This window comes from Bacillus rossius, chromosome 17, assembly GCF_032445375.1.
Source record: "Bacillus rossius redtenbacheri isolate Brsri chromosome 17, Brsri_v3, whole genome shotgun sequence".
NCBI lineage: Eukaryota > Metazoa > Arthropoda > Insecta > Phasmatodea > Bacillidae > Bacillus > Bacillus rossius.
Window position 1 is genome coordinate 31,177,532 of NC_086344.1, and position 144,179 is coordinate 31,321,710.

At 39.8% G+C, this 144,179-nt stretch overlaps 1 protein-coding gene across 2 annotated transcripts; it reads left to right on the forward strand.

Moving 5' to 3' along the window:
* Window positions 1–9,459: 9,459 nt before the first annotated feature.
* LOC134540712 (ras-like protein family member 11B) lies at window positions 9,460–83,784 on the forward strand. Of its 2 annotated transcripts, XM_063383596.1 has the most exons (6): window positions 9,460–9,663; window positions 29,876–29,981; window positions 36,693–36,749; window positions 76,510–76,589; window positions 78,840–79,019; window positions 80,218–83,784. In XM_063383596.1, exons 2-6 carry the CDS (start codon window positions 29,903–29,905, stop codon window positions 80,572–80,574), a joined length of 753 nt encoding a protein of 250 aa, XP_063239666.1. In that variant the 5' UTR covers window positions 9,460–9,663; window positions 29,876–29,902; the 3' UTR covers window positions 80,575–83,784. The 2 variants fall into 2 exon arrangements, with proteins under 2 accessions (XP_063239666.1, XP_063239667.1); XM_063383597.1 differs by lacking the exon at window positions 9,460–9,663 and having other exon boundaries at window positions 29,774–29,981.
* The last annotated feature ends 60,395 nt before the right edge of the window (window positions 83,785–144,179 follow it).

A 144,179-nucleotide genomic window follows, 5' to 3' on the forward strand; every position in this document is an offset into this window, starting at 1 on the left:
AATATAATATTTGTACTCCGTAACTTTCGTAAGGTGAAATAATTTTTTTTTCTTCTAGTATGATGTTCGCTCTCCTAAGCTCTCCTCCCTAACGCAACTTTTTTTAAGGTAAGTGCGTGTTTTTGTCTAATATAGTACATTTGTACATCCTAGTTTGCTTCTCGCATTATTGTCAGTTCAAAAACCGTATCATGTTGTTATGACCTATGTGAGGAGAACTGAGTTTGTAAGGGATAGCCCAATTAAGTGTTATTACAGTTTCATTAATTACTAATATTTACATTACTAATAAATAATTGTACTTCAAAATATCAGATAACCAATCACTGGCACTTAAAAAAATGTTTATTCGTAAGTCACTCTATGTCTGTCCAGTCCCGCAGTTCACACTCCTCGCTGGAGCTGGGCTCGACAGTGGTTCGCCCCTCACCTCGCGCCTGTCCACACACACACACACACACACACACACAGTCTCGCGCCACTCGGTCGCACTCTCACGATCCCGTCGAAATACGCGTCTTGCCACTCTCGAGGGTGTCTCTCACCCTCTTCGCCGATGTCGCATTTCCCATCACTCGCGGAACTCTACGAAATCTCGGAACTCCGGTAAAGGCCGGCGTCGCTCTTTAATACTAGTGGGTCGTCTTTCCAGAACCAACGAGAGTAGTTGTGGACGAATCGCGTCCTCCCGGGCCAACCCAGCGCCCGAAGAGTCCAGAAAAGCGGCGCCCATTCGCGCCACTCCGCACGGCGGCCCGCGGAATTCTCAAGGCCGCTCAGCGATGAATAATAGCGCCGAGGAAGAAAGATGTGTGTGGATCCGGTGGGGGGGGGGTGGAGGGTTGTAGCGACGACCCTTGTAATCGGGCCAGGTGCATGTGACATGCCTCACGTGACCCGGCGTGTGACGTCAGTGACCGTAAGGCGCCGCCAGCCAGCTCCGAACCTGTGCACCGTGTTCTGGTCTCTCGAGTTCGTAACAATATTGAACGAATTTTATACCATGTCATGAAACTTAAACAATTATCCCTTATGAATATGGAACCGGTCATCTTCCAAACCTCATTTCAGGTCGTTCTGCATATATGCCAACAAAAAAAAAGTTTCGTAAATTCATCACTTTCGTCGACCTCTTTGTGAATGCTAAGCGAAAATATAAAATCAACGACGAGCGGTGGCATTTTTTCTGCAAGTACTAACAATGCCTTTCTGTAGCTTGTCTCATCCTTCGTTTGCAATGTACGTTTTAATGGACACTATTCCTCTTTTTCTAATTCACAATTTTCTACCATGGAGCTGTCCTTTTTTTTCTCAGTGTTTTTCGTCTGTTGCCAGATACAACCACGGAGCACAAAAGTTTTAGGCACATGTTCATTTTAAAAATATTTTTTTAAAGTATCTGAAACATTGTATTTTTTAAAGTAAAATTTGGAATGAGATTTTGAGTAATACATTTTCTTGTTGTATTTCATCAACACATCAATAGCATCGTCAGACAATATATAAAATATTAACTTCTAATGAGACGCAACTGCATAACGCCAGCTTGGTTTCAACCAAATGTTTATATAATTTAATATTATAATGTTTTGGCTCTGTTTGAGCATATCACATAATTTAATTAAATACCTTTTTATTTTAAGCGACCGACTGCTAGAAATAGTTTCTCCTATGAAATAATGATTATGTTTTAGCACTTAATTATTTTTTTTCTTTAAGAATGACTACAACTATAATAATATTATTAAAATACACCATATTTTTAATTTAGAAAAATTAATGAATAGCAAAATTTAAAAAAATGTATATTAAAACATTTTATAATAGTGGTGTGAACGAAATAAGATTGTTAGTTTAACAAGCCGGGTGTTATTAACCTTGCAACGGTCTGTGCCATTATATACTTAGCATTTAGGTGCGCTGATTAGTGTTAAATGAATGAATGGAACGAGATAAGATAATAATGAAACACTGACTGAATAAACGGGAGTACCCCGAGAAAACCCCACAGGGCACAGGAACGTCCGCCCTGTTTCCGACTTACGAAAAAAAAAAATCCGGGTCTGACTCCCATCAACATTGTGTTAACGTTATCTTTGAAAGATTTGTGCAATGGGAGTGCATGACTTGATGTTAGCTTTTGGACATACGCCATTGCTAATCACATGTATGTCTGCAGAAGAAAACTAAAAAATTTCGTTCTCTTCTGTTTTGGAAAACTATTGTGCTTGTTTCGTCTTTTTGTTTTGTCGTGTTTTTTTTCTCGTTACAACTGTTGTGCTGAATTTTTTGGGTTCAATATTTTTTGTGCTGTCATCATTTGGGGTGGTTTTTTCGTTCTCTTAGTCCATTTTTCTTTGTTTTTTCTTTGTTTGTTGACCATATTCCTGTTATGAAATATTATTTGGTGTTTATATCATGTTGACAACAGCAATTTTTTTGCTTAATTTGTGTTTTTGTATTTTGGGTATTTTTTTAGTTTTCTTCTACAGACATACATGTGATTGATTAGCAAAGGCGTATGTACAAAAAGTTAACATCATGTCATGGTGTTAACGGTATGTTCGAGTTGAGACACGATTCGCGAATTGGCGTTGGTTTTGGTTTTTCGGGGTGCGAATGATCTACGCGATTGCAGACCATCAGTTCAATAAAATGTTTTATTTATTTCCTTTCTAAAATGTTCAACCGACATATTTAACGCAATAGTCGCAGATAAACCGGTTACTTAAAAGGTCACTAACCTGGCCGGGTAAACAAAGGCATTTGTCCGTCGGTCCGTAAAACGCGAACCTAATAAAAACTTACCTCCCCTTGGCAGATTAAAAACTTTGATGGACAATCGTATGTGTTTTCCCGTAAAACTCGCAGTAGACGGACAATCAAAAGCACGCAGCGGAAGTTATTCGCTCCCGTCAGGACAATTTAATCGTCAGTCGTTAATTACGCTGCGGAAATGCGTCAATCGTGATTTCATCCATTCGAGGGTCATTGACCCCGGAAAAACACGAACGTGAGGTATATGGGACCCGCCTGTCAAAGGGCATGATTTGATTTAAAAAAGGAATCGTTACGGGTTAAGGAGGGAGATAGGAATAGAAAGACACCATTTTGGTTTTAACGGTTTTTTTTTAGCCATAAATATAATCTATATTTAAAATTAAAAAATTTGGCGTCGTTAAATAATAATATATAAGTTAATGGAATGTCTGAAGTTTATAGCGACTGGCTGCTACAACTACAATCTCGTGTGAAAACATTGGCGTTTATTATTAAATTTACATTGGGAATGACTACAACTGTAATAAAAAAAATCAAGAGATTAAAAAATATTATGGTTTTAATCACTAAGTATTTTATCTCTGTCTTAACGAAGGCAAAATTTTAATATAAAAAGATTAAAAATAATCATGGCATGATTGCTGCTCCAGTCTTTCCTCCTTGAGCTAGGTCTTACACGCCATTTGATTTTCGTTGTGTAACATCTTAATCTCTTGGTATACGGCATTTGGCGGGAGTAATTTCGTGAATGCAACGGAAGTCTCATGGAACGGAAATGTGTAACCACGGTGCTGCCATCTGTGGCGGATGACGCGAACCAAAGAATTATAGTATAAACTGTTGTCAGAATATTTGTTTAATTTCATCGTTGAGTTCGCATGTTCGTCACTGTATTGTCGTTGTGTCGCTGTGTTGTGCTGGCTTAAGGTTCCTGCGTCCCTTTGGGTTCCCATGGACCTTCTGGGATAAAGAGCGGAGCTGTAGCCGGCTCTAGTATCTGAGCGAAGCTCTCAGCAGGATTCCAAAAAGGGTGTGTGATGCGAATATATAGCCTCTCCCGCTTACGGCAACCCATAGCATTCTCGTGGCGCCAGTGTTTAAACAAATATGGGAAATGCCGGGGGTGCCCACTCCTCAGACTTCCTCGGTGTGTCGGAACGGGAATTCTGGTGGATTAGTAAGCTGTGGGCAGGTGACTACGCCTTGCTCCTGCAGAAAGCCCGCTGGGGGTTTTTGGACCCCCAAACCCTAGGTGGTGTCTCAAAGCATTGGATTCAACGTGAAGAATCCAGGAAGCATATGGAATAGCGAAGGGCGGTAGCGTGGCGGGGGTTCGCTCCCTGTCCGGGCACCCGGGCTCTGGCAAGGCTGTAACCTTAGGGCGGTGGATCATCTAAGGGACGGCAATTATGGCAACCTTTGGTTTGGTATTACCTTACCTACCCGGGCTCTGGCAAGGCTGTAACCTTAGGGCGGTGGATCATCTAAGGGACGGCAATTATGGCAACCTTTGGTTTGGTATTACCTTACCTACCCGGGCTCTGGCAAGGCTGTAACCTTAGGGCGGTGGATCATCTAAGGGACGGCAATTATGGCAACCTTTGGTTTGGTATTACCTTACCTACCCGGGCTCTGGCAAGGCTGTAACCTTAGGGCGGTGGATCATCTAAGGGACGGCAATTATGGCAACCTTTGGTTTGGTATTACCTTACCTACCCGGGCTCTGGCAAGGCTGTAACCTTAGGGCGGTGGATCATCTAAGGGACGGCAATTATGGCAACCTTTGGTTTGGTATTACCTTACCTACCCGGGCTCTGGCAAGGCTGTAACCTTAGGGCGGTGGATCATCTAAGGGACGGCAATTATGGCAACCTTTGGTTTGGTATTACCTTACCTACCCGGGCTCTGGCAATGCTGTAACCTTCGGGCGGGAGACATGCTGATATTGAATTACTCAAGGACATCCATGTCCTCATTCGGGGGGGTTCGGCCGCCGTGAGGCTGCCTGGGAAAGCACTATACCTGAAAATGAAGGGTGCCATGGGACTGATCCTTTTCTGTGATAGTTCCCTGCTGAGATTTCCTCTAATGGCTCAGGATCAGGATTGGAGTAGGAAAATGTGGTGGTAGTGGTCCTCCTATGCTTGGAGAACACTCTGAGGGGTCCCCGCCCTGTTGACGAGTGGAAGTGTTGAGCTACTGAAGCTCGGGCACTAGCCTAGAGGTTGGATAGGCCTCAGCTGGATCACGAGCAACTGGGTGACCGAGGGGTCCCAGGGATGTGAGAGGTATGGTTCCGTGACAGTGCTACTCAGATCTCTCAGAGGGTGCTGGCTCTGTTGGAGGTCTGGGGGTGAACGGCGGAGCTGGGGGTGTTTTGGTGGGGCCGAAGTTGGGATGGGTCTCCTCAACCTCTCGACCTAGCCGGGCGCTCTCCAGTAACATGCCGCGATTGGAGATGGCGAATCTATTTCCCGGTTCTCGGAACCCATGTTAGACACTGGTAACAGTGTCTGGCATGTAAAAGACCCATCTTTCTCATAACCAGGATCATACCCTAACGGGATTATATGCCTGGGGGAGTATTGATGATTTCAAGAGGTGTGAACCTAAAGTACATGTATTGTCGTTGTGCCCGTATTATCTGTTTTGAAGCATCCTTAGGTCGCTGTTTTGTTTGTATTCAGTGTTCTTGTCGCAACTGTCTCATCGTTGCCAGCCAGCTGTGTCCCACAGCATTGTAATGTTTAAAGTGAAAACTTCTATAGGAAGGTTTAGATAGGGAGTCATTTCATGTAAGTCGTCATCGACATGGTCTCGTGACGAGTTAATTTCTTTTATATTTCAAGGATAAAACTTAATTTATTCTATTTTTAAAGATACAAGTTTTTAATTTTATCTTTATTTTCCAAGGAAATTTTAACGTTATTGTGTGGTACATATTGCGAGTATTGGATATTTTTTAGTATGTAGTTAAGTTGAGGTTATATATTTTTTTTCCTTTTGTTTATTTATTTACGATGCATTTCTTCTAGTTTTAAAGTTATTATTGGTAGGGGCAAAACTTATGCTAGTGATATAATACCAAAATCATTTTCTTGCGTACATTTGACGTAGAAATGATTTCATATTACACATTCAAAAACGAAAGTTTATGTTTTCACTTCTGTCGACAGTCCCCATGACTGACTTTTTTTTTACTTATTCTTTCCTGGAATTTTCTCTGCTATGTTCTGTATTTTTTACATCAGCTGATTTTGGCTTGCTTTCTAAGTATTTGCACATTCTTTTAAAATTTTCATCTTGTTTCTCTGTTATTGAGGTTTCTTGTGTCATGCGATGAAACCAGCAATGACGTATGTCCGCGGAAACCAAACTAAACCAATCTTCCGTATTTAAAGAACCATTCAAAGAACTTGTTGCACATCTGACGGAAATATTAGTGACGGAATAACTAATGCATGTGAGGCATCATGTAAAAAAAAATTACAGAAATATTTATTAAATAATAAAAATTGGTGAGAAAGGGGAAATAAAAATCAACGTGGCGTTACGAGACAGAGGTTTAAACTCAATTAAATATAAATATATACAGGTTGAGTAGTATTTGACTGACAAATTTCGAGACTGCAGGTTCGTCACCACAAAATAAATTGAAAAACTCTATAAGACGTGTGGTCTAAAGTGCTTCCCAAAGCTGGTATACGTCTTTGAAATTCCAGCAAAACAACGTTATTATTGTAAATAATTAGAGACCTGAAAAATTCGCGGATTCATTTCATGTTATGCTAAAATTCAAATAATTATACCTTAGTGCTGCTTCTGTCATTGGTTCACTGTTAATCTGGAGGACTGAGGGCCAATTAGAGACCCCTCACTCATAGAAGTGTCGAATCACAGGCCACCCAGTCGAGACGACTCACAAGTCAGCAGCCAATGAACAGTTGGCATTTGCCTGAGTGTGTAGAGGATATTGGAGTCTATCCTGGAGGTCATTGAACCCACGAATTTTTCTGGTCTCTATAAATAATAGAAATGAGTATTTAAGTTTGAACACTAAGCGATCCCGATTATGTTTAGATGAACAAAGTTCTACAACAACAAAAAATCCATCGGTGTCGTAAAGTGATTTCATTGAAATAATTGGGTATTACCCCCAATTATTCAAATGTAACCAGTTTACGACAGCGACAAAGTTTAAGGTGGTTGTAAAACTTCGTTCAGTTAAACATAATCCAGGGGCTCATAACTGCAAATTAAAAAAGCATAGCATGAACCGATGATGGGTCTAGTAGAATTAAATTATGCATAGGAGTTCTTTTTGTAATGTAGGTGATTTAAAAGACAGGAATTTCGTTGAAATGCCATCCTTAAAGGGAGTTAAAAGAGGTTTAAAAGTTTGAACGAAGAAAACATTTCTTTTTTTAAGTTACAACGATGAAATTTTGTAAATATTCTCTTTAAAAGAAATAAAATAACTCGTGTTTAATTATTTAATTTTGAAAATTCATTTCTTAACGCTGGTTCGCAGTATGTTAATGACCAAAATTCCCGTGCCAATGACGTTGCATTGTTGACGCAGTCTTCGTCTCCGTGGAAATTTTGCGGGGGCGTTGAAGATTAAAGTTTCCCGTTTTTCCAAGCGTATGTCTAGGGGCAGGCATTTTTCGCGAAAAGATCTGAACGCTTAGTAGACTGCGACAAGGTATACCCGAACCTGTGGTTTCTTCCTTGTGATTGGCGGCCGTCTGCGAGAGAAGTCGTTGCCTTGTTTGACCGAGCCACCCAGGACGCGTTCGCTTTCTCACTGAATTACTGTGATTGGTGTTGTTACAGTCGATATGTATCTGGCAGAAACTCACCCAATCACGAAACACAGACGATGCTACAGTGTTTTAACTTTCAGTTAGACTCGAAATCTTTTCGCGAAATCAGCATGGCCCTACGGTATGTCCTACGGAATCGAAACTTGGCCGTGATGTTCCTTGCGTTAGATGTGTGTCTCACCTGAGAACCAGGGACTTTTCGCGAAGAATCATCTCCCAATGGTTTGGCTCAGCCCAAGCAAAGCCGGGCACTTACTTAAGCATATGTTGTTCAGATCCAACAACAAAGACGTGTACCATCCTTGGGGAGCACTTAAGTGGCCCGCCTAGTCAGGGGCGTATCTGTGTTAGCGAGGCGGGATGATAAGCGCGACGCTCGCTGGTGCTTCTAGCGCGGTGTCTCCTCTGGACTGGCGCACAGTCTTCTCGTCGTGCATCGAGCGGCAACCGTGACATTATATGGCCGATAAATGAAGATAAAGGTGTATTGCAAGTCCTTTAAGTGCTTTTAATAATCTGTACTGGTTGTTTTACGCCTAATAATTACTCTGAAAACATGCCTTTTAGCCATTTTAACTCTTCTAGAAATACAGTTTAATAAACATAATCCGAAATCATAAGTACTTTTCGGGCCTCAGCGAACTCTTGAATGCTTTTCGTAAGCAGACCCCCACTCGGATGTCTTGAATAGATTTGAAATCGCGTTGTTTCTCCTGAAGCTCTGCGCACCTTGTGTGTGCCCAGGTGGGCGGGGGGCTTAAGCTCACAAGTGGTGCATGTGTTTTCAACTTGTTTTGTCGTGATGAACCTGAAGCCAAAGATTGCAGGTCCAATTCACACTCATTCTGGATGCAGAATGTCCCATAACTTAACCCCCAGTCGAGAACGGTTGATAGCCCAAAAAATCAAGGTTCTGAATATTAAAAAAAAAAATCAAAAATGTCGTAGTTTTCAAGCTATAGATTTCATAATATTTTCTTGACTCTGCAACAGATTATTTTAGTTAATACGTTTTTTTGGTTATATTAAGTTATCTCCTTGGCGGCGCAAAACTAATTTAATCGATGCGAAAATATACTTAATGCTGTTTTGTAATAAACCGGCATGTAATAAATAAAGGAGTAGGATGTGCAAAAAAATAACTCATTGTATTACACATCACAAAATTAGTGGCCACCTAAATAGAGTGAAATTTTCACTGGTTTGTTTGCCTGATAATAGCTTGTACATTACTTCTCCTAATAAATTAATGTAGTTATGTCAGCAATACATTATGGAAATTATCTTTGAAAGATTTGTGCAATGGGAGAGTGCATGACTTGATGTAAGCTTTTGGACATACGCCATTGCTAAGCACATGCATGTCTGTAGAAGAAAACTACAAAAAAAAACACAATTGACAAATGCGGAGTATTTTGTGGTGTTCATGTCCTGACAACAGCAATTTTTTTTTGCTTAATTTGTGTTTTTGTCATTTGTGTTTTTTTTTTTTTGTAGTTTTCTTCTACAGACATACATGTGCTAAGCAATGGCGTATGTCCAAAAGCTTACATAAAGTCAATATATTATGGAAGCTGCTATCTAGCGGACGGGACCCATAACTACTTAAAAAAAAATAGGTCTCAAGTCTCGGTAATTAAGAGTTTCTCCCCCGTGAAGTAAAACTCTCTGTACGGGTGGCTGTCTCTCGCCCAGCGTCCTGTGGCGTTCTGTCCGCCGAGAGACCCCGTCGCTTCGCGCGCCCTCCGCCAGGGGCGCTGGGGGTTAGCGCATGCGCAGAAGCGGCGGACCCCCGCGGAGGGTAGGAGGGGAGGGGGAAGGTGTTAAAACTGCGGCGTCGCGACGCCCGCGCGCCAGTCGTTCGCGCGGTTCGCTAACGAGGAGGTCGAGACGGTAGTGCTTGAACTAGCCTGTCTTCCTCTCCGGGGTCGAACTCCGCTCCAAACTCCAAGCCAGAAGAGATCTTCCTCAAGAGATAATTTCTTTCTTTTTCCCTCGTTCTCTCTCGCTCGCTCTCTGAAGACTTCAGAAGCTGTCCGCTGCAAATCTGCTGAAGGTAAGTCGATGAAAACCTTTTCCTTACCCTCTTTTTGGGTGTTGCAAGATTCGGTGGTAGTCCATACGTGACATTGTACCGGGAAAGGTTCTGGCGCGGTTTGTCTCCTCTGGACCGGCGCCGCAGTCTTCTCGTCGTGCATCGAGCGGCGACCGTGACATCACACGGCGGAGAAATGAAGATAAAGGTGTAATGCAAGCCCCTTTAAGTGCTTTCAAGAATCTCTACCGGGAGTTTCGTGCCTAAAAATTATTCGGAAACTAAGCCAATTTTTGGCCAATTTTTTCACTCTTCTGAAAATACGGTTTTAAACACCTAAATGCGGAAAGAGAATAATTCGTTCGACTTCCACTTTTTCCTTATATAATTTCTGATATATTTGGCGGTTTTAAAATCGCGTGTTGTTTTCTTCTGATGCGCTGCTTACCGTATATGTCTTTCGCTAGGCAGGGACCTTAAAGGATTTATAGCCTGCAAGATCCTTGAAAGGTGCATCTTAAATGATGTCAGTTTTTTTTTTTTTTTTTTTTTTAACTTCCGAGTAGTTTCAGGGATCCGTAGAGATTCGCCGATGCAGTCTTTCATGAAAGGACGAGTCGAAAGCATTCTTTCATGAATCCTTCTGAGTGGTTTATTTCGCTATGTCAGTAAATATTTAACTGTACTTCGTTGCGGTTGACTTGAACGTGTAAAAATTGGATATTACTTTAAAAACCACTTCGTTGTGTGTGTGTGTGTGTTCGTTCTTACAACTTAATTTTAAAATTTAGTTTTCAAAATACTGGTTCATCAGGATATAAATATATTTTGAAACTGTTCTAATAAATTTATAATAATATAATTTTACAGTGGTTAATTTCATCGCGTCTGTGACCAAAGTCGAAATTATTTAACTAGTTCTTTCTTGTTTATACGAGAGATATTAGATTCCTCTCAATATGAAAACTGAATATAAGAATAATATTAAAGTTGCTGTAATATATGTTGTGCTTCGATCTTAATTTTTTAAATATAATTTAAGAAATATACAAAAGTATATAAGTAAGCGAGCATTACTAAACTATAACAGTTTGCATCACATGTCTTTCTTCCCAGGGAAAAACGATGGATTATAAATATCAAGTATATTTCACTTAGATGTATTATCCTAAAAATTTATCATACAAAAATACAAACAAATAAGGCCCTTAAATGTCTTACTTTGTAAAAATACTTATTAATAGATACCTGCAAAATTCGCAGATTCATTTGGTGATAGGCTAGAATTCAAACACATATACCTCTTAGATAATTTTGCTATTGGCTTACTGTTCATCTGGACGAATCTCAACCAGTTATAAACCCTCAACCAAAGAAGGATCGAATCACAGACAAACCAGCTGAGACGACTTACAAGTCGGCAGCCAATGAACTTGCGTTATTGGCCCGAGTGTACAGGGGTATGTGCAGTCTATCCTGAAGGCCATCGAAACCGCGAATTTTGCAGGTCTCTACTTATTAATAATCAACCTGAATATTGACGGCAAACGCCGGTTTTTGCATCGTATAAAAGAGCTCGTAGGATGATGAAAGTGCAAAAGTTCATGTCAACAGGAATATGATTATAAAAAACTTTGTTGCCTGACATCACTTTGGAACGTATCGGAATACGAGAACGTGAGACGCAGGCTAGACGCGCGTAGTATTGCCGCGTGCGCCAATAGGAGCGCGGGTAGGTCGTGACTTTGAACGGAGCATGGCAGGAGCGAGGAAAGGGGCGCGAGTTTGTCCTTGGGTGTCCTCCAAGCCTTTCGCCTTTGAAGGGATTTTATCACCGCGACAGGATGATTCTGCGATGGTTAAACCGCTGCCTTCTGAACGTCGATTGCTATAGAGACCGGAAAAATTCGCGGATTCCTTTCGAGACAGGCTGGAATCCAAACTCTTTTAGCTTAATGCTGCGTCGGTGATTGGACCGCAATTTACCTGAAGGACTCTTGAGCCAATGGCAAACACTCAACAAAAGAAGTATCGAATCATAAGAATCGCAGTAAACAGGTGTCCCGAGTCGGTAGCCAATGACCAGGTGATAGTTGCCCGAGTACATAGAGAATCGTGGAGTCTATCCTAGTGGTCATTGAAACCGCGAATTTTTCCAGTGTGTCGGTTGCATCGGGGATGGTGAAGTGCGCCGTTTAAAAAAAACCTTCGGAAGGAAACTTGTTTTTTTTTTCCAACCTTGTGGGGGATTCGAACCCGACAACATTCGACTAAACCACTTTGCCTCCGAACCCAAGCGACTTCACGTGCTGCTACACTGTAAAAAAATTTTTATTTGCAAATGGAACATAAAATTTTCGTGTAAAAGTACAGATATGAAGAACGACTGTATCACTACAAAAAAAAATAGCGTTCGCAGTAATACTGGGTTCCGGATTCTTACCCCATAATTTATGCTCGTGTGTTGTCCCAGTACATCCAGTAGTTGGTTATTTGTAAACTGTTCTTTAAATATTTCGTCAGTATTAACTGCACAAGTTAATTAGCATAATAAAACAACTTAAGTTCCATTAATGAATATTCGATTATTTTTTTCGTGATTTACAAAAAATTGATGCTCGAATGAAACATCAACTATGTACCCGTATAGTCATGTGTTGAACAAAGTAACAATATCATTCTTGTAGTATTACAAACTATTTCTTGGCAACCGGTTTTCAGAGGAATCTTTCGTAAAAGTACAGAATTTTTTTTCTGTGTAGTATGTAAAAGAACTAAAATTTTCCGACATACCCCACTTCGGTTGGTACTTTGTTAAATTAACAATTTTTAAGTTTTTTTTAGTCAATAAGATCCGATCACACCTAATAAGAATGTATTAATCTATGGAGTTGGTGCCTGTTCTAAAATGTTGAGTTTTCTTAGTTTAACAAAACAATGCGTAGCTGCATAAATGATAATGCTAGAAGTTTAAAAAGTTGAAAAGTCACCATGCCAAAAAAAATTAACACCACACCAGCAAGGAATTAGCTTAAAACTTCCATATTATCAAAATATTTTTTTTTTCAAGCCAAATGCGAATTTTGGGAGAGGGAATGTAGGTTTCCTTCACTTTTTGAATTAAATTAGTAACATGGCCTATATGACATAAAATTACTTGTCCTAATGGGTTGGCAGTTGGAACAAATGGATGTGTTTCATTTGAATTAATTAATTTAAAAATATAATTTTGTGTGCTTTAATAAAGCGATATCTTTCCCAGGAGTATTTTTTTTAGATGTTTATATTAGCACGATTGTACTGGAAATAAGTAATTTGGGTATCCTGGAAAAAAAAGCGTTAGCGATGTCGTGAATGAACACTATAATAGTGTTTACGTTGTAAAATGATTTAAATATTTTTTAAGGTTCATTTGTGTGCAAGGTTCCGCGATTACATTTCTTTTAAAAAATTTCCACCAGTAAATGATTTGGAACTAAAAAAAAATTATTCCTAGCAGACAAATTTATTGAACGTGAAAAGTCATATTACTCATGGTTTTTTTTTTCTTTATTGAAAGTTTCTAAAATCGTGAGTTTTAGGTCCATAAACAATTAAACTTTTCGCGATGAAATATATCTTACATTTTGGCCATATTCCCAATAACAACCGCATCTCTTCTGTGTGTGAATAATTCGTGGGTTAGCTGTATCATGAATGACATCGTGTTAGCAAATAAATACAATGCCTTGAATATGGTATTTTACAAGATAAATGTGTTTGAAGAGTGTTTATAACTAATAATTTAAATAAAAAGTTTCGTGAGGAAAGGGAATGAAGCATATTCGTAGTTGTGGTGTATGCATTTAGAGCTAGGGTTTTTTTTGTAGGCGAATTACTTTATAGATATACGATAGGGTAAGACAGACGAAGACAAAACAGTACATACAGAAAAATCTCGGGAGTGGGGTGCTCGAATATTAAGCGGGGGAGGAAGAATATTGAGGGCCCCAATCCTCACCTCGTTTAAGTGAATTATTTAAATGTGAAGTTTCACTTCTAGCACCAATTAAAGATTTATTGATGTGTAGCAACTCAACTCTCGGTATACGGCATTTGGCAATGAGTGATATCGTGAGAATTGAACAGAAGTCGCATGGGACGGAAATGTGTAATCACGGTGCTGCCATCTGTGGCGGACGGCGTGAACCAAGGTTTCAAAAAGCCGAAGGGAAACTTAATTGCATTAACGGTTTAATGAATTGCAACAACATTGGCAGTATTTTAATAAAAAAAAATTCCTTGTTGAAAATTAGGTCAAAAATCGGGGTTTAGTATTTTTTTCATTTTTTTTCTTTTATCGGAGCCGTTTCATTGTGTAATTTAAATTTTCTGTCTTCAAATCAAACGATTTCGATAGTCGACGTGTGCAAAAAAAAATACGTGTGACTAGCGTCCAGAAATGTATGTAGTTTGAAAAAAAAATAATAATAATTTGTCGAATAATTATCGCGCTCGCGAATTGATTTTAAAGAATTCTACGTTAGCTTTTCGTGTCAAATGTTTAGTATTGTAAGTTTATTTGCAGCATGGGGAACGACGTGAATTTGTTGGAATTTGCTTTTTAACCGAGGTTACTCTGACGAGTGCTGAAAGCCTCTCGCATTTTTTTTTTTTTTTGGGGGGGGGGGTTTGGGCTTGGGGGGGGGGGGGACGAGGTTTGTGTATGCTTGAGCTTCGTCTCATCACTCGTCAAGGTGACTAACTCGAAGGGGGAAAAACACAAACACACACACATTACGTTTGTTATTGCGCAGCGGGTGTGTTTTCCAGGGCGTCGGGGGGCTGAGTGTGTTCCTTTAAATTCGCACCCGCCCTCCACTTTTCTCTCCGTTCACAAATCCTCCCCCTTTTTCCTTCCCCCTCCTTCCCCCCCCCCCCCCCCCCCCCCCCACCGCCGACCTTCCCGCGGATAGCACTCCCACGTACACGCATCAGGAGCCAGCCAATAGGAACTCCTCTAGTTCAGGAGCGGCAGCTGTGATTGGCGCATTCGGCGACGCGAAAAGGCGGGGGGAGTCTTCAAAATTGCTTCCATAGTGGGAGGCAATTAAAAAAAAAATCTAATGATGACAAAATATCGGGGGATACAGTTTGGTGTTGCAGCTACATATCTTATCATCTCCATCACAAAAAATTTAATTACACCACTGGGTAGCTAAAGGATCAAAGAATTCGTTACGCTAAGTGAGGACTGTGACGCATCGCGCGCGGTGGAGGGGGAAGCGCCGCCATTTTGAGGTCATTTTCCTGCGTTTCGAGATTTCCATTTAGTATAATACAATATCGTTCTTGTAGTATTACAGACGTATTACTTATCAACTGATTTCCAAAGGAATCTTTTTGTAAAAGTACAGAAAAATATTTTCCCTTTGTCACGGAATGTCGATGGTTATTTTCGCATTTATGAAATACGTTTTTCGAGATAATACTTCGCATTTCTTACGAAAATTGGCCCTTAATTTTATATTTTAATTGATTTTGCATTTAAGCTTAAATTTTTTTAAACCATGGAAAAGATAATAGACTATACAATAATTGAACTTTATTTTGTTGTATCACGCTTATTAATGTGATCAATTAATATTTAAAAGCTGTTCATTGAACGGTTTACAATTTAATAATGTTCGCAGGCTTTCACGGCCATTGTCTGAAGTAGCTTGTCTTCTGGGTTGTAGCCGCATCCTTGGCGAATAATTCATCGACGTTTCGGTCGACATTGCAGTAGCCATCATCAGGGAGCAGTAGGTAACTGCTCCCTGATGATGGCGAGTGCAATGTCAACCTAAACGTCGGCGAATTATTCGCCAAGGACACGGCTACAACCCAGAAGCCAAGCTACTTCGGTTTACAATTACAATTTACTTTTTAACTATTGGCTATTTTTCAAATAAATGTACAAAACATTTACAGATATATGTAATTTTACATGAATATGTCGGTCCTATTTACAAAAAAAAATTATCGTAGTGCAGTGTGAACGACAGAGCACTTTTTTTTCCAGGACTCTCTGTACTCTCGTTATTTATTTCCCCCCCCCCCCCTCCCTCCCTATTTCGCGAACAGTTTTGCACGCCCACTCACCCTGCACTTGTTTGCTCGAACGAACAACGCAACGTGCACTCAAGGTCAGGACTGGGACTGTGTTCCCGGCAACGGGAACGCGAAATGGATTTAGAAAAAAAAGAAAACACGCATTTGCTCTTGGTTCGATCCAGCTCTCGACGTATTTTTATTTTGTTTGCTTGCGGACTCCCATCCTCTCTTATCCCATCATTTTCTTCCTTTGGCAATTAGTAGTCCTTGGGATTTTTTTTTTTTAACACAACGAGAAACTGTGGCGATGCAAGCACCGTTACTGCGGTATCCACTTTGAAAAGCAAACACAAATCCAAAGACGATTGAACTGTTTTTTTTTAACTGTTCTTATTTATTGCAGTAACAAAAAAAATATTTTACTGGGTACAGATGAGCATATAAAATGCGTTGTGTTTTCTTCTTTTTCATCTTGATAGTTGTTATTCTAAATCACGTCTGAATTTTAGTTCGTGTCACATCATTTAACTCGTACAGTTCTGATTCGTTCCGTAATTTTGCGGAATTATCTGTACTTCTCGCAAATATTTTACGCTGTTTTATTCCCAAATTAATTCCAAATCACTTGGAATTCAATTTACGTGAAAAAATAGTATGTTTTAAAATTGGAGATATTTGTAATAAAAAAATTTTTTAATAATAGTTTCAAAAGTGTTGGTAAAAGAGTTCGAAACCCCCCTTTTTTTTTTTTTCCTTTACGGTGAAGGATGTGGTGGTCTGTCTGTTCGCACTTTCGGCGTGGGCGCTGCATGTTTTGCCCCTCGCATGTAGACGTCTCGCATAGCAGCTAAGTCACGCGGGTGACGTGATCATCAGGGGTAACTGAACACCACAAAGGAGGCCAAAATATGAAAGTGACTTTCTGCACGTTCCCTTTTTTACTCGTTTTCACGTCCGTGTAATATAAATACTCTTGCCATTCATAACATACCTCACATTTTATTACATTTTCCCATTTTTTTTTAGTGCTTTAAAAACATTCACTCGATTTAAACTTGGCTTTCTCTCACTTCATTTTTCATTGAAACAGACATTTGTCTTGATTACATGACAAACATAGCAACATGGTATTTGATGTTACATTAACTAATGAATTTTCAAGGAATAACAAAAAAGAAAAGCGGTTAGTGAATTTATTTTTTTATTTTTTTCGAAAATCTAATATTATTTCAGATAGTCACTACCCCTTATTAAATATTATGGTTTGATGTTTGAATCACAGTAGCGAGACTGGCTCAATGCAATAGCAAAATAAGCTGTTAATGTAAATATGTGGTTTTAACCAGAACGACAAAAGAAAATTAAACAATTTTAATTATACATATGCACCACATATACGACAATCATCAGTTTTAAAACAAAAAAAAACCGTCTAAGATGTGTAACATCTAACCTCGTCAAATAGCAAGTTCATTTGTTTTTATGAGTTGGAAATACGCTTATAATACGAAACTCTGGTAAGAAATTTAACTTAGAACTCTTTAAAATAACGCTGAGCGTGATAAATACACACAAATTTTGTTTTCAGCTACATTTATTTGACGCGAACCACACGTAGTTTCCGCTCCCGCCGCTAGAATTCGTTACCGGAGCAGCTACGTCGACTACGTCCAATTCGCAGACCGAAATTTTAAAGTATTTGCTGAAACGGCTCCGATAAAAATGTTAAACCATTGCTTTGGACCTGATTTTCAACAAGTAATTTTATTAAAGCACTGCCCATCTTGTTAGAATTGATTAAACAATTAATAATACTTTAGTACACATTTCCGTTCCACGCGAATTCCGTTCCATTCACGAAATTATTCCCACCAAATTACGAACACCGAGAGCTAAGATGTTACACATCAAAAATTTACTCAAAATAATTGGTTGTCTGTAAAGTAGGTTTACGGACGATAGTTTAACGTGACAACGTCATACTAAAATATTGATTAAATGTTTGCATACTTTTATGAATAAAATTGAATCATTTTTATTTTAATAAAAAGAGAATAAATACTTGAAATTATACTTGTAATCAGATTTTTAAAATGCAATAATAATTAACCTTTATTGCCGAAACTGTTGTAATAAATAAGCAATGAAAACCACATTAACTTTTCACTTCACTTTATAAACAGTCGAGTGGAAGAGAGATAGATGCGGCGCAAGCGTACAATGAGCGTAACGGGACACAGCGTAACGGAACAATGAGCGTAACGGGACAGCGTAACGGAACAATGAGCGTAACGGGACACCGCGTAACGGAACAATGTGCGTAACGGGACACTTTTTCGTGCGTACAGCCGGCGTTCGTCGTTTTATTAGACGTCATGTCAAAAAAATATATATTTGAAAAATATTATTAATACAAATATTATAAAATATTATTATAAAATATTATAAGTATTTATAATATAAAAATAATTTACTATACAATAATATAATCATTGCACTATCCTTGGAAATACAAAAATCTTTTTAATCGGAAAGTATGTCGCACACGCAAATTTCGTAGCACTGACATTCAAACGTGTGAAACTTGATTGAATAAGAAACCGTTTTGTTCACGTCGCGTTTTCTAGATTTCAGCATGAATTCCGTCTGTTGAAAACTCTCTTACGTCCAAGAACAGGGGCTAGAGAATATCATTTAAAGTTTTTGATTTAACCTATGAGAATAAGATATCTGCTTCATTAAAAATCAAATTTCTTCACATTTTGTAATGAAAAATTCATTCCTTACAACCTAAAATTTATTATAATTATAATTATTTAATAATAATAAATCAATAGTTAATTTGATTAACAATTATTAAATAATAATGTTTAGTATTTAAACTTAATAAACTGACTGATTATTAAACAATAAAAGATCATATCTTTAGGTTTCACTGGGCAAGGTGGTGGGATAGAACAGGGCATTAAATATTTTTAAGCTATATTTAGATATTCAATAGTAATGTAAAAATATATTTTTTTATTTTGATGTGTAACATTTTAGCGTTCGGTATACGGTATTTGGTAGGAGTAATTTCTAACCACGGGGCCTCCATTTGTGGTGGACTAAAGTTCACAAAGCCAAAGGAGAATTTTTATAGTAAAAAAAACTGTTTAATAAATTTTTCAAAAGATTGAAAAAAAATTAAATTAAATTTACTGTCGTAATTTAGGTCCAAATCCATGGTTGAGTATATTTTTCAAGTGTTTTTTTTTTTTTTTTCGCTTTTATCAGAGCCGTTTTATTATATAGTTTACAGTGACGCTCAGCTAACCAAATGATTAAATAGTCGGCAGCGAATTCTAGCGATAGGTGTGGAAACTACACGTGATTCGCGTCCAGAAATTTATTTGCGTATATTTATCACGCCGGGTAATTGTTTCAAAGAATTTTTTAAAGAATTGTACCTTTAAATGTAGTGTCCCGAGTTTTGCAAACGTGAGAACACATGAAATATTTCTCGATTTTCGAGGGTTAGATGTTTTACACGTCACTGGCAAATACTTACATAAAAGACTCGCGAACATTTTTTTTTTTTACAGTGAACTCAGCTTAAGTCTTTGTTCGTAAAGTTCTCGGAACCCTTGGGAGAAGAATAGAGAAGCGGACGAGAAGAAGAAGAGTAGAAAAGATGGCGTAGGTTGTGTGGGAGGGTGACTCTGCTGATGGATTCAATTTCCAACCTTTTTCCCCTCGTTGGGAAATTCTTCGGAAGTTCGAAAGACGTCTCGGGGGAGGGGGAGGGGGGATAAATCGTTCCGAAAAAATTCCCTTCTGGCCGCGAGGGAGGGTCGGGCGGCGAGGGAAAGTTGATTGACGACCGCGGGAGTTGGTGCGCCTGGCTGTCGCCAGGATGACGTCATCGCATACGAAACCGATACGCCCAACCCCGCGGAGGTAAAAATAAAAAGAAAAAAAAAATGTAGAAGTGGGCGTTTACATTATTGGCCACGTTAACAACTGAAGTCAAAATGAGAACGACCACAACCTCAGTTTTTTTTTATTTGTACATCAATTATCTATCTTTAAGTGAAACTTATTTTTTACAACAGGTTGAGTAATATCTGAATCACAGAATAACGGAAATTTATAGAAAACGAATGTTTTTTTTTGACGTGACCACGAAAAAGTGTCCCGTTACGCACATTGTCCCGTTACGCTGTGTCCCGTTACGCCCATTGTACGCTTGCGCCGCATCTATCTCTCTTCCACTCGATTGGAACAACCACCGATTTGACTTTTTCGAGGCACATTAAACTTGAAACACTCACATTCGTTTCATACATTTTCCTATCATCGTCCTATCCTTAACAGAATAACACAGATTGGAATAAGTTAAAATAGCAAACATGTATAAAATTTATAGTTAAAATAATCTCTTCGTTAAATTAATAAACATATTTGAATTAATGAGTGCAAATAAAAGTAAATTTATCAATTAAATTGTAGATTTCATTTCACTCCTTCTTTGTATCCACACAAAATAGTGATAATTCAATAAAAATGATTCAATTTTATTCATAAAAGTATGCAATCATTTCATCAATGTTTTGTTATGACGTTTTCACGTTAAATTATCGTCCGTAAACCGACTTTACAGACAACAATTTTTTTTTTTCTATAACGGGGGATTATAAATAAAAGATTTTGAATTGAACATCGTTACAGAAGGCAGCGGCAGGGTGTCCATGAAAGAATGTTCCAGTTTCAATGGTATGTTATAACAGTTTAATACAGACTATTGAAAACAAATCATACATCAGATCGAAGGTAAACTAACCTGGTGTTTCTTACAAACGTTCAATATGTGCTCCTTTAGTTGTACGGCACACGTCCGACCTAATTCTTAACCTCACTTTGGTTAATTAATAAGTCCGTAGTTATGGAAGCAATAACCTCTTCAATTTTCTGTGTCTCAACTCTGTAAAATGATTAAGTAGCGGCGGAAAGTAGACGCGATCTTTTATAAAACTCCAAAGGTAAAAAAAAAAAAAATCGCATGGCGTTATGTCAGGCGAACGTGGAGGTCAGCGAAAAAAAAATGGCTCGGTCGTCTCGAATTTTATACGATCAACGGATGTTTTCGCCACAATCAAACTTCAAGCGAAACGTATGTTGAAATTAAATCACAGATATACTCTTAGCAAATTGCAGGACACAAAAAGGGGTCGCCATTTTGCGTGGATGGCGTTCCAAGCGAGAAATCAACAAAGCAGTACTCGCGCATGCGAATGTCTAAAAACTTTTTGAGTTAATCTTTAATTTTGACCATGAACCAACATATTAAAACGCTTACAGTTGATAGCTATTAAAATTGTAACTGGGACATTGTTTTATTGTCATACAGCACACGTTTACGTAATTTCTAATGCTTTTGCACACTTTCGCAATTCGCATCTCTCAACACTGAGGTGGGATCCGTTGTTAGCATAAGAATTGTGACAATTCGTGCAGATTATTCCATTTGAAGACATGGATGGACAGTAGTAAATAAAGTATGCAGTAATTTCTCTTAATTTTGCAAGATATTTGTTTTATCGGTCTAATTGCGATGTCATGTTAGTATGTATGGGCCCGGCCACTGAAAGCTGTTTTTTTTTTTTTTTTCCACGGGACCAGTCAGTAGATGCCATTACGTAACTAAGCTTAGTGCACGAAGAAGCGATGGAGAAATGTCCAACATTCCACAAGAGTCTCCCCTCTGTCGTCATAGATTAAAGTGTTTCTGGCCCTTCCCATTTATTTATATCTGCAGCCCCCCTTACCCCCCCCCCCCCGCTTTTTTCCATTCCTTAAGTCTGCCCCCCCTTTCTGTCACACACCCTCCTTCCTCTAATTACGACGGTTATACCATTTTTTCCCTGTATGCATACCATAATCATGGTACCTTCACCAGTTTACGGTACTCGCGCGATAATTATCTTGCCATTTGCGGTACTCGTACAATAATTACGGTACCCGTACAAATATTTTCAGCCTTTTTATAACATGCTCCACTGTGAAGCGATGCAAATTCAGCCTGCAATCATCCCAAATAAATCGCAAACATTGGAAACAATGGCTTAGGAAAACGTTTGAAATTTGTGAGGAAAAAAACTGTGTCTAATAGTTTGTTTTTTTCCTGCAATATTTATTGTTCATCCCCACACAAGATGTAAATTTTGAGGTTATAGTATCAATATTTTATTCTTCGCCGGGAAAGTCTGTAGTCAAACCACTATCTCACCGCTCATTAACAATTAAGGACGCGAAATATACTTGGTGCTGCTCTACTAAGGAGGTGGCCATATTTTCTTTAGGAATGTGTCCTTATTGTTAACATGATATTCAAACCTGACTTTCTATACCAGTTTTCAATATTTTTTATCAGTAAACCTAAAAAAAATGATAAGATATTTCTGTCTTCTGTCCTTGACTTTGAGATTATAGTATCAATATTTTATTTTTCGCCGGGAACAGACAAGTCCGTAGTTATGGAAGCAATAACCTCTTCAATTCTGAGTCTCAATTCTGGATTTGTTTTATCAGTCTAATGGCGATGTCCTGTAAGGTCGTATGATATAACCGGCCAGTGCCTTAACATTTCAGAACACTGTAAGGGTATTTACTTACCTAATGGACTGACTACATTATACCCACTGATTTCAGTTTATTCCGTTATTATCACACTGCCGTTAAAAATAAAACCTCATTTAATAAACAATAATATTAAATAATATTTATTGTTCATTACTTTCTATGATTTATTTCGTAGAATTTAATATATTCATGAAAATTTTCAATTGTACTAAAGTAGCTTGGCTTCTGGGTTGTAGCCGCGTCCTTGGCGAACAATTCACCGACGTTTCGGTTGACATTGCAGTCGCCATCATCAGGGAGCAATTACCTGCTGAAGGTTCTTACAAGTTATCCTGCCTTTATAACTGCTCCCTGATGATGGGCGACTGCAATGTCAACCAGAAACGTCGGTGAATTGTTCGCCAAGGACACGGCTACAACCCAGAAGCCGAGCTACTTCAGACAATGGCCGTGAAAGCCTGCAAACATTATTAATTTCAAATTGTTATTTAATTTGTGAAAAAACTGGCTAGCTATCGTAACGAACGGGTCGTTACCACAACGCCGAAATACCACAACGCCGAACGTACAATAACGCGGAGTGCCAAATTGACCGCAAAGCCGACAGCTAGAAAACTGCTGTGTACCACAACGCCGAAATACAGTAACGCCGAAAAAATGTTGCTGCGGGGAAGGGGGAGGGGAGGGGGGCACAGGAGCAAAATGAAAAACAACACTGAATGAATATTTGTGTGCTAACCTTACCCCTAACCTAACCTTTGTGGCAGTCCTGCAATGACAATTTTTCGGCGTTAATGTATTTCGGCGTTGTGGTACACAGCAGTTTTCTAGCTGTCGCGGCGTTGCGGTCAATTTGGCATTCGGCGTTATTGTACGTTCGGCTTTGTGGCATTTCGGCGTTGTGGTGCGTCCTCCTTGGGAACGCATCGGGCCGTTTTGAGTTGCCACCCGCAGGTCTGTACAACGGTGGGAATTTTATTTATTTTTTCTTTCCTGAGCGCACTCGTGCGACGACGTCGCGACGTATACTTTCTCCGGCCAGAAGGCGCCAGTGTCTGCTGGGAGCCGCGAAGAGGAGTGGAGGGGGGGGGGGCCTTCAGTGGCGCCGTCTGTCTCCGTTGAAGAGGGAGGGCTGGATGAGGCGAGGCGTCGAAATTACGAAGGTTGGCCGCCGTGCGAAGAAAGAATGGAGCAGGTTTTTTTTTTTTTTTTTCCATTCCATCGTCCTTTCCCTCCCCTCCTCCTCTACTTCATCCGACGCATCCTAAACTTTCTCTTCTCTTCTTCCCTGCTCCTTCCCCCACCCCCCCTTTTTTTTACCTTACATACGCTTGCGTAGCGTTTGTTGCGCGTTCATCACACCACAGAAAATTTAAAAAAAAAAAAAAAGTGCTAGTTCTTTCAGTACTCGCCAGAGATGTGTAACATCTAGCCACGGTAAAGAGGGGGGGGGGGGGGGGTCATGTGTTCTCGCGTTGCAAATTCACTTTTGACATTAAACTCGAACACTCGAATTTAACAAGGAATTCTTTAAAATAATGCCGAGTGTGTTATATGTATGCAAACTTTTTTTTCAACTACATTTCATGAAAAATAAATAAATGATGAGTGAATTTTTTTTTACGAAAATGCGCGCACTACGCCCAAAAAAAAATAGAAAAAAGAGCTATTTATGTATATATGCTTCTAATTTTTTTTGTTTTAGTTATCCATATTGACTATTGATCCATGTAATGAAAAGAAAAACATTAATTTAATATGAATAGTAGTAACGGAAATTACGTTTATAATTTATATATATATATATATTTAAAAATTACACTGAACTAACCTAACCTACAAAATGGGAACTTCGATGAAATTCGGGACTGTTCGGGACTGTTCGGGACTGTTCGGGCCGCTAGTTGTGACAGGAAGCCTTCTTTTCACAGACGAGACCCGAAGTTCATGCTTTTTTTTTTCCGTATCTTTTAATGTAGCTATCCTAACCAAATCAACCGTCCACAATGTTTTAAAGTATTTATAATGTAGCTAACCTAACCTTATTGACCATTAGTATCCTTTTATCAACACCGCCATATTTATTTACGATGAACAAATAAACCGAAGATGCACGATCGGGCGTTCGGCTCTCTCGTCTGTGGAAAGATGGCTTCCCGCGGTTTGTGACTCTCTCCAGTCGCTGCGGACCGGCGGGGGACCGTCCCGCGTCTCGCAGCTGTTTCCGGCGGAATGCCGCTCCGCGGAGGGATATGTGGGACAAGGCGACTGCCCCGTCTATTTTCTGGTCCGGGCGGGCGACCGTGTGGCGGCGGTCGGGGCTTCTCGCCTCCGCAGGAAAGCTGGTTCCTGTCGTCTGCTCATTGCTGGTCCCGTCACCCAAGGCCACCCGCGTCTACTCCCGGTAGTTCATCTGCTTGTTTATTTATTAATTAATTTATTTATTCTCGCCCGGAGACACACGAGCTGCGAAGCGCAGTCCCTCAGAACATCCGACCTCGGGATTTAACGAGCAACATTCCACGTTGCAACGTGTGTACCTTTCCCAGTGGCGTAGCCAGGATTTGTGTATGGGGGGGGGGGATGTTAAGAAGCATGCTGCCCCCTTCCCCCCCTCCCCGTATTACAGCGGGGGCTCCGGGGGTCCTTCCCCCGGGAAAATGTGGATTTTTAAGGTGTAAAATAGTGCTATTTTAGCAGTTTTTCGGTACTCAAATTTAAATATAGTAATAGTAAAAATTTTATTAATTTTAATATGAAATTTGTTTGAGTGATGAATAAGAAATTAATTAAAGATTTTGTGCTAAGGAGGGGGGGGGGGGTTGAACCCCCCCCCCCCCCCTTGGCTACGCCCCTGTACCTTTCGTACACACTCTTGAATCGTCATTGCCCCTAACGTGTCTGTGTCTGTGTCTGTGGATGCCGCCCATTTTTTCTGATCGACAGTGTATGCTCAGTTTGTCGAACCTTGGCAGGCACAAGTTGATTAAAGGTGCTGCTTTGATATTCTTATCAGATTGTTATTTTTTTTTTTTTTATGTTTTGTTATAGCCGACCTGTAACGAGTACTCAACCCCGCCACGCAGGCATACAGCCCTATAACGATCGATGTCATATTCGAGAATGAAATGAGATACTCGTTTGTCATGTCATAATATACCTGTTAATAAATTGTTGTATTTGCGAATTCTGCTGGGCACCTAATTTCCTGACGCACTCGCGTTCGTTTCTTTCCTGCCTTGTTAGGGTTTCCTGTTCTTTTAGTGATACGTGTTCTCACGTTCTCGATGCACTTGCGACACGAAACTCGGGCACGGAATTTCACGTAGAATTCTTTGAAATATCCCACCCACTGCCGGAGCAGCTTCGTACAGTATTAAAGTTTTTTTTTGGACGTGATAACGTCTTATAAATCGTTGAACGTCGGCTGCACGCACGAAATTTTTTTTCACGTTCCGCCTGAGCCGAGCGTGCAAGAACCGGCCAAACCACCGTGCGAGAAAAAATCTTCTATAATATCAAACAGGTTAAAGGCGGATTTTTTTTAAACTAATTGTTCGTGATTATATTTAAACATAATTATTTAAATTAAATTTGCGAAAACTGCAAATAATATTTGAAAATTAAAAAAGTATGCTATTTTTCATCAATTTTTTCTTATGACGTTATCGCGTAAAATTATCATCCGTAAACCGACTTTACAGACAAACCCCCCCCCCCCCTTTTAATTTTCCTTTAATTCAACAAATGATTTTTTTAGCAATTATCAAATTAGAAATGTAAATGTTTATCAACATAGATTAGGCAAAAAGAGCACTGAGTGCTGAAGTGTCTTGATGCAAACACCAAAGCTGTAAAGTGATATATGTGCATAATAAAAACCTATTGAATTGAATTGAATTGAATTGAGCAGCTTCGTCGACTGTCAACTTTTAAACCATACAGAATGTCCATGAAAGAATGTCCCAGTTATAAATTTTAATAGTATCGAGTGTAAAAGTTGTTTTGAGTGTTGGTTCAAGGTCACAATTAAAGATTAACTCTGGACTGTTTTAGATTGAGCACACGTGCGTGTGCTGCTATGTTGTTTATATCGCTTGCAAAGCCACCTATGTTGAAATTTGGCAACAGGATGGAGCCTCTCCCCATCGGAATCTCTTCGTACGAGAGTGATCGAACGTCCAAGTCCCTGACCGTTCGATAGGACGTAATGGTCGAGACGACAGATCTCTCTTTTAGCTGGCCTTCGCCTTCATCTGACATAACGCCATGCGAATTTTTTTTCTCCTTTGGGGCTTTATAAAAGATCGCGTCTACGTTCCGCCGCTACCTAATGATTTCCCGGAGTTGAGACACAGAACTGAAGAAGGTATCGCTTCAATTACTCCGGACTTGCTAACCAAAGTGTGGGGATGTGTGCCGCACGAGTATAGTTGCACTCATTGAACCGTAGTAAAAAAAAACTTCATTTTGATGTATGATTATGTAAATAGTGTAGAATAAAATGTTGAAATTGACCATTGAAGGACAAAACTGCTCCTGTAGAAGCGAAAAACTTCAGAGAATACACTAATACCTGTTTTTTGGACCTGATTTTCAGTAAGGAAAAAATAAATTTTTAACCATGTTAAAATGCATTAAATAGGTTAAACGATGGAATTTTTTCCGTGGTTTTGTCACGTATTACTAGAGACCCGGAAATTTCGCGGATTCATTTAGTCGCAAGCTAGAATGCAAACCTTCACACTCTCGCACTGTGTTCATGATTGGCACGCAGTTATCTGGACACGCCCCTCTACGACCGTGAGCCAACGAGATGTCCAGCTAGGAGAGAAGTGAGCGAATCAGGTGGTGCCAAATAACAAGGATAAAAATGTTCTCGCTAAGAAATCAACTAATGGGAAAGTAAACATGGGTCGAGCACACCTATAACTTTGAATTATATCCTTGAGGCCAGAATAATCCGCGAAATTTCCGGGTCTCTATGTATTACCTTTGAATATATATACTGTCGCCAGCCCAGGTTAAAATTTCTAATACGGCTTTGAGGTAGTTGGTTAATTCACCGCCGCAATCGCCACCATCTCTAGGGCATCGACTTGTGGCGGTCCCTAGCGGACAAGTGTCGAACTCTTCAAACACCCCTTCCCCCTCCCGTTGAACGTCCTCGAGCTGCAGTAAATGATGGGATGGGGGGTGCGGGGAATGACAGCGGGCGACAGGGCTGCTCTCTAACGTGCAAATAACAACTAAGACGATACAGGGCGTTACGGCAGCGCACTGCAGCGGTGAAGTTCCCAAGCTGCTCATCATACGCTCCTGAAAAACGTAGAGTAAATCCTATCCACTCGCGACTTCTATACAGTATATATATTCAAAGGTATTACCGATATCTGATGTCCATCGCATCCACGGTGACTACTCCTACCGGGGGTTGGGATGACCGCTCTGACGGGGGGGGAGGGGGATGAGTGGGGCCCTTGACGCCTCGGCGCCGCGGCGGGCCGGAACAGGAACAGGAAGAGGTCTGACGGGTGGCCAGGGAAGGGGGGGGGGGGTTACCGGCACATGGTCGGCGCCAGGGAAGAGAAAGGGGCAGCGGGTGTCTCGTGTGAAGTAGTCCGTGCGGGGACAAAGAAGAGCGGTGTTACTTCAGCTAGGGAAGACGGCTCCGAGAGATTCCCCGCCTAGCCGGAGACACAAAAAAAAAAGAAAAAAAATTGATTTTCTGTAAAGTCGTTTTACGGACGATAGTTTAACGTGACAACGTCATAACAAAACATTGATGAAATGATTGCATACTTTATGAATAAAATTGAATCATTTTTATTTTAATAATAAAAGGATAAGTACTTGAAATTATACTAGTTATCAGATTTTGTAAAATGCAAGAATAATTAACTTTTATTGCCAAAATTATTGTTGTTGTAATACGCAATGAAAACCACATTAACTTTTCACTTCACTTTATAAACAGTCGAGTGGAAGAGAGATAGTGCAAGCGTACAATGAGCGTAACGGGGACAGCGTAACGGAACAATGTGCGTAACGGGACACAGCATGACGGAACAATGTGCGTAACGGGACACTTTTTCGTGCGTGCAGCCGGCGTTCGTCGATTTATTAGACGTTGTCACGTCAAAAACCAATTCCCTCTACGTTTACTGTGCTACAAGTGCCTACCATTTGTAACACTCCAGCGAAGATACTGCAAAAATATGTCCAGCACATGGCTACGGCCATTTTCGAGATAAAACTGAGTGTTGATAAAGATCGCAGACTTTCGCGACCATTGGCTGAAGTATCTTGGCTTCCGTGTTGTGGCCGCGTTCACTTTAAAACTGTATTTTTAGAAGAGTCAAAATGGCCAAACCCGTGTTTTCGGGATACGTTTTATTCATGAAACATCCGGTAGAGATTATTGAAAGTAATCATAGACTTGCATTACACCTTTATCTTCATTTCTCCGCCGTGTAATGTTACGGTCGCCGCTCGATGCACGACGAGAAGACTGCGCGCCAGTCCAGAGGAGACACCGTGCTAGAAGCACCAGCGAGCATCGCGCTTAACTTCCCGCCTCGCCGACACAGATACGCCTTAAAGCTGTTCAAGTCTTTAGTAAATAGTTTTCAATATGATATGTAAGCAGTGTTTAATGAAGAGAACTAATACATAGATGTGATAAACATCATGCGTAATATAATTTTTATTTATGGCTAATCAATTATTCCTAACGGTTGAGACAAAAATCTAAGAAACATTCTTGGCTAAGTGAACGCCACTGCTCCCGATGTGAGTAAGGAGACATGTAGATGTATAACAAAGCAAGTTTTAATTAATTTAAATATTTTTTAAAAAAAAATTGTGAGAGAATCTTTCAGAAATCGCCACTGATGTAAAGAGCAAATTCTTGTGTTCTCACGTTGAAAATACATTTATGCAACACGAAACTCGGATACTAAAATGAACGTAGAATTCTTTATAAGTAATGCCGAGCGTGATACATATACGAATAATTTTATTTTTGAACTACATGTCTTCCGCACCACCCACCGCTATAATTCGCAGCCGGAGCAGCTATTGCAGACCAAAAATATTGCCCGTCTTGTTGAAAAAAAAAAAAAATCGTTTGAACGGTTTGTACTTTAAAAGTTTGCCCTTGGTCTTTGTGAACAATGGTTTCGGCGCCTTACGCCACAGATGGCAGCACCGTGTGCCGAGAGCTAAGCTGTACGGGGAGGGGAGGAATAAAGGTGTTTCTCGAGCCGCTCTTGCGGGTCAGACAGCGAGGTGGGGAGAGGGCGAGAGAAATGTTATCTCTCTCCTCTCTCTCTCTCTCTCTCCCCCTCTCCCCCTCTCTCCACTCCGCGGCCTTGTGTCGTGGGTGAAGGGGGGGGGGCCTCTCTGTCTGCGAGGACTCCCGCTCCTGCCGGCCAGTCCCGGCGGAGATGCGCGCGCCGGAGGTGAGGCACAGCTGCGCGGCGCATCTGTGACGTGACGGCGCATCTGTGACGTGTGCGTGCTCTTCCCCCCGCAGGCGGTGGTCCGGTCATCGGCAGACGCCATGAAGACGGAGGACAAGACCGCCGCGGCCGCGCGGGTCAGGATCGCCGTTTTGGGCACCATCGACGTCGGCAAGTCAGGTGAGTCACCGAACCATCCCCCTAACCCCCCTCCCTCGCCCCTCCCCTCCACCACCAAAACAACATCAAAATTCCCTTCTACAGTAACTGTAACAACTTCACTAGGCAACAGGATGGAGCCACACCTTCCCCTCCGATTGGAAAACCCATTGTCCGAGACCGTTGGATGGTGCTGCCATCTCTGTTTTTTTTTCCCCCGTAACAATTGTACCGATGGTTGCGAAATGTCCGCTAGAATGCGTTGAAACCAGTTTCTTGCCTCGCACCAGGACACCGTTTACTCAAAATTTGCCGATTTGTTTCCTTGCTGGGATTTGGTTTGGACCGTTGAAATTTGTCGTAGCGGACTAGCGGTAGAGACCTACAGAGCTCTTTTTTTTTTTTTCGCTTCACGTTCCGCCGCTACCTAATGAATACTTAATGACTTCTGTTCGGCCCATGCCTTAGAGAGATTTGATACTTTCTGAGAGGGAAAAAATCTGAGAAATTCGGCGTAGTTAAGGGCCCCGCCTACCCGGGCACACACACGCTGCGCAGAGTTTCAGGTAAAACAGCGCGATTTCAAAACTACTAGATATTCGAGTGGGGTCTGCTTACGAAAAAGCATTTTAGAGTTCGCCGAGGGCCGAAAAGTACTTTTGATTTCGGATTAAGTTTTTAAACTGTATTTTTAGAAGGGTTAAAGTGCTTAAAACGCATGTTTTCAGAGTAAATTTTAGGCTTAAAACAACCGGTGAAGATTTTTTAAAGCACTTAAGGGACTTGCATTACACCTTTATCTTCATTTCTCCGCCGTGTAATGTTATGGTCACCGCTCGATGCACGACGAGAAGACCGCGCGCCAGTCCAGAGGAGACACCGCGCTAGAAGCACCAGCGAGCGTCGCGCTTATCATCCCGCCTCGCTAGCACAGATACACCCCTCACGAGGCGGGACCCCTTAATACTTCACGGTGTCGCCATTGCGTAATCAAACCTCACCGGACATCGCTAATTGCGAGTCTCGGGGACGATAGCCGCTCTGGCCGCTGACGCAAGCGGGGTGATTATTTCGACACGCTTCCGCTAATTCGCGGGCGAATGCTTGCCAACCTGGCTCCCAAGGGCGAATGGAACCAGACAGGTGACAAACGCCTGTGGAATAAAATTTGTACACTTTAATGGCCTTAAATACAAATAATCCAGAACTTTAAAAGTACTTGAGAAAATTAAGATTGCACTTTTTAATTCGCGCGACAGTGCTGCTATCTGTAGGATAGTTGGCGTAGCGAATGTACCGATGGTTGCCAAAAGACCGCTAGAATGCACTGAAAATTCAGTTTCTAGCCTTGCGCAGGGCACAGTTTATTGAAACTGTTTTTTTTTTTTTTCCTTTTTCTTTCCTAACAGGGATTGGGTTTTGGACACGTTTCTGGAATACGGCCTGCGAGTTAGGTTACGGTCGTATCCCAAAACAAGGCGGTTTCTTACTCGCTGCCTGAACCGAATGTCCTGGAATACCGCCCCGGAGATTGGATTGTGCTTGCAGCGAGTGTTTTGTGTTCGGGCGGGGACAGGCCTCATTGTCTACCCCCATAGGGGCGAGAATCGCGTGTGTGGGTGTTCGAGGCCGCAGCTTCTGCTAACAGGATAATACCGTCCGTCGTAACTGGCCGCATCCTTGCCAGCCCACGCCTAAAAAGACCTGTCACCATCTCGCGAAACTCGAAGTGCCGAGACGACACATCTACTTAGGTCCAAACTACGACCGTGTCTCGTCTCTACACAAACTTCAGGCCAAAAAAAATACAATTGACCGTGGTTCGCAAAAAAGTGACTGTATCTAGGCATCTCTATAAAAAAAAATTCCAGACCGTTTAATTTAAGATTAAGAAACACTGTTTACATGTGATCGCTGAAGAAAAAAAAAGTTATTTTTTTATTTATGTTAAGTTACAGTCTTTTGATAGAGAGATTTGTCATAACGTAGAATTTTTTTTTTTTTTAAAAACACGTAACTCGGAAAACTTACATGTGATCGCTGAAGAAAAAAAAAACCAAAAAGTTATTTTTTTATTTATGTTAAGTTACAGTCTTTTGATAGAGATATTTGTTATAACGTAGAATTTTTTTTTAAAAAAAAAACACGTAACTCGGAAAACTTTGAAACTAATAATCTGACAAATTTGAAACATTATAACTTATAAGTTTTAAAAATTAAAACGTGCAACTTAGACCTTTAGTAAGTTATAAACAATCCATGTAACTTGGAAACAAAACAAAAAAAAATGACAATCGTAAACCAGAATTGTCCTAACTTTTTAAAAAACTCAACTTAGAAATATATCAGTTAGAAAATTATATAGTGTGTTTCTAAGTGTAGTGTTTCCAATTTGCGATACATAAACTCTTTCGACACATATTTTACATATATTTCAAAATCTATAAAGTTGTCCGTCTAAAGGCACAATTATTTAAGCACATATATATGTGTGGCTTCGTTGTTGAAAATATGGACGTTATTGGGAAAAAGGATAATTTATTTTTTCTAGCATGCAATTTATAGTTCTGGTCAATTAATTCTTCAAATCATGATTTTGTATAAGAACATCTTTCTTAGATTTCATTGCCCCACATTAAAAAAACGCGATTTTACAGAAATTTAATTTATAAAACCAAATGAAAATAATTTATCGGGGGAAAAAAATACAAATTTTTTTTTCGAGATCAATGAAGAAAAGTATTTCTGAAATTTTAGTTCCAGATAGGCTTACAAATTTTTGTTTGAAATATTTTTTTTTTTTAACTTTTCAGAGGGAGGACCTGGGAGGTCAAACTCCCCCCCCCCTTTCCCCCCTTCCCCCCCCCCCCCAAAAAAAAAAATCCGTTACCACAGAAAGTTACCACAGGAAGCTCTTCAAATTGTTATGCCCCCGTACAGGGGCGCAAATCTGTAAGATTTTCAGGGGGTATTGGCGGTCCGAGAGTTTTTTCCATTTGTGGTTAACCGATACAAATCTGGATAGGGTTCTTGTATGTTGTATACACCACTTAATTTGATTTAAATTCGTGCAATGAGCAGAAAACTATAATGCATACACAAGTTTAGTAAAGATCGCAGGCTTTCGCGGCCATTGTATGGAGTTTCTTGTGGCCGCGTCGAAGGCGAAAGTATCACCGACTTTTCGGTCGACGTTGCAGTCGCCAACATCAGAGAGCAGTTAGTTACCTACCTGCCTACCCTGATGATGGGGCCCGCAAAGTTTTGACCGAAACGTCGGTGGTGATGTCGTCTTCGCATCACGACGCGGCCACAACCCAGAAAGCCCGAGCGACTCTGTACGGAAGGGTTTTTTTTTCCCATAAGACATAAAAACTTATGTTTACGTTTATCAAACCACCGTTTCACGGTCATGATTTTGCAAGCACAGGAGGGTCCTGTTAGATGGGGGCTGCTTGGTTCATGGGGGGAAGTGGGTGGGGGGTTTTACGCCCGTGTCTCCGTAACAGCAAATGGCCCGGGGCCCGCCTCGTCAGGGGTGTATCTTTATCAGCGGGACGGGATGATAAGCGCGACGACGCTCGCTGGTGCTTCTAGCGCGGTGTCTCCTCTGGACTGGCGCGCAGTCTTCTCGTCGTGCATCGAGCGGCGACCGTGACATCACACGGCGGAGAAGTGAAGATAAAGGTGTAATGCAAGTCCCTTGAGTGCTTTCAAGAATCTGCACCGGTTGTTTTACGCCTAAAAATTTACTCTGAAAACATGCGTTTTAGCCATTTTTCACTCTTCTAAAAACACAGTTTGAAAACATAATCCGAAATCAAAAATACTTTCCGGCCCTCAGAGAACTCTTACATGCTTTTCCGTAAGCAGATCCCACTCGGATGTCTGGAGTAGTTTTGAAATCGCGTTGTTTTTCCTGAAGCTCTGCGCACCGTGTGTGTGTGTGTGTGTCCGGGTAGGTGGGTGCCTTGAGGCTGCCATTGATTACTCAATCGGTCACGTGGTGAGGCGGCGGCGTGTGATGTCCAGCGCTGCACGGGTTGTTAACATCCAGGCGCTGCCATGAAAGTTTTTTTTTTTTCTAATTTTGAGAGGGGGGCAAGGAAGGGGGGGATGAAACGTGACCGAGGACTCTTGCACCCGTGTGTTTGTGTCTCTAAATATACTCGCGGCCCGCCCACTACATTCCACTCCCTCTGCGTACACATGCGCGCCGAATTAACTTCGCAGAAGACAGAACCCCGCCCCTCGCAAACCACGAGGCAGTGAAGTAGCTTGGCTTCTGGGTTGTAGCCGCGTCCTGGGCGAATAATTCACCGACGTTTCGGTCGACATTGCAGTCGCCATCATCAGGAGGCAGTTCCCTACTACTACTACTACTACTACTACTCAGTACTGCTACCTGCTACTACTCAGTAGGTAACTACTCCCTGATGATGGCGACTGCAATGTCAACCGAAACGTCGGTGAATTATCCGCCAAGGACGCGGCTATAATCCAAAAGCCAAGCTATTTCAGACAATGGCAGTGAAAGCCTGTGAACATTATTCACGAAACAGTTTCAAAAACATCGATTAAAAAAACATGCGCTTGCGAAAGTTACGCAGAATCCATGACAAAAAAAAAGAACGTAAACTTATTGTAAAAAAAAAAAAGTAAACGAAATCGTGCTCTGCCATCTTTGACCGGTTGTACAGATGTTTCAATTTTTAAAAAAAATTAATGTGGACCGTGTAACTTGGTCGCGGATGTTTTTTCCATCGGACGTGTAATTCGGGATCTCGCCTCCCCCCAGATACACACCTGCTCCCAATATTTCGGGAACGTCGCCAGGTGTTTTTTTTTTTGTATTTTTATTTTATTTTCGGAGCTTCTCTGCGAGAAATCGTACTCACATAACTCGCGCCCTGTTTGACTGTCCACTATAACTCGTCCTCTCGTGAATTGCAGACCGCTGGAGTATATCCCACGCATTGCTCCATTAACCCTGTTCATGTGTTCTTCCGCTGAAAAGTGGACAATTTATATCACAATGACATGGAGTTCATCAAATCCTTGTATGTGTTGGTCATTTGTGTACTTACTTTTTGGTCGACAATCATATCTACGGTATGGCTATGAAAAAAAAATTATTATATTAAAAATATTATAATATAATAATAACACATAAAATTATATTTCAGGATTAAGATTGTTATTACTTTAAATCCCCCAAAAAAACTAGTTTCGTTAAAATATTTTTTTTTGAAAATATGTGAGCGTTTCTTTCAGTACTCGCCAGTGATGTGTTAACATCAAAAACTCGGTAACGTAAAAACTCATGTGTTCTCATGTTGTCAATATTGCAAATAAACTTATGATACGAACTTCAGACACGAAATTTAACGCGTGTATGTGTATATATATATATATATATATTTAGTTATTTATTTATTATCCCGAGCGTGTTAAATGAAATAGTCGCTTTTCAATTACCAAAATTTCTGTATGAGAATACCACACATACATTTTTTTGCGCCGATGCTAGAATTCGCTGCTTGAATGGTAAACGTTGCTTGCTGCCACCAACAAACGCAGATAGCAGTTAGCGGAACGAAACAACCTGCGGAAATTTTAAACCATTAAGTAACGGCTCCGATAAAACCCCGGTTCTAGACCTGATTTTCGACAAGGAATTTTATTCAAACACTGTCCATCTTGTTAAAATTAATTACATAGTTATCCTATGCGCGACGAGAAGACTGCGCGCCAGTACAGAGCCTTTGAGCTTAGAGGCTATACCGCGCTAGAAATACCAGCGAGCGTCGCACTTATCATCCCGCCTCACCGGCACAGACACACCTTTGACCAGACGGGCCCCTTTAACCGTGTGCTCATCGGCATAAAGATCGGTTCTTAAGATTTTTTTTTTTGATCGTAAACCCCAATTTTTGCACTCAAGGTTTGTTCTGCTCGCCGTCTCTTTTGCTCCCTAGAAGTTTTAAGAGTTAAGAGTAAATTAACGTATGACGTAACAAGTCGTGTAAGCAACGGGATTGGACTACGCTTGTAGCGAAGGGCGCTACCTGCTTCGCACATCCCCCCGCAGACCGGCCAGCCTCTTCGCTAGCTTCCTCGCAACAATATGTACACTAACCTAATAGTTACATTTAAACTTTCAAGTTAAAAATAATTTTTTTTTGTTTTTAAGTTCTGGAGCAAGACCAATAATTCAAGGTAAACATTTACTCTGTAACGAAAACACTGAGCCTTTTTTTTTTTTTAAGAAAAACCACCTAACCCATGGGATTTATTTATTAGACTTACGAATCAATCTTTTTTTTTTTTAGATATTTCATCGGGTTAACAATATGTTTCTTGTGTTTAATCTTTGCAATCACGAAAGAAGTAAATATTCATATTGGATTTTTATGTATAATTATCGTAGCTTTTAAACCATTTGTGGCATCATAATAAAACATAAACTAAAATAAATCCTGAGATCAAATACAAAACTTGTTCGGAATTCAAGTTAAATCATTTTGTATAGAATTTGCATACAGATAAATATATATTTTTTAATGTCGTATCATGTTTATGTTTAAAATTTGCTAACATTGAGAAAAATATTAATATATATATAAACATTTGAGAAAAAATTCATACGCACTTCAGTATTAATTTTATTTGTGTGATGTAGATAAATAATGGTTGTGTTTTGACTTCTTGTTGATTGTTTTCTTTTTTTAGCACTGATCGTTCGTTACCTCACCAGAAGGTTTATCGGCGAGTACCGGTCCAACACAGGTAGGAACAACTACTGCTGCGTGCTGCTGTAATGTCACGATGCTGGTACCACAATCACCCTGAGGAAGCAATGCGACAGCACAAAAATCGGGTGACAGTCAGCAGAAAAAAAAATGGTTGTCTGTAAAGTCGGTTTACGGACGATAGTTTAACGTGACAACGTCATAACAAAACATTTATGAAATGATTGCATACTTTTATGGATAAAATTGAATCGTTTTTATTGAATTATCGCTATTTTGTATGGATACAAAGAAAGAGTGAAATGAAATCTACAATTTAATTGATAAATTTAATGTTTAATGTGCCTCGGAAAAAGTCAAATCGATGGATGTTCCAATCGAGTGGAAGAGAGATAGATGCGGTGCAAGCGTACAATGAGCGTAACGGGACTTTTCGTAACAGGACCATGTGTGTAACGGGACACTTTTTCGTGCGTGCAGCCAGCGTTCATCGATTTATTAGACGTTGCCACGTCAAAAAAAATATCACGTGAGCGAGTCTTTCCAGTATTCTTCAGAGACAGGATGATATCTAACCTCGGTAACCAGCAAATTCACGTGTTCTCATGTTGCAAATGCACTTGTAAAATAAAACTCGCAAACGTAATTTAACGTAGAATCCTTTAAAATAATTCCGAGCGTGATAAATACACGTAAATTGTTTGTTTTTTTCAACCACATTTATGGACGCACATCACACGTAGTTTTAACATCCGCATTCGGGTTGCAAAGCGGAACGTTAAATTACATAATAAAACGGCTCCTATAAAATCGAAAATATAAATATATATATATATATATATATAAATATATATATATATTTGAATAATTTATTAAATATGGCCTTGGACCTGATTTCAACAAAAAAATTTTTGACGTGACGTCTAATAAATCGATGAACGCCGGCTGCACGCACTAAAAAGGATGACTCATTTTCCCGTTACGCACATTGTCCCGTTACGCTCATTGTACGCTTGCGCCGTTTCTATCTCTCTTCCACTCGATTGGAACAACCATCGATTTGACTTTATCGAGGCACATTAAACTTGAAACACTCCCATTCGTTTCCTACTTTATCTATCATCGTATAACACAGATTGGAAGAAGTTAAATAGCAAACATGTATAAAAGTTATAGTAAAAATAATCTGTTTGTTAAAGTAGTAAACACATTTGAATTAATGAGTGCAAATAAAAGTAAATTTATCAATTAAATTGTAGATTTCATTTCACTCCTTTGTATCCATACATAATAGTGATAATTAAATAAAAATTATTCAATTTTATTCATAAAAGTTTGCAATCATTTCATCAGTGTTTTGTTATGACGTTGTCACGTTAAACTATCGTCCGTAAACCGATTTTACAGACAACCACTTTTTTTTTCTCAAATTTCTTCTCATTTTGTTTTAAAGTTCATTAAACCTTTAGTACTCTAAAGTTTTCCTTTATTTTTGTGAACTTTTGGTTTACGCCATCCACTACAGATGGCAGCATCTTGGTTACACATTTCCGATCCGTGTGAATTCCGTAGCATTCACGTAATTGCGTATGCCTAGAGCTGAGATGTCACCCATCCGCGAATTCTTTGGCTGTGACGTCACAGATAGGTCGAACGTGATTGGTTGGAGAAATACTTTTTTTTTTCGCTTTGCATCCATCGTGCTATTGTGGTTCCAGCATTAGTTAATGCATGTCCTTATATATATATATATATATATATATATATATATATATATATATATATATATATATATATCGAGTCGTGTTAGAATTGGCTATCTCGAAATTTTGTTGTAATTTGTGATTTAGTACATTTCAAGCTGAATGCAACTATCATACACATGTGTAGCGTTCTCATCTTAATATATATAAATCCAGTGTCCTGATGTTTGTGTCCAATTAACTTTTCACGAAGTCAACCGATTGCAATGAAAATTGGCATTTATGTGTAAATTTTTCCAACTTGAGAGATAGTATAGTTTTTATTTCGATTAATGGTCTTAATAATTTATAATTAATAATAAACTGATTATCAATGTTGATTGGTGTCTACGCCCGGGAAACAGTGGGTACTTCGTCTCCATGACAACGTTGCGTGCTCGAGAGTCGGGAAACCATCGGTGCTATTCGCTTTTTCTTCGGTACATTACAAAGCACTGTATTAAGTTTTTGTCAAGATTAATTAATTTTCATTTTATTTCATTTACTATTATTATAACTGTAAATAAGAGAATTGGTCTCATTTTTTCCCCCATTAATACAACCGCGCGAAGCCGGGTCGGGCAGCTAGTAGATCATATAATTCTGATTCTGATTCCATTTATAAAAGATAGTGTCTACGTTACGCCGCTACCTAATCATTGGCCAGAGATGAGACACAGACTCTAAGAGGCTATTGCTTCCATTACTCCGAACGTGTTAACTAAAGTGTATGAAGAATTGGACTCTAGGTTGGATGTGTGCCGTACAACTAAAGGTGCACATATTGAACATTTGTGAGAAAAACTAGATTAGTTTACATTCAACTGGTATTATTTGTTGCGAATAGCCTAGATTAAACTGTTATAGTATTAAATTAAAACTGGGACATTATTTTATGGACAACCTGTATTTGAGACAGAACAACAAATTAAAGTGATTTACCGTTTTGAATTTTTAAAAAAAAATAGCCCTCAGATCGAAATAATGACATCAAAAAGAAACATCAACTTTCGTTGGTGCATAGAGCGAAGTTGTTTTATTGTCTTCATGACTCTCTCTTTCTCTCGAAATGGGGTCTGCCCCTGTGACACAGTTGTTGTCGTGGGAAGCAAGAAAGGAAAGGAGGGAGAGAAATAAAAAAGTTTTGGCGCTTTGTGAAAGCCTCCTTCGCAACAATATTGTGGGCCTAATTCGTCATCGTCGTCCCTTTTACTGCTAATTGGTACACATGCGATCACGTGGTACGTCACATGCATGGTCTAGTATCCCCACGCGGGAGTGAAGTTTTCTCGTTCGTAGCATTCATAAATCATTAAATAAATTAGATTTTCTTTCTTTCAAAACTCTGGTTTCTTTAGTTCCAGGAAAACTACTTTTTTATTGATATAATTAATGATACACTAAAAAAAAAAACAGAGAAAGGCGCAATTTCGTGTCCGCCAGTAGATTTTTCGTGAAAACGTTGGGATGAAATCGTAACGAGCGTGTAGTTTTAATATGTAATTTAATTATCAATCTCTTTAATGCAACGGTCACACAGGAGTAGTATAATGGTTGCATGATCGAAAAATCACCAGTTTATCGCATACAGCAAGGGACTGATCTGACGGGTATTTTGTCGCACAAGAAAGTTTGACCGGCACCGTAAAGAGCGAATAGACCGTTTTCACGTCAATAAATAAATCTGAAGACGAAGGCTACGTAGGTACTAACGGTAAACAAAAACTGTGCACCACGTGCTTTAGTTCTTTCGGCACATGACTAATGACTGACACAAAGATTTGCAATTTAATATGGTTATGTTCTTTCATGAGTTTATTTAAGGGGTATTACGCCTCCCCATCTTACAAATTGATAATATTTTAATTTCCGTGCAAGATTTTTCTGTTTGACATGGCATAGGACTTCAGTTTTTTTTGTTTTTTGATACTTTTTGAAGTCGGCACTTTTGAACTGGTGATTTTCATGATAGTTGTAATCCCCCGCTGGAAATAATAAGTTATTTCCTCGCGGCGCTCACAGACTAAAGCCTGTTGGTAAATACGTGGTTGCAACAAGGTATAGGAGGTCTAGGAGGTGTGGTTTACGTCTTGAAAGGACGAAAAATGGGGTAAATCGTTAAAAACTGGAATTACAGCAGAATATGTAAAATAAAATAAAAATGGGGGGGTGTTGTCTGTAAAGTCGGTTTACGGACGATAATTTTACGTGATAACATCAATCAAATGTTTGAAATTGCTGCTTTTAAAAAGTCCGCCTTACCCTGTCTGATATTATGGAAGATTTTCTCGCACGGTGGTTGGCCGGTTCTTGCACGCTCGGCTCAGGCGGAAACGTGACAATGAGTCATGCTTTTTCGTTTTCGTGCGTGCAAGCCGGCGTTCATCGATTTGCAAGACGTTATCACGTCAAAAAATAATAATCCGCGAAACATCGGAAGCGAAATATAATTAACGATGTTACACCCTTTTTGATAAAGCGTTGAGATGTACATAGACGAGAAGCCTAAGATGTCTATCAAGTTCTGTCCCTGCCCGAACACGCCCGAATATTCACCTTCGTGCCAACCTCGGAATTTGTTTTATTTTTTTGCGCAGGAAAAAATGAATTCAAATATTAAAAGTGGTCGGTTAGGTTAGCTAACATTAAAACACTTTAAAACACTATGGACTGTTAGTAAGGTTAGTATAGCTACATTAAAATAAACAGAGAAATATAAATATGTATAAGTAAACCCGAGGTTGGCCGAAGGTGAATATTCGGGCGTGTTCGGGCAGGGACAGAACTTGATGTACATCTTAGGCTGGGTTCACAATTAAAAAAATTAAGCGAGTGCATAGCAAGCCATGCACACGACCTGTGCACACGACCTGTGCGAACTGCGAAATCGGTTCACATTTGAATTCTTACTGTTAATTTCAGCCAATGAAATTTCCCGAACTAAGCAACATCTGTTAGCAGTGTTAGTAAATAAACATATTAACTTTCAAAATAACGTTAATACTTTTATTATCTCGACATTTTCTTACCACAATATGGTTAGTAAATATAAACATATTTCTAGTCCCGCCAAAAAACCACCCTGCTCTTCTCTCATTGGCTGTTGTGCCATGCGTACGCGACCGAAATAAAATATATTAATTTCACTCCTATGCGCACGACCTCGCTCCCATGCACACGACCAACTTTCTGCTATTGTGAATCGTTAGGTTAGGAAACATGGCGTTCATATCCTATGCACACGACCTACTGTTACTGTTACTGTTATTTTTTCAATTGTGAACCTAGCTTTAGGCTTCCCAGACGTTGACACGGCGGGAGCCAGAAACAGGGGGAACTCTGGGAGCGCGGGGGTGGGGTCCTCGGCGGATGAGGGGGCGAAGGCCCGCGCGCACAGGTGCACAGCAAGGACGGGGTGATACGCGGCAGCTGTTGTCCCCGGGACTCCAGACGGGACACAGCTGTTGCCCCCGTCACCCCCTTTCCTCTTATTAACCTTCTGACACGGTGACCTTATTTGCATAAGGTCCGACAAAAATATTGTGGACCGCGAGACCGTCACAGGCACCAATAAAACAGCTTTGTACAAAAATTTTAAGGAATGGTGCCCATAAGGTCTCACTAGCTCTACCAAAATTATATGTATATTTAAACCTTCAAACACACTTATTTTTCCCCTGTATATTTTTTATAAAGTAAAAAAAATATCTTATGTAAATTAATTTTTTTAATATTTTAATTTTTTAAAAAAATGTTTTACACATAACAAAATTGACACTGAAATCAACTTCTATACGTATACTTAAAAATAAAGATTTTTATAATAAGTATCGAAAATTTAAAAAAAAAATGGTATCTTGGAAACTAAATGTAGTACCGCAATGCCCTCGGATAATTTTTTAATCCTTTTCGTAAACAGACGCCATTCTGGATATCTCCAGTAGTTTACAAATAGCGTGTGTGTTTGTGTGTTTGTGTGCGTGTGTAGGCGAGGGCCTTAAGGCAGTCGTGTATCTTCCCCGTGAAACTAAGCTATCGGTTGTTGGGCTTTTTTTTTTTTTAATAATGCGGTGGTGCCGAGGTGCGAATTAGGGTCAGTATCCAACGAAACCTCAGGATTTACGAGCGGCGCCAGATGTAGGCCAAGAACCGCCAAATGGGAAGGATGAGAAAAAAAATGTGAAAAGGGGGGAAGTAGGTTTTCGAAGGAAAACTAAGCTCAACGTCTTCCGTAAACATGATCCCCCGTTTCTTCTACCCCGCGAGCGCAGTTGGATATGGCGGAAAGTGAACGTGAGCATTTAACAGCAGTTCGCCCTTAAGCACCTCAAAGATATAAGCACCCACGGCGGCATAGGTCTTTGGATCGAGTGTCCTTTCTAAAGTTGAAGCCACGCTGGTTGACAATCTGTCAGGGAAAAAAAAGAGTCATCACTGAAACAAGGCTAATGCTGGAAGTTTGTTTTGGTAGTTTTTACACGAATTCGCATTGTCAGAAAAAAATACTGTTTTAATTTTTTTGTTCCACGTAGTTGATAAAATTTCTGTTTTTTTTTTCCTTAATTGGTTTTAGAAGGCTAAAGGGCCCGTCTACATAGGTACATATGGTGTTCAGAGCTTGAAAAAAAAATTGGGTCTGTTTACAATGAGTGCGTATGAATAGTTGTGTTTCCATATTTCCTTTTTAAACTGAATTATTAGAACAGTAAAAATGGCTAAAAGGCGTGTTTTCGGAGATATTATAAAGCGTAAAACAACGGTACAGATTCTTGAAAGTACTCTAGGGACTTGCATTACAGCTTTATCTTCATTTATTCGCCGTATGATGTCACGGTCGCCGCTCGATGCACGACGAGAAGACACCGCGCTAGAAGCACCAGCGAGCGTCGCGCTTATCATCCCGCCTCGCTGGCACAGATACAGCCCTGACTAGGCGGTTCCCATTAAGCTTTCTTGCGATTGCGTTGTAGCTGCGTGGTTGTGCCGGAGAATGCAGACTCAGCCCGTGGCGTATCTTTAGGGCGCTGAGTGGTCGACCAGCGATGCACCCCGCGCTTGTCTTCGTGACAAAGTATTAAGAGCCTCGCCGCCCACGACAGCAGTTGCGTGTCCTTTTAAAGCTGCGGGCGCGTGCCCAGCGCCGGGTTGAAGGGGAGGCATGGCCAGGGAGGAGGGGAAGGGTATTTGAGGAAAGGGAGAAGTAGGGGAAGTGACGCCTTGCTGTTTGCGTGGCGAGGCTTCCTGGAAGACGTACGAGCGTTTGGGTTGCCTACGTGGCCGGGCGCAGGCATCTCCTGGTAAATAATGTTGTGCCGCGTTTTCTGTAAGAATACCATCCGACCCCTTCACTCGACATTCTCTCACCCCTACATCCGGGCCTTCTCCCCCGCCCCCTACCCCCTACAGAAGCGTGTTTACGAAATGCCGGGTCTGCAGAGTATGAGTAAGAGGTCTCCCAGGAACGGCGCTGGCGAAGTAGAATGGCAAACTCTGGTCGTTTTAACGGACACTGTGGGGGGCTTTAAAACTGGCTCTCCCCCTTCCTTCAGTCGTCGTGAATGACGGCTCGGGAGGAAGTGGCAAGCTTCCAGGTTCGAGAGGGTCGGGTACTTAACTGGGCAATGGCTTCGACAGCTCTACCGCGTATATACGCGTGCGTGCGCGCACAAACGAACCTTCTCTTCACCAGAACAGCGTGTCATCGGGGTGTTTTACTGACGGACGCCCCTTAAGCTGCCAAGCACAGCAAGCAGTGAGGAATGCTTTCGTCACACGGACGACGTTGTTTTTTTGTAACCTCATTGTGTCTCGCTCCCAAAATAGCCTCCGTGAAATGAGTCATTATCCTCTGAGAAATCTCACTTCCTAGTTTCATTCAGAACATGGGTATATCAACGTGGGAAAGATATGAGCCCGTAGATGTCATCTTGGATCCAGCAGTTTTTATACCGATACAATAATAATGCACATGTGAGCTACGTTAAAGCATGATAAATAAGTTCATGAAATGGCTTGATTTAATAGTGACTATCAGCTACAAATATTTTCCCCTGGGAAGTAAGCGGTGTTTAAAATATAATTAGTTTTTTTTTTTTTTTTTTGGGTGACTACAACTTTAATAGAATAGACACTATTTTGTTGGTCTTTGTAAATTTCTCGAGGTGTGATTTTTTTCCTTAGCAACAAGTGAGTGAAGTGTTTTTAAAATTGTGCGGTATCCATTCCATTGACCTTTCGAAAACAAAACCGCCCAGGGGTGATCGAACGATTTGCACGCGGGTGCTATCCCTCGTTCTTTCGTTCTTCTGCACCGAGAAAACCGCTGTTTGGTCGCTTCCGATGCGTACGTGCTTTTCAGCCGTCTCCGTCGAAAACTTTCCCCTACCCCTGACCCCCCTCATCCTACTGAGCCTCTCGAATCTTTAAACTTCCTCGGCTCCCAGGATAAACACCTTGAAGGGCACGTCGGCTGTGAATTTCCTCTACCCCCCTTTCCTTCTCTGCCTCATCCAGTGGTTTTCCAGCTCATTTCCCCCCCCCCCCTGCTGTCCTATCGGTTTTATTTCGGGCAACGTGACCCACAGTGTGGCTAATAGCCAGGAAATTTCATAAAAAATGGGGTATAAACTTCAGCTAGATTCACAATTGAAAAAATAACAGTAACAGTAGATTGTGCACATAAGATATGCCAGCCATGTTTCATAACCTACTGATTCTCAATAGCGCATAAAACGGTCGTGTGCATGATGGGAAATGAAAATAATTTATTTCTGTTAAGGGACGAATGGCTCAACAACCAATGAGATTAAAGTAGGAAGCCATTTTGGCGAGCCTAGAGAACTGTTTATATTTATCAGTCATATTGTGGCAAGAAATGGTCGTGATATTATAATGCTCAGGTGTAATTTTTGCTTTAAAAAATTAATTAATGCTATTATTAAAAGCCACTAGCAAAAATTGTAAATAAAATTGTGTCGTGGTTAGAATGGTTAACTAAAAATGTATACCTATAACATTTATTTATATGTTGAAAAACTGTACTAACAAATTGCCGGTCCGATGTCATAGGATAATCATTTGGTAGTTAATATAGTTACTTACACTGCCAACAGATGTCGGGTACATCCCGAAATTTCATTGGCTGAAATTAACGGTAAGATTTCGATTGTGAACCGACTTCACACAGGTCGTGTTGTGTTTTTTTATTATTATTATTATAATTGTGAACCCAGCCTTAACGTGTGGTAAGGGAATGCCGAAAAACTGTTTAGGAACTAGCATGTGTCTGGAAACGAAACCCTGCGAACAGTAGCGCGCAAATTTGAATTTCCCGCGCATTATGCGCCAGTCCAGCGGCTGAGAGGCATGTGGCGAATGTAGTTAAGTTGTTCGGAAGAATAAAATAGAACATAATATAACTGGTTAATATGTTTATTTATATATATTAGGGTGGCCAATAAAACTGAATATTTTTTTCCCGTGTCTCTTACGAAATTGTTAGTTTATCATGTTTTAAACACAGCTCAAATAAAAATTGTTAAGAGGTTGCATCAAAATTTTTAAAACCTTCCAAAATTTTCAATTTTTTTGCTTGTTATTTCACTATTATCAAAACGAATGTGATGATATGAGTTGACATTTTTATCCTATTTAAAATCCGATCCAGGTACAGCTGATAAATTTGTGAACAAAATGGCCGTCATATTGGTTCGTGTAGTACAATGAAACCTCCCCCCTTTCCTTTTGGCTTCACCCACCTCGTCGAGGACAGGAATTTACGCTCCAGCTGCGTATTTCCCTGATCCCTGTGGCAGACTGAATAAATTTGTAAACAAAATGGCCGCCATATTGGTTCGTGTACTACAATGAAACCTCCCCCCTTTCCTTTTGGCTTCGCCCACCTCGTCGAGGACAGGAATTTACGCTCCAGCTGCGTATTTCCCTGATCCCTGTGGCAGACTGAATAAATTTGTAAACAAAATGGCCGCCATATTGGTTCGTGTACTACAATGAAACCTCCCCCCTTTCCTTTTGGCTTCGCCCACCTCGTCGAGGACAGGAATTTACGCTCCAGCTGCGTATTTCCCTGATCCCTGTGGCAGACTGAATAAATTTATAAACAAAATGGCCGCCATATTGGTTCGTGTAGTACAATGAAACCTCCCCCCTTTCCTTTTGTGCTTCACACACCTCGTCGAGGACAGGAATTTACGCTCCAGCTGCGTATTTCCCTGATCCCCGGGGAAGACTGAATAAATATGTAAACAAAATGGCCGCCATATTGGTTCGTGTAGTACAATGAAAACTCCCCACTTTCCTTTTGGCTTCGCCCACCTCGTGAGAGAACAGGACCTTACGCTCCAGATGCATGTTTCCCTGATCCCCGGGGAAGACGGGGTCCCCGACCAGGGCTGCCAACTTGGAGGTGTCCCGGGGGGAAAAAGGGCAGGCAACATGACGCACTCGCAGCTTGCCCCCGGAGGCAGGAGGGAGTGACGTCACGTGAGGATGCCGCCGCCGCAGGGCCCGGAGACTGAAAATAATTCCGCCTGGCTTCGCTCGGGAATGCGGTCCGCGGGTAAATATAGTTCCCCTACCCCCCTCCCCCTCTTTTTTCCGACTCCCCTGCGGCAAGGGTGCCTCGAAAAACATGTGGATCATTCCGGCAGACAGTGCGCGGCGCGGTTCCCACCGAAATCACTCACACACTGTATCGTTTATTTATTCTAAATAACTCTAACCTAACCTAAACAACTTTCCATTTCAGTTAAGATTATCTAACATAACCTACCCTCCCGGAAGAAAAAGAAGTATTATTCATTACATCTGGTATTTGAATTTCCCGCTCATCATGCGCCAGTCCAGCGGCTGAGAGGCATGTGGCGGATCTAGTTACGGTGTTCGGAAGAAAAAAAATAGAGCATAATATTACTGGTTAATACGTTTATATATATGTATATATATTAGGGTGGCAAAAAAAAACCGAATTTTTTTTTCCGAGTCTCTTACGAAATTATGTAAGTTTATCATGTTTTAAACACAGCTCAAAAAAAATTGTTAAGAGGTTGCTCAAAATTTTTAAAAATTTCCAAAATTTTCAATTTTTTGCTTGTTATTTCACTATTACATTGCATCTGGTATTTTTTCCGTAACAATTTTATCGATGGTGGTGAAATGTCCGCTAGAATGCGTTGAAACCAGTTTCAAGCCTCGCGCAGGGCACCGTTTATTAAAACTGTTGCCGATTTGTTTCCTTTCTGGGATTCGGTTTGGACACTTTCTGGAATACGGCGTGCCAGTTATGTTAGGTTGGTTGTGTTCCAACAAGGATGTGCTAATCCGCTAAATTACCCCCAACGTCTTGAGATACCGCCCTAAGGGTACTTTGTAATAGGATTAAATCTGACAAAACCACGTTTATCTTAGGTTTCAAACATTTGGGTAAACTATCTTCAAAATTTTCTTGAGGGAATCCGGAACAACTTCGTCTCGACCATTCATAATTATTGCGTTATCGCCCGCGCAAAGCCATTATTTAACTACCAGAAGAACTCTTACATAGTAAAATACTTAACATATAAAACGCATAGGCCGACCATACTCACAATAAAACACGTACCTAAAGTTGCTTACTACCCATTTCAGGTTTATTTTTGTGGCTATTTTTTTTTTATTTGCAGATACGTTTATGTGATATCTCTGCCTTAACGAAACAAAATTGTTTACAACAATTGTTAATGGTATGAAGATTGTTGAAACCAACATGGCGTCCACGGTTCCGGCTCTCTCTCTCTCTCTTCCTATGTATCGTCGGGGTTCAAGCTCATGGAAATAGACCTTCCTCTATGATTTGGCAACACTAGGCGGCTTCCTCCCTGGCAGGCGCGCAGTTTGATAATGACGCAGGGCGAACTTGGTCGCGGAAACACGGGGCGATTGCGTAAACAGGAGAGATGGAGCGCCTGTCGTGCCAAGGTCAAGAGTGCGTGCGCACGACCACAAGATGGCTGACGAAACCCCCATCTGCAGTGCGTTCCGGCTAAAACGGACACTTCAGGATCCTTGCAAAGTGCCTCCTTCCATTCTTTAATATAAAGAGAGAAAAATGGGGTGTGGCTGTGTCATGGACACGGCCGTGTGTTGTACGTGAATGCGTGTACGTAACAGGTAATATTTTCTATACAAAATATAAAATACGCTATTTTATGTACGTTATCATGTTTGAACACTAAGATGTCATCATACACTTGCATAATTCCAACCGCCCCAGCTGCAGATGTACTGGCCGCATTCATTCTTTTACGTTCCCGGCACTGCTTCACTCGGTCATACGATGTTTTATTGGTATCATTCGATTGAATTTGGGAAGCCCTTTCCAACCGTATACGATCTCTGAATTTGGATTTTGCTTTTTGACACGTATAGGCCGACATTATATTTATTTTTTTTATTTTACCACCATATATATTCACTGTAACTATTTTACACTAATATTTTATACATTTAATCGATAGATTTTGACGAGAGCTGACGGTTGAAACTCAAACGAACGTCGTAGCTTCTACGAGTCAAAACGTACTGAATGGAAATCTCGAAACGCAGCAAAATACTTCAAAATGGCAGCGCTTTCCCCCTCCACCGCGCGCGATAGCTTAACGGATTCTTTCATCATGTAGCTGCAACACCAAACTGTACCCCCGATTTTGTTATAATTTGTTGTTTTTTTAATTGCCTCCCACTGTGGAAGTAATTTAGAAGACGTATTCACGTCAAGAAAACACTTAATATGTGGTTTTTATTTTAACACTTGGCAACTTGATTTTAAATCTCTACCTCACATGTTCTCTTAGCAACTGGAGTAGCGCCTAATATGCGCGCGGTATTCCAATTTGCGCGCTACTGTTCACACCTAGGTTAGCGTTTCCAGACATGAGTTACTTTATAAAAAAAATGTTTTGGTATTTTCTGCTACCCTTTAAATATATCCCCAGATATTATATAAAATATAAAAAGGTATATTTAGATGTTTTTCTCCGGTTTCGTGACGTATATTGCTGTAATTTATGAAAATATTTATTATAGAAAAATAAAACCGATTCTTTGTTCATTTGGAATGAGGTATCTTTATAAACCGTCAAAACATTTTGTTTACTAGGTCCGGTGGTTTTCGAGTTAAATACTTTCGAACAACCCAATAAACTCACACTATCGCTTTATAGTATTATTATAGATAACCTAGGACCTTATAATGTATTGATATGCGTGCTGACTTTAAACTCAGCTTGCTTTCGCTCTCTTAATAAAATCTGGAAATCATTTATTTTTCTTTATCCTAAAAAATAAATGCCAGGGACGTAGAATAAATCGCAACTTCACACCCAATCAAGATTCTTCTCCCGGCAAGTGTTGCCAAACTTTGCACCTAGTTCACATCTGTTAAACAAAATTAGCTCTAGCTAGCGCCTTAACACACACCCCCCCCCCCCCCCCCTTCTCCTAGCATACCCGGGCACACATGTGGTGTGCAGATCTGCAGAAGAAACCACGTGACTATAAAGCTGCTCAAGATATCAAGAGTGGTGTCAGTTTACAAAAAAGCATTTAATAATACGCTGATAGCGGATGAGTAGTTCTCATTCAGTATTTCGTTTGTAAACTGTATATTTAGAAGAGGTAAAATGGCTAATATGTGTGTATTCTGAATCGTTTAAGGCATGAAACAGCCCTTTAATAGATTCTTGAAAGCACACAAGAGACTAGCATTACACCTGTATCTTCATTTCTCCGCCGCCGTATGATGTTACGGTCGCCGCTCGACGCACGACGAGAAGACTGCGCACCAGTCCAGAGGAGATAACCGCGCTAGAAGCACCAGCGAGCGTCGCGCTTATCATCCCGCCTCGCTAGCACAGATACAGCCCTCTGACTAGGCGGGTCCCATTAAGCAGGAAGATCATTACGAACGTATTTAATTTCAAGCTATGAAAATTACTAATCATATGTTATCATTACAAATTTTATTTTAATGAGAAACCTCATAAATTCAAATGATTGATCGTAATTAGATGCCTTAGATAGGTCTCGCCCTGTATTATTAATAAGGTGTTAAACACTTTCTGTGATGGATTACAGATATGGTCCCAATAGCAGTATATAAACCCAGATAAATTACCCTGCCGGCTGTAGAAAAAATTTGTGTGCGTGGAGTCCACGGCCGACAGATTATTATATTACAACGGTACAGGAAACACAATTCTCTTTGGCTGATGTCGCAGATTTAAATATATATTTAAGTGTGCGAGCACTAAATTATGCTATTTCACAAGTGTGCAATCATACAAGAGTGCGAGTATACAAGTGTGCAAGTTAACAATCGTTCTTAAGTGTGCAAGTATGCATGTATGCAAGTGTGAAAGTATATAAGTGTGCAAGTGTGCAAGTATGTAAGTGTGCAAGTGCGCACGTGTGCAAGTATGCTAAGTCATTTCTACCTCTCCCCTGCCGCCTCCTCCTCTAGCGGTCCCCCCCCCCCCCCCCCCAACCACGTAAACAAACTATTCTCCTCGTGCGATCGGAATTTTTGTAACGCTCGAAAAATTGTAGCCCCCTCAGCAAAATAAAAAAGTTTCGCTTCAGAAATGAATGCATGTAAGATACGATGAATAATAAACCCCCGTTCCCGTCTGTGCCGAAACATGGACTCTACCGTGTGCTCAATCCGCACGAGCTTGCCTCTCGTCTGGGTGTCCGGGTGGCCAGCCAAGGGCCAAGGCTGCCAGCCCCGGGGGTTCTGATTGGCCCGGGAATACTGCTATAGAGCGCGTCATCCTTAGTGTGCAGCGCAGTGCGAATGTCTCCTACGAGTACTGTTGCCTCGCTCGTACCTTTGAATATATATACTGTATAGAAGTCGCCAGCCCAGGTTAAAATTTCTAATACGGTTTTGAGGTAGTTGGTTAATTCACCGCCGTAATCGCCACCATCTCTAGGGCATCGACTTGTGGTGGTCCCTAGCGGACAAGTGTCGAACTCTTCAAACACCCCTTCCCCCTCCTGTTGAACGAACTTGAGCTGCAGTGAATGATAGATGGGGGGTGCGGGGAATGACAGCGGACGACAGCGCTGCGCTCTAACGTGTAAATAACAACTAAGACGATACAGGGCGTTACGGCAGCGCACTGCAGCGGTGAAGTTCCCAAGCTGCTCATCATACGCTTCTGATAAACGTAGAGTAAATCCTATCCACTCGCGACTTCTATACAGTATATATATTCAAAGCTCATACCACCCGGCTTGTTAAGGGGCCCGCCTACCTGGGCACACATACGGTGAGTAGAGCTTCAGGAAAAACAAACGCGATTTCAAAACTACTCAAGATATCCGAGTGGGGCCTATTTACGAGTAGCATTTAAGAGTTCGTTGAGGACCGAAAAGTACTTTTAATTTCGGATTAAGTTTTTAAACTGTATTTTTAGAAGCGTTAAAATGCCTTAAAACGCGTGTTTTCAGAGTAATTTTTAGGCAAAAAACAATCAGTACAGATTCTTGAAAGCACTTAATGGGCTTGCATAACACCTTTATCTTCATTTCTCCGCCATATAATGTTACGGTCACCGCTCAAATTTCACAGTTATCCTGTGACGACGAGACGAATGCGCGCCAGTTCAGAGCCTTGCGCTTAGAGGCTATACCGCGCTGGAAGCACCAGCGAGCGTCGCGCTTATCATCCCACCTCACTAACACACATACACCCCTGACGAGGCGGGCCCCTTAACATCTCAGCTCTCGGCATGAGGCATTCGGCGAACGGAACGGAAATGTGTGACCACGGTGCTGCCATCTGTGGCGGACGGCGCGAACCAGAGTTCACAAAGCCAAAGGGGAATCTTCATAGTATTAACAGTTAGATGGCGTGAATACGTCTTTAAAATTGCTTCCACAGTGGGAGGCAATTAAAATAAAATGATAACAAAATCCGGGGGATAGTGTTTGGTGCTGCAGCTACATATCTTATCATCTCCATCACAAAATTTAATCACACCACTGGATAGCTAAAGGATCAAAGCATTTGTTACGCTAGGTGAGGACTGTGACGCATCGCGCGCGGTGGAGGGGGAAGCGCCGCCATTTTGAGGTCAATTTTCTGCGTTTCGAGATTTCCATTCTTTTGACTCGGAGAAGCAACGACTTTCGTTTGAGTTTCAATCGTCAGCTCTCGTCAAAATCTATCGATTGCATATATAAATCATTAGTGTAAAATAGTTACAGTGAATATATATGGTGTTAAAATAAAAAAAATAATAAAAAAATATGTCAGCCTATACGGGTTAAAAAAGCCAAATCCAAATACAGAGATCGTACACGGTTGGAAAGGGCTTCCCAAAAGCAATCGAATGATACCAATAAAACACCGTGTGACCGAGTGAAGCAGTGCCGGGAACGTAAAAGAATGAATGCGGCCGAGCGGATCAACGACGGTGTCAGTACATCTGCAGCTGGGGGCCATTGAAATTATGCAAGTGGATGATGACTTCTTGGTCTTCAAACATGATTATAACATACATAAAATAGCGTATTTTATATTTTGTATATAAAATATTACCTGTTACGTACGCGTATTCACGTACAACACACGGCCGTGTCCATGACACAGCCACACCCCATTATTTTTTCAAAGTGGAACTTCCTTGCTGAAGGGGCAACAAATTTCGAGCATTACGAAAATTCCGATCGCATGAGGAGAAGACGGCAGCAAGAATGAAGCAGCATACACGCACCCTTGCATACTTTCATATTCGCACACTTGCGCAGTAGCATAATTTAGCGCTCGCATACTTGCATATATTAATTTTGACAGACATAAGTAACAAAGCAGAATTTTTTTTCAGACAAAGAAAATTGTATTTTCTATATCTAATAATATATTAAGCAAAAATTTTCACTTCAATTGTGCGTGGACTCCACGCACACAAATTGTGTTTTTCCCGTGTTCGGTTGGGCGGAAAAGTGAAGAAGAACGACGGTCTATCCGTTCGCGATGTGTTCTTTACGTCGAGCCGTGACTTGCTCCGAAGTGACGGCTAAAGACCGACCGAATGACAGATCTAGCTCGTTGCCCGTCTTCGTGACGAATTTTGACACCAAACGCTGCAAAGAGTCCCGTTTACACATAACACATTTCGGTTACGCGAATGGGACTGCGTTACGGTCGTCTGCTACGTATGGCTACCCACCTTTTTAAGCAGATGCCACGCAGGAAGCTACGTAACGCTATGTTCGCTGCGCCAGGCGGCCAGAACAGGACAGTCCAGTTCGCGATGTAGGAGAGACGCATGCCGTGGGATTACAGTGATGATTCCGACGATGATGACATTCTGCTGGCTCTCACAGCACGTGAACGTAACTAGAAATCGGTCCATGAATTCAACAGAAAAATAAAAAGAATTTTAAAGAATTTCATCATTTTGACGAAGCAGTTGCTTGTGAGGACGAAACCAAATTTATGGATTATTTCAGCATGAATTCAACTACGTTTGATAGCATTCCCTTGGAATCAAATCCCAAACGTTGTCCTGCACATCCTACCTTGTGTATTCCTCCATCGATTTATTCCATAAACACGGATATTTTCGTGATCTTTTAACTAACGTTAAAGCACAATACTGATAGAAGATAAACTTCGTAAAATAGTGAACGCAGAAGTACAGGACAATTCCGCGCGAAAACAGATTTTTTTTTTATTCATCTGCGCATGCGAGAAGTAGGCGACGTTTCATAAAAATAGCCGAGAACCAAACACCTGGCAACGTCGCCAACACAGCGAACATGGCGGAAACAGCTAGCTTGGCGCGCTGTGTTGCGGTAGCTTTAAAAAAAAAAAATCAAAGCAGTCATGAGAACTGCCGACAGAAACTAAAACTTAAAACTATAAACAAACAGTTGTTATTTTTGGATATACAAATTAATTTTTGATAAAAATCAGACTCTTTTTCGCAATTTTTACGATAAAATATTTTCTTACAACAAATTTGTTTTATCTCGTTAGTAAAATAACTCCTAAATTACTATAAAATACGCATTGCAGAGTAGTTGTAGGTAATAAAATAATAAATAATGATGTTCTTAATTTTTAGGTTTTATTGCTACAAAGACACCGTTTTCTTCGTTATTTTCAGACTATATATCTATACGAGAATATTAATATATTTTATACTCACTTTTTTACTGCATACACACATTCGATTCACATATGCACAGCACTGATGTACAGGGACTGAAGACGCGTATTAATAAGATATGTATTGGTAGCTATATGTCGTGTGCATTACACTTGTCGACCTGTGTTATTGTGTACTGGCTGCGCGCGCACCACTGAGTACATATGTATGTATATATATATATGTGTGTATATATCACACACACACATTCACAGCTGACGTCACGTGACCATGTCGATGACTGACTTACATGAATTTACTCCCTAACCAAACCTTCCTATATGAAGTTTTCACTTCGAAAATGCACGCTGCAAACTAACGTTGAGACAAGCTATAGATCGAGAAGGTCTAGGCGAGGGGGGGAGAGGGGGTTTTGCCACTCCGGTAACTCTGCAGGAGGTCGGCAGATATAGCCAAGCTTTGGTGCGCGAGCCAAGAAAACCCAGGGGGAAAGACGACAAACAATTCAGGAGGGGAGTTGGTACGGCCGCGTGTTTACAACAGCCCATTGAAGAAACCAACCCCTTCGCGAAAAACACGTGTTTTAACTATTGCAACGCAACTGAAGTTATTACGCGTTTGAATTGAACATTTTCATAGTTTTGAAGTAAAACCTTTTTCCTTGCAGCCGGTAGACTAATATCAGAATCACAGTGTTACCTTTGAATATATATACTGTATAGAAGTCGCCAGCCCAGGTTAAAATTTCTAATACTGTTTGAGGTAGTTGGTTAATTCACCCCCCGCAATCGCCACCATCTCTAGGGCATCGACTTGTGGTCCCTAGCGGACAAGTGTCGAACTCTTCAAACACCCCTTCCCCCTCCAGTTGAACGACCTTGAGCTGCAGTGAATGTTGGGTGGGGGGTGCTGGGAATGACAGTGCTGCGATCTAACGTGTAAATAACAACATAAGACGATACAGGGCGTTACGGCAGCGCCCTGCAGCGGTGAAGTTCCCAAGCTGCTCATCATACGCTCCTGAAAAACGTAGAGTAAATCCTATCCACTCGCGACTTCTATACAGTATATATATTCAAAGGTGTTACGGAAGTGAATAGGTTACTGATTTAACGTATGCAACGTATATAACGAATATTGCTCTATGGCGCGGTTTTTTTTTTTTTTTTTTTTAATTAATTGAAACTTCTTTACAGCCGGTTACAGATGGCGGCGGCAACGCTTGATTTCGTATACTTTTCCAATACTTTTGTAAAAGTTTACACACATTTTGCATACATTCGCAACTATTGAGGTTGTGATCAGGTGTTGGCATTGGAATTGTGACAATAGGTAAAGATATTTCCAATAGACAACGTAAACTAATTAATTCGTCCTTGAGATTTCATTTAAGTCATCGACACACGGTAGTAAATAAAAGGTCTGATCTTCAAAGCACGATTACACGTTTTTCAACTTATCTATTTGTTTTTGTTTTTAATAAAATAACTCTTAATTTTTACCTACTGAATTGGCAACTACTCCCTGATGATGGCGACTGAAATGTCGACCAGAAACGTCGGTGAATTATTTGCCAAGGAAACGGCTACAACCCAGAAGTCAAGCTACTTCTCTAGCGTGTTTTTTTTCTGAACCTCTGCACAAAGTGCGTGTGTCCGGGTAGGCGGGGAGCCTCAAGTGTTATCTTTCTGGTCGTTGAAGTGTTGGGCGGGGGAGGGGTGGAAGGGGGAGGTAGACGCAGGGACGTCGGAACGTTTTCATGAGTGGGGGGGGGGCGAAAATATGTATCACACTTACCTCAGTCCTAGAGCGGGGGGTCCAGGGGTCCTCCCCCGGAAAAATTTGGTGTATTTTAGATGCAACATTGTGCTATTTAATGAGTTTCCAAACCAAAATACTAAATATACCATTCCAAGAATTTGATGACGTAGTATGTATTAAATACTACTCTTACAGTAGATGTAATACAATTTGAATAAAATACCATCTAGGAATTTGCAATCATTTTACAGTATATTGACAATCATAAATTTGATTTTCTGATCAATGTGATCGATCACCAATATGCAAAGTTTTGTAACTACTGGTTGAGAAAAAATACTTCTAGGACCAAACATTTATTCTGGGAAAAGGAGAGGGGCGAAATGCTACTCTCGCCCCCCCCCCCCCCCATGCATAAAGGCACGGGGGCGACTCGCCCCTGCTGCCCCCCTGTTCCGACGTCCCTGAGGTAGAGGTTTTCACAGACGCGACCCCATTGGCGTCTTCTTCGTCGTCGTCGTCGTCGTCGTCGTCGTCGTCGTCGTCGTCGCAAGAAGAAATACGGCCCGCGGGGTCGAGACAGCGGACTTGGCCGTCGCGGACGGTTGCTGATCTCTCAGCTCACGTCGCAGCCAATCGGAGGAGAGACCTGGCCCGACCCAGTTGCTTCCCACCCCCTTCCCCCCCCCCTTCCCCCGTCATCGCGACCTCGATGTGTGTGTGTGCCAGAAGCATATGTCCCCCTATAAAACACCATCGGAAAATTTAATACTCAAAAAAAAAAAAAGAAGTCAGTCATGGGGACTGTCGACAGAAGTGAAAACATTAATTTTTTTTTTAAATGTGTAATATGAAATCATTTCTACGTCAAATGTACGCAAGAAAATGATTTTTGGTATTATATCACTAGCATGTCGGTGACGCGAACCCGTAAGTTTTGCCCCTACCAATAATAACTTTAAAACTAGATGTAATGAAGTTTTTTTTTCATTGAAATAATAAAAATTTACTAACTTAAATCTAAAAATAATCAACATTATCTCTAATAAATCAATAACCTGACATTTGAAGAAATTCACATCGTAAATAAATAAACAAAAGGAAAAAAAAACATAACCTCAACTTATCTACATACTAAAAAAAATATCCAATACTCGCAATACGTACCACACAATAACGTTAAAAATTCCTTGGAAAATAAAGATAAAAACTTGTATTTTTAAAAATTGGAATAAATTAAGTTTTATCCTTGAAATAAAAAAAAAGTAAAATTAACACGTCACGTGACCATGTCGATGACGAGACTTACATGAATTTACTCTGTATCCAAACCTTCCCATACAAGTTTTCACTTCAAAAATATTTGTAGTTTCGTTGACGAGGTTAAGGAGGTTGGTTGTCCTAACTAAAGCGCTTCTGGACAGTGTAGCCTATAGGCCTGCCCCGGGTAGCGGTTGACTGATAGGTTTGGGGGGGGGGGGGGTGGTTTGGCCGGAATAAAACTCCATCTCCCGTCGTCGTAAGGTTGGCTGTCGTGGTCGGGTGGCGGCGTGCGCTTCTGTACGCTTCTGGTCTTGTCGTTTCCGAGGGAAGCCAAGATTCACGCCGAGTGTTCGACATGCCCGAACATTACCGAACACCTGCCTTCGGGTGACTTCGGAATTCTTTGGTTTAGCTGTGTAGTTAATCTATCCTAACCAATCATCCTAAATTTTAAAGAATATTAAATGGACCTAACCTATCATAACCCACTGTCCACACAACCTACACCCAGCTGACCATTTTCATTCTCTATATCACAGATTTGTAATACATAAACCTAACCTAAACATTTGTTAAAATTGTGAACTATTAGATCACAATGTCAGAAAAACCTTGTCAAAAAGTAGTTGTTTTTATTATTATTATCTCTTTTATGAAAATTACTCACCTTAATAATTGCAAGCTTATTATTTCAGAAGAACAAACATAAATGGTGTTTTATTTCTTTTTTCATTCATACATAACTTTCCAGTATATGTAACACATTGACTAGATTTTCTCATTGGTAGCATTGGAGAAGTTAGCATTGACATTTCCGGCATTTAAAACAGAGGTTTTTTCACCTAAAAAAAAGAATTCCGAAGACACCCGAAGGCAAGTATTCGGTAATGTTCGGGCATGTCGAATACTCGGCGTGAATCGTAGGCTTCCCGTCGTTCCGAGCTATCCCCCCCCCCCCCCCCCCCCCTTACAAAAGTGAGGAACCCCATGTTCTTTGTCCTTGCGTCATCTCCGCCGAAGTGAACTACTATCCATAGCAAAAATATGTCGTGTCGTTGCCTCGTTTCGTGTAAGCCTAGCCTTATGGTCAAACACTCGCTTACGTTTATAAAATGTCGTACAAGCGGTGTGACATGTACTGGCGCAGGTGAGACCATCAGTGGATCCGGTATGACAATGTTTTGGCTCTCTGAAATTCTGGGTAAAATAGAACACGTATTTATTTCAACATACCCTTAAAATTCTGTATTAAAAATTATAATTTGTTAGACAAAAAAAGATATTTCTAGAAAAACCTTCACCACATATCTTAAGGTTTTTTTTCTCGAAATATTAGATATAACGGACAAGAAAGAAGAATACAATACAAGCCAAAAATAAACAGCCTGACGTCGAAAAATTATAACGCCCAACAGCACAGATAATTAAGTATGTGGAAGGAATTAGTCTTGCTTTCAGTGTGTTTTGTGTTTTGATTTTTTTTTTTTTTTTCCGTTATTGAGGTTTGTCGTGACAGTGTACCCGGAAATGGCGTATGTCCAAAAACACTTCAAAGATAACACGTTGATTTGATTTTTTTTTTTTAATCGCAACAAGTAAATAAAGTTACGTATACGAATATTAGATCATAAAAATAAATGTATTATCGCCATCATCTGTTTTTTTAATTAATTTTCTTAACCAGACGTTAAAAAAACCTGTAACAGTTTTTTTTATATTTTATATTTATAGTGGTTAGTAAGAAAATTTAACCCAAATCTCTAAGCTAAATGTAATTTTTTTTTAAATTTTCTATATTGGTCTTAAATCTTTGGTCAGACATCACCATATGTGGTTGTTGTGACCTTGAGAGGCTTCCCACCTTCCCAACCAACGTTTCACGAACAAACAGGAACAGGATATGTTAAATAAACTTTGTTTTTCTTTCAGAGAGAGATATAAATAATTGCTCGTGGATTCTGAAAAAAAGTGGTCTGCAGACCCCCCAAACATAACTCCTCGTACGTTACGGTGTTGTTTTTCCCCTCCCCTGGAAAAAGCGAGAGAAGACGCCGTGAACGTGGGACCGCACACGTGTTTTTTCTCGTCGACGCATGTGGCGTCGCGTCGGGGGTCTCCGAAGGCGACGCCGCGTACATCACAATCCCGGCGCCAACCCAAGGACTTCGCCCCCCCCCCCCCCCCCTTTTTCCTTTCCCAATCTACCCCCCCCCCCCCCCTCTTCGAGGGACTTTAGTGAGACCGGATATCGCAGTTAACGTCCCCGCGCGCGGCGGCTAAACTCGGACTGTCACGTGACACTTCCCCTCCCCCTTTTTCCCTCCCACTCTCTCTTTCTCTCTGCCTGCGTGGTCCGGCAGGTGGCCAATCGAACAGCCCCGTACGCAGCCAAGCAGTGTTCGAAATCCAACCCGATAGATTACGCTGCTATAGCTAGCTAGTTCTTTTTTTTTTTTTTTTTGTAAATACATCGATTGTCAACAGTTTTTTTTTTTTTTTTTTTTTTTTTAAAAAGATGTATACGTCTTTAAAATGAGAAGCCTAAGATGTACATCAAGTTCTGTCCCTGCCCGAACACGCCCGAATATTCACCTTCGGCCAACCTCGGGATTTGTTTTATTTTTCGCGCAGGAAAAATGAATTCAAATATTGAAAGTGGTCGGTTAGGTTAGCTACAGTAAAACACTGTTAAAACACTGTGGACTGTTAGTTAGGTTAGTACAGCTACATTAAAATAAACAGAGAAATATACATATATATAAATGAACCCGAGGTTGGCCGAAGGTGAATATTCGGGCGTGTTCGGGCAGGGACAGAGCTTGTGCATCTTAGGCTTCCCCTTTAAAATTGCTTCCATAGTGGGAGGCGATTAAAAAAAACGAATGATAACAAAACCGGGGGATACAGTTTGGTGTTGCAGCTACGTATATATCATCTACATCCAAAATTTAATCACGCCACTGGATAGCTAAAGGGTCAAAGAATTCGTTACGCTAAGCGAGGACTGTGACGCATCGCGCGCGGTGGAGGGTGAAGCGCCGCTAATTTGAGGTCATTTTGTTGCGTTTCGAGATTTCCATTTAGTATAATTTTTTGACTCGGAGAAGCTACGACGTTCGTTTGAGTTTTAATCGTCAGCTCTCGTCAAAATCTATCGATTGCGTATATAAAACATTAGTGTAAAATAGTTACAGTGAATATACATGGTGTTAAAATAAAATAAAAAATAGCGTATAGAAAATATTGCCTGTTACGTACACGTATTCACGTACAACACACGGCCGTGTCCATGACACAGCCACATCTTTTTTTTAAGGTCGAACAGAGGCATTGGATAACTATCAAGTCTCTCACGGTAGAGTAATAATAATAATAATAATAACCGCCTCAAGACTTGTGAATTACCAGTAAGCTCGATACAATTCAGAATGCTGAATTTTTTTTTTTTTTTGCTATGAAACAGTTTTATCAATAATTGTGGACCAGTATTATACCGGCTAATTTCATTGAATTTATACGTTTCATATTGTTGTAACGTATCAATTATTTTTTAATTATAAGTATTTACATAATTATTATTTAATTTTAGAAACAAATTATTTGATTTATTTTGTGTATTCAACTGGAAGAACTAATTTTTTATTACAATATTTTTATCTCGCTGTTCAATTATTATTAATATTTTTTTTAATGTGTGGCATTTATCATTATTAATTTAAAATGGTATATGGTGAGGGAAAATAATAACGTTTATATTTTATTGCAAGGGATTCATTATACATTTCTCTAAATAAGCAAAATTTCATCTTTTGGTGTTTCAAAATTTTTTATTAGCCTAAATATTCCCCATCCATATCTGCAGAGCATAAAGCTGGGTTTACGATTGATTTCCTTAAGAATTATAACTTAACATCGAGCACACGATTAAGTCAAAACTACATTTTCCAGTTTATGATTGACATAGAAGTCGTTAATTCTAACCAATCACAGCACGAAACACATGGTCGGCCATTGTTCGAAACGGAGAAGCAGGTTTGAAATAGGTTATTGACAAATGGGATATCTATTTTTCGAAATGGATGATGATAACAAATGACAAATATACGAATTCTAACCCAAAATACTGCCTCGCTCGGTCGAATAATAAGACATAAACTTCCGGTTGAAAGGTTCCGGTTTGTTGTGATTGGTCGCTTCCCTTAAGTCTTAACGAAAAATATAAAATATAACCATTTCTGTTAAGTCTTAAGTCATCATATGGTTCGCACACGACCCGTCAAAATTCACACACGACAATCATAAACCATTCCACTAGTTTACATAGAGTCATATGGTAAGTACACGACTAAGTCTTAAGTCTTAATTCTTAATTTTCAATCGTAAACCCACCTTAACACTCTAGCTTCTGCTCAAAAAAACATGCCCCTCCTTGTGGGTACGCCACTGCCTCACCTCGAACGAAAAAAAAAAAAACATTATTATAAATAAGCCATTTTGGATTTTGCACATTTTAAGGGCCTTCGCATTAATGCAATCAATACTGTTGTCAATATGATGGCCAAGATAATTACCTACTTAAAGAATGAATTATGATCCGAAAGCGAATGACTCGTGAGCAATGAAATAACCATCACCAGGAGACGAAGAAATCATCAGCGATTCTGTAGCCATTGCCAATGAAGTAGGCATTAGCAAGGCAATAGCCATTGCCAGTGAAGAAGGCATTAGCCGTTGCCAAGAGACGAAGAAATCATCAGCAACTCAGTAGCCATTGCCAGTGAAGAAAGGCGCATCAACAATGCAATAGCCGTTGTCATGGATCTAATCGGAAAACGTGGTCGTAAATAGCAAAAAATAATAATAATAATAACAAAAAATAATAAATTGGGAAAAAATTTCTTCAAGGTGTAAACGGAACTTCTAGCGTTTGTCTTTATGCAGTTACTAGGCTTTAAGTTTAGAAAAGACACCCATTAATTATTATAATACCTTCATGGGCCGGGGGGGGGGGGGGGGTGGAAGTCATTTTTGGCAGGGTTGAAAAATGTCCAATCCAACCACGCGCACGCCATGCTTATCTATTTTTTGCAACCTGGTGCTTATTATTAGTTTACGACTTGAGCTGCTAGTGCTGCTGTGGGCTATTTCCGCACATTGAAGCGTGCATAAAATGCCACAGTTCATCCCATTAGTTAACTGTGAGAAGGGTCCCTAATAACCAGGGAATTTTTTGGGATGACGTCACAGCCTCTATTTCCAAGCATGTGGAAACCGGGATCTTAGAAGTGAAACTTCACACTTCGATGATTCACGTGTACAATAAAAACAATATATATATAATTTTTTTCCCGCGAAGAAATCTTAGTGATCTACATTCGTTACAATACAAAATTTGGATTAGTGAAAAAAAAATATCAAGAATGTACTAAACATTGGAAATATCACTCCAGAGAAGGTTTCAACACACGTTGCTGATTAGTGCAACTGCAGCATAAACGATGCAACTACTGTTTTTTGTAGCAGTTAAAACGTAAATGTAACAACAACAAAAAAATCACTTTTTGTTATGATGTTTTAAACTTGGGTTGTGTTAGACCTGTTTCAAAGCAAATTTGGCTGTTGCTGTGCTGATGTTTAAACGCTTTAAATTTCAAGTACTAACATTTTTTTTTACTTTAATGCGGTTAAGTTCAACAGGTTATTTAATCTTAAAACAGTTAAACTTGTATCAATTGTTTTCATGAAGTGTGTGTTGTGTGTATTGCATACTTTTATCATTGTTTTAGTTACCAATGTTACCTTTTCGAGGGCGGAGGTGGTGGAGTTATAATTTCTTTCTGAAAAAAAAATCATTTTAACCTATGCTTCCAACAATTCTTAAATTTTTTAGTACTTTTATAGCCATGAAAAAATAAATAATTGCCTCGGAAATATTTTGGAGTAGACATTACCTTATAAACTTTTAAATTTTGCATGTTTAAACGCGTTTAACATTAAAATAAAATTAGTGTCTTAAAAAGTTATTTTTTTTTTAAATCGAGTCGTTTAAAATAGATTGCACTCAGCAAACGCTTCGCAAAGATATATATATATATCTAATATATAAAATTCTCGTGTCACAGTTTTCGTTGCCATACTCCTCCGAAACGGCTTGACCGATTTTGATGAAATTTTTTGTGCTTATCCGGTATCTATGAGAATCGGCCAACATCTATTTTTCATCCCCCTAAATGTTAGGGGTAGTCCACCCCTAAATTTTTTTTTTAATTTTTGGAGAAAATTTTTTATTTTATTTTTTTTATAATGTGGCATTAAAAAATACACACAACCCTAAATTTTCACCCTTCTACCCCCAACCCCTAATTTTTAATAGAATTTTATCTTTTTCAACCCCGGTCGATAGCTGATCAATTAACACTTGATCAACCTTCCCCGCCTACAGCGAGCTCATTACCTGGATTAACACATAGACCACATATTAATATGAAATTCCATCCCTAAGGGAGTGAAAAAGTGATAATTTCATTTTATAACAGAAAAAATCATAGGTCATAGACATACAAATAGTGAGGGAGTGTCATTTCTTTATGTCTGCCACACGATCATACACATAGTAAGGTCTGGCAAATTCATATTTTTCTCCTTGGTGAGACCAGCCCGCTTAGTGGAGCTCGCAGCGGCTAGCAAAATAAAGGCGCTCATAACCGTTTTGTTCTTAACTTCGTCAATAGATAGAGTTAGTTGCCTGGAATTTTAAACACACCATCGTTTGATGCGTTTGTCATGTCTTTAATTTTCGTTTGTTTGTGCCGTATGCGTTACTATACCATTCATCCAATTGCGATGCAATTTTGGTGAGTTGTAATGCGCATGCCCGTGAAGGTTTCTGAGACGGTATAACTATTTTGCAATAGTTGGAGCACAAATCGTTTCAAAAATGTGTTTATTTCATATTATATAGCGGTAATTCGTCTGTTTTTGTTGTATAAGTGCACACTAATGACATAATTTATTTAAATATAAAAGAGAGTCAGAGATAGAGTGATATATATAGAGTGAGATAGAGAGAGACAGAGAGATAAGTTGAGATAGAGCGAGGTATAGAGAATGAAATGGGTTAGATAAAGAGATATATAGATGTATATAGCTATATAGAGATTTATATATAGAAGAGATAGAGATAGTGTAAGGTATATATGTAAATATGTAGATATAATGAGATAAATAGCGATAGAGAGATGCATAGATATATAAAGATGTAGATAGAGATAAATATATGTTTAGAGAGATGGATAGATGATTTGTATATGTGTAACTACTTCAAACATATTACAAAACATAGCTGAATGAGGCTTGCAATGCATGTCGAGCATTAGCTAGATAATTGAATTTTTTCTATATTTGTAATCTCTTATTTTTAAGCTTTTTTCTATATTACTTTATAGAGTCTAGATTACATACAGACCAGGTAAATAACTATAAACTGGCAGAGCAACGTCTGTCGGGATCTGAAAGTGATATAAATTATTTTGCACACTTGACATTCAAATTAAGAAGACAATTACTAACTACATCTGATTTCGAAAAAGGTACCCTTCATCATGTATTCAGCCCGGGCAACGCCGGGTACTGCAGCTATAAATTCCCTAGAAATAATTTATATGGCAAAACAACGTTTGCCGGGTCAGCTAGTATATATATAATCCGTAGCCTTGCCAAATGCGTCTCCAGCACAACAGGTTATGTGCCACTGGCTTTGCATGTCGACGAGTATCTAGCACGCTAGGCCGCAACTCTTTCAAAACACCGAAGATGATCGACGTGGGAAATTTTGTATTGGAAAGTTTGTGTGTCGGCGGGTTGGGCATGGTGGGGGAGGGGCGAACGGGAACGGGTGGAAGAAGAGTAAATCTAGACAGTAAACCTCGGAGGGGGTCATCGCAGTAAATCTCAGGCCAGTTATTTTTTTTTCATTACATTTTTACGAGGTCAAGCCAGTGCGCGAAGAAAAACCAAAAAGGGGGGGGGGGCTAATTGATGTTTACGTTATCGGGCGGCGGGCTATGACTTCCTCATGCCCGCCGATCTTCGCGGAAGAAGAGAAGTGATGTGATGAGAGGAGGAAAAAAAGGGGGGGGGGGGGGGGGTGGTTTGTGCGGCGGAGGTACGAAGCACACGCGAACCCGGGTCAACCCCATTCGACGGCAGACTGGCTTGTAAACACCGCCTCCTTACAGAACCCTTTTTAACCGCTGCCTTCCTGACCCAGTGCGCCGTCTCCCTCTCTGAACCAGGAAGTCTGCGCTAGACTCTGGGGCCAAGGCTACGTTTGGGTGATCGAGAATAAACTCTCCCACCCCTCTAGTCTCTTCCCCAAATGCGTACGTTAGTCATCCCGCACACCTTACTACCCTACAAGACTCGCTTCCTGGTACACTGACCCCCTAGCCTCTGGCGATAGGACCTAGTTAATTTTTTTTTTTGCTGCGCGGTGGGGGGGGGGGGGGTGAAGGGCTAAAATACGGAGCGATCGCTGGTACACAAAAATCCAAAGAAAAAACATGATCCCTCCCTAATATAGCCCGGCTCATCGTTCAGTTTGCAGAGTGCGGCACCCCCCTCCCCCCCTTTTTTTTTCACTCTCTCTTACTCTCTCTTTCCGATGCACGATCTCTGTCGCTAGCGCTCATCTTGTGTAGGCCTACGCCAGAGAGCAAAAACTTGTTAGAACGCAACTTTGTCATCTAATAATAAAAACAAACAAACAAATAAATAAATATGGTACCTGAAACGTGGTATTTTGTAAAGTTAAAATTTTGAGTGATAATTTCGGAAATGTATATATTTTTTTCCAATACGTCATCTTGGTTTCAACCAAAAAAAAACTTTTTTTTGTAATTTTTTTGTTTATTTTTTAGTATAGCACATTAATTATATGGAATGCATTGTTATTGATAGTGACGTACTGCTGCAAATAGTTTTTATCTTGGGGTTGATTAAAACATCACAAAATAAAAATGGAATATAAAGATGTTATCTACGGCTCATTTTTTTTTCATTTAAATAATTTTGGTACAGCGAAAAAAAAAAATTCGCAATGGTTTGTGGAACATTATTTAGTTCGAACACAGTCCAGACATTTGATGTTCCAGCTTTAAAAAAACGCTGAAAATCTTGTTCAGTCGCGGCTTCGAAAACCATAAGCACACACACGTGCGCGCGCAAGTTACTGATGCTGGACACATTCATTCTCTCATCTGTCGGACCGACGTGACGACAACGCCAGGATTTGGCTTTAAAAAATGTCTTATTTGTCCTTACTACTTGATGTAGGCTTTTGGACATACGCCATTGCTAAGCACTTGTATGTCTGTAGAAGAAAACTACAAAAAACACAAATGACAAAAACACAAATTAAGCAAACAATTGCTGTTGTCAGGATATAAACACCTCACAATACTCCACAACAGAAATATGGTCAACAAACAAAGAAAAAACAAAGAATAATTGACTAACAGAACGAAAAAAAAAAACCACAAATGATGACAGCACAAAAATACCGAACCCAAAAAATTCAGCACAACAGTTGAAACGAGACAAAAACACAGCAAAACGAAAATACGAAAACAAACACAATAGTTTTCCAAAAAACAGAAGAGAACAAAAAAAAATGATGACAGCACAAAAATATTGAACCCAAAAAAATTCAGCACAACAGTCAAAACAAGACAAAACACGACAAAACGAAAATACGAAAACAAACACAATAGTTTTCCAAAAAACAGAAGAGAACAAAAAAAAATGATGACAGCACAAAAATATTGAACCCAAAAAAATTCAGCACAACAGTTGAAACGAGACAAAAACACGACAAAACGAAGATACGAAACAAACACAACAGTTTTCTTAAATAGAAACAAGCGACGTTTCGGGAACTGCTATCTGCTCCCATTCTCAGGCAGAGACGCACATGGTACGAAAATACAGGTGCGAAATACAGGTCCTTACTAGTCTCCAGCGTATCGGATTACTCATCTACACGCTCCTAAAATTCAATGCCGCGAAAAGTGGGAGGGGGGGGGGGAATAAGGTACAAACAGATGGGCTTTTATGTTTTAGTTTCTTTTTCCTTAAGCAAATTAAAATTTTTTAAAAAATAATTAAGTTTAATTAAGAACTGTCGTCGGAATAACAGTGATTGTGGCCTAAACTGTAATTAAGGACGTTTTGAAACCAGAGTATGCATAATACAAACGTAGTAGTAAAAGAGGCCGTTTATACCGTTTCTGCATCCTTCAACGTCTGTTACCTTCCCTAACCTCCCCCCCCCTCCCCTCCTGTTTCCAAAATGGTAAGCAGTGGCATTAAACAAGGAGGCGAAATGAGTCTTCTTGCTTTATTCCTTGCGGTGATCAAAGTGGGTGTGAACCTCCCACAATCATCGCATACCCACTCTTTCAGTGTTCTGAAGGCGTATTCGCGTCTTTGAAAAGCATAGGTGGCTTTCGTGGGTTCTTTCAACCTTTTTTTTTTATCTTCTCTCGTTTTTGAATAAATAGCACGGTGATATATATATATATTTTTTCTTCTTACGATGAAGCGAAGGCGTTCTGTTATAAATGGATGCCGAGGGAATATGTATATTTTTAGACGAGAGTGAATTGCTGTCGGTAATGAGCGAACGTGAGACCTTCCAAGTTTTCAAAAACCTAAATAATTAGAAAATAAAATAAAAAATTCTGAACCCACGTGTCCTTGGGGAAACTTTTGATTACGGAGCTCTCGACTTCACGCCGCAATTGTATTTTGTTTCTTTACTCTTCTTACCGCCGCGAAATTAAAATAATATCGACGCGAATAATTTCACTCTCGGGGTATTGTTTGCGTTCGGTTCGCCGGAACAAAATAACTCTTAAACAAAGTGCAATTTCTTTTTTTTTTTCTAATTATAGATCGCGAGTTCGTGGTTGCTGTTTCTCGTGGGCGTCGCGTCGCGTCGGTGGGCGATGGAGTCTTTCCCGAAGGTCTCCGGGTCAACGAACTCTTTTCCTTTTTTTTATTTCGTGAACGGTTCTCGGAAGTCCATTATTATTAATTTTTTTCCCTCCCCTTGTCCTTGTTCATTCGTTCTCTCTGCTGTCTGGAATTCCAACCGGAGTAGAACAAAACAACGGGGGTTGTAAGGCAGAAGGACGGACCCCCAAGGTCTTCCCAAAACATGGCGGCCAACGACCGCTGTTGGAATTTCTGCGTCATCGATCTTTTTTTTTTTGGGAAGGGGGGGGGGGGTTTATGGGGGTTGCAGGCCCGCCTTGTCTCGGAATGTGACCTGTTGTCTCATCGGAGAATTTTCCCCTGCTCGCTCCCCCCCCCCCCCCCCCTCAAGCCTTCTCCCCCCCCCCCTCCTACACGCAAACACCTACACGGATAACCTGCTCGTTTACGACGCGGTCCGAAGGGCTGTTAGGACCCGCCATATCCTCATTTTCAACAAATCAAGGAATGAATCAATCATACCTTCCAGATTTCCATTTTTCTTTTGACGTGACGTCTAATAAATCGATAAACGCCGGCCGCACGCACGATAAAGTGTCCCGTTACGCACATTGTCCCGTTATGCTCATTGTTCCGTTACGCTGTGTCCCGTTACGCTCATTGTTCCGTTACGCTGTCGGCGAGTGCAGTAATAATAGGTTATGTTACAATTGAGTAAAAAATTATGGTGATTCATATAATTGATGATAGATATTTGATTACAGTTTATTTATATGAAAACTTGTTCATAATTATATTTAAACTTTATAGCTAAACGCCAGTTTTTAAAATTAATTACAAGTCATCTGCACGTGAACTGATTCGTCGACTGTTTATGAACTGAAGTGAAAAGTTAATGTGGTTTTCATTGCTTATCACAACAACAATTTCGGCAATAAAGGTTAATTATTCTTGCATTTTAAAAATCTGATTACTATTATAATTTCATGTATTTATTGTTTTATTATTAAAATAAAAATGATTAAATTTTATTCATAAAAGTATGCAATTATTTCATCAATGTTTTGTTATGACGTTGTCACGTTAAACTATCGTCCGTAAACCGACTTTACAGACAACCAATTTTTTTTTTAATTACATGTTTACTAACATGCTCTAAAGGAAACAAATTATTTCACGCGGGTGACTACAACTATCATGGTGTTTACTTCAACAGGTAGTCAAAGCTAAGTCCTATTCCATGATGAGGGGGGGGGGGGGGGGGGAATACGTAAGCTTTACTGCAAGAAACACTTTTTTTTTAAATTATTAAGCTTCTGTAAATTTATATTTTACCTCGAGATTTCGATTTAATTTATTATATAAACTATGGCTAGCAGTTTTTTTTAAAAATAGTTTTATAAATTTAATAACGGTTTTATTTCATGGAATTTGAGAATCTAAAGGACCTATTATATTTTGGGCCTAGCATGAAAATAGAGCGTGCAATCGTGTGGCAGGTATGAAATTTATTTTGAATTAAATGTTTGTAAATTGGGCCTATTTTTTAAAAAAAAAAATTGTGTTCGTCTTATGTTTTGTAAAATATAGAGATAAAGAAAGGGCGATACACAGATATATATATATATATATATATATATATATATATATATATATATATATACATACTAGCTGACCCGGCAAACGTTGTTTTGCCATATAAATTATTTCTAGGGAATTTCTAGCTGCTGTACCCGGCGTTGCCCGGGCTGAACACAGGGTGAAGGGTACCTTTTTCGAAATCAGATGTAGTAATTGTCTTCTTAATTTGAATGTCAACTGTGCAAAATAATTTATATCACTTTTAGATCCCGACAGACGTTCTGCTAGTGTATAGTTATTTACCTGTATATATATATCTAAAAATTGGTAGTCTGTATGTAGTCTAGACTCTATAAAGCACTATAGAAAAAAAGCTTGAAAATAAGAGATTACTAATATTGAAAAGATTCCATTATCTAGCTAATGCTCGGCATGCATTGCAATGCCTCATTCAGTTTTGCTTTGTAATATGTTTGAAGTAGTTACACATATACAAATCATCTATCCATCTCTATAAATATATATTTATCTCTATCTACATCTATATATATCAATGTATCTCTCTATCTCTATTTATCTCTTTATATCTACATATATACATATATACCTCCTACTATCTCTTCTATATATAAAACTCTATATAGCTCATCTATATATCTCTTTATCTAACCAATTTCATTCTCTTTACCTCGCTCTATCTCAACTTATCTCTCCGTCTCTATCTCACTCTATACATATCACTCTATCTCTGTCTCTCTTTTATATTTAAATAAATTGTGTCATGCGTGCGCACTTATACAACAAAAACAGACGAAGTGCCGCTAATAATATGAAAAAAAAAAAAAAAACACATTTTTTGAAACGATTTGTGCTCCAACTATTGCAAAATAGTTATACCGTCTCAGAAACCTTCACGGGCATGCGCGTAATAACTCACAAAAATTTCATCGCAATTGGATGAATGGTATATGAACACATACGGCACAAACAAACGAAAATTAAAGACATGACAAACGCATCAAACGATGGTGCGTTTAAAATTCAAGGCAACTAACTCTATTTATTGACGAAGTTAAGAACAAAACTGTTATGAGCGCCTTTATTTTGCTAGCCGCTGCTAGCTCCACTAAGCGGGCTGGTCTCACCAAGGAGAAAAATATGAATTTTCCAGACCTTTCTATGTGTATGATCGTGTGGCAGACATAAAGAAATGACACTCACTCACTATTTGTATGTCTATGACCTATAATTTTTTCTGTTATAAAATGAAATTATCACTTTTTCACTCCCTTAGGGGTGGAATTTCATATTAATATGTGTTCTATGTGTTAATCCAGGTAATGAGCTCGCTGTAGGCGGGGAAGGTTGATCAAGTGTTAAAATTGATCAGCTATCGACCGGGGTTGAAAAATATAAAATTCTATTAAAAATTATGGGTTGGTGATATAAGGGTGAAAATTTAGGGTTGTATGTATTTTTTAGTGCCACATTATAAAAAAAATAAATAAAAATTTTTTGTCCAAAAATTAAAAAATAAATGTTTAGGGTGGACAACCCTTATCACTTAGGGGTATGAAAAATAGATAGTAGCCGATTCTCAGACCTACTGAATATGCATACAAAATTTGATAAAAATCGGTCAAGCCGTTTCGGAGGAGTATGGCAACGAAAACTGTGACACGAGAATTTTATATATAAGATATAAATCTCTCAAATCTTTATACCTCCTTGCTATATCTCTCAATATATCTATACCTATTGCCCTTTCTCTATCTCTATATTTTACAAAACATAAGACGAACACACAAATTTTTAAAAAAAAAAAAAAATGCCCAATTAACAATTATTTAATTCAAAATATTTTCATACCTGCCATATATATATATATATATATATATATATATATATATGGCAGGTATGAAAATATTTTAAATTAAATGTTTGTTATATATATATATATATATATATATATATATATATATAGAGGGTGGGAGAGAGAAAAGGGGAGGTGCTTTGTAGGCTATACGTGTACCGACGTTAAAAAAAATTAGAAAAATAATTGAAAGAGACATAGCAACACATGCCGGGAATTATCTAGTACATATGCATATATATGGTTGTTTTTTTTTTGCTGGTCTCGCCAGTTGGCATGGCGACGTCTCTTCGCGCCTCCAATCGAGGTCTGTCCTCGGAAGCTGCCCTTCCCTCCTTGACGCGCCGAGCGGGCGCGACCACGAAATGACCATGCGCATATCGGGAGAGCGAGCGCCTCCGGTGCAGTTCTTAAGGCGCCAAGGTCGAACGCACGCTTGTGATGAATTGAATTAATTCGTTTGCTCCCCCCCCCCCCCCCCCCCCCCCCACAAGGTCAGCTCGGAGTAATTTTACCACCGACGCCTTTGACGGCCTATACTTCAAACGAATTACTGACAATGGCTGCTAGGCCGGGTTCGTAAACTGCGCTCGTAACGTAATAACGCAAGAAACGCGAAGACGCAAAACAATTAGAATGGAGTGTGTGTGTTTTTTTTGATGTTTTTTTGACGTGATAACGTCTTATAAATCGATGAACGCCGGCTGCACGCACGAAAAAACATGACTCATTGTCACGTTCCGCCTGAGCCGAGCGTGCAAGAATTGGCCAACCACCGTGCGAGAAAATCTCCTATAATATCAAATAGGTTGAGGCGGGCTTTTTTAAAAGCAGCAATTTAAAAAAAAAATTGATTTATTTGTCCAATTTCGTCATTTCAAATTAACAAAATTATTGACATTGATTTGATTTTCAGTTTATTTCTATAACTAATTGTTCGTGATTATATTTTAAACAAATTATTTAAATTAAAATTTGCAAATAACTGTAGATGATATTTTAAAATTAAAAAAGTATGCAATTTTTCATAAATGTTTTCCTTGTGACGTTATCACGTAAAATTATCGTCCGTAAACCGACTTTACAGACAACCCCGTTGTTTTTTTGTTGTTTTTTTTTTAAATAATGTAAAATTGAAACTGGGGCATTCTTTGTGGGACATCCTGTACTTGCGTATGCGTATGCGTATGCGTATGAACCCGGCCGTAGCGTTCTCCTAGTCTGCGGTCGGCCCCTGGCTTACTTGGAGCTAGCAACAGCGGGGGCTATCCTTGACTTATTTACTAGAGAAGGCCTTGCGCGAAGAAGGCCTAATAGATTGCGTCCAGACCTCGCCTAGGATTGCTGCAGCCACCGGTCGTAAAGAGCTGTTTCGCGATTCGAGTGCTTCAGGAACTGACATGCAGGGCCGCTACTAGGGGGGTGGGGAAGGGGGGCAAGCGGGGCATACGCCCCGGGCGCATAGCTGTGAGGGGCGCCGAAATCGCTTCCATTGTAATTACTTCCTACTACAACTGGTAACTGGTAAAAAGTTTGTTTTAACTGGCACGCCAGGAATGTCTAATCTAATTTACAATATAACGTCTCAACATATTTAATGAACAAGTCTAGTGATTATACGGACTTCTTTATGGACATAGTGGGTTCATGCATGGAAGTTATAGTAGCACAGGAACCGTTACATGTAGGTATGGTAAAATGCTTAAATAGCACCATTTTTCCGTGGGAGGGCCCCCGGACCCCCCGCTTTATTGGTGTGGTATGTGCAAAAAAAAAGAGGGGGGGGGGCGCATGAATCCATTCATGCTCCGGGTGCCAGAGAGACTAGTTGCGGCCCTGGTGACATGTCCTCAATGACATTTCCTCAATGACATGTCCTCAATGACATGACCGTGCGTACGAGTGCAATGGTTTTGTTAACTCGTTTGCACACGGAGCCGTATTTCTAGGACTGCAAGTTCTTGAGCGCTCGATTGCAAACTAGTCTTGACTTGTTGGTTGTTTCACTTATTGGTTCATGTACACGTACAGTGTTCCTACTTCCAGCTAATCAACATAGTCCCACTTCCCAGTTAATTAACAGTATTTCGCCGCCCATCAGTTAATTACCCTTGTATCACCTACCAGCCAACCGCAGCTCTTCTCTAGATTAACCTTGCAATGGCCTTATTTAGTAAATAAAATAATAAAAATAAAATTATAATAATTATTTACCTTGGAAGTGGCTGGGATTAAAAAAGGAAACAGGCTAACACAACTTAGTACCTCAGAGGCGACACTAAATGCCTCCCTGTAAACACTGTGGAGACTATGGATCGGTAACTTTGTATTAATAAATTTTATACTAATCTTTACTAATATGCATAAGTGTATTGTCTAGGTTTGAACCATAATTTATGCACGTTTTTTAAGAAAGGGGCTTTGATAAGAGCATCGTTGTCTTACATATCAAGCAAGCATCATTTCGAAATCTATGTTAGTTAATTAGTTATAAGCAAAATGAAAATAGCATAGAATCTTATGAGGTTAACGCTGGTTTCGTAGTGCCCCTGAAACACTGGAGTGGCCTCTTAAAGATAGGGAAAAAAAGCATGAACTTCGGGTTTTGGCTCTCTCGTCTGTGAAAAGAAGGCTTTCCCGTCAGCTGTGGCCCTCGCGACATCTGGCGGACCCGGGTCGCGCCAGCGACGCACGGGCCGCACCTGTTCGCGTCGCTCCGTTCCGTTTCGGACCAAGGTCGCGCTCTAGGGGGGCTTCTCCGACCTCGCGCGCGCACGGAACACCTGCTCCTACTTTCTCCGAGTCCGGCGTTCCGAAAAACAAACAAAAAAAGAATAATAAGGGGGGTTGTCTGTAAAGTCGGTTTACGGACGATAATTTTACGTGATAACGTCATAAAAAAACCTTGATGCGAAAAATTGCTTTTTTTTTTATTTTCAAATATTATTTACAGTTGTTGCAAACTTAATTTAAATAATTTGTTTAAAAATAATCACTAACAATTAGTTAACAAGCCCACCTTAACCTGTTTGATATTATAGGAGATTTTTCTCGCGCTGTGGTTGGCCGGTTCTTGCACGCTCGGCTCAGGCGGAACGTCACAATGAGTCATGCTTTTTTCGTCAGTGCAGCCGGCGTTCATCGATTTATAAGACGTTATCACGTCAAAATAAGGGCTTGGGAGTCCAATTGCGCCACACCTGTGCCTTAAGGAGTCCCGCCTACCCGGGCACACACACAGTGCGCAGAGATTCAAGAAAAACAACGCGATTTCTAAACTACTCGAGATATCCCAGTGAGGTCTGCTTACGAAAAGGCATTTAAGAGTTCGACTAGGGCCGAAAAGTTCTTTTGATCTCGGTTTAAGTTTTTAAACTGTATTTTCAGAAGAGTTAAAATGGCTAAAACGCATGTTTTCAGAGTAATTTTTAGGCTTTAAACAACCGGTACAGATTCTTGAAAGCACTTAAGCGACTTGCATTACACCTTTATCTTCATTTCTCCGCCGTGTGATGTCACGGTTGCCGCTCGATGCACGACGAGAAGACTGCGCGCCAGTCCAGAGGAGACAACCGCGCTAGAAGCACCAGCGAGCGTCGCGCTTATCATACCGCCTCGCCAGCACAGATACAGCCCTGACTAGGCGGGACACTTAACCGTGTTCCTAATGCTAGATAGGACACGACCAGCCCCTTATTTCTTCAGGAGATCGCGTTTCGGAGTTCTTCCGCTTCCCGGATTCCGCGCATGCGCAGGGTTGCTTACTTTATCGTTTATTTCCTGAAGATGGCGGACCCGCGTCTGGCGCCATTAATTGTTTCACAAACTAAGTTGTCAGAGTCAATACATATTTTGTTTTATTTGTAAAATTACGTGTTAAAAAATACGACATTTTGGGTTGAGGTAACAGGATAGGTATAAAGATATAAATTGAATTAATAATACTTCAGAGTTTATTAGTGTTAATTTTTTTTTTCTTTTTCTTTCGTCGAGTTTCAGCACGCAACGGAAAACATTCGACAGGATGTGGTCCAAAGCACATGCGCTTTTCGTTGCGTGAAGAATTTTTTTTTATGTATTTTTTAATAGCAACTTCATTTGTTTTACCAGGATTAAATTTCATTTAAAATAATTAATTAACAGTTACGTATTTCCATGTTTACAGAGCGATTTTCAAATTGTAGATAATATATTTTTTTACGTAGATTTTTGATGCTAGAGTGGACCATATAGAATGGTGGGCTTGATATGTTTTGATTAAAATTGCACTAACAAAGTTACATTTTATTTCTTATTTATTTTAGTTCTGAATACCCTGCACTTTTCCTTGTTTTCCAGAAGTTTCGTTAAGTTGACGATGTTGTTTGCTGGGTGGTGACCATTGCGTCTCTTCTTTTGTTTCAGACTTGCTGTACCGTCAGACCATCTCAGTCAATAGCTCGCCCCTTGAGGTGGAGATTGTTGACGTCTCTGGAGACACGACAGTGAGTAAATTTCTTTTCTTTTTTTAAATGTGTAACATCCTAGCTCTAGGGATTCCGTGAGTGGAACGGAAATGTGTAACCTACGGCGCTGCCATCTGTGGCGGATGGTGCGAACCAAAATTCAAAAAACCAAATGTAAACTTAGTAGTATTAACTGTTTAAAAAATTTTAACAAGATGGAAAATATTTTAATAAAATTCCTCATCGAAAATCCGAGGTTAATTTTTTTTCAAGGTTTTTTTTCCGCTTTTATCGGAGCCGTTTCATCACACTTCAGTAGTCGACGTTGCTGCCCCGGCAGCGAACTCAAGCGGCGAGTGCGGAAACAACGTGTGATTCGCGACGAGAGATGTAGTTGACAGGGCAATTTTCGCATTATTTATCGTCCTCGGCATAATTTTAAAGAATTCTACGTTAAATTTCGTGTTAGAGTTTCGTTTTAAAAGTGCATTTGTGACTTGGGAACACTAGAATTTGCTTGCTACCGAGGTTAGATGTCACACATCTCTGGCGATTATTGAAAGACTCGCTCGCAATTTATTTTGTCTCAAACTTAATCGATAGCTACTTAAAAAAAACTCAAGGTTGTAGGTCTGTAGTATAATAATTTTTTTATTGAATTATGAATTATATAGAGAAAAAACATTGATTAATACTTGTCAAAGGCTACATACAAACGATTAATTCAAAACCGCGTGGAACACGATTAGATGCTATTATTTCATGCTAGGGTAGACATAAAAATTTGACTTTTAAGATTCTAAAAACCATTAAATATATACTAATGAAATTTATAAAACATTTTACATATAAATAACAATAGTCAAGCTAAGAATTTGTTTAAAATCACGAAAATTAGGAAGAAACATAATTTATGATACCACTCCCATAAACCACCGAGTACAAACGTGCGATGTTAAACCCTGTAACGTCTCTTACCCTTAGATTTCATGTGGAATCAAATGGGCATTTACTCTCTCCTTCGAATGCACGATGTCCTTGTTTTAGTATGCTGTTTCCAGATATACCCAAAGAACATAAACGTTCTAGACAACACTATATAATGTAATTAATTTTTTTTTCAATTTTTTTTTATTTTTTTTTATTTTTTTTAAGAAAACTTGGATTGAACGTTTTGAAAATACATATTCTTGTTAATCTAATAATTATTACTTCTAAGGAAATGTAACTGAAAGATGCCAGCTTGGTTTCAACTATTATTTTTATATAATTTAATATAAAAACATTTATCTCTGTTCGACCATATGGCATAATAAGTTGAATGAGTTGTTATTAATAATGACTAACAGCTAAAAATAGTTTCTCCTGTTATAATATTGGTATTTTTTTCTTTTATGATTTATGCAGCTCTAGTAATAATATCAAGATACTCTGTTTTAGGTGTTTACAAAATTAAACAAGGGGTAAAACACAAAATGTACTCAACAAAGACTAAACCTGCCCCAGCGACACAGACTGAACCTGCCTCAGCCACACAGAGACTGAACCTGCCCCAGCCACACAAAGACTGAACCCGCCCCAGCCACACAAAGACTGAACCCGCCCCAGCCACACAAAGACTGAACCCGCCCCAGCCACACAAATAGTGAACATGCCCCAGCCACACAAAGACTGAACCCGCCCCAGCAACACAAAGACTGAACCCGCCCCAGCAACACAAAGAGTGAACCCGCCCCAGCCACACAAAGACTGAACCTGCCCCAGCCACAAAACGACTGAACCTTCCCCAGCCACACAAAGACTGTATCTGCCCCAGCCACACAAAGACTGAACCTGCCCCAGCCACACAAAGACTGAACCTGCTCCAGCCACACAAAGACTGAACCTGCACCAGCCACAAAAAGACTGAACCTTCCCCAGCCACACAAAGACTGTATCTGCCCCAGCCACACAAAGACTGAACCTGCCCCAGCCACACAAAGACTGAACCTGCCCCAGCCACACAAAGACTGAACCTGCTCCAGCCACACAAAGACTAAACCTGCACCAGCCACACAAAGACTGAACCTGCCCCAGCCACACAAAGAATGAACCTGCCCCAGCCACACAAATAATGAACCTCCCCAGCCACACAAAGACTGAACCTGTCCCAGAACACACAAAGACTGACCCTTCCTCAGACACACGAAGACTGAACCTTCCCCAGCCACACAGAGACTTAACCTGCCCCAGCCACACAAAGAATGGTCGAAACAGCGACGTGACGGTTGTCGCGCTCTGGTGTCGCAGGAGTTCCCGCTGGAGCAGGTGCAGTGGGCGGACGCCTGCGTGGTGGTGTACTCCATCACCGACAAGCTGTCCTTCCAGTACGCCGTCGAGGCGCTGCGCCACTTCCAGAAGATGCGGCCCGTCAACGGGGTGCCCGTCACCCTGCTCGCCAACAAGGCCGACCTCGAGCACCTCAGAGAGGTCAGTGTCGGCCTTATGGCCTGGTCGGCATCCCGTCATGTCGTGGAGTTAACTGTCACAGTAGCCTGTCATGTCATGGAGTTAACTGTCACAGTAGCCTGTCATGTCATGGAGTTAACTGTCACAGTAGCCCGTCATGTCATGGAGTTAGGAACTACCACAGTAGCCCATCATGTCGTAGTGTTAGCAACTGCCATGGTAGCCCATCATGTCATGGAGGTAACTTTCACAGTAGCTCATCATATCATGGAGTTAACTGTCACAAAAGCCCATCATGTCATGGAGTTAGGAACTGCCATAGTAGCCCATCATGCGACGGAACTGTCGCGGAGGCCGGCGGCGCTGCTTAAATACCTGGGGTGCCCTTCTCGAATCTACGAGAGCGGCTGTGAAGAGTCGCATCATCCCGGGCCGACCGGACACCCGAAAATTCTAGAAAGGCGATGTTTATTCGCGGGAAGCTGTGCGGGGGAGGGGGAGGGTATAACAACGACCCTTGTAATCTGGCCAGGCACGCGTGGCATTCCTTACGTCAGTGGACGGCATGTGACACGGCACGTGACGTCAGTGGCCATGCGGGGCCGCCAGCCAGCTCCTAACCTTGCGCGCATCGCAGTCCTTTCTGTGTTCGTTAACAATACATTAACACACCATAATATGTAGGAATTCAGTTTAATGCTTTTGACAGTATTGTAGTGACGAACCTCCTGCTGCCGACGCCACGCTAATGCATGCTCCGTCAACTGCCGGTCGCGTCGCCGCTGCTCTTCTCCTCTCTGCCTCCTTTCTTGTCGCTCCTTGTCTTTTTTCTGCCTCTCTTCTTCTCTTAAGCTCTCTTGCTCCTTCTGGAGACATTCCTCGGCGTCTCGACGAGTGGCTGCACCGGAATCTCCATTTTTGTTCTGCCTATCATGAACGCGTTGACAGGTGTATGTGCCAATGGTTGACCATGTCGATGGTTTCCCCAATTGATACAAATTCCATACGACCCAACCAACCTGTCCCTATTAACTGCAGGCACTGTACTAAATAATATATTATTCTTTAACATATATTTTTTTGAAAATTAAAAAAATAGTAAGTTAATATCACCCAAAACTGTTGGAACCAAAATGGTGTATTGCTGTTGATATCTCTGCCCTTAATTTGAGTGGTGAATTATGGTTTAGCTGATGACGTATGTGTGATGGTGTCTCAGGTGGAGCAAAGCGAGGGCAAGACGGTGGCCTTGCAGTACGGCTGCCAGTTCCACGAGGTGTCGGTGGCGGAGAACAGCCCCGGCCTCTACCAGGCCTTCGAGTCGCTGCTGAGCGAGTGTCGCTGCCTGCACGGCACCGCCAACCACAAGTCGCGCAAGTTCTCCGTGTCCAAGATGCTGGGCACGCTGATCGGCGGCGGCAACAACAACTCCAACAACAACAACTCCAACTCCAACTCCAACAACCTGAACAACAACAAGACGGGCGGCACGGTGGTCGTGTGCCAGAAGTCCGACCTGCACCGCAGCCGCGTGCTGAAACGCCGCCAGAACTTCGCGGCGACGGCGTCCCTGTGACTGGCGCAGGAGGCGCCCGCCTCTCCCGACAGGACGTCGGCGATGCCATGAGATCCGCCGCCACAGTCGGCGGGCGGGTGGCCGTTCCGCCTCCTGGCCGACTGCCTGGCGCCGAGGTACGCGGGCTGCCGCTGCCGGCAGTGACCTGCTCCTCTCCACCCGCGATGGATGGGCTCGACCTTAGGTCCGAGGACCTCTCCCGTCGGCATCCAGCGCGATTTTCCCCCTCGCAGCTCCTTCGCAGACTTCCAGCAAGAAAAAAGGGGGGCGTCCGTTGGGTTCCTAACCTGTTGGCGTCCTGCCCTCTGGCCTGTGAAGGACAGGTGTGGCCGTATGGCCCTGTAGTCCGAAGACTACTCCATTGGCATCCATTGCGATCTACCATGCTGTCCCCTCGTGAATTTCCAGAAAGGAAGGGAGTCGTACATGGGTTTCCAACATTTTGGTGTCCTGTCTTCTGACTGGTGAAGGATAAGTGTGCCCATACCACCATGAGATCCATCGGCATCCAGCATGATCCACCCTGCTGTCCCCTCGTGAATTCCCAGAAAGGAAGGGAGTCGTACATGGGTTCCCAACATTTTGGTGTCCTGTCTTCTGACCGGCGAAGGATACCACCATGAGATCCGAAAACTACTCCAACGGCATCCAGCGTGATCCACCCTGCTGTCCCCTCGTGTATTTGCAGAAAGGAAGAGAGTCCTATATGGGTTCCTAACCTGTTGGGTCTACTGGCCTCTAACCTATGAAGGATGGCCTTGACCTGAATCACCATAAGGCCAGAAGACTACAGGGATTCCGGGCCATCTGGAGCTCTTTCTCTCTCGCTCGCACATCCCTGCCCCTCAGAAGGCTATGGAAAGCCTCTGCGCGAATTCTCCATTGAGATGTTGTCTTTCTTGGTCTGGGTCATCGCTCTTCAATTTTTCCTTCCACGGTTGAAGAAGAAGAAGCAGCGATCACTTCATCAAGTGTCGTGTCCGTTGCAGATACGACTTTATGCGAGAATCACACCTCTAATTTTCTCGCTCCCCCATCCCCCCGTCACACACAAGCATGTAACTGGAGTCTGCCTTTCTCCTCAACACTATCAGCCCGGCCTAGAGTATTTGTGTTTCCCCCCCTCTGTGCGAAACAGACGCGTAATTGAAAGTACATATCGGTCACATACCATTACTAATGAAACACGGGAATTTATAAATCGCAGAATGTTACATGCTTGTGTTATTTTGTAAGGATCTTGATTTTAGAGTTTTGGAATCAATCTTTGTTCATTTTGGGACAAAATTAATCCGTTATTAGGTTGGTTTTTTCTTCTTCTCCTGGAATATGATCAAAACTGCCTGGTTCTTATAATAGATTTACAATAATACGAAATGTTGTGCCTTAAGGTCCATAGTGACTCAGATAAATACTCTTAATGTAGAAAAAAGAAACCGGACACCAAATGTTTTATTCCCGACCACTTTTGGATTCTCACTCAGTTTTGCATGAGGTGATTCAAAGATTATCATAGTTTTACCAACATTGTGGTGAGTACTTTAGTGATCGTCAGAGAAAACAGTAATTCTTAAGCTAAATGACAAGTTCTCGTTACGTTAACGTCTGGCGAATAGGTTCACATGGCAAATCATTCCGAAATGTGTGGTGTTAATGGCGATCGTTTCATACAAACACAGAATTTTAAAGTTAAAGGTTCTTATTAAGATATATTTCTAACTGAAACTTTTCATGATATTATCTCTATGAAAAGTATTATTGCTAGCAAGAATTTTAATTGGCAGGTTGGGAATAACGCATGGTACTATAAGGTTAAATTGAAAGTGTGTTTGCTTGCTTGAATCTCTTATGAGCAAAGATTGATTCTGGGTTTGACATTCCAAATGCGACATGCGCGCATTTCTTGTATGTGGTGTAGTACTTTGTAAAAGTTTTTGATTATCTGTTTGTGAGAACTAACGAATTGTATACTAAATGAAGTTTTTGGATGTTTAAATTATTTTATTTGGAAATCTGTTAAATTGTGTACATAAAAGAGAGAAACTGTTGACATAGTAAAATAATTTATATTTATCGGATTGAAAAAAATAATAACGCTTACATTTTAAACCACAGAATATGATTACCAAAATAATTATTGTATTAATTTGTATGTGAGTGTTAACTTGATAAGGGTCTATTTAAAGTACATCTCCTGATGATATATGGGAATGAAATATTGTATATACCTAATGAATGTATTGTTAATATACGTTTTTACCACATTGCTGGCTTTACTCGTGTTAAGCAGAATTGTCTCTTTATATTTTTAATGTATTTGAATAAATAATGTTAACATGTATAAATTTTAGATATTTATCTCACAGCAGAAACAAGCCAATGAAATTTTCGCTTAGTATATTCAAGCAGTATATTTAACTTTTAATGGAAATATTTATAAGCAAGCGTAAGTGATTTTCTTGCGTTGTGTTGAGTGGCACTATATCGTAGACAGTAATGAGAGATTTTAACACGCTGTAACTACCAATATTTACTTAAAATAAAATTTATTTTTTACATCATTGATCAATCGTTAAACCCACCAAAAATTTATTCCATTCGCTATATTTTTTATGATATAAGTTTCGCTTTAAATTTCCTAATATGTAAATACCAATATTTTTAAAATGACTTTTCCTGAACGTTACGTAATATTAAAAAAAGCGTCAAAAGTTATTTTTTATAAACGGTGCCTTTTTTCTTTACGTCACTTTTGGGTTACTCTGCAGATGATGTTTATAAGCAAACTATTAAATATAATTGATTGAGACTTTGGTACTAGATTAAGTCGCTCACACATTTCTTCACAATGTTAAATAAAAATTTACCATCCAAGTTACACAGACTCTAATAAAAACTATATTAAAATTGTAAAAAAAAAAACATAAATTTATCGATAAAATTTTTTTATTGTTAAATACTTTTTACAATTAAAAATTTTGTACTTCAATGCATATTCTCCACTGGAAGTATGCTGCTTATTGTGCGAAATTGTGTGTTATAATTTTTGATTCTTGAATATTTAATATCCACACTCATATACATGTAAGATAGCATGAAAAATGTATTACTAAGCTGAAATTGTGATATGGCTGTGATTCATTGTTTTTGTACCACAAATTTGTACTATGATTAGTAAAATTTGTACAATAAATGATGTTATTTTATAAATGAATTTTTGTTATTATTTAATCAACCTAGTTTCTAAAGGAAAAATATATCCCATTATTTTTTTTAGTTTCTTGGAACTATCTGTAAATTAATCTTGCAATGGTATCAAGAACATATTTTTCCATTTGGTCCATATTGAGAAGATTCAAGAAAAATATATGGCATTATATAATTTCAAAGTACAAAATCTGTACCAGTGGATTGTTTAGGTCGTTTTCTTCCTTTGAACAATGAGTGTACGTTTGAAAGGTGCCATTTCCGCCTCAAAACTAGTTCATTTTGTGGAAGCATTTCTTCAGCAATTATTGATAAAATAAATGTTATTTACTCTGGTATTCATGGCATAGTTATAAACAGTTTTTCCATCAGTGTTTAGTGGTAACGTGTCATATGCATTTTGGTTCCCAACAATTTAAAGTTTGAGACAGCACCTTCCTAATAGGCACTCGTCATTTGTTGCACTACAGCTGACGATGGAAATAAACCTAACTTTTAAAATTTTAATACGTTGAGTGAACACGGGTGAAGGGTCGGGCAGAGCAAGTAAGTGCAAGTTAATGCACTGTATAGTGCAAGGCAGTAACCTACCGTACCAACAAACACATGACACGTTCGCTTGAACCAACCGACTGACAACTATTTCATCCATGTAGGTATCGGAACAAAAGCAACACAACTTTAACCTGGACTCTGGATCTGCTCTGAAACGCATTTGTTTCGTCGAAATTCCACGCGTCATCGGACGAAACGCCCAAAATCAGCCCGACGTTTCGGCATGTCTAGTTGGAGCCATCAACAATTGAAAAGACCTGGCCGCCACCTTGTGTAGCTACGTAATACCAGAAACAGAAGTGCCTGCAACTCACGTTATTCAGAGGTGCCCCCCCCCCCCCCAAACACTATGACTCACCCCCCCCCCCCCCTTTCCTAACCTAATGATGCCCGCCCCCCCCCCCCCCCCCCGAAATTTTTTATGCCATTTTCTCAATGATTTACTCAATGATTTTAAAATATTATACTTTTTTAGTATTATATTTTATCACATTTTGCATTAATTAAAACTGATTTTCTAATAATAATTTTGGTCATATCAGGTAATATTTCCATCCTGAACCGACAGATGCCAAACTGCTTTTGTTGAGGAAAGTGCGGGGTTGCCAATTTGATTTACAATATCCGTTTCAATTATCAAAGCACCAGAAACGTATTTTCACATTAGAAGCTATAATTATGTAAATAATATATACATTTTTCTCGTCTTTTAACCCCCCCCCCCTGAAATTTTAATGACGCAGTCTGCGTCGTTACCCCCCCCCCCCCCCCTTGTGGGCACCCCTGCGTTATTCCAGATGCACAAGGGGTTTGTGATCATGTAGGGATGCTCTCTAACGAGCTGTGGTTGGCCGTGATTGGAGGAGTTGTCTAGCCAATCGGGTTGCGGCGGCCACAGCCACACCCAGTGGATGCGTCCACAGCATCTGCATCCCTTAGCGAATGCAGCCACAATGTAGAGGACGCATTTCTGATGGGTGGACGGTATCCGAATACTTCTACTGCCAGCACCGCCTGTTGGCAGATGGTCGTATTAATGCTCAAGTAGCCATCTTGAGTCGTGATATCTACGAAAAATTAGGGGGGGGGGGGGGAAACCGTAAATAAATGGGAAGCCTTCTTTTCACAGACGAGAGAGCCAAACGCCCGATCGTGCATCTTCGTTTTTTTTTTTTGTTCATTGTAACTCATGATAATTAATGGTCAATTAGGTTAGGTTAGCTACATTATAAATAGGTACTTTAAAACATTGTGGACGGTTGATTTGGTTAGGATAGCTACATTAAATATACTATGAAATCATGTAAACTGTTTCCTAGCCCTGGATAGCTACATATTAAAAAGTTATTTGCTAAGCAACCTTCGGGGAACTTCGGGTGTGGCTCTCTAGTATGTGAAGTGAAGGCTTCCCTAAATAAATAGGCTCTCTGCCTATTCTAAAATAGATTAGAAACCCTTTTCTTTTATTGCCAGTATTGCAGCGTGTAGGGGTTCTCGTATTGAACCCAGTACGGTGCAAGGTTATTCCTGCTTTATAAATAAAGCAAACCATTTAACTGAAAAAAAAATTATTAAACTCAAATCAAAAAATATACTTATAATGAGCATTAAATGCTCCTACAAGTTTAAATTCGTATTTCGATAATTTTTATTAACGTCTTTATTTGAGTTATCACTTAACGCTTATAAGGTTTTAAATAAATAATATGCGAAAAATCTGAAGTAATGTTGTATACAAACAAAATAAAGACTGTTCAGAAGCTAATGGATGTAGGGACGAATCAGTGGATGAGACACGCGCATCTGGAGTTAAGTGAACTCGTTTAGGGATGCATGCATCCCTTGTGAGAATTTGGAAACGAAGAACTATATGGCCGCGGTAACTACGGTGCACTTATAGTGGATCGATTAGGCTAGTATTCGGTCGCAGCTAATACTTCACTTGCAGCATTACCAGAGAAATAATATTAATTAATGAAAATTACGTACAAATTGTTTAATGTGTAGGCATTACCATGCTGTGCGTACAGGTAGGGGAGCAGCAGTAATTACTATGTAATTACTGTTTTAAAAGTATGCCTAAGCAATGCATTTAGCTAACCAAAAAATACTATAGCATGATGCGAGAATATATATATTTTTTTTCATTAAAAATGTTCATAAACCATCAAAACATAGATTATTTTATAAAGTGAAAAAATATTTTTCATGGGCTACTTACTGGTCAGCTGGCTGCGGCGAGAGTTGCGCCAGAGGTGCGGCCCAGCGAGGTGTGTGGAATGAGTGACTGGGGAATTGACATTTCTGTAATTAATTATTTGCCATTTTAGAAGGTTTTTGTAAGTTACATAAGTAGTGGCAATAAATAAAACTGTGTAGTGTAATAAAATCTTTAATTGGGCTATCATTTACGAACCCGCGGTAAATCGTAAGAGTATTCATACATTGCTCAGAGGTTGTACCAGGAGGTCCCGGAAGATTCCAAGCTGGCAAGACTCTCCTTGGCGCATCAGTGTTCTCTATGTATATCCCCTTCCCTCCCCCCCCACCCCCCTAAAACCCAACAAGCGAATTACCGTTTCTTGCTTCCATCCCCTCCTTTTCTTGATGTGCAAACATCTCAGCCCTCGGTATACGGCTTCTATTAGAACTGATTCCGTGAAAGTGGAACACAATAATTCGATGAACGGAAACGTGTCGGAAATATGGCGGACACGCGTGTAGCAACATAAACCCGTGCATTGTCACTTTCGTGAACATTAGCAGGGCCGGATTTAGAGGTCTGGAGGCCTCGGGGCAACAGAGGAGCGGAGGCCTCCTGGCCCCAAATTATTTTACAAATAAAATGAACAATTTTTTTCAGTTGAGTTTTCCAATAAATAATTCATTGTGAAATCAAGTAGATTCTCTTAGTATTTAAAAAACATACATAAATATAATCGGAGACAAGAATTATATAAAAATTAAATTTTAGTGTTAATGAATATTTCTGTTAATATTTAACAATAATATAATCATGTATGTACAAAGTACTGTAGGTAAAGGTAAAACAGCGAAAAAAGAATATCAAAGGAAAAGATGTTTACTAGTGTTTACTTGTCGGAATTTGAAAGATTTTTTTTCCGAAGTCTCTATTGTGGGGGCCCCGGGGCTTTCGCCCCGGTTGCCCTCCCCTAAATCTGGCCCTGAACATTAGGGTACATATCAAAATGCCAAAAAAAAAAATTGGTGTGCCAAATGAAATTTCATGACAGTGAAATTACCCTGGAATATATTTGTTGAACTAAAATAGCCATAGTAAAAAGTAATAACAAGTTTTAAAATACTTAAGAAAACTGGCTTTACAGTAATACATATTCTTCTTTTACTTTTCTCAATTGTCTAAATAGCACAGTGGTAGAGGGTGCGATCTTGTTAATCTCAAAAGACGTGGTTCAAATCTCGTCACCAGTAAAGTATAATTTTTGATAAATTTTAAACAACATTAAAATATAATAATAGTGTTGAAATAGCTCAATAATGTTGTGGTTTGTTTTTAAGAAGTATATACAGACTGATTTCATTGGTTTTAGCAAAAACTAATGTACAAACATACCTATACTTAGTGTTATGTTATGTGTTTTTAAATGTTTTAGGCCAATTTTTTTATAATTTAATTGAATTTTAACTTCTAACGTGTGCGCAAACTTTAGAGTATTAACTTTTTTTGTGAATTTTAACAAGTGCTGTAAGTTTAATAAAATTAATTTTCGAATATCGTTTTTTATCGGAGCCGTTTCTAAAAGTTTAAAATTTCCGTCAATTTTATGTTTCATGCTGCCATTTGTGCATGACGGTGGCAAGTAACGTTTGCGATTCAGACAGCGAATTCTATCGGTGAACTTCCAGACAAAACGTTGCTGATTCGCGCCCAGACATTCTGTTACTTGGAAAGCGAATATTTCATTAAACCTTCATTATCCAATATTTACGACGCTCGGAAATATTTTAAAGATTTATGCGTTAAAATTTCGTGTCCGAGTTTCGTATTGTAATTTTTATTTTCGAACACGGACGACGTGAGAACGAATGAATTTTCTGTTCGTTTTCGAGTTCAGATGTCGCACATCACCGGAGAGACAAAAAAATGATCGCAGGCTTTCCCGGTCATTTTCTGAAGTTGCTTGGCTTCTGGGTTGTAGCCGCGTCCTTGGCGAATAATTCACCGACGTTTCGGTCGACGTTGCAGTCGCCCATCATCAGGGAGCAATTACCTGCTGAACTAGTAACCGCTCCCTGATGATGGTCGACCGAAACGTCGGTGAATTATTCGCCAAGGACACGGTTACAACCCAGAAGCCAAGCTACTTACTACTTCGCTCCAAAAAAAAATAGCCAGTCATGGGGACTGTCAACAGAAGTGAAAACTTAAAACTTTGTTATTAAATGTGTAATTGACATCATTTCTACGTCAGATGTACGTATTAAAATGATTTTGGTATAATATCAGTACGATGTCAGCATGATATAATTTATCCTTACATCATTTTTTAGTCACAACAGATGTCAGTGGTATGTCAAAATTACGCAAAATTCATTACCTAGCTATGACTTACCACTTATGTCAGACCTATGTCATGTATTCACGTGGTCAAATTAACTTATTTTACTGTTATTACAGCATGTCGGTGACGCGAACTCACAAGATTTTATTTACCCATCCAAAAAGAGTCCAACACGCACATGATACAGTCGAGTATATACAATGTACTAGTGTATATATGCATATACATGTACACAGGCCGCTGCGCGTCGCCAGTCTGGCGCAACACGTCACTAGCATGTCGGTGACGCGAACCCATAAGTTTTGCCCCTACCAAAAATCGCCCAACGCGGCTAAAGAAGTTTTAACTTCAATTTTTTGACGTGACAACGTCTAATAAATCGATGAACGCCGACTGCACGCACGAAAATGTCCCGTTACGCACATTGTCCCGTTACGCAGTGTCCCGTTACGCTCATTGTACGCTTGCGCCGCATCTATCTCTCTTCCACTCGATTGTAACAACCATCGTTTTGACTTTTTCGAGGCACATTAAACTTGAAACACTCCCATTCGTTTCCTACATTTCCTATAATCGTCCTATCCTTAACAGAATAACACAGATTGGAAGAAGTAAAATAGTAAACATGTATAAAAGTTATAGTTAAAATAATCTCTTCGTTAAAGTAATAAACATATCTGAATTAATGAGTGCGAATAAAAGTAAATTTATCAATTAAATTGTATATTTCATTTCACTCCTTCTTTGTATCCATACAAAATAGTGATAATTCAATAAAAATGATTCAATTTTATTCATAAAAGTATGCAATCATTTCATCAATGTTTTGTTATGACGTTGTCACGTTAAACTATCGTCCGTAAACCGACTTTACAGTCAACCAATTTTTTTCCCCCCACTTCTTTGGTGCGCCTGCGCATGGCGCATATCGTGAAGCTTAAATAGTCCCGGGACATCGACCTGGCTCTCACTGTAGTTGTGAGGTTGTGAGTTGAGTGAACTCGGAGCTCGTGAGCAGCGACTGGCGAGAGAGGTGAGTCATGGCGTGTTAATTCAGTTGAACCAACTGTCGCGATACTACGACAACGGGGAAACTCTGGTCAAATGGCACCGGCGAAACGCGAGACACCTTACTGCATTGCTTCCTCGGCTAGTTTACGAGAAACCTAAGATGTACATCAAGCTCTGTCCCTGCACGAACACGCCCGAATATTCACCTTCGGCCAACCTCGGGATTGTTTTATTTTTGCGCAGGAAAAATAAATTCAAATATTAAAAGTGGTCGGTTAGGTTAGCTACATTAAAACACTTTAAAACACTATGGACGGTTAGTTAGGTTAGTATAGCTACATTAAAATAAACAGAGAAATATAAATATATATAAATAAACCCGAGGTTGGCCTAAGGTGAATATTCGGGCGTGTTCGGGCAGGGACAGAACTTGATGTACATCTTAGGCTTCCCCTAGTTTACACTCCGCGCCGCCAGATACCACTACTGTAAACGGTTTCCCGCACTTAAAAAAAAAAAAAAAAAAAAAAAAACCTGGTTACACCCCACGCCGCTTTGTTCGTTGCAATCACTTGTCTCGCGGTTTTATTAATCAGTTTCCCGTGTTGTCCCTACTACGGTAATTGGTCGAACTTTGTTTTGTGGTGTGTGGTGTCCATGACTTCGATGTAGTATTTATTCCTTTACACCTTTAGGTATTCTTTGCTTTTTAATTTTTTGACATGACAACGTTTAATAAATCGATGAACGCCGGCTGCACGCACGAAAAAGTGTCGCATTACGCACATTGTTCCATTACGCGGTTTTCCGTTACGTTGTGTCCCGTTACGCTCATTGTACGCTTGCGCCGCATCTATCTCTCTTCCACTCGATTGTTTATAAAGTGAAGTGAAAGTTAATGTGGTTTTCATTTCTTATTACAACAATTTCGGCAATAAAAGTTAATTATTCTTGCATTTTAAAAATCTGATTACTAGTATAATTTCAAGTATTTATTCTTTTATTATAAAAATGATTCAATTTTATTCATAAAGTATGCAATCATTTCATCAATGTTTTGTTATGACGTCACGTTAAACTATCGTCCGTAAACCGACTTAACAGACAACAAATTCCCTCTGCCCCCCTTTTTTTGTACTTGACAGTGTTTATTACTTCCCGTGTGTTCGTTAATTGCCACGATTAATCTACGCTTAACGCCGTGGCAGCTCCGAGTAATTCAATAGGAATTTAATTCCTTCTTTTTACGCGTTCCACGATTCGCCGTTGTTTAGAGATCAGTCCAGGAGCTCAGTCTGAAACTAAACTGAAGCATTCCCCACACGATTAGTTCTTGCGCTTGCTGTTCGGTGCGAGGTTTCATCGCAGAAAGTGGAAGAAACTTTGGATGTTGCAATATGCAGCTGCCCCTTTTAGTTGAGAAAGGTCATAATTAACCAAAAAAATGTCTGCCACGACGGCGTGCTGTGATGTAGGTGAAGTCACTTCTTAACTTCTCCATCGCCGTATTGTGCACGCCCAAAAACATTGCGGAAATGTTGCTTGACCTAGTCTGATGATGGTTGGTAAGTATGAATTACAATTTCCGTCGTTTGAAACAGTCACTTTCATAAAAAACATTGTTTTTCTGTAAAGTCGGTTTACGGACGATAGTTTAACGTGACAACGTCATAACAAAACATTGATGAAATGATTGCATACTTTTATGAATAAAATTGAATCATTTTTATTTTAATAATAAAATAATAAATAGTGGAAATTATACTAGTAATCAGATTTTTAAAATGCAAGAATAATTAACCCTTATTGCCGAAATTGTTGTTGTAATAAGCAATGGAAACCACATTAACTTTCCACTTCACTTTATAAACAGTCGAGTGGAAGAGAGATAGATGCGGCGCAAGCGTACAATTAGCGTAACGGGACACAGCGTAACGGAACAATGTGTGTAACGGGACACTTTTTCGTGCGTGCAGCCGGCGTTCATCGATTTATTAGACGTTGTCACGTCAAAAAAACAAAAAGTCATTTAAAACTTATCCCACGCTGCAAACAATACACTTCAGCCAACTGTTTAACCAATACGGAGCAACAATTAGCTCAAGGAGGGAGGGAGGGGGAAAATCGCTTCACACAATTAGCATGAAATCGTGCAGATGCAGCTGATGAGCTGGCGAGACGCTGTTCTCACACACGGCTCTCGGGTCCACAGTCAGACTTGATGGGAAGCCATCAGTCCACCGTCCTTGCACACACACGGTGGTGGTGTGGTGGTGTGTGTAGGCCGGCCATCGCCCACCCGGGCACACACACGGTAGTGGTGTGGTGGTGTGTGGAGGCCGGCCCCCGCCCACTCGGGCACACACACGGTAGTGGTGTGGTGGTGTGTGGAGGCCGGCCCCCGCCCACTCGGGCACACACACGGTGGTGGTGTGGTGGTGTGTGGAGGCCGGCCCCCGCCCACTCGGGCACACACACGGTAGTGGTGTGGTGGTGTGTGGAGGCCGGCCCCCGCCCACTCGGGCACACACACGGTAGTGGTGTGGTGGTGTGTGGAGGCCGGCCCCCGCCCACTCGGGCACACACACGGTAGTGGTGTGGTGGTGTGTGGAGGCCGGCCCCCGCCCACTCGGGCACACACACGGTAGTGGTGTGGTGGTGTGTGGAGGCCGGCCCCCGCCCACTCGGGCACACACACGGTGGTGGTGTGTGGAGGCCGGCCCCCGCCCACTCGGGCACACACACGGTAGTGGTGTGGTGGTGTGTGGAGGCCGGCCCCCGCCCACTCGGGCACACACACGGTGGTGGTGTGGTGGTGTGTGGAGGCCGGCCCCCGCCCACTCGGGCACACACACGGTGGTGGTGTGGTGGTGTGTGGAGGCCGGCCCCCGCCCACTCGGGCACACACACGGTGGTGGTGTGGTGGTGTGTGGAGGCCGGCCCCCGCCCACTCGGGCACACACACGGTAGTGGTGTGGTGGTGTGTGGAGGCCGGCCCCCGCCCACTCGGGCACACACACGGTGGTGGTGTGGTGGTGTGTGGAGGCCGGCCCCCGCCCACTCGGGCACACACACGGTGGTGGTGTGGTGGTGTGTGGAGGCCGGCCCCCGCCCACTCGGGCACACACACGGTGGTGGTGTGGTGGTGTGTGGAGGCCGGCCCCCGCCCACTCGGGCACACACACGGTGGTGGTGTGGTGGTGTGTGGAGGCCGGCCCCCGCCCACTCGGGCACACACACGGTGGTGGTGTGGTGGTGTGTGGAGGCCGGCCCCCGCCCACTCGGGCACACACACGGTGGTGGTGTGGTGGTGTGTGGAGGCCGGCCCCCGCCCACTCGGGCACACACACGGTAGTGGTGTGGTGGTGTGTGGAGGCCGGCCCCCGCCCACTCGGGCACACACACGGTGGTGGTGTGGTGGTGTGTGGAGGCCGGCCCCCGCCCACTCGGGCACACACACGGTGGTGGTGTGGTGGTGTGTGGAGGCCGGCCCCCGCCCACTCGGGCACACACACGGTAGTGGTGTGGTGGTGTGTGGAGGCCGGCCCCCGCCCACTCGGGCACACACACGGTGGTGGTGTGGTGGTGTGTGGAGGCCGGCCCCCGCCCACTCGGGCTCACACACGGTAGTGGTGTGGTGGTGTGTGGAGGCCGGCCCCCGCCCACTCGGGCACACACACGGTAGTGGTGTGGTGGTGTGTGGAGGCCGGCCCCCGCCCACTCGGGCACACACACGGTGGTGGTGTGGTGGTGTGTGGAGGCCGGCCCCCGCCCACTCGGGCACACACACGGTGGTGGTGTGGTGGTGTGTGGAGGCCGGCCCCCGCCCACTCGGGCACACACACGGTAGTGGTGTGGTGGTGTGTGGAGGCCGGCCCCCGCCCACTCGGGCACACACACGGTGGTGGTGTGGTGGTGTGTGGAGGCCGGCCCCCGCCCACTCGGGCACACACACGGTAGTGGTGTGGTGGTGTGTGGAGGCCGGCCCCCGCCCACTCGGGCACACACACGGTAGTGGTGTGGTGGTGTGTGGAGGCCGGCCCCCGCCCACTCGGGCACACACACGGTAGTGGTGTGGTGGTGTGTGGAGGCCGGCCCCCGCCCACTCGGGCACACACACGGTAGTGGTGTGGTGGTGTGTGGAGGCCGGCCCCCGCCCACTCGGGCACACACACGGTAGTGGTGTGGTGGTGTGTGGAGGCCGGCCCCCGCCCACTCGGGCACACACACGGTAGTGGTGTGGTGGTGTGTGGAGGCCGGCCCCCGCCCACTCGGGCACACACACGGTAGTGGTGTGGTGGTGTGTGGAGGCCGGCCCCCGCCCACTCGGGCACACACACGGTAGTGGTGTGGTGGTGTGTGGAGGCCGGCCCCCGCCCACTCGGGCACACACACGGTGGTGGTGTGGTGGTGTGTGGAGGCCGGCCCCCGCCCACTCGGGCACACACACGGTGGTGGTGTGGTGGTGTGTGGAGGCCGGCCCCCGCCCACTCGGGCACACACACGGTAGTGGTGTGGTGGTGTGTGGAGGCCGGCCCCCGCCCACTCGGGCACACACACGGTGGTGGTGTGGTGGTGTGTGGAGGCCGGCCCCCGCCCACTCGGGCACACACACGGTGGTGGTGTGGTGGTGTGTGGAGGCCGGCCCCCGCCCACTCGGGCACACACACGGTGGTGGTGTGGTGGTGTGTGGAGGCCGGCCCCCGCCCACTCGGGCACACACACGGTGGTGGTGTGGTGGTGTGTGGAGGCCGGCCCCCGCCCACTCGGGCACACACACGGTGGTGGTGTGGTGGTGTGTGGAGGCCGGCCCCCGCCCACTCGGGCACACACACGGTGGTGGTGTGGTGGTGTGTGGAGGCCGGCCCCCGCCCACTCGGGCACACACACGGTGGTGGTGTGGTGGTGTGTGGAGGCCGGCCCCCGCCCACCCGGGCACACACACGGTGGTGGTGTGGTGGTGTGTGGAGGCCGGCCCCCGCCCACTCGGGCACACACACGGTGGTGGTGTGGTGGTGTGTGGAGGCCGGCCCCCGCCCACTCGGGCACACACACGGTAGTGGTGTGGTGGTGTGTGGAGGCCGGCCCCCGCCCACTCGGGCACACACACGGTAGTGGTGTGGTGGTGTGTGGAGGCCGGCCCCCGCCCACTCGGGCACACACACGGTGGTGGTGTGGTGGTGTGTGGAGGCCGGCCCCCGCCCACTCGGGCACACACACGGTGGTGGTGTGGTGGTGTGTGGAGGCCGGCCCCCGCCCACTCGGGCACACACACGGTGGTGGTGTGGTGGTGTGTGGAGGCCGGCCCCCGCCCACTCGGGCACACACACGGTGGTGGTGTGGTGGTGTGTGGAGGCCGGCCCCCGCCCACTCGGGCACACACACGGTGGTGGTGTGGTGGTGTGTGGAGGCCGGCCCCCGCCCACTCGGGCACACACACGGTAGTGGTGTGGTGGTGTGTGGAGGCCGGCCCCCGCCCACTCGGGCACACACACGGTAGTGGTGTGGTGGTGTGTGGAGGCCGGCCCCCGCCCACTCGGGCACACACACGGTAGTGGTGTGGTGGTGTGTGGAGGCCGGCCCCCGCCCACTCGGGCACACACACGGTAGTGGTGTGGTGGTGTGTGGAGGCCGGCCCCCGCCCACTCGGGCACACACACGGTAGTGGTGTGGTGGTGTGTGGAGGCCGGCCCCCGCCCACTCGGGCACACACACGGTAGTGGTGTGGTGGTGTGTGGAGGCCGGCCCCCGCCCACTCGGGCACACACACGGTGCGCAGAGCTTCAGGAAAAACAACGCGATTTCAAAACCACTCGAGATATCCCAGTGGTGTCTGCTTACGAAAAGCATTTAAGAGTTCGCCGAGGGCCGAAAAGTACTTCCGATTTCGGATTAAGTTTTTAAACTGTATTTTTAGAATAGTTAAAATGGCTAAAAACGCATGTTTTCAGAGCAATTTTTAGGCGTGAAACAACCGGTACAGATTCTTGAAAGCACTTGAGGGACTTGCATTACACCTTTATCTTCATTTTTCCGCCGTGTGATGTCACGGTCGCCGCTCGATGCACGACGAGAAGACTGCGCGCCAGTCCAGAGGAGATAACCGCGCTAGAAGCACCAGCGAGCGTCGCGCTTATCATCCCGCCTCGCCGGCACAGATACGCCCCTGACGAGGCGGGCATCTTAAGACGTGCCACAGAGGTGTGACGGTTCTGAATATTACCTTTACGATGACTTGCGGGAGTCAGCTTAGTTCTCTCCTCGGTCCAGCATCCGTTTGTCACGTAACACATACTTATCCGTGTGTTAGTTGTTTATAAGTTTGCCCTTCGCTTCGAATGCTTGTACGTGCTGAATCAGTTCTCGGCCTAAACGTGTTTCGAGCGTCGGCCGGCTAACCTTGTGCCCTGAATGACCGTGCAAGGTAACTTATCCTTCGGCAATATAACGAGCAGCGTGTTTTACAATCTCTCTAAAGATCACGTTCAATTTTTGTAATCAGCGCTGTACCGTATAGATGCGTCGGGGCGTTAAGGCCTTTATTAAATTTTATCCAAAAATGGTATGGTTTTGTAAGCACATACAAATTATCTTTTTTTTTTTTGTGTTCCATTTTAAGCACGTGTTGTTACTCACACTTGCGTAGCCTGTTCTCCTTGTACCTTGTTAGTGACCTGAGTGCAGTTGTAATGTAATCATGTGCTAGGCTGAAATTTAATTCTTAAGCCCTAAATTGTTTAATATTCCTTACCGTTTGTTTCTCAATCGTTGATACTTATAAACGTTGCACTGGAACAGTTCTTGTTTAACACCAACAACAGAGGCTTTCTGCCTATCCTAAAACAGATTAGAAACCTTTGTCTTTTCCTGCCAGAATTGCAACGTCTGGAGAATTAGGATTGAACCTAGTACTGTGCAAGGTTATTCCTGCTTTAAAAATAAATCAAAGCAATTATATAGCGATGCATTTAACTGGAAAAAAATGCTATACTTTTCTAAAATGGCAAAAAAGTTTTAAAAATACCAAATTTGTCAAAATAGGTCTAGAAGAAGAATTTCTTAGGTCTATTGAATACTTACATAATACTCGTTCTCATAGGTATTTCTTCATTTTCTCGTCATTATGTTGTGTAAGGGATATTTCTGATATTTCGGCTCGATACATCTCTTGTATTTGTTGTTCTGTCTCGAATATATAAATATTTTTAACAGAAATTCACTAAGTGTAATACAGTATGTACATAAAATAATGTCCCAGTTTTAAAATTTAATAGTATCAACTGTAAGCATTGTAGAGTGTTGGTTAAAGGTCACAATTAAAGAGCAACTCAAACAATTTTAGATAAGCTCGTGCGCGAGTGCTGCTTTGTTGTTTTCTCGCTTACAGCGACTCCTGAGTGTAAAGCGCTTTGTGTTGTGCAATTTGCTGTGAGTGAATCTGTAATTTCAGTTCAACGTGCGTGTTGTTTAAAGTTTAATTGTCGAAGTTCCTGACCGTTGGATTGGTCGTAATGGTCGAGACGACAGAGCTCTTTTTCGCTGGCCTCCACGTTCACCTGACATAACACCATGCGATATTATCCTTTGGGGCTTTATACAAGATCGTGTCTACGTTCCGCCGCTACCTAATGATTTTCCAGGGTTGAGGAACCTAATTGAAGAGGTTATTGCTTCCATTACTCCGGACTTGTTAACCAAAGAGAGGGAAGAATTGGACATTAGGTTGGATGTGTGCCATATAGTTAAAGGTGCACACAATGAATATTTGTAAGAAAAACCAGGTTAGTTCACCTTCAATTCGTTGTAACTACTATACATTAAACTGTTATAATATACCATTGATGCAGGGACATTCTTTTATGTACATCATTATAATATGTGAAAAAGTCCCGCAATTGTTGATAATAATTATCACTTTCGCACCTTAACTTTTACGGCCATAACCCTAAATAACTCTCAGAGAATTCCTGATGAAAATGTTTGTGACAGAAAAACAAATTCAAGGGACAGTCATATTAAAATTTACAGACGTATGCATTGCATAATTTTTGAAAGAAAAAAAAGCGAGCGAGTGTTTCAGTACTCGCCAGTGATGTGTTAACATCTTACCTTCACGTGTTCTTATGTTGCGAATACACTTGTAAGTACGTATAACGTAGAATTGTTTGAAAATAATGCCAAACGTGATGAATATATACGAAAATTGTGTTTTTCAACTACGTTTATGGACGCTAACCACACGTAGTTTCCGCACCCGCCGCTAGAATTCGCTGCCGGAGCAGCTACGTTGATAATTGAAACATTGGATTAGCAGACCACAGTTTCGAATTATGTAATGAAACGGCTTACCTAAAAGCAAATAAGACTTGGAAAAAAAATTACTAAATCCGGTTTTTGGAGTTAAATCACGAGAATAAATTAACTAAACCATTAATACTTTAAAATTTTCCTTCGGCTTTGTGAGCGTCGGTTAGCGCTCTGCGCCACAGATGGCAGCACCGTGGTTACATATTTCCGTTCCGTTCACGGACTTCACCAAATGTACACCGAGGGCTAAAGTTGATGGACTTGAAAAATATCAACATGGTGAGTGGTACCGAGACTTAAGGGGCCCGCCTCGTCAGGGGCGTATCTGTGCCAGCGAGGCGGGATGATAAGCGCGACGCTCGCTGGTGCTTCTAGCGCGGTGTCTCCTCTGGACTGGCGCGCAGTCTTCTCCCAGTGCATCGAGCGGCGACCGTGACATCACACGGCGGAGAAATGAAGATAAAGGTGTAATGCAAGGCTCTTAAGTGCTTTCAAGAATCTGTACCGGTTGTTTTACGCCTAAAAAATTACTCTGAAAACATGCGTTTTAGCACTTTTAACTCTTCTAAAAATACTATTTAAAAACTTAATCCGAAATCAAAAGTATTTTTCGGCCCTCAGCGAGCTCTTAAATGCTTTTCGTAAGCAGGCCCTTACCTTTGAATATATATATACTGTATAGAAGTCGCGAGTGGATAGGATTTACTCTAGATCTTTCAGAAGCGTATGATGAGCAGCTTGGGAACTTCACCGCTGCAGTGCGCTGCCGTAACGCCCTGTATCGTCTTAGTTGTTATTTACACGTTAGAGCGCAGCGCTGTCGCCCGCTGTCATTCCCCGTACCCCCCATCTATCATTCACTGCAGCTCAAGGTCGTTCAAGGGGAGGGGAAGGGGTGTTTGAAGAGTTCGACACTTGTCCGCTAGGGACCACCACAAGTCGATGCCCTAGAGATGGTGGCGATTGCGGCGGTGAATACCAACTACCTCAAAACCGTATTAGAAATTTTAACCTGGGCTGGCGACTTCTATACAGTAGGTATATATATTCAAAGCCCTTACTCATATATCTTGAGTAGTTTTGAAATCGCGTGGTTTTTCCGGAAGCTCTGCAAACCGTGTGTGTGCCCGGGAGGCGGGGGCCTTATATAAGGTGTTTGGAAATACTGAGAGTTTTGCATGGTCCTTTAAACCGTTTATGCGCGCAGACTCATGGCGTGTCAAACCGTAATCATTTGCAGCTTTCGCTCCCATTGAGTTATGCATTGCCAAGTCAAATAAGGAAACGGTTTCGAGCGAATGGGGCAGCCAGTTGACCTCCGACCTGTTTTCCAGGTCAGTTGCAGGTTGAGTGGGCGAATTCACCTTGTGACGAATTAACGACGTGAAAATTACATGTTGGCACCAGTGCTGTGTGCTTACAATATTTTTTTTTCATGCCTAACATCTTTTCTCCCGGTATACGTTTTTTTTCAGTCGCACGGTGCTTCGATCTGTGGCAGACGGCGTGAACCCAAGTTCACAAAGCCAAAGGTAAACGTTATAGTATTGAATTTTAGTGTTCTAACAAGACGGTCAGTATTTTAATGAAATTCCTAGTCTAAAATCAGGTCCCAAAACCGGCGTTTAGTATTTTATCAAGTGTTTTTCGCTTCTGCTAATCAAATGATTCAACATTTGACGTACTTGCTCAGGCAACGAATTCTAGCGGTGGGTGCGGAAAATACGTGTGATTCGCGTCCAGAAATGTCACATGTAATATTGTGTTTGTTTTGTCTTTTCGTTTTGTCGTGTTTATGTCTCGTTTCAACTGTTGTGCTGAATTTTTTGGGTTCAATATTTTTGTGCTGTCATTTGTGGGGGGTTTTTTCGTTCTCTTAGTCAATTTTTCTGTGTTTTTCTTTGTTTGTTGACCATATTCATGTTATGGAATATTATATGGTGTTTATATCCTATTGACAACAGCAATTTTTTTGCTTAATTTGTGTTTTTGTCTTTTAGGTATTTTTTAGTTTTCTTCTACAGAAAAAGTGTTTAGCAATGGCGTATGTCCAAAAGCTTACATCAAGTCAGAAATGTAATTGAAAACACAATTTTGCGTATGTATTCAAATAAATTCTATATTAAATTTCGTGTCTGTGTTTAGTATTATAAGAGTATTTGCAGCATGAGAACACATGAATGTGCTCGTTACCGAGGTTAGATGTTACACATCTCTGGCGAGGACTGAAAGACTCGCTCACTTTTTTTTTTTTGACGTGACGTCTAATAAATCGGTGAATGCCGGATGCACGCACGAAAAAGTGTCCCGTTACGCTCATTGTACGCTTGCGCCGCATCTATCTCTCTACCACTCGATTGGAACAACCATCGATTTGACTTTTTTCGAGGCACATTAAACTTGAAACACTCTCATTCGTTTCCTACTTTTCCTATCATCGTCCTATCCTTAACAGAATAACACAGATTGGAATAAGTTAAATAGCAAACATGTATAAAAGTTATAGTTAAAATAATCTCTTCGTTAAAGTAATAAACATATTTGAATTAATGAGAGCAAATAAAAGTAAATGTATCAATTAAATTGTATATTTCATTTTACTCCTTCTTTGTATCCATACAAAATAGTGATAATTCAAAAAAAATTATTCAATTTTGTTCATAAAAATATGCAATCATTTCATCAATGTTTTGTTATGTCGTTGTCACGTTTAACTATCGTCCGTAAACCGACTTTACAGACAAATAGTTTTTTTGTGGAAAATATGTATTATCAAAAGAAGCCCAGGGTAGAAATATCTTTTTACTGTTTTACAATTTTACGTAATAGATTTTATGAAGTATTGCGACTTGCGGGCTTTGTAAACGGTTGTGATTTTCTTGCGTTCGCTGCGTGATTCGTTGATGCGTTCCTTGCGTTGTTTATAAACCCGTCCTGCGGGCATTCTGAAAAGGCAGACGGGTGACGGTTGGGATATTATTTTTTTCCTTCTTCATACGAAGCCACTTGGGGCTCTTGCCTTTTCTTCACCATATTATCTTGCACGCGTTTCGTGTCCAGTATTTCCTTCTTCTCTTCTTTGCCCTCCTCCTGGAACACACGAGAGGAAAAGAAGGTAAATCTAACACACTATAAAATTTTTACGTACTTTTTTTTCCCCTGCAACATTTTGTGTCACATCAAAGTGCTTTATCTTGGAACGCTTTTCTCTCTCTCTCTGTATTCTAGATCATAATCTTTTCATTCTTCTCACCACGCTATGTAATATATATATATATATATATGTGTGTGTGTGTGTGTGTGTGTGTGTGTGTTTTTGGCAATGGGATGATATGATTCTTTACAAAATGTGTGTTTTTAAAATAGGGGGGAAAATGAGTATTTTGTTTCCTATCAACCTCTTTACACCATTTTTTAGCTGACGGCAAATCAAAAATCCTCACACTGAGCTGTAATTTTACATTTGTTTCTTCAGTGGGGCAAGTTGCGGAATTAATTAAACTAAAAAGAGTTGTGATCTGTAACCTTTGACAAACGCAACGTTTGCCTGTAGGTGGAAAAAACAATGATGAATAGGTACATAAAATACAGCGAATGTTAAACGAGAAGGCTGGATTTTTCAACAAACAGAATCTTGTAATTTTTTTGGCATTTTTATAATTTTTTTTTCTCTTTGATCGTGGAATTTAGGGAGATTAATTTAACTGTTTTAGTAAAAAAATAAAGTACTAAAACAAAATTAGGTATTTTTTTAATATTAAATATTCCGTGGAAATTTCATGTCGAGACTACGAATTAAGTGAATACATTTTAATACTTAAAATGATTGAAAAAATATTTTAAAGGGGATATTTCCATAAATTATTTTGATTGTATGATTTGAATTGAATCAATATTATTACTAGTTATAACAGTTAAAAATGTTTTCATCAGTTAAATAAGTGTACATTTAACGATTTGATGTATTTAAAGGCCATTCAATATTTCAATTGTAGAATGAAATGAGAGCAAAAATATCCTGTCCATTTACAAACAACTAACCATATTATATGTTTTTCTTAGTTTATGAGCAATTTTGGATATAACATCCTTAATAACTTGTGTTTTGTCACAAATAAGCTCGGATCATTCTAGAAAAACGCTTGGTTTTTTAATGATATATATATATATATATATATATATATATATATATAAATAGGCACACCTCACTGGGCAAAATAATTTTAGGGGCTTGTTTTTCTTTCCTAGGTGGTTTCGGCAGCATTTTGGCCTGACGCCAAATTTTAAATGTTGATGGAGTTTTCCAGTCCACTGAATTTATGTTGTTTTTAACCGTCCTCAGCTGCATTGGAAAAAATATCTGACCTGAAAAAAATAGTAGGATTTTTTTAAATATCTGCATTTATATCAATAAAATAATTTTTAAAATACCAAATTGGTTATGTTTTTGTGATATTCCAGAACTTTGCTATTTCAATAGTTAGTTAATTAACTTCATTTATTTGGGTATATTTTACGTCGATTTTAAATATATATTTCAATTTTATGTTATTTGTATCTAGTCATCTATATTATAGCCCAAATTATTAAATTTTTTTGCGATCCAAATTGATATCGTTCAATTAAAGAAGAAAAACGTATGCTGCATTCATCTTACCTGTACATGATAAGACTTTAATCACGATTATTACTATTAACGAACATAAATTTAATTTAACGTAAGCTACTTAGTTCACAAAATCAGACTATTTAGTAAATAAGTGAGAACTATTTAATTTTAGATTGTAAATTATCCATAACGGAATTTTGTTATTCTGAAGTAATAACTTTTGTGGTTTTATAAATAATTGTATATATTTTTTTTATTTTAAATAAATGAATCGAGGTTGAGTGTGTGCCATAAGAAATTTAATGTGACATGGTTTATATCGAGGTTGAGTGGGTACCATAAGAAATTTAATGTGACATGGTTTATGTCTGAAATCACCCCCCCCCCCCCCCCCCGGGGTAGCGTTTTATGATACAAATAATAAAAATAACATTTATTTTATTTGAGATTAGGGTTGAAAATAGTTTGGAAATACGTCTCAAGAAAGCCAAGATATAAAAAAAATCTATTCGAGTGGGAAACAACTGTAGTCACTCTGAATACAAAAATAAAATTTCAAAGGAAATAATTTGAAAATTATAAAACTGCGGCAATAAACTTCAGTCAAGTGTGTTGTATTTTACTGCGTTTCTGCATTTCCTTATTTTGCTGGGTTAGACACGTTGTTTTTGCGAAATAGGCCTATATTCTGATGGATCAATTTTTTTAATAAGTGTCCCGTTACGCACATTGTTCCGTTACGCTGTGTCCCGTTACGCTCATTGTCCCGTTACGCTGTGTCCCGTTACGCTGTCGGCGAGTGCAGTAATAATAGGTTATGTTACAATTGACTAAAAATTTATGGTGATTCATATAATTGATGAGAGATATTTGATTACAGTTTATTTATATGAAAACTTGTTCATTATTATGTTTAAACTTTATAGCTAAACGCCAGTTTTTAAAATTAATTACAAGTCATCTACACGTGAACTGTTTCGTCGACCAAAGTGAAGTGAAAAGTTGATGTGGTTTTCATTGCTTATTACAACAACAATTTCGGCAATAAAGGTTAATAATTCTTGCATTTTAAAAATATGTTTACTAGTATAATTTCAAGTATTTATTCTTTTATTATTAAAATAAAAATGATTCAATTTTATTCATAAAAGTATGCAATCATTTCATCAATGTTTTGTTATGACGTGGTCACGTTAAACTATCGTCCGTATACCGACTTTGCAGACAACCAATTTCCACTATATCGCGAGATATATATATACATACAGGCACGCTTCTGTGATTCGGGCCACGATAAGGTGCTTCAGGTGAATATTCAGACACGGCCCCCAAGTCCTGCCGCGGGGAAAAAGAGGGTAACTTCCAAAAAGAAGAAAAAAAATTAAAACCTCTCCAGGAATAGAGGTTTTGCGGCAGGTCGTTCGCACACTCCAAAGAGATATTTGGGTCGCGCTCCAAAGCCAGTGTTCATCTTTTATTAGCGAAGACACGGCAGCTGTCTAGCGCCGGAGCTTCCACATCACTCCCCCCCCCCTCCAAATTGGGGTTGGGTTGGGGGGGGATACGACGTTATTAATCACGCCGTTGTGGAATCGGGGCAACTCATAAAAAAAAATTTCCCCTGCAAAAATAAATAAACTTGGAGAACCCGCCCGGTCTTAATGGCCGGGGCGTGAAAGTCAGAAGGATGGACGATGGAAACCGACTGTAACTGACAAGTTTTGAAGTTCCTTGGACTTTTAACCTCGCGTTCTGCGCCAGTCAGGGGATTAAACCCCCCCTTCCCTCATCCAACTACTATGTCGTGTTCACGTCACCACGTCTCTCCCGCGACGGGGGGGTTTTTAGGTTGGCAGCAGTGAGATACGGGTGGCTGTAAACATTTCGACCCCCATTTCATTTGTCGGGGTGAAGTAGCGCGCGATCAAACCCCCCTCCATCCCAAAAAAAATATATATACTATGTACCTTCACTCGTCCCAAATGTTTTCTTCTGTGACCTGAAACTGATTTTTTCTTCCCCCGTCCGTCGTTCTGTCTCCAGTGGTCAACGCGTTGAAAGTGGAACTTTTAAAAAAGTTTTTGATGCGCAAACATCTTGTCTCTCGGTATAACGGCGTTTGGTAGGAGTAAATTCGCGAAAACCATAAACCAACCCGTATATTGTCACTTTCGTGAACATTATGGTACACAAAAAAAAGGTATTGGTGTGCCAAATGAAACTTTGTGATGGTGAAAAACCACTCTGGAATTGAATCCCAAGTTCAAGAAACATTTAGGAATAAAGCCTAGTCCACATACCTCGTCCTCGGACCGTAGTCCGCGGACAGCTAACTGCTGATTGGTGCACGTGACCCTCTGACATCACGTTCCCGTGTCCCAATGTCCCATGTCCCAAGATCTTTCGCAAAATTTAACTTTTAGTCCGCGGACGAGTCAGAGATTTGTTTGACTCGCGGGAGTTGAAAGAGTTGGGAGCAATTTGACCTGAAATAAAAAAAGAGTTGGTCGCGAAGAGAACGACTTGAGGTTTATGTTTATTAACATTTTCTTTGCTTTACACTGTGGTTTTACATGCAGACGTCTTGAAAACTATATGAAGATTCGTCTGAAGTTAAAACTGCTTAGGCAATAATTCACCTAATATTGTGCCACGTATGGTAAAATCTCAATTATATTAAGTTGTAATATTTATTTGTTTAACATATTGTCAAAATTAATGTACAAAATATAACCTGCAAACTTAAATTTAAAAACAATTGAAACAAAATAAACTATGCATATGTAAATCTAGCAGACGACTTTAAATGAAAACAACTCGATGTAGACAAAAGCAAATGCCTCGCACATTTACTGCACTCTGGTGTTCGACTGCTAAGCTTCACTTCGGACCTGCTTCGGACCAGCAGCATGTAGACAGCACAAATGTGTGCATTCGTCCGCGGACGTTGGGCGTCCGCGGACCACTGTCCGAGGACGAAGTATGTGGACTAGCCTTAACTGGCATTACAATACAATAATGCATATTCTCCTTTCAGTCTTCTAATAGGCTTAATATCGCAACGGTAGAATTTGTGCTTATTAACCTCAAGGGGCATAGTTCCAATGCCGGCAATAGATATTCTTAATGGTTTTATTATACAGTTATATATATACAGTTATATATATATATATATATATATATATATATAACTGTATAATAAAACCATTAAGAATATCTATTGCCGGCATTGGAACTATGCCCCTTGAGGTTAATAAGCGCAAATTCTACCGTTGCGATATTAAGCCTATTAGAAGACTGAAAGGAGAATATGCATTATTGTATTGTAATGCCAGTTAAAGCTAGTCCACATACACAGCTCTTTGTACGACTCGCTCATCTACACAAATTCTAACCCACTTACAGACGAGTCAGAACCTTGAAATTTTCACAGGAGTTAGATCTTGTCCGGTAACGAAGAGGAAATTCCGAAAAGTTGAAAATTTTTAATTTTGAACCCCCGAAAAAAAAAACTGTCAAAAATCTACCAAGCCAGGCAATCATAACGTTGTTGTAGTCATGGCAACACGATCGGACCCATGTATGTCATAAGACTGCAATTACACGTACCCGTGTATGTCTATTTGTAAGCCATGGCCATACATAGACTGCAATTACACGTGAACAAAGAAATAATTTTGCTCTTTTCTGTGAGCTGAAGGGTGGGTCATTAGGTGTGTATCGGTTTTGAAAGGCTGTTAAATAAAAAAGATGAGGGACTTAACGAAATTAGGTTTATTTTATTGGAATCTATATATATATTTCCATATTTAAAAAAAAAAATATCTGTAAGATCACATCAGGAAGATGGTGGCCATCAGTAGCGATGCATTGATGAAGGCGATTTCAGAACTATTTGACCTCTTTTCGGCACATAGGGGTGTAGCGGCGAATTCCTCCCGAATTTACATCTTCAGTTCTTACAAGGTGTGAGGAAGATGTTTGGTAACCTTTTCCTATGAGGTTACCTCACAGAAAGAAGTCACAAAGGCTTAAATCCGGGGCCCGCGCTGACCGGATTTCTTCCTGTGGGGTAACCTCATAGGAAAAAGGTTACCAAACATCTTCCTCGCACCTTGGAAGAACTGAAGATGCAAATTTGGGAGGAATTCGCCACTACACTCCTCAAAAATGTGCCGAAAAGCAGTCGAAGAGTTCCAAAATCGCCTTCACCAATGCATCGCTGCTAATGGTCAACATCTTCCTGACGTGATATTACAGAACTTGATATTTTTTTTTAATGGGTGTACACTGATTCCAATATAATAAACCTCATCTCTTTAAGTTACTCCCTTTTTTTTAAAAAAAATAGCCAGTACATGTTGTTTGCTGCGGAAAGGTCTTGAGAATTATGGTGTACTCAACGATTCAAGCTTTATGTTTAGTGCGTGTGCCATTTCGTACCCATCTAACATACAATTTTTTCTATGATGTTTGCGTGCATAGATCAAATTGCTACTTCCATGACCTATATTCGGATTGAGGTTAATTTGACAAGTTATGAATGAAAATTTTGCACAATGAAAAAATAAAAAAAAATTTACATCTCGCTGCACGTTTCGCATGAATGTGTAAACGTACGTAACGTTTAGCAGTGCTAAAAAAAACATCGCTTAATGATTTACATGTCGGTGGTTAAAAAGAAGAAGAAATAGTGCTCACGTATCAAGCCTGAATTAAAACTCCGTAAATTTACGCCGGTAGTAGTCTACAGTTACAACTTTTCAGTTTTAATAAATTACTGTGAATATTCTGTTAATGCAGCATTATGATATTCCAAGAATTATATTATCTGAATTAAAATAAACGGTTGGTTCTTTAGGTATACGTTTGAATTAATGCAGAACATTTTGAAAAGTTCACTGGGTTAGGTTAACTACATTTAAAATACTGTAAAAAAATATTTCAACAGTGTTTTTAGGCTAGTTTTAAAAGCCAGTCAAAGAAATATAGTTGTAAAATATACAACTATCAGATTTTTGCCATTAAGTAGATTTCAATCTAGAATACTTCTTTCCACATAAAAATACTTTAAGGGCCTTAGCCCTTACATTTTCATGCCAATTTGAACACTACAGTTGTATTTTATTTTTCTACAGTAGTATTCAAACTGTAAAAAAATCATCACAATTATTTTTAATCGTTTTCAATGCTTCAAAAGGAAAAAAAAATCGTCAATGTTTTTTTAACATTTTCAATAAAGAGTTTTAAGAATATTTTTTGATATCTTGGCTTTCAGATTTTTAGCTGCGTGATAGCTACTCAAAATGAATTGACACTCAAGAATGTCATCACATTGCAAGATAGCGAAAAGAGGTCTCACGTCCAAAGAATGTGTGTAACGATGCAACCCAGCAGTTTCGTTCTCCAAACACCGAAGCCAGAGTTATAACATATGTTCCGTTTTATTCCGAGGCGATTATGAGTGCGTCTGTATTGGAACAATTCACATGTTCTCTAATTGTATCCAAAAGTTAAAGAAAGCCTGGTTCATTTCCCACGTAGTGAACTTTCAGCAGGAAGCTAGCTTTCGCTACCTGCAAATTGAGACATAATTTTACTCCCCCTTCCTCCTTTTTTTTTCATCAGGGACTGCACGCCAAAAGCCATAACTTTATAACTAATTTTAATATAAACCCCAGATGTCTCTTACCGTTTAAGAGTTACGGTACGAAATAATTTGCATAAAAACCAGTTCTGCGGCGGTGGTTTGAATTGCATTTCCATTAACTGGCGTAATTTATGACGTCAGCAAATTTTAATTTATTGCGTGAGACTTGTTTGGGTGAGAAACATCACCTGAAATCGTATTTTTTAAGAAACTTAATATTTTTAATATTGTATTGTATTGTATTCAAAGACGATAAAAATTTCGCATTCGGAAGCAATATCTAGTGGCATTCGTAAGGTTTCAAGAAACTCTTCTTGTTAGAAAATTGTTGACATGTTTTGATTTAGGTGTTTTCTTTTTAAAAAATTAATAATAAGTCTCCAAATAAATACAATAAAAATATATAACGATTTTTTTAAAATTCAAATGATGATTAAACTGCTTAGAATCACGTCGCGCTAATATAATACACTGAAATAATTCAAAATAATTTGAATCCTATGCAAATTCATGGACATAAATTTTTTAAGAAAAAATAATAATAATAATAATAATAATAATAAAGTATATATGCCTGCCTAGTATGAAATAATCAGTCAAATGGACTGACCTATGCATTCAATAATATTGTAGCAATTAGATAAAAAAATAAAATGTATTTGTATATATTTTCTTAAATCACAATTTTTTATAAACCAGTAATCTGTTATCTAAAAACAAAAGTTTTTTCTTTCTTCTTTTTCTCTAGTGTTGAAGTTTGTACCTCGTCACAAATTATCCCTTGCGAATAAAAATCGCACATTCTACCACTGCGTCATTTTTTTTTTAATTTGTTTCTATTGACAAATAGTTTCAGGCATTTGACAAATAGTACAATTACATTGGTACATTTGGAGGCAGAGGCTCAGGTGGGCAAACCCAACACTTTTCACGGTTTTTTTTTTTTTTTTGTATTTCATTGAGCCTTCTTTTGGTAGTAACCATAAGGCTATGGAACATGTCATTTACATATTTATAGTTGTACATACACATACAGTTTTACATGTACACAGTTTTACATGTACATAGTTATACATACAGAAACTTTGAAGTAAAACAAATAGTTATAAAAAATTTCAGATAATCTGAATTACAAATATAACATTATTTCTTTTATGCATACCCATAGACATGATATGTCAAGCAATTTCTTCTATTTATTAAGAAAAAAAATTAAGCAGGATTTAGGGTATTAGGAGTCTGGCTGTTCCAAAATGCTTCCCCTCTTTCAGCAGTATACTCCATAAAATTCTTTTAAATTGTAAAATGGATTGCATACAAGTGTATTTTTTATGGAAGCTTTATATTTGTCTATGTTGCTGATTTCCATTACAAGGCCATTAACAATATATTGTTGCATTTTCAAATCAAAAGAAGAGGTAATGATCAAGCTTTGGTTGGGAGTTTTTTTTTTTTTTACCGTAGCCCTACGAAGGTTTTCTATAAAGTCACTTACTAAATAAGGTGTTTGGGTGCGCAGGGTGAAGTCAATAAGTCATTATGAGCCAGACCAAAGCTCGCTGTTTTACGGAGGGTAAACATTGAAAAAAAATCAAGAAAACACGTATTCTCTGCAGTGAGACAATCGAGATTAGGGAAGTTCAAATTCTGTACGGCAAGCAATCATTTAAGCGACATAGAATTGTTCAGGATACTTCATTTACATTGTGTGCAAAGCAAAAGCCTTGTACAGTTTTTATAAATACCTAAAATTTAGTTTTAAAATTTTCTTAATTAAAATTTAATAAAAAAATGTTGAGAAACATTTTTTTCATCATACCTGTTTTAAAAATTCATAGCTTTCTTTACAAAACTATGGCTGTTACGTTTGTTTACCTTCAATGATATTTACTGGAGAAATAATTTCCCTGGTGGCTGCAAAACTATGGATCTTAGCCTTAAGGTATGTTATTGTGTTTGTTTCGTCTTTTCGTTTTGTCATGTTTTTGTCTCGTTTCAACTGTTGTGCTGATTTTTTTTTTTTTTGGGGGGGGGGGGGGAGGGGTTCAAAATTTTTGTGCTGTCATCATTTGCGTGTTGTTTTTTCGTTCTCTTCTGTTTTTTTGGAAAACTATTATGTTTGTTTCGTCTTTTAGTTTTGCTGTGTTTTTTGTCTCGTTTCAACTATTGTGCTGAATTTTTTGGGTTCAATATTTTTGTGCTGCCATCATTTGTGGGTTTTTTTTCGTTCTGTTAGTCCATTATCTTTGTTTTTTCTTTGTTGACCATATTCCTATTTGGAAATTTATGTGGTGTTTATATCCTGTTGACAACAGCAATTTTTTTGTTAATTTGTGTGTGTGTCTTTTGTGTTTTTTTTTGTAGTTTTCTTCTACAGACATACATGTGCTTTAGCAATGGCGTATGTCCAAAAGCTTACATCAATTCATGAACTCCCATTGCACAAATCTTTCAAAGATAATAGAAAAATTGGGATTACTTTTTTTTTTCGCTATCACCAGAAACTCTGTTCCGTGGGATGCGGCTCTGTGTAGTGTCTGTGTCATGGCAGAACGGGCTTTAGTCCTCGCACGGCGGCCTTGTGTATCGTGTTTCCCGTCGTCCTTACAGACCACCCGGTCAGGGAAGTGGGTTGGTGGGGGGCTTGACCTAGCTAGTTGGAGGAGAGGCATTTGCTCCCCCTTTTGAACCCGTGCCAAAAAAATCCCCGCGCATTGTGGATGAAAAAACTAGGAGGATTCACAGACCCCGAGTCAGATACGCCGGGAATAAAGCGACGTGTGATATCTCCACCCTTAATGTTGGGGTAGGTTGTGTCGAAAGACGCGGCCGCGAGTTTTTTGACGTGACAACGTCTAATAAATCGATGAACGCCGGCTGCACGCACGAAAAAGTGTCCCGTTACGCACATTGTTCCGTCACGCTCATTGTACGCTTGCGCCGCATCTATCTCTCTTCCACTCGATTGGAACAACCATCGATTTGACTTTTTCGAGGCACATTAAACTTTAAACACACCCATTCGTTTCCTACTTTTCCTATCATCGTCCTATCCTTAACAGAATAACACAGATTGGAAGAAGTTAAATAGCAAACATGTATAAAAGTTATAGTTAAAATAATCTCTTCGTTAAAGTAATAAACATATTTGAATTAATGAGTGCAAATAAAAGTAAATTTATCAATTAAATTGTAGATTTCATTTCACTCCTTCTTTGTATCCATACAAAATAGTGATAATTCAACAAAAAATGATTCAATTTTATTCATAAAAGTATGCAATCATTTCATCAATGTTTTGTTATGACGTTGTCACGTTAAACTATCGTCCGTAAACCGACTTTACAGACAACCAATCTTTTTTTTTTATAGATTTATGTCGTGTGAATGGGAAGTTCCAAACTGTGACGTCCACCATCTTGGCTTTATTCCTCTCCCTGCAGAGTTTAGTCAGTTCGTCACTGGTGCGTGACGCCTTTTGGAATCGTCATAAATTTTTCTCTCTCTTCTAATAGTCCTACATTGCAATTGCGGTTGTTAAACTTCACCACTTACCTCGGCAGTGTGATTTATTTCGCAACATTCTTCGTCATTTCGTCTCGCACTTATTGTATCGGAGATTTTTTCTTTTTTGACGTGATAACGTCTTATAAATCGATGAACGCCGGCTGCACGCACGAAAAAGCATGACTCATTGTCACGTTCCGCCTGAGCCGAGCGTGCAAGAACCGGCCAATCACCGTGCGAGAAAATCTTCTATAATATCAAACAGGTTAAGGCAGGCGTTTTAACTAATTGTTCGTAATTATATTTAAACAAATTATTTAAATTAAATTTGGAAAAAACTGTAAATAATATTTGAAAATTAAAAAAAGTATGCAATTTTTTTATCAATGGTTTGTTAGGACGTTATCACGTAAAATTATCGTCCGTAAACCGACAACCCCTCCTTTTTTTTAACTTTTCAAGTTTGGTTTAAACAGTTCACGATTTTCTACACAATACTGATTATATTTGATTCAAATTTGTTAGCGCGTGTGTCCTGCATCTGCTCTCGAAGTAGATGAGTCACCCGGAATCAAACGTTTGAAAAAATGTTATTATTTATTTAAATTATTTCATTATTATTTAATAAATAATTTAAAATAATAAATTAGAACTAAACATTCAGCATATTGATTTTTATTACTAATTAAAATTTATCTCCACTTTTTTTTTACTTAATTAAATCATTTATTTTATACACGTATTTATATTAATATGGGCTACGATGTATTTATTTATTTTTTAATTTTTTTAAATTTATTACCAACCGTATTATTTTATTTTTTTTTTTTTTGCATGCCAAGTTAGAATTATATTTTTCTTGCGCCAAGTAAATATAACCATAGTTCTAACGCAGGCGCATAATTTTTTTGTTGTGAAGCAACATCTTAGCTCTCGGGATACGGCATATGGCGAGCGCAATTTCGTGGATGCGACGGAAGTGTGTAACAGGAAGCAGGGAGAAGTGGGGCGGCCTACAGTTGGCGCTTCTGCTACAGCGTGTCGGAGGGGGAGCTGAATTGTTGCCCCTTGGAAGGGCAGCCCTTCAGGATTTTTCTGGCGGTGGTTTGTTTGTACAGCGACCGCTGGAAGGGCAGCCCATCCAATTTCTGAAAACATTTTTTCTTTAAGTGTTTAAATAATCCTGAAAACTTGCCCCTTGGAAGGGCAGCCCATCAAAATATTTCTGACAGTAGAGTTTTTGAAAGGTTGTCTGAATTGTTGCCCCTTGGTTAGGTTAGGTTAGGCCACTTTACAAACTAACCACTGTCAGAAAAATCCTGAAGTGCTGCCCATCCAAGGGGCAACAATTCAGACAACCTTTCAAAAACACTACTGTCAGAAAAATCCTGATCGGCTGGCCTTCCAAGGGGCAGCATTTCAGTCGCCCCCGTGTCGGCGATAGCAAACATCTCCATGGCGTGTGAAAAAGAGAGAGAAAGAAAGAAGACAAAACTGTTTAAATGTTCGTTACGCTGACAGTGGTTTTGGACCACGCAACGCATTGCACATGTGGCTTTTCTAACACTTTATAAATAGTTTTGAAATAATGAATTCTAATAGTTGTATTCAAATACAAAGTTATTTGAATTTAATGAGTATTAATAACAAAGGCTTCGCCAGGGGGGGGGGGGGAAAGGCAGTTGCCCCCCCCCCTTGAGCCCTAGAGATTCAAAAAAATGTAGCCAAATGCAAAAAAATACATACTTTTCCCACAACTTGCCCCCCTCCCCCTAGATCATCGGCGACGCCCTTGATTAATAAATAAGTTTTTTTTAAATTGATATTATAACTTTTAAAAATTTGACGTTCATTCCTTTAAAAGCCAGTTGAAATAATCCTCTTTTTTTTTTAATTGTTACTGACGAAATTAAAGAAGTTATTATAAAACAAATAATTTCCTCTAATACTAAATTACTCAATGGAATATATATATACTTAAACTTGGATGAGTAAATCGAGAGCAGAGTACGTACGAGAATCCAGGCAAATGTACGCGTGGGTAAAAATTGCAAACAAAAAAACGATGCTCGTAACTCTACCCCCGCTCTCCCCTTCCGGGCCAGAAAGTCGCACATTTTTGTGAACTTCGGACATGTTCGAGGACTGATCGGGGGTCGTTGAAACTCAAGGATTCCTTTGTGGCGCGCGTGTGTGTTTGTGTTTGTGTGGTTTCTGCCCTCTCTTTCTTTCTCCCAGACGCTTAAATTCCCGCCGACAGCCAGCCGCGAACCTCCTACCCTACTCCCCTACAAAACCAATTTGGACCAGTCCGGCCAGGGGGGGGGGGTGGTTGGAGTACTTCCGTCGTGGCCCGATACACAGCGCGCTGGACGGAATGCGACCGCCGTTGCCACGGCACAGCTGCTGCGTAAGACATGGGAATCCTTATTTTCACAGACGAGAGATCCGAACGCCCGATCGTGCATCTTCGGTTTTTTTTTTTTTTTTTGTTCATTGTAAGTAAATATGGCGGTGTTGATAAAAGTATACTAATGGTCAATTAGGTTAGGTTAGCTGGGAAGCCTACAACTCACGTAGTTTCGGTTCCTTACCACCTTTGAATATATATACAGTATATTCAATATATACGAAAAAAATTCAAAAACTGATTCTGGCTTGTACTAGAACTCTAACATTGCACATCAAAGAGAAGTTCACAAGCTAGCAGAATGTTTGTATATTTTTCGTTTTTATTTTTATTTTTTTTTTATTAATTTTTTTTTTTTTTTTGTAATTTTATGATATCGAAGAAAACTTGTGGCGGTTTTCTCCGTGTGCTTCCGATTATTCTTGTCAATATTATGGTGGTTTTCTCAGTGTGCTCCCGTTTATTCTTGACAATATTATGGTGGATTTCTCCGTGTGCTCCTGATTATTCTTGACAATACTTTGATGGTTTTCTCTGGGTGCTTCTGATTATTCCTGACTAGACATCTGATGGTTTTCTCCGAGTGCTTCTGGTTACAGATGAGAAATTGATCTCTGCATGAAGGATTGTTTTACTTAATGAGGCATGTCTTTTTTTTTCAAGGTTACATGTAATTAGTGAATTTCTGCTACTTAATCAACACTTGTAATATTTTTATCAGGTGGAAATTAAAAAAAAAAATATCATTACTCAGTCAAATAATAATAATCTCTGAGAAATCTAAGAAGCACTAACAGGAAGGACGAACTTCCTTCTCCTTAGAGTCTAGCGAAGCCATCCTTTTTTTGCGATCGTTAGTGAGGATCCCGCATCCCGCATAAAAGAACTAAATATTATTTACCTGCAAGTAACATGTGGCGACATCTGTTGTTGAAAAGCAGAACTACTTGCAACAAGTACCTTTGAATGAGATAAATTAATTCTCGCTGATAAAATAATTAAAAAATTCTATTTAAGTAATATATATAATTTAAAACTCTTAGTTTGCGTCTGGCATTAGTCTCAGTAACTAATATGAATCCTGATTCGGGATTTGTTGCTGTATCAAAACGTCATCACTGTAGATACTGTAGCAAGGTGTTTACCTTGAGAAAGAATGTTAAACGACATGAGAGAAGCGAGTGTAATTTGGGTCCTTGTCAAAAACCATTTCATTGCAGTCAGTGTCAGAAATCCTTTGGTAGAAGATATTACAATTAAGATGAATAAAGATAACGAAGACTGGGCTACAACATCGCAGAAGAGGAACGAAGGCGAAAAAGCTAATGCTAAAATTACTGATCTAGATCAAGATAATAATTTAAAATTAAAAACAAACGAAGGAAGTTGTAACAACATTAGAAATGAAAATATATTTACTCCAATATCTAGTCGTCTCCATGAAAATGTGAAAGATGGAGAACCACCTGAAGCTTACAAGGTCGAAGACTTTGATGAATCATCTGAAGCTGGCATGATTGAATATTGTGGTGACACATCTGAGGCTGACATGATTGAGTACTGTACTGAAGCACCTAAACAGGCAAGATCGAAGACTGTGATGGCGGTCTGAGACCAAAACGATGGAAACGACGTAATAAAATAAATTATCCTGATCAAGTTTGTGATGCTGTCATGATTGAAGACTGTGGTGACACATCAGAAGCTGGCATGAACGAAGACTGTGCTGACACATCTAAGGCTGACATGATTGAGTACTGTGCTGAAGCACCAAAAGCATGCAAGAGCGAAGACTGTGATGGTGGTTTGAGACCAAAACGATGGAAACGTCGTAATAAAATAAATTATCCTGATCAAGCTTGTGATAATCACTGGCACGATGACGAAAGTGACCTTGTGGTTGGTGTTAAAACGATAGACACCAGAGATAACAATGTTTATTATGAACATGCCAGGATGATGAACGCAGTAGAAGAGATTGATTATGCCTCATGGGAAGATCCTAACATATTGGTTGACAGGCTACGACTACTACATGGATCGCTTTGTGCAGGAAACTATTCGAACATTAAAGAAATTATCTTCATACTCAAAGAACTGAGGGAAGCTGGCTACATACAATAATGGCTTAAATTAAATGTATGTGTATAAACTTGAAGATAAATTAATATATTTTCTTTCCAAATGGTATCTACCATTTATCGAAATCTGATTTCTAAATAAAACTTATAACTTAAAGGTGCAAAATACGTTACCACTGCCAGTCAAAATGTATACTAATAAAGACATGTTAGTAATCATGCCAAGTTCGATAAGAAAAGTAATTGGAATCAGTTGGAACCAATTGAATATGGAGCTGTTGGAGCAATTGGAGCCCCTTTTTTTTTAAGCGTTTGGAGTCTTTTGGAGCTTTTGGAGCATTTGGATCCTTTGGAGCCTTTGGAGGCTGTTGTAGCATTTGGAGATTTTTGGAGCATTTGGAGCATTTGAAACCTTTTGAAGCATTTGGAGCTGTGTTAAGCATTTGGAGGCTGTTGGAGCATTTGGAGCCTTTTTGAAGCTGTTGGAGCTGTTGGAGCCTTTTGTAGCATTTGGAGCTTTTGGAGCATTTGGAGCTGTGTTAAGCATTTGGAGGCTGTTGGAGCCATTTAGAGGCTGTTTGGAGCATTTGGAGCCATTTGGAACTGTTGGAGCCATTTGGAGCATTTGGAGCTGTTGGAGCTAAGAAGTAGTCGTTGCACGTCTATGCAGGGCTAAATGTTTATAAGATTGCTGGCTTTCGCAAGTGATTCTGTAGTAGGATAGAAATTGTGTAATAAATATTATGTTTGTAAAAGACTTTGTGGTGTTTTATTTCTCGAACCTTACACTTTTCTGGTACTTTTTTAAAATTAAAGTTGTTTTGTATCGGCCAGGGATCAAACCAAGGAACTTAGTCGATCTAATCAATCAGTATTTAGATTACAAATTTATTTAATGAATTTTGAACTTTTTCCCGAATCTCTAGCATTACAATTACGAATTTCCAATATGGTGGTCTTGATGTCTGATAGGATGATGGTAGTAGAGGATTTAAAGTCTCTTTAAGAATGTTGAACATGGTTTATTGAAATTATTATTTTTTCATAAAATTAAACATTATTGCATCGATCGAGGATCGAACCAAGGACTAAAGCGGATCGAATCAATATGTAAGTTAATGAGTGCTTTTTTTGATGAATTTTTTATTTTTTTCCCGCTTTTCTAGCTACATTATTACATGATTTCAAGATGGCAGCTGAATTTCAAGATGGCGGGGGCACCTCCGTAATAAATGATTACTGCACTGTAGCGGGTTAGAATAAAATTATCCAGATGGAAATGTACTCTATAATACAAGTACACACACAAGATGGCATACTCCAGCAGGTGGTAGCTCCTGGTAGCATGTACTGAACATAAAATGTCGGATCCATGATGGTCGACAAGGACAAAGTCAAATTTCAAGGTTTAATTTCAAGGTCAAGGTCAAAGTTCAAGGTCAAGGGCAAATTTCAAGGTCAAGGCCAAAGTTCAAGGTCAAGGTCAAAGGTGTGGTGACCAGATAATTATACTAACATGGTATCAGCACACTCTAGCAGACGAAAACAAGATGGTGATCTCCAGCGGGTGATTTCAAGATGGCGGCCGTCACGAAAAGTGCAACGGTGGTTTTAAGGATTTTTTTATTATTTGATTAGGTTGATTAATTTTTTTAATGATTTTTAAATTTTTTCCCGAATCTCTAGCATTAAAATTACGGATTTTCAAGATGGCGGACATGACATCATACTAGGTGAAGATATATATACTTTGACATAAGTGGTGGGAGTCAGTCTGCCAGCAGCCACCACGGGGGGAAGGATCGGTCGCCATTTTTATTTTATTTTTTGCCTTGTCGTGTTCGAACCGAGGACTCCGAGCTCCGTGTCGTAAATGTATGTTTTTAAAATAGTTTTATTAAAATTTTATTAATTGAATTTTTTTATAATTTTTAAAAAAAATTCATTAAAATCGGATAATAAATTAAAAAGTTAAAGATGGCGGTCGTAACGGAAATTGCAACGGTGATGACATAATCCAATATGGCGGTCATGGTATCCTTATTCCTAGAAATGGCTTATCGGAGGCTGTAGACATGGATGCTTAAGCCAGTTTTAGGAATTTTCAGCCACTGGGATTTTTTATGGACTAAAACGGGAAATTTTCCCTCTAAACGGGATATTTTTCCCTCGAAAAGATAAATTTTTAATTTGTGGAATTTTTTGAGATTTTTTGGCGGAATTTTTTTCCTAAGAAATGTAAATTTTGGCGGTTTTTGAGGAATTTTGGGCAATTTTTGCCCAATTTTGGCAGATTTTGAGGGTCAAAGGTCAATGTCCTACTTGTCCCGTTACGCTCATCCAAGATGGCCGCCGTGACGTCGCAATCCAATATGGCGGACCGACAATCACAATCCACTACCTGCATCCTGTGCCAGTTCCGGCTATTATGTACTACTCACCCACATTCGATTACGGGGCCTGGATCCCAGGATCGGATGCGACCCCCCCCCCCCCCCCCCCCCAATCCTCGATTTTACAGTCACGTGCTACATTATAATTGAATGGTTATTTCTGACCCACGCTCTTTTTAGAATGTTATTTAACATGAAAATACAAGGTATAATCGTGGTTACTATTTTATAAGTCCAAACTAAGCTTTATTTATAAAATATTCAATATGTTTTTTTTCTAGTTTGTAAAAAAATTATAATAGTTAGACATTTAAAAATAAACGGGACTGGAACCGGGGATCCACCTAGCCCCACCCTTGTGGAGGGGGGGGGGGGGGGCATGACGACATCTCATCTCTCGGTGTACGGCATTTGTTTGCTAAAGGGGGGGTTAGAGGGGTAGTTTCGTGAATGGAGCGGAAGTGTGTAACAACCACGGTGCTGCCATCTCTGTCGGACGGCGCGAACCAAAGATCATTTGAAGCCAGAGGGAAACAATATAGTATTAACCGTTTGATGAATTTTAACATTGTGGGCGGTATTTTAATAAAATTCCTTGTCGAAAATGTGTGTGTATGTACACACACACACACACACACACATATATATATATATATATATATATATATATATATATATATGCAAGTGTGTAGGCATGATAATAAAAGTTTTGACCCAAATATACAGAATGATTCGGAATTCGACCAACAAACACCGACTTCAGGTACATTGTTAAGAAGTTGAAAACATACAACATACGACTTTTAGTCTACAACTCTGAAGTAATTCCTAAATCTCGTATACTGTACGTCTTTGAAGTTGTAGTATAAAATAATGTTGATTGTAAATAATAAATTACTCAAGATTAAACCCTAAGCGTCTAGATTGTGTTCTACAAACACTCGCAATATTGTGGCTGTCGCGAAATCATTTAATTGAGATAGTCGGGCTCAGTGGCGGATCCAAGGGGTAGCACCAGAGGCAAGTGCCCCCCCCCCCCCCCCCCAAAAAAAAAATAAATAAACAGTTGTCTGCTACATTAATATTGCCGACAAAAATTATTGTTTCTGAACCAATAAAATATTTTAATTTAATTAATGAATTTATTGTAGAATCATAAAATCTGGTGGTTGGATGTTATGTGTAGTGTGAGTAGATTAAATACAAATTTAGTAATTTTAAGACATTTTTTTCTCTGGCTATTCTGAAATCCTAGAGTAAACCTCTGGATCCGCCACTGGTGGGGGTAGTAACATACTATCACAAAAACGTATGTGAAAAATAAAGGTGTTGCCCTTAGTTATTTCAATGAAATAATTTTGCGACAACGACAATATTCGCGGTGATTGTAGAACTTCATTCAACTTAAAGTAATTCAGACGATAAGTGTTCCATCTTAAATAATTTCTCTATTATTTGCAGTAAAAAAATGTTCAATTTTAACTTCTAAAACGTGTGCCAGCCTTTCGAAGATTTTTTACATTATAAATCTTACATATGTTTTCAATTTATTTTGTCGTGGTGATTCAGCAGTCAAAGTTAGTCGGTAGAATTCAGACTCATTCTGTATATTAGATACTTTCCTAGTTAAAATTTTCAAGAAGGGTCTCGAATCTTCATTAATCTCTATTTCGAGTAAACCCATGCAATAAAATACCATGCTGCTCTCTGGGCTTACCATGTGAACCAGATGCATGCTGGTCACTGCTTTGGCAAGTATTGTGCATCCCACATATTCTGATCTTTTGAGGAAGTTATATTGTTGACAATGAACATTTTGACGTGACAACGTCTAATAAATCGATGAACGTCAGCTGCACGCACGAAAAAAGTGTCCCGTAACGCACATTGTCCCGTTACGCTGTGTCCCGTTACGCTCATTGTACGCTTGCGCCGCATCTATCTCTCTTCCACTCGATTGTAACAACCATCGATTTGACTTTTTCGAGGCACGTTAAACTTGAAACACTCCCATTCGTTTTCTACTTTTCCTATCATCGTCCTATCCTTAACAGAATAACACAGATTGGAAGAAGTTAAATAGCAAACATGTATAAAAGTTATACTTAAAATAATCTCTTCGTTAAAGTAATAAACATATTTGAATTAATGAGTGCAAATAAAAGTAAATTTATAAATTAAATTGTAGATTTCATTTCACTCCTTCTTTGTATCCATACAAAATAGTGATAATTCGATAAAAATGATTCAATTTTATTCATAAAAGTATGCAATCATTACATCAATGTTTTGTTATGACGTTGTCACGTTAAACTATCGTCCGTAAACCGACTTTACAAACAACCAATTTTTTTATCCACGAATTTAGTTAGATATTGACTGTAGTTTTTGATGTGTAAACATTTTAGCTCTCGATGTATGGTATTTGGTACGAGTAATTGCGTGAAAATGGAACGGATGGTGGACCTACGTGTAGCAACATAAACCCGTATATAGTCACTTTCGTAAGCATTAAGGTATATACCAAACGTATTGGTGTGCAAAATGAAGCTTTATGATAGTGAAACTACGCCGGGTTATATTTGGTAAAATAAAAAAGTCATAGTAAAATGTAATCTCAAGTGTTATAATACCTAAGAAAAATGGTTTTAGTATTATATTTTAGTAATGTCATGAATTGTAAGTTCTAGATGTAAGCTTTTGTACATACGCCATTGCTAAGCACATGTATGTCTGTAGAAGAAAACTACAAAAAAAAAAACCAAAATACACAAACTAATCAAAAATTGCTGTTGTCAACAGGATATATACACCACATAATATTCCATAACAGGAATATGGTCAACAAACAAAAAAAAAAAAAAAAAAAAAAGCACTAAGAGAACGAAAAATAAAACGAAAAAATCACCACAAATGATGAATTGAACTCCAAAAAAATTCAGCACCACAGTTGAAACGAGACAAAAACACAACAAAGCGAAAAGACGAAACGAACACAATAGTTTTCCAAAACAGAAACAAGCCAGCACAACAGTTGAAACGAGACAAAAACACGACAAAACAAACATAATAGTTTTCCAAAACAGAAACAAGCGACGTTTCGGGAACTGCTATCTGCTTCCGTCCTCAGGCAGAGACGCACATGGTACGAAAACACAGGTGCAACGTGTGCGGAAACTTCAAAGTAGTAAATGTTTTATGAATTTTATCAAGCTGGGCAGTATTTAAATGTGATGGTGGCAAAGCAACGTTTTTGTTGTGAACTTGAAAAGCTATCATTTTATTTATCGTTTATCAATATTTATGAAACTTGGCATTATTTTCAAGAGTTCCACGTTAAATTTCGTGTCCGAGTTTCGTATTATAAGTTTATGTCCAATGTGAACATCATGAGAACACATGAGTTTACTCGTTCCCGGGTTTGGATGTTTACTATCAGTGGCGAGACTAAAGGCCCGTCTACAATAGTCCGAACCTGTGCGTGGTCCGTGTCCTTATCCGAATGTGAGTGACGTCACATTGTCTCACCGAAAACTGCCCTGTCCACAATTGCGATGTCCGATGTCCGAATGTATTGATTTATAAAGTTGCTACCAGAGTGCAGTAAATGTGCCAAACAAAATGTTTTTGTTTATTGTTTTGATGCTTTGTAGTTTGAAATTGAACTTTTGAAAGTTGTGGGGGTTCAATTTTATATATTTATTCAGTAAGGCAAAGTGGCAAATGTAAATACTAAAAAATGAACTCATATCACAACAATCGAACAGAACTAATTTAAATGTCGTCTTGCTCTTCTTGAATTACAACACCTTCCATTTCCTTCAATAAAAAAAACAAACACCACGTTTTCAAACGGGAACCGGAAATTCAAATATCGTGAGTGTTCTGTTCTTTTTCTGTGTCCGAAGTACACAGGTTGGGAAAAAAGTTCAAATTGACGAATGTCTTTGGACCAGGGGGGTGCTGTCACAACTTAGAAACACACAACTTAGAATTTTCTAAGTTATGACGGTTCTACGTTATGACTTTCTACGTTATGACGTTTCTAAGTTGTGTGGTTCTGCGTTTCGTGTTTCTAAGTTACGTGTTTCTAAGTTATGATCGTTCTAAATTGTGTGTTTCTAACTTGTGATAGTTCTAAGTTGTGACTTTCTACGTTATGACGTTTCTAAGTTGTGTGGTTCTGCGTTGCGTGTTTCTAAGTTACGTGTTTCTAAGCTATGACAGTTATAAGTTGTGTGTTTCTAAGTTATGATAGTTCTAAGTTGTGACTTTCTACGTTATGACGTTTCTAAGTTGTGTGGTTCTGCGTTGTGTGTTTCTAAGTTATGATCTTTCTAAGTTGTGTGTTTCTAAGTTACGTGGATTTTTTCAAGTTTTCTAAGTTATGACAGTTCTAAGTTGTGACTTTCTAAGTTATGTGTGGTTCCCCGGACCAAGTAGGTTCGGACCTTCGGCCACTTGACGCATGACGTCAGAGGGTCACGTGGACCAATCAGCGACGAGTGTCCTTCGGACACAGTTTAGGACATTGCTATTGTAGACGGGCCTTAAAGGACACGCTCAAAAAAAAATTTTTTTGTTAGATAAACTACAAATTTGGTAATACCGTTAATAGACACTAATTTATGAGCTTGAAAAAAATAGTTAGTAAAATATAATTAAAAATGGTGTACAAAATTAAAGCTAGGTAGCTATAACTTTGTAACAATGGCGCAAATTTATTTATTTATTTATTTATTTCCGTTGATCCCACATGGAGTCAAGGCTCCGGGATATAGAACATGTCACGTTATACACGTAGTTCCCTTTATATACAAATATGCATGTGCAGACATTAATATTTACATGATGCAAGTTAAGAAAAAAATAGTACAGAATATGTCACACAATGTAACAGTATGGTGATACTTGATACTTTATGCAAAACATGAAGCAGCTGTTATCACAAGTCCATTCAACAAATTAACAGTTCAATTTTTCTATTATCAATCAAATTAAAGAATTCCTTTAGAGAGTAGGTAGGATATTCAATAAGTATTTGTTTTACTGTTTTTTTTTAACACTGGTAAACTGTTTATGTTAGTTATTTTCTGTGATATTAAGTTGTAAAGTTTTACACCCATGTAATTTAGTCCATTTTCAAATCGCCTAGTGTTATGTTCAACTATCCTCAATTTACTAGCATTTCTGGTGTTATATGTGTGAATATCTATGGTTTTTTTTTTAATTGTCATGTACTACTATGAAAGCGTCAGACAGACTATAGAACAGGCGTAGATTTCATTTAGTAACTTTTCACATTTACAGATGGCAGCAGCGCTCGGATCGCACTTTGCAGTACGGTCACTGTCCGATAGATAGCAGCTCTGCAGTCTGCACGCACTTTGTTTATTATGCGTCACCGCACGCATCATAACCTGCGTCTGTGAAGAAGTCCGCGTCCTTGGGAGTATCATCAAATATTATCACAGTAAGTACAACCGTGCATGGTTATATAATTATGCTTTCAAGTTATATGTTGTATTGGTGACAAAGAACTTTTTTTTTCATTGTGTTTGTGTGTAAGACTTGTTTTTTGTAAGATACGTGCTATACAACTTGTCCACATACCTCGTCCCATAGGCGTGCCCAGCCATTTCCATTAGGGGGGACCCTGCTAAATTTTTAAATCAGAAGCTGAATTTAGAATGTTAAATAGCCTAAATACATTAACTCATTGCCGTGTTTATATTTTTGTGCAGTATCAACGAGATATGTTTACTAGTTAATATTTATATTCGTATAATTTAAACAATCTTGAAAATATGTTTTTTTTTTTCCATAGACAAAGTTTAAAGGGTACTTACACATTTTCCCCCCTAGAATTTTCCAGTAGCTTGGTCCAGATCTACCTTGAAATGAACTTCTTTTTAGTGAATGCAAACACAGCAATTCAAACAAAAGAACTTTAACAAACCTCTTAATTTTTTTTTTGCTTGGCCATTTTAAGGGACCTCGTGTTTTAAATAAACTAAGGCGGCTGTATTTCCAGAACGATAAAATGTTTAAAAATATTGTTAATTAGCATGCTGCAACATTGAAAAACAGTTTTAGTGTCACAGTGCCAGGAATATAAGAATATTAACGAACGCATTTGAGAAAATGCCGATCTGAGTGATTACATTAGGGGGGGCCATGGCCCACCTGGCCCCCCCTGTAGGCACGCCTATGCCTCGTCCTCGGACCGTAGTCCGCGGACAGCTAACTGGTGATTGGTGCACGTGACCCTCTGACGTCACGTTCCCGTGTCCCAATGTCCCAATGTCCCATGTCCCAAGATCATTCGCAATTTTTAACTTTTAGTCCGCGGACGAGTCAGAGATTTGTTTGACTCGCGGGAGTTGAAAGAGTTGGGAGCAATTTGACCTGAAATAAAAAAAAGAGTTGGTCGCGAAGAGAACGACTTGAGGTTTGTTTGTTAACATTTTCTTTGTTTTACACTGTGTTTTTACATGGTGCGAAAGCAGAAGTCTTGAAAACTATTCGTCTGAAGTTAAAACTGCTTAGGCAATAATTCACCTAATATTGTGCCACGTATGATAAAAGCTCAATTATATTATGTTGTAATATTTATTTATTTAAAATATTGTCAAAATTAATGTATAAAATATAACCTGCAGTAATTAAATCAATACATGTTATCAAAAACACTTTATATTCAAAATTTAACGAGATATAAATAACGATCATCAATTTTATTTATAATATGAGACATAAGTTATTCATTGTACAGAAAATCACAATATGTTGAAAATTTTCGAACACAGACGTAGGTGAACGCGCCAAAACACCAGCAGACGATTTGCCCTCGCAACTCTGTCTCGAGAGGAGGAGCATTGAGGCGTGACCTGAGTGACCTGGGAGCATCTTGCTCCCTCGAGTAAAACGGCCATCCGCCAAACTGCTTCCGGAAAAGCGCGCCCCGGAGAGTCAGACAAACCTATTATTATGATATAGAAGATAGAAGGCTACAGATGTTTTGTTTTGCTGTTTAGCACGCGAATAATGCATTTTCGGTGGTCGATTCGTTCGTGCAGATAGTTGGAATGGAGTCGCCAAGCTTTTCTCAAGACGAGGAAGACGACCTAATAATAAGTTATGTTCGTATGCGACCGGAGTTGTTTGACTCGAGGGACAGAAATTTTAAAAATACAAAACTGAAAGACAATGCATGGTCCTCGGTTGGCGATCTTGTTGGAGTAAATGGTAAGTTCATGATTGTATGTCTTTATTTCGTAAGTGTTTTGGGGATATTTATGATTATTTATTAACTTTTTAAGGTAAAATATATTGATAAATGTAGCAACTGAATGTTTTGTAGGTAACTTCAATCCTTATTGCATATAATCATGAATGTCTTTCACCAATAGTATGTCATATTTTATGTATCCCTAGTATCTTATAGGCTCACTTGAAAACTAAATATCAAAGTTAGTTGCTGTTGCTGAATTAACATCCATGTGCTGTAATTTCACAAGTGTGTAACATTTCCTAGGTGAAGAGGCAATATGCAGATGGCTTCTCATCAAAAACAATTTCACCAAGTATTGTAGACGGAAAAAGGCAGAAAACCGTTCCGGTGCTGGTGCAGGAGCGGTCCATGACAAAATGCCACCACTGTACTAGATGATGACGTGGTACCTCAAATATTCTGCAGTGAAAAGAAGGTGTGACATATTTTGAAACAATTGGGGTTTCTGCTAGAATGGTTTCTGGAAAAAAGTAGTTTTAAAGATTGTCAAGCACAATCAACACACTGTGGTGTTACAACTCATTTTGTCATATGCTGTTATACTTTTTGTCAGGTGATTGGTCCATGTGTTGTTGAGTTAACCTTTTAGCCTACCTGGCTTCCTGGAAAAACCAAGGTTCCTGCGATTTTCTCTTCAGACACTTTTCTCAGCTTACCCACTTATTATTGTCAGTCAACAGACTTGACAAAGAAATTTATTTTTGCTGTACATTACTGCAATGGACTATTTGGGGGAGGGGGACGTATGTAGTACACCCTACCTTTCGTAGCATACACCATAATGTATATTTGTATATACATGTACCTATTCTCCCCACCCCTCTACTATAGCACTGTCTTTTATGTTCCTGTGTAGTCAAAAACTCATTTGTTGTTTTCAGGCATAGATGTATTATGCAAGCTTGCTCTACATAACATGAATATTGTTTCAGGACCACAAGTAACTTTTCAGGGTATCAGGAAATGCCAGACACCCAGTCATCTCGGACATCAATTTGGGATACCCCCCTGTGGGAAAATTAAAACACTACAACTGCAGATGAATGTGAAATCACTTTTGCTGATGAAAACCATACTGCTGTTAACACAAGTGACAGTGTTGTATCTGTAGCAGTTTCAAATAGCAGTACTGGACAAGTTTCTGTAATCTATGAAAGTTCTAGATCTCCCACGTGTCCCAATGAAAGTGCTAGTTCTGCAGCTGGTTGCAGTGGACATACTGGATCTGCTAGAACTGCAACTGGTTCCAGTGGAAGTACTGGCTCTGTAGCTGTTCCCAGCACAAGTGCTACATCTGCAACTGGTCCCAGTGTAAGAGCTGGACGTATGGCAGGTTATAACAGCAGCACTGGCTCTTCTGTTGGTATCAGTAGCAACACTACTTCTCCTGGTGGAATCTGTGGCAGTTCCACATCTCCCACTAGAAATGGAAACAGTACCATGTCTGCTGGTTCCAGTGCCAGTGTTGGCCATAACCAAACTTGGCAACACATCAATCCACCACCGCAAAACTTTACAAAAAAAAGAAAGATGATCTGGTGCCTATATTCACACAGGGCATGAGGGCTTTTACACAGTACATCGAACGTGGCTCTCAAGCTGATCCACATATTTACCATTTTGTTGGATATGCATCAGAATTATTAAAAAATGTTCCAGATGATTTAAGGCTGGAATGTGAGGAACGTGTCCTTGCAGTCATAAAATCCTACATTCCATAGATTATTTTGTTAGTTTTTAAGTATTGAATTTGTACACTTTTACATACATAATTTGTACCCATTGTAATAGGTACAATGTTTTGCTTTTGTTTTACTTAGTTCTGAAATGATTGTGTATTTTAATGTTCTTGTATGTTAGAAGTTTGTTACCTTTGTTCAATTTTTCCCGTCCCTAATCTGCAGAGTTATTTCAGAAGGTTGCAATTAAAATTGTTTATTTCAAATTTGAGGTTATGTATATTATTAAAATAAGTCTCATACCAATTACATTCATAAAATCAAAAACAAAACTATTGCTGTAAAGGCGATTAAACAATTTACTAGAATTAAAACCGTGGATGTGGTGACAGACTTTATGGAAGGCTTTCATGTCCAGTAAAAAAATTAATAAAAACACAGGTAGGCTACTATGCCAATATGCACACACACTTGGCAAGTTCATAAACATTTCCAGAACAAAAACATATGTAAAATGAGCCTCAGTTAACCAAAAATTTATTACAAACAAAGTACCTAACCATTATCTTAACAAATTCCAAAATAACTACTGTACAAGATTGGCTCTACAAGCACTAAAAACCAAAATGTGAAAAACAACTTTAATTAAAAGGCCTCGGCGTAACAGGACCAGCTGTCTTCTACAAGTGTCAACACAACAACAAAATTAAAACCTTACTGCAACTACCCGGGTCAAAACCAGATTACCGACTCCAGGCAAACACAACTCAGTGTGTAGACTGATTTTATCCAGGGTCTTTTACCTTACTAGATATAGTTCCGTCACAATGGTGGAATAAGGATCAATGTAATGTACATAAATAAGCAATAAAAGAAGAAACAATGAATTGCATGTAAATATTACAACATAATCAATTCAATGCCCATCCACGGTTGACAACATCGTATTGCCATGGCACTTCTCCTTCTGGTGAAACAAAATACGATGATAGTTGGTTCCTAGCCAAAATAGCTGCTTTCGCTGAATTATTTGAACCAATCCTCCCTACTTTTGTGTGTGGAACTTTGTCAACGAGTTGTCTCCAGTCACCTGGAAACAGATGTCCATTGTTTTCCTGGTCAACAAATGTATCAGGGCAATATCTGAATATGTCCATCTCTTTGTTACCATTAGAAAATATTGTAAAGCTACAGTAGCCAGTATAATTTTTTCTACACTCTGTGGTTGACCAGCAAGCTTTCCTTGGAAAATCCGCCATCTAGCTACAAGTATGCCAAACGAGTTTTCTATCACACGGCGAGCTCGTGACAGGCGATAATTGAAAATACGTTTTGGCTCTTCTAAGTACCGGCCTGGATATGGCCGCATGATCTGCGCTCTAAGCGGAAAAGCTTCATCTGCCACAAACCAGTAATTGGCTGCTTTGTTAGTGTTTGGCAAATTACCAAATGGCAGAGATACTTTGTCTGTCATTAGTGTTCTGCCAAAAGAGGATTCTCCAAATATACCACCATCACTTCTTGAACCTGAAAAGACAGATGACATTAGGTGACATTATTGCTCATAATTAATATGAAAAACAAACACTAAATAAATTATTTTCACAAAGGCATATTACCCATAGCTCCAACATCCACCCAAGTGAATTTGTACAGTACATCACATGCAGCCATTAAAACCATACTGTGGAATCCCTTTTAGTTAAAATACTCGCTCCCAGATCCTGAAGGAGCATTAATGGCCACGTGTTTACCATCAATTGCACCAATGCAGTTAGGAAAGTTCCAAACATTCCAGAAAGTGTCAGCAATCTCAATCCACTCTGCGTCTGTTGTTGGGACTTTCACGTATTGTTTGCCTATGACCTCCCAAATTGCAGTACGTGTCTCAAGAACCACTTTCCAGGCAGTTGACTTTCCCACACGGTAATTCCAGGCTAGCGATTGCATAGTGCCTCCATTTGATAGGTATCTAAACAAAGAAAATATTTTTTTTTGGTAGTCTTTTATAATGCCACATTAAGCTTAAGCATTGCATGCATGTTATCACCAAAACAAGTATTAAAACCTAAAAAAGTAACAGTTTGTACATGTCAAGAAACATGAAAAGTGTTACAGGCATAAACCATGTTAAATATTTATAACTTACTTTATTGTAATAGCCAGACGTAATTGTGGTGGTAAGGCACGCTTGCTGCGACGCAACAGAAGGGGCTTAACCTCCTGTAACAATCGCTTGAACTGCCAAACTTCCATTCTGGTATAAGCAAAAAACTTGTCGTGGCTGGTGTTCAGGCAACGCAGAAAAAGTGTGGCATACTCGCCTTCTGTCTCCCGAGTGCCACATATTTCGTGAGCCCAATATCTTCTTCTGTTTCGGCCACGATGCAACAACAGGAATGTCGATGTCAATAAAATAAAAGCAAAATTCAGAAGTACGTAATCATTAATTTCGTACGAATTCATCTTCAAAGTAATCAAATGCCACGAAAAATTAACTAATTTATAATAATAACTACGCTAAAACACTATTGCTACGAACAGGAATGAAAACCACAATTACTTCCAAAAAGGCAAACTTCAATTTCAAAACAATTTAAACAAATAAACTATGCATATGTCAATCCAGCAGACGACTTTAAATGAAAACAACTCTATGTAGACAAAAGCAAATGCCTCGCACATTTACTGCACTCTGGTGTTCGACTGCTAAGCTTCACTTCGGACCTGCTTCGGACCAGCATCATGTAGACAGCACAAATGTGTCCATTCGTCCGCGGACGTTGGGCGTCCGAGGACGAGGTATGTGGACTAGGCTTATTCAAGGTCAAGCCGAAAACAGTTGATAGGCTATTCAATGTCCTTCCACAACAAGTCCGAATCTGTGGGCGGTTCGTGTCCTTATCACAATGTGAAGGACGTCAAATTTTCGCACGGAAAACAGCCCTGTCTTACAATTAATTGCATTGTCCATTGTCCGAGCGTACTGATTTCTAAAGTAGTCACCAGAGCGCCAAAATACATGCTGTTCGATTGTTTTTGTTTACTTTTTTTTTGTTTGTTCTGTAAATGTTTACTCAGCTAAGATTTCAATATTTAGTTGACTTGTGAAACTTTAAGGTTGTGCAATAATATTTATTTATATTCTGTAAGGGAAAAGTAAATGTTCGTTATTTTGTTTACCTTTTGAAACGGAAAAAACAAATATCGCGAGTGTTCTTTTTTCTAAGGACAATAAGTTTATATTGACCAATGTATTCGGACCATCGCCCACACCACTCATGACGTCAGAAGGTCACGTGGGCCAATTAGGAATCAGTTTAGGACATTACAACTGTAGATGGGCATTTATTTAATCAAAACACCAACATTCAAAACGTGTCATAGTTTTCACGTTATAGTACGCAATGTACCGTACGCAATCGTAAATAACAATTCAAATACCATCAAACTTTCTGCACTTATAAGGAAAATAATTTTTTTGAGGACTTAATGCTACAAAAAATATTTGAACGGTAAATGTGACTCTTCATTGTGTAAAAAAAAAGCTCTAACTTAGCAAGTTATTTTAAAATATAGCTAAGTAAAGCAAATAATTTGCAAAGTATTTTTTTTACTGTTAATATTAAATTACCGTAACCGATTAAAATTTGTTGTTGCATATGTAGTGCAAATATTTTTTCTCCCAAAAGTCAATCATGTGATATTTTATTTTGAATTGTTATGAATAGAAGGGTTATTTATGATTGTGTAGCAAAACTTTTAGTCACAGAATGTAATAATTTTTTGCTGGGCGAGGATTTAAAAACTTTAGAAAAATGCATATAACTCGAAAATACTACGCTTTTTTAAATTGGTTTTACTTTTTATTTAGAACTTTGATTCATTGGCATATCATCTGTTCTCGGCTTGACTTTGAGTTATGGGACATTCGTATAAATCCCTGTGATATTTTTTTTTTCATACTCTCTTGATAATGGTAGTATCTTTGAATTTTGTTAAAAATAACTTATGCATAATCTTAAAATTTTTAATAAGCATAAAGTCAATTATACCTACAACATAACGGATGTGGTTATGAACTAGGATGTGACATATACGTAAATAACATAAAAGGTTTAAATACAAATTTATAATGTAATGAAAATATTTTAACGTACTTTAAAACATTTTTTTAATAAAAAATTTTAAATGATAATTTTCTATGTACATTTCCTAAAATAATGCAATTTTGGTTTCAAACATTTTGTCATAAAGCTTTTGCTCCCTTCAACTATAGGTATCACAGAATTAATGCAATGCCTTGTTATTAATAGTATACTACTTCTACAAATGGTTTATACCAGGGGATCGTCACTAGAAAGGGCCTACGCTGGCCTTATTGTAGACTGTAGAGAAGGCTTGTGCCAACGTGAGAAAGCTATATTAAACTAAATAATTTAATTTTGAATAATTTGACTTTGATGAAGAAATCTGATTTTATTTTCTAAATCTACTAAAGTTTACTTGTTTAAAAAAATTCATGCGAAAAAACTTATTCCTTTGACGTGACGTTTGAATGTAGGAGTCGTATTAATTACTTAGGGTTGGTGTCACTGTTCTTTTGAAAATTCAAACTGTTAAATAGTTTGAATTTGAAACGAATTGTTTGTTGTCACTTTGAGTTCTTTAAACTTTTTGATATGGATAAAGTTAAGAAGAAGATGTTGGGTGAGCATTTTAAAAATTTGAAGCCTATGCAACGACGTGAAATATTTTAGTTTCCTTAAAAAAATATCTTTGAAAGAAATATATGCCCGGAATCTAAAAGTAAACATGGGAATTTTATGTTATGTGGATTTGCTGAACTTAAGAATAGCTTACTGCTTTCATGGAAAGTTCTTCTACGAACGATTCTATTATGAAAACAAACAAAAAAAAATTTTGCGCAGGAAAATTGAATTCAAAGTGGTCTGTTAGGTTAGCTACATTAAAAAAATATATATAAATAAACCCGAGGTTGGCCGAAGGTGAATATTCGGTGTGTTCGGGCAGGGACAGAACTTGATGTACATCTTAGGCTTCCCCCATCAGAACAACTGTCGTTATGTCAGAAGCGTTCGTGAACAGACATCACGTGTAGCTCGGTGTCTGTCTTCGCGTGACTACTCACCGCCGCTCTACCTGGTAGCTCCGGGGTAGAGTGTCCGACTCGCGGCCAGCAGGTCCGGGGTTCGATCCCCGGCCGCCGGAGATTTTTCACACGAACGTTGCGCAGCGTTCGTTGCTGGGAAACTCCGAGTGTCGCTGCAGTCGGGCCGGGAGGAGCGGTTAAGGGCGGAATCAAAAAATCCGCTGAAAGATGGCTTCCGCAAGGGAGCGCTTCTTTTGCGTTTCCCTCGCGGAAGCCATTGGCAGGTGGGTTTCTCCCCGGGGCGGACGGAGTTTTGCAAAAAATTTTAAATTTTGCACGTAAACACGCACTTTTATTTTTTTTTACGTTGAAAACATTATATAGGAAGTGTTAAATATTTCAGTATAAAAAAAAATTACGAGATTTTTTTACGTGAATACTGTCGGTATTTTTCCCGTTTTGTTTTAAATTTTAATTTTAGGATTTTTATATTTGGTTGTTATAATCCTTTTAAAATTATATATATTTTTCTATCTGCTATCATAAAAGTCCCTGGAATATGCGAAATCTGATGTAACTTAATTGTTAGTTGGTAAATATTTTAGAGGCAATTTCAACTATTTTATTCATCTCGAAACTTTAAAACTGTATGAACAAATTTCTTAGATTTCATAGATGATGTGAAATTATTCTTAATGATTTATCTCTTATCAGGGTCTTTTTTTTATTTACAACGGTGGCAGTTTGGTAAGTGAAAACGTGATTCGTTTTCAAAAAAAAATGTATTGCTTCAATTCAGATATGGGAGGTGAAGACACACGTTGAAAGTTTGTTAGACGTTTACTTTAAATTTTGGATTCGCGCATATTTTTAATTTTGGTAGGTAAAAACGTTGTTAATTTTTTTTTTTTTTTAATTCTGCCTGAAGAACTGTTATGAACGGTCGTGCCAGGTTAGCGATGTCTGTCGTATCATCGAACTTCAATAATACCAGATGCGAAATTTTACGTGCTGCTCTGAAACGAAAACCGACGGTAACGATAAACTCTCAGCGAACTTAAAAAAAAAGTTTGCTGTTTAAATTGGTGTCAATCCACATTCGCTGTGTCATGGAGAAACTTTAATAACGTACAATGAAATTTATTTACTTAAATGCTAGTACCTCCGTCCAGTCTGTTCGTTTTCAAACTATTTTTTGTATGTAATTTTTTTTTTTAATTGACCACTGACGTACTACTATATGTCATCACTGTAAATAAACGTGTTTTTATAAACATGGAAATTAGTATAAATAAAAATACTGGATGTACTTCAAAATATTGAGGGGGGCGTTTTCCCCAAGGGCCCCCCCCCCCCCCCCAACCACGTACGAATTCAAATCTAACGCGACCACTTTCGTCATAATCTGTGCACGTGTCGACGTGTTACAAGCAAACGACGTGTGGTGCCATCTAGCTCCAAGGGTCGGAAGCCGTGAGTAATGATGGCTACTTTGCCCCATTCGACGATGTGAGAATGGATAGCGCTCGGCATGTAGTCACAGAGCTACAGTCAGCATCGGGGCGGGAAGCCTTCTTTTCACAGACGAGAGAGCCAAACGTCCGATCGTGCATCTTCGGTTTTTTTTTTTTTTTTGTTCATTGTAAAAGGTTAGGTTAGCTACATCATTATAAATACTTTAAAACATTGTGGACGGTTGATTTGGTTAGGATAGCTGCATTAAAGATACAGTGAAATCATGTAAACGGTTTCCCAGCCCTGGATAGCTACATGAAATGATTTCACAGTATTTTTAATGTAGCTTACTTAATATAACCAACCATCCACAATGTTTAAAAGTATTTATAATGTAGCTAACCTATCCTAATCGACCGCAAAAATTTAATGCCACACCGGTTTATACAATGAGATAGAACGGAAAAAATATAAGCGAGAATGAACTTCGGGTGTGGCTCTCTCGTCTGTGAAATGAAGGCTTCCCCGTGTTTTCGTCGGCGTTTGGTTTTAGCAAGACGTTTCATGTTAAAAATGTTTCAATCGATCCGCGAGAATCATTCAAAGAATCGAACCCATGGAATGCCGGATTGAAGATCTTTCACCGTACCTCGGCAATGGCACAAAGAGAAGATAAACAGTGGCAACGATGCTCGTATTTTCTTTGGAGATCCGAGTACTTTGCGGGATTTAAGTATAGGCAAACTTTCAGAGTCGTTAGTTTTTTTTTTTTTTTTAATAACTGTTGAAAACCTTGTTGAAATTTTTTTTTTATATAGTATGCACTTCGTTGCTGAAAATATTAGTCGTATTGCGTTTCTAAAATGCGTGTAAATGCTGAACTGTTGCCATTAATTCATTTTAAATATAAAATGAAACAATAAAGTACAAAATGTATAGTCATAGTTGTAACTAACATTGGGACGAAAAACTCACAAGACCTTTCATGTTTACACTCTACTGCATTCGTTACTTCGCGATTATTAGCTAGCTGTGTTGAAATGTTAAAATCCGTTCAAACATCCACATTTATATATTAGGAGATTATAGTTAAATTTTCAACGCAACATGGACTTATAATGGTTGTAGAAAAAAAAAGTTTCTTCTACGTAGTGATACGAGTTGGATTTGAACTGCCGACCTTCCCAAACGATAGTTATTTCATGGGAGTAGCATTTAGTTCGCTGCTCCACCGAAGCTCAATGGAAAACAAGTAATAATATTGTTATATTAACGTAGTCCCTCTGGTATTATTTTTGAAACATAATGTGTGTCATCATATCATGTCGTAATATAAATGTGTTCGTACGCCGCTTAGGAAAACTGAGAGCAATGGTGACAGACACATTTTGTCGTAAGATTTCAATGGAAACAATGTTGAGCTTTTTTACATGATGTTTCTGATGGATTATTAATGAGTTGGGGGGCATTTACCTACTCCCTGATGATGGCGACTGCAATGTTCGACCGAAACGTAGGTAAATCATCCGTCAAGGACACGGCTACAACCTACTTCAGACAATGGCCGCGAAAATTATTATTAAATCTATTGCCCTGTGAATTAATACAAAATTTAGACGCGAGGTAGAATGGCGACCATAGAACAAGGAGGGAAATAAAGAAGTGCGACTCTTTACAGTGGAAAATGAAACCATGTTTCGCTATCTGTTGGGTGGGCCTATAACTACAAGCAAATTGATAATCGGAATAGAGGTTCTCATACAAAGTTTTTAAGTTAATACGTTTTTTTGTTTGTATTAAGTTATCTCCTTGGCGGCGCAAAACTAATGTAATCGATGCGAAAATACTTAATGATGTTTTGTAATAAATAAAGAAGTAGGAGGTGCAAAAATTCATTGTATTAGACACCACAAAATTAGTGGCTACCTAAATAGGGTGAATTTTCACTGGCTTGTTTGCCTCATAATAGCTTATACATTACTTCTCCTAATAAATTAAAATGTAGTTATGTCAGCAATATATTATGAAAACTACTATCTAGCAGACAGGCCCATAACTACTTAAAAAAATTGGTTGTCTTTAAAGTCGGTTTACGGACGATATTTTAACGTGACAACGTCATAACAAAACATTGCTGAAATGATTGCATACTTATGAATAAAATTGAATCATTTTGTATTGATACAAAGAAGGAATGAAATGAAATCTACAATTCAATTGATAAATTTACTTTTATTTGCACTCATTAATTCAAATATGTTTATTACTTTAACAAAGAGATTATTTTAACTATGTATAACTGTTATACATGTTTGCTATTTAACTTCTTCCAATCTGTGTTATTCTGTTAAGGATAGGACGATGATAGGGAAAAGTAGGAAACGGATGGGAGTGTTTCAAGTTTAATATGTGCCTCGAAAAAGTCAAATCGAGTGGAAGAGAGATAGATGCGGACGCAAGCTTACAAAATGAGCGTAACGGGCCTTCATCGATTTATTAGACGTTGTCACGTCAAAAACTTGGTCTCAGTCTCGGTAATTAGTTCATAAAGTTGGGGAGGGACAAATAATGATTATGATGTCATGCAAACCCATTCCCCTCTTACTAAGACGGGGGGTCTGAGGGTCCTCCAACGGAAAATTTTGATTTTAAAATTGCAAAATAGCGCTTTTTTTTTTAAAGCAGGGAGTTTTCGTATCTAAACATCGGATACATCAATGTTAAAATTATTATTGTTTCCTGAAGATAAAATTTGAGAGTGAAGAAATTACAAATAATGTTGGGCAAAATAATATTATAAAATATAAATATGACGGTCTAGAAAGTTGGGGGGGGGGGGGGACATGTTTTCGGAGGCCCGAAGGCCAACGCACCCGCCTTCCGCCCCTCCCAAATGTGCGCCCTTTAAGGGTAGATTGGGAGTCTGCTTGCAGATCTGTATAGTCCAGAGCTCCGCCTTCTGAAGCTACCAGATCCAGAAAACATGTCCCCTCCACCACTATGGGACCCATAGTGGCTTCTTAGGAACCTGTAGACTGAAATCCCCACATGGGGCTATATGCAGGTAAGGGTTCAAGTTTGGGGGGGGGACAGTCCCCTCCACCCAAAACGTTCAGAGGGACACGTCCCCCCTGTCCCCCCCGGTTCCTACGCCCCTGTAATTACAGTTTCTCCCCCGCGATGCCGCGATGGCGGCAGTGGGTGGACTGAGCTGCAGGAGCTACAGGGTCGCGGGGGCGAAGAGGCGCACGTGGGGACTCCCCGCTGGGGGCGACGCCGGGCGTCTCGGCGCGTGGCGCAGCGAGGGGCGTCCGCCCCCGTAACGGCGCGGCGTCCCTGGGGGGGGAGGGGGGGCGCGTGACGTTGGAAGGTCGAGTCAAGCTACCGCCCAGCCGGGGAAGCCCTACGATTCACGCCGAGTATTCAACATGCCCCCAAACATTACCGAATACCTGCCTTCGGGTGACTTCGGATTTATTTTGTTTAGGTGAAGGCCTCTTTGGATTGGAAGTTAGCGAGGCTGACCGAACGGCCACAAGGCCTTAATTCACCTGTGACTTCATACACCGACAGTTCCTCTATATTTAACTAGTAGTATAGTAGTAGATATTAGAGATTTGTAAATTAGTAATAAGTCCTAGATACTTAAGTCATAAAAAATATATTTCTAAAATAATAATTTAAAAAACAAAATAATATTTATGGTTATTATTTTAGTTTTATCTTAAGCACAGCACGTCCATCCCTGAGTTGGGTGTTTGCATATTTCGTAACGAAATGCCTAGTTTGTAAGTCATTTATCTGTTTTCTGTCTTAGTTTCTTAGTTTTCTAGGTGCTGACTGGCGGCGGAGTGAGTGGTCAGTGCAACCACTCACCACCAGGGGCGCTTGCGTCCCTGGTCACTAAATCCAGTACTGGACAATTAGCAGAGCGGACCACGAGTCCAAGTGCCCAACCCCCGCATGGTAGACTCTTTTCTACTCTGTCCAACACTTCATCCAGACCATCCTCTTGTCTCCTGTAAATTCCTACACGTAATGCATGCCAATTTGCATCCCGCATGAATGTGCCCAGGGTTTCCCCTGTGTCTATGCAGGTTTTACCTGGGCCCAACCTATCTCTAGTTATAGTCTAGATTTAAGAGTGAGGGGAGTTAGTCATGGCGCCAATCGCTGCCATGGCTGGCCAATCCCCTCCTAGCACATGATGCATGCGACCCTCTCCCTGCATGACTAGGCGTATAGGCTTCGGCCTGAGACGCACCTAGGTCCTTTCCCTAACCCGGACCATTCCAAAATACACTTAGTTTTAGTTAGGTTAGGAAAAAAAATCTATGTGGCTAACCTATCCTAACCAATCATCCTAATTTTAAAGAATATTAAATGGACCTAACCTATCATAACCCACTGTCTACACAACCTACACCCAGCTGACCATTTTCATTCTCTATATCACAGATTTGTAATACATAAACCTATCCTAATCATTTGTTAAAATTGTGAACTATTAGATCGCAATGTCAGAAAAACCTTGTTAAAAAGTAGTTGTTTTATTATTATTATTTTCCCTTTTATAAAATTAATTACTCACCTTAATAATTACAAACATAAATGGTGTTTTATTTCTTTTTTCATTCATACATAACTTTCCAGTATATGTAACACTCACATTGACTAGATTTTCTCATTGTTAGCATTGACATTTCCGGCATTTAAAACAGACGTTTTTTTTCACCTAAAAAAATAATAATAATTCCGAAGATACCCGAAGGCAAGGTATTCGGTAATGTTCGGGCATGTCGAATACTCGGCGTGAATCGTAGGCTTCCCACCGCAGCCATGCAGTGGGAGACGTCCATTTCTTGTCATCATGATCCAGGGCCACGCATCATGTAGAAACGATCACCTATTTTTAATAAAACTCCTCACACCTACTGACAAGACAACACACAGCTTGAAGCGGTGGGGGTCTGAAAGCATGAAATTTCGCGTGGGAGTTCCTTGTATAACGTGCTTGAGCACTAAAGAAAGGATTTCAGAATATGCATCTCCCCTATCGGGGGCTAAATAGGGGATGAAAGTTTTTACGTAAGGTTGGTCATATGAAAATTTTAGAAAAATCATTACTCAGCACTGTCACAACTAGCAGGAAATGTAAACAGGGAAGAAAGGTTTCGTGGTTGGATTTTGTTAACGAAAATTTTTATTCATTCAAATTACATTATTTGTGTTCACACACACTGATTGTCGGATGCTTCGCTAAAATTAACAGGAATATTTCAGTTGTGAACTGTTTTCGCACAGATCGTATGCATGGTCTGGAATATAATAGCTTGCTTTTTGACGTGACAACGTCTAATAAATCGATGAACGCCGGCTGAACGCATGAAAAAGTGTCCCGTTACGCTCATTTTATATTGCTCTTTGCTAACCTAAACCTCCTAGCATTGCGACCGAGTCCGTCGTGTAATTCTGTTTTCATGCATTTCAATGTAACATTTTCATTGCTCTTTGCTAACCCGTTCCTCCTAGCATTGCTGCAGAGTCCGTGGCGCAAATATATTATTTTTGACTGCATCTTGGTTTTGGGTAAGCCATTTTCCTTAAAACACTCCCATTCGTTTCCTACTTTTCCTATCATCGTCCTATCCTTAACAGAATAACCTAGATTGGAAGAAGTTAAATAGCAAACATGTATAAAAGTTATAGTTAAAGTAATAATCATATTTGAATTAATGAGTGCAAATAAAAGTAACTTTATCAATGAAATTGTAGATTTCATTTCACTCTTTCTTTGTATCCATACAACATATTGATAATTCAATAAAAATGATTCAATTTTATTCATAAAAGTATGCAATCATTCATCAATGTTTTGTTATGACGTTGTCACGTTAAACTATCGTCCGTAAACCGACTTTACAACCGATTTTTTTTTTTAAATTGTAAACCTAACCTTACTTCCGATTATCCTGAGTTTTTTCTTATTTTTTACCTGTCCAAATGAATGATGAGAAAGAGGTAAGCAGCAGTTCTGTGGAGGGTTCTTGTAAATGGGGGAATTTATATTAAAAATAAATTCATGCACACGCACCTTTGCTGGTTGGCATAGAAGATAGAAGAAACCTTAAGAATTGACAACGAAGATGAATATATAAACACAAGGAGAACATGAATAAGCCAAATATTTATGTGAAAAATTAGTTTATTTTTCAAAATTTGTCGTGCGATGCTGAAACATGTTGGATACTCTATTTAATACAAAAGTACCTTGCTGAATTAAAAAAAAATGCTCAATAGATCACAATAACGTGATAGGCGCGATACGAATAAAATATTTTTCTAACCAACCACGTATGTGACGTCACAGCGACAACATGTACGAACGCGACACGGCCGATTCCCCAATTAGAATGGTTTTAACACTTTTATTATCTGTCTGTTCTTTTGCAATCGATTTCAAACTAACTTTAACTTCCTGATCAGGGGCGTAGCCAGGGGGGGGGGGGTTAGGGGTTCAACCCCCCCCCCCCCCCCCCCTCCCTTAGCACCAAATCTTTAATTAATTTCTTATTCATCACTCAAACAAATTTCGTATTAAAATTAATAAAAATTTTACCATTACAATATTTAAATTTAAGTACCGAAATCTGCTAAAATAGCACTATTTTACACCTTAAAATCCAAATTTTCCCGGGGGAGGACCCCCCCCCCCCCACCACCCGCTTTAATACGCGGGGGCCATGCTTCTTAACACCCCCCATACACAAATCCTGGCTACGCCACTGTTCCTGATGAGCTATAAACTTTAAATATAGCTCAGGATTGGAAGACTAAAAAGCAGAAAATAATTATTAAAATTTTCATACCAAAATATTTTTAAAACATGGCAAATTATGAATAGTTCACCTAGCTCACTAAAAATGTTATTGCACTGTAAATGATATGAACTGTTGTGTGAGTTTCCTCAACGACAGCTATTCCTTACACTCCTTACTATTATTATGTATTGCATGCGTCCCACGTTTTTCATTTTAAATCTTACAAGTGTTTTCATAACTATTAGCAAATCACAAATTTTCAGGACAATCTGTATGGCCTAGGAGAAATTATTTTATACTTTGTAGTCCGTTTTAGATACTTGGGATATTTAATTATTATTTATATTTCCATCGCGTCGTGAGCATAATTTCACTGAAAGAAGAGCATTGGCCTTTGTTTTTTAGTGATGGTCTCTAGTACATTGGTAATATTATTATTTGTATATTTTTTAAGGTATGAAGGAAGTGTATAATCAAACTGTATTATAACATGAAACTACAATATTTCTTAATACTGGTTTCACGAAATAGTGTAATTTGTAATAAACCATAAACGTGTCTAGGACACAATTACTCGGAATAAGTATGAGAGCATTTGAAGGTATAAAAATTTATCGAGGCTAATAAGAGACGAAAGAGCAAACAAAAAAAAAATTCATGTCAACATGTTTTACACATGTCATTTTGAATGAAACATTTTAAAATAATCACAATTTTTGTTATTTATGTTAAGTAAAATATGCTGATTAAATTCATGAAATTAGTTGTATTTGAGTGTAACATCATTCATGTTTTTGTCAACAAAGTGGGAGGTGTAATAATAAAAGAAATGTAGCTTCCTGATTTCGCCATTAAATATATTTGAATAGATAATCTCAAATTTGTGTTAAGGTTACAATATTTAAGTTAATTATTGAGCTAGTTCAAACTGTTCTATTTAAATTTAATTCTAACATGAAAATAATGTATAACTGTGTGAGATGGAAATTTTGAACTTGTAGTGATTTATGTGGATTTATTAACATTTAAAATATTTGCAAATTTAACTTATATTAAAGTTCGTTAAACCAAATGTTCCGTGAGTGTGAACAGTTTTGGACCTTCATTTGCTTTGGTTTTTTATATAAAATTATTTTAGTTATAAGCTCTTTAATCAATCATAGGTATTATTTTTGTTTTGTTGGGAATTGGATGTAATTTCTGTTTTCGTTGTGCATGATTATGATTGGCTGATTCCGTCCAATGGCTACAACATATTTTAGGACCCAGACTCAAATATCACAATGCTATTTTTACAGAATAATAACTTAAATTTTTCTGGCATAGTTAGACTATAGACTACTGTGATTTTTATGGGGGTTACTTTCAGCTTAGATATGTGATTTTTAACAACCAATATGTTAATCGATTAGCGTGGTATTTTTCTGAACATTGCTAAGGTTATACATTAACGTGGAAAATGCAGCGGGGTGCGAATTGTTTAGTATTTTAGCAAATATTATGTAGTAAACTCAGGCCTTTTAACATGGATGCTGACGAAACCCGACTGCAGCGAACCTAGCGGCTCAGCCTGAAGAATGCCCGCGAAATTCAAATTACAGCATATTACAATGGTCCATATCGGCACAGATTTTCTCTCGTCGTTTGGAAACTTGTCGTAGAGAAATGAATTTAGATCCATACATTTTTGTTAAAAAAAAAAAAGTGCATTCATAATTGACACAAGACGACGAAACTTGCTTGACTTTTTTTTCTTTAATGTTAACATAGTTAATTACAAACTACATCTCAAAAAAGTATTTTTTTTTTATTGCTACGGGTCCCTAAAAACACCACTAAGTATTTTTAATTTTATGTTGCTAACATAAGCTAACCTAACCAACTGTTCAAAACAGTGAGCTACTGGTTAACTACTTGAAATATTGCCATGCTGTTGAGCAGTCATCATATAGGATGAGGGTAGCTCAAATACTATTTAAAGAATTTTATTTAAATTTGTTGAAGAGCACCTACTATAGAAAATGTTTCTTAAAATGCTTTCAAAAATAGTATTATATTTAAAAAATTTACTTAAAAGTGTTTCTTTACATACACAGGCAGTGTATTCAAGTTAGCAACATTTCAACATTGAAATTTTTGCAACCAAACATTCAACAGACTTTTCCCAGCCATAATAAAAAAAAAACACTACTGCAGAGAACAAAATGCACAACACCATAGGATCAGGCCTTGCCGTTAAAATCTGCTTTTCAAGTGTCTCCCTTTTTTCAACGACTTTACTACAATATTTGCCCGCCTTTTTAAAAAATAGTTTTTGTGAACTCAAGTGTGTTTTAATTTTTAAATATATATGTATATACAGAGTGTATCAAAATTCGTGTTACAACGCTTGAGGGTAGAAAGCTCTTATTATTTGCAACCATTATTGCCAATAAACATGTTGCCAGACAGCGTAGGCAACCCGTTGGGCTTTGTGCGAGACAGACGAAGCTGTGGTGAATTACGTGTTTACGACGCCGGGCAGTGCTCGAGAGGACTGTACGATGTTAAATGCTGACCCCCGCCCCTTTTTGCTTCCGTTGGTGGTGCCCTCACCTCTTTTCTTCCGTTCGTGCCGTGCCATAGCACTGCGCAGCGTGACATCGCAGTGTCGCAGTATGTTTTATCACTGGTGGTCTGTCGTTGACTGTTCTGTCGTACGAGCAAACTCGTGGTGTCATTTATTTCGCTGTGGTTCTGAAAAGGGCGACGTTTTAGTGGAGCTCAATGGAGTACACGGACATGCTGCTTGTTTACAGGGAAGCTAGACAAAATGGACGAGCCGCCCGTCGTCTGTACGAAGAACGATATCCGGGTCGTAGGATTCCAGCTCACACCATGTTTGCAAGACTTACTCAGCGAATGCGTGATACTGGTACATGTGCCTTCACAAGACCAAATGCTGGTGCTTCACGCAGGGTTCGTACTCC

Bases quoted from the DNA above. Each gene is read 5' to 3' on its own strand.
- LOC134540712 (XM_063383596.1), top strand. From the start codon at position 29,903: ATGAAGACGGAGGACAAGACCGCCGCGGCCGCGCGGGTCAGGATCGCC. The intron at 36,750-76,509 runs GTAGGAACAACT...CTTTTGTTTCAG, and splicing joins CGAGTACCGGTCCAACACAG to ACTTGCTGTACCGTCAGACC. The intron at 76,590-78,839 runs GTGAGTAAATTT...CTGGTGTCGCAG, and splicing joins ACGTCTCTGGAGACACGACA to GAGTTCCCGCTGGAGCAGGT.